The 125,649-nt window shown below is 31.9% G+C and overlaps 20 protein-coding genes and 1 non-coding gene across 29 annotated transcripts; 11 read left to right on the forward strand and 10 right to left on the reverse strand.

Moving 5' to 3' along the window:
• Nucleotides 1-8,421: 8,421 nt before the first annotated feature.
• On the forward strand, nucleotides 8,422-12,855 carry LOC106775843 (protein TIC 62, chloroplastic). The gene is made up of 14 exons (XM_014663063.2): nucleotides 8,422-8,740; nucleotides 8,943-9,060; nucleotides 9,130-9,202; nucleotides 9,290-9,341; nucleotides 9,434-9,610; nucleotides 9,897-9,978; nucleotides 10,116-10,188; nucleotides 10,268-10,378; nucleotides 10,925-11,077; nucleotides 11,176-11,309; nucleotides 11,462-11,650; nucleotides 11,766-11,960; nucleotides 12,364-12,446; nucleotides 12,646-12,855. Exons 1-13 carry the CDS (start codon nucleotides 8,500-8,502, stop codon nucleotides 12,416-12,418), a joined length of 1,653 nt encoding a protein of 550 aa, XP_014518549.1. The 5' UTR covers nucleotides 8,422-8,499; the 3' UTR covers nucleotides 12,419-12,446; nucleotides 12,646-12,855.
• Nucleotides 12,856-13,940: 1,085 nt separating this feature from the next.
• LOC106755724 (methyltransferase-like protein 13) lies at nucleotides 13,941-16,532 on the forward strand. The gene is made up of 7 exons (XM_014637934.2): nucleotides 13,941-14,105; nucleotides 14,193-14,289; nucleotides 14,357-14,495; nucleotides 14,841-14,923; nucleotides 15,050-15,184; nucleotides 15,268-15,372; nucleotides 16,192-16,532. The coding sequence occupies exons 1-7, from the start codon at nucleotides 14,050-14,052 to the stop codon at nucleotides 16,321-16,323; spliced, it is 747 nt and encodes a 248-aa protein (XP_014493420.1). The 5' UTR covers nucleotides 13,941-14,049; the 3' UTR covers nucleotides 16,324-16,532.
• Nucleotides 16,533-21,592: 5,060 nt separating this feature from the next.
• LOC106756484 (probable E3 ubiquitin-protein ligase ARI2) lies at nucleotides 21,593-25,402 on the forward strand. Of its 2 annotated transcripts, none has more exons than XM_014638935.2 (7): nucleotides 21,593-21,927; nucleotides 22,423-22,455; nucleotides 22,550-22,826; nucleotides 22,930-23,410; nucleotides 23,583-24,128; nucleotides 24,207-24,337; nucleotides 24,834-25,402. In XM_014638935.2, exons 1-7 carry the CDS (start codon nucleotides 21,799-21,801, stop codon nucleotides 24,977-24,979), a joined length of 1,743 nt encoding a protein of 580 aa, XP_014494421.1. In that variant the 5' UTR covers nucleotides 21,593-21,798; the 3' UTR covers nucleotides 24,980-25,402. The 2 variants fall into 2 exon arrangements, with proteins under 2 accessions (XP_014494421.1, XP_014494422.1); XM_014638936.2 differs by having other exon boundaries at nucleotides 24,763-24,977.
• Nucleotides 25,403-31,002: 5,600 nt separating this feature from the next.
• Nucleotides 31,003-35,998, forward strand: LOC106755587. 3 transcript variants are annotated; one of them, XM_022778286.1, is made up of 13 exons: nucleotides 31,003-31,111; nucleotides 31,281-31,388; nucleotides 31,527-31,642; nucleotides 32,371-32,443; nucleotides 32,630-32,713; nucleotides 32,984-33,097; nucleotides 33,194-33,628; nucleotides 33,720-34,126; nucleotides 34,332-34,431; nucleotides 34,531-34,590; nucleotides 34,666-34,752; nucleotides 34,892-35,020; nucleotides 35,332-35,998. In XM_022778286.1, the coding sequence occupies exons 3-13, from the start codon at nucleotides 31,551-31,553 to the stop codon at nucleotides 35,632-35,634; spliced, it is 1,884 nt and encodes a 627-aa protein (XP_022634007.1). In that variant the 5' UTR covers nucleotides 31,003-31,111; nucleotides 31,281-31,388; nucleotides 31,527-31,550; the 3' UTR covers nucleotides 35,635-35,998. The 3 variants fall into 3 exon arrangements, with proteins under 3 accessions (XP_022634007.1, XP_014493253.1, XP_022634015.1); XM_014637767.2 differs by lacking the exon at nucleotides 31,003-31,111 and having other exon boundaries at nucleotides 31,257-31,388; XM_022778294.1 differs by lacking the exons at nucleotides 31,003-31,111; nucleotides 31,281-31,388; nucleotides 31,527-31,642 and adding an exon at nucleotides 31,658-31,906.
• Nucleotides 35,999-36,877: 879 nt separating this feature from the next.
• On the reverse strand, nucleotides 36,878-39,618 carry LOC106778390 (putative pentatricopeptide repeat-containing protein At3g18840). Its single transcript, XM_014666353.1, has 2 exons — nucleotides 37,551-39,618; nucleotides 36,878-37,125 (listed from the first exon to the last, which is right to left on the reverse strand). Exons 1-2 carry the CDS (start codon nucleotides 39,616-39,618, stop codon nucleotides 36,878-36,880), a joined length of 2,316 nt encoding a protein of 771 aa, XP_014521839.1.
• Nucleotides 39,619-40,547: 929 nt separating this feature from the next.
• LOC106754877 (plastid division protein PDV2) lies at nucleotides 40,548-42,661 on the forward strand. Of its 2 annotated transcripts, XM_014636947.2 has the most exons (3): nucleotides 40,548-40,654; nucleotides 40,743-41,015; nucleotides 41,920-42,661. In XM_014636947.2, exons 2-3 carry the CDS (start codon nucleotides 40,818-40,820, stop codon nucleotides 42,589-42,591), a joined length of 870 nt encoding a protein of 289 aa, XP_014492433.1. In that variant the 5' UTR covers nucleotides 40,548-40,654; nucleotides 40,743-40,817; the 3' UTR covers nucleotides 42,592-42,661. The 2 variants fall into 2 exon arrangements, with proteins under 2 accessions (XP_014492433.1, XP_022634018.1); XM_022778297.1 differs by having other exon boundaries at nucleotides 40,571-41,015.
• Nucleotides 42,662-45,892: 3,231 nt separating this feature from the next.
• LOC106754251 (non-symbiotic hemoglobin 1) lies at nucleotides 45,893-46,815 on the forward strand. Its single transcript, XM_014636256.2, has 4 exons — nucleotides 45,893-46,036; nucleotides 46,117-46,231; nucleotides 46,302-46,418; nucleotides 46,495-46,815. The coding sequence occupies exons 1-4, from the start codon at nucleotides 45,933-45,935 to the stop codon at nucleotides 46,630-46,632; spliced, it is 474 nt and encodes a 157-aa protein (XP_014491742.1). The 5' UTR covers nucleotides 45,893-45,932; the 3' UTR covers nucleotides 46,633-46,815.
• Nucleotides 46,816-47,862: 1,047 nt separating this feature from the next.
• LOC106754240 (non-symbiotic hemoglobin 1) lies at nucleotides 47,863-49,160 on the forward strand. Its single transcript, XM_014636245.2, has 4 exons — nucleotides 47,863-48,060; nucleotides 48,158-48,272; nucleotides 48,398-48,514; nucleotides 48,650-49,160. The coding sequence occupies exons 1-4, from the start codon at nucleotides 47,951-47,953 to the stop codon at nucleotides 48,788-48,790; spliced, it is 483 nt and encodes a 160-aa protein (XP_014491731.1). The 5' UTR covers nucleotides 47,863-47,950; the 3' UTR covers nucleotides 48,791-49,160.
• Nucleotides 49,161-50,469: 1,309 nt separating this feature from the next.
• On the reverse strand, nucleotides 50,470-51,868 carry LOC106755756. The gene has a single exon (XM_014637967.2). The coding sequence runs from the start codon at nucleotides 51,337-51,339 to the stop codon at nucleotides 50,914-50,916; it is 426 nt and encodes a 141-aa protein (XP_014493453.1). The 5' UTR covers nucleotides 51,340-51,868; the 3' UTR covers nucleotides 50,470-50,913.
• A 3,751-nt stretch (nucleotides 51,869-55,619) lies between these two features.
• Nucleotides 55,620-59,387, reverse strand: LOC106755725. Of its 2 annotated transcripts, XM_022778311.1 has the most exons (3): nucleotides 59,254-59,387; nucleotides 58,715-58,794; nucleotides 55,620-56,629 (listed from the first exon to the last, which is right to left on the reverse strand). In XM_022778311.1, exon 3 carries the CDS (start codon nucleotides 56,508-56,510, stop codon nucleotides 55,785-55,787), a length of 726 nt encoding a protein of 241 aa, XP_022634032.1. In that variant the 5' UTR covers nucleotides 56,511-56,629; nucleotides 58,715-58,794; nucleotides 59,254-59,387; the 3' UTR covers nucleotides 55,620-55,784. The 2 variants fall into 2 exon arrangements, with proteins under 2 accessions (XP_022634032.1, XP_014493421.1); XM_014637935.2 differs by lacking the exon at nucleotides 58,715-58,794.
• Nucleotides 59,388-59,519: 132 nt separating this feature from the next.
• LOC106755650 (CASP-like protein 5C1) lies at nucleotides 59,520-64,205 on the reverse strand. Of its 2 annotated transcripts, XM_014637838.2 has the most exons (4): nucleotides 63,555-64,204; nucleotides 62,493-62,625; nucleotides 62,298-62,401; nucleotides 59,520-62,034 (listed from the first exon to the last, which is right to left on the reverse strand). In XM_014637838.2, exons 1-4 carry the CDS (start codon nucleotides 63,683-63,685, stop codon nucleotides 61,962-61,964), a joined length of 441 nt encoding a protein of 146 aa, XP_014493324.1. In that variant the 5' UTR covers nucleotides 63,686-64,204; the 3' UTR covers nucleotides 59,520-61,961. The 2 variants fall into 2 exon arrangements, with proteins under 2 accessions (XP_014493324.1, XP_014493323.1); XM_014637837.2 differs by lacking the exon at nucleotides 59,520-62,034 and having other exon boundaries at nucleotides 62,042-62,401; nucleotides 63,555-64,205.
• LOC106778400 (pentatricopeptide repeat-containing protein At2g15980) lies at nucleotides 59,679-61,142 on the forward strand. The gene has a single exon (XM_014666361.1). The coding sequence runs from the start codon at nucleotides 59,679-59,681 to the stop codon at nucleotides 61,140-61,142; it is 1,464 nt and encodes a 487-aa protein (XP_014521847.1).
• A 1,364-nt stretch (nucleotides 64,206-65,569) lies between the features above and the next one.
• Nucleotides 65,570-67,252, reverse strand: LOC106755796 (mitochondrial import receptor subunit TOM6 homolog). The gene is made up of 2 exons (XM_014638010.2): nucleotides 66,956-67,252; nucleotides 65,570-65,796 (listed from the first exon to the last, which is right to left on the reverse strand). The coding sequence occupies exon 1, from the start codon at nucleotides 67,139-67,141 to the stop codon at nucleotides 66,977-66,979; it is 165 nt and encodes a 54-aa protein (XP_014493496.1). The 5' UTR covers nucleotides 67,142-67,252; the 3' UTR covers nucleotides 65,570-65,796; nucleotides 66,956-66,976.
• A 1,137-nt stretch (nucleotides 67,253-68,389) lies between these two features.
• LOC106777049 (RING-H2 finger protein ATL65) lies at nucleotides 68,390-71,229 on the forward strand. Its single transcript, XM_014664558.2, has one exon. It carries the CDS (start codon nucleotides 68,390-68,392, stop codon nucleotides 69,593-69,595), a length of 1,206 nt encoding a protein of 401 aa, XP_014520044.1. The 3' UTR covers nucleotides 69,596-71,229.
• A 1,458-nt stretch (nucleotides 71,230-72,687) lies between these two features.
• LOC106756561 (long chain acyl-CoA synthetase 2) lies at nucleotides 72,688-79,292 on the forward strand. Of its 2 annotated transcripts, XM_014639033.2 has the most exons (20): nucleotides 72,688-72,806; nucleotides 72,909-73,116; nucleotides 73,510-73,573; nucleotides 73,981-74,070; nucleotides 74,157-74,213; nucleotides 74,575-74,623; nucleotides 74,775-74,851; nucleotides 75,250-75,286; nucleotides 75,381-75,475; nucleotides 75,601-75,765; nucleotides 76,211-76,321; nucleotides 76,417-76,504; nucleotides 76,648-76,714; nucleotides 76,795-76,870; nucleotides 76,941-77,058; nucleotides 77,304-77,549; nucleotides 78,029-78,168; nucleotides 78,312-78,494; nucleotides 78,829-78,948; nucleotides 79,077-79,292. In XM_014639033.2, exons 2-20 carry the CDS (start codon nucleotides 72,968-72,970, stop codon nucleotides 79,113-79,115), a joined length of 1,971 nt encoding a protein of 656 aa, XP_014494519.1. In that variant the 5' UTR covers nucleotides 72,688-72,806; nucleotides 72,909-72,967; the 3' UTR covers nucleotides 79,116-79,292. The 2 variants fall into 2 exon arrangements, with proteins under 2 accessions (XP_014494519.1, XP_014494520.1); XM_014639034.1 differs by lacking the exons at nucleotides 72,688-72,806; nucleotides 72,909-73,116; nucleotides 73,510-73,573; nucleotides 74,575-74,623.
• TRNAI-AAU lies at nucleotides 73,296-73,369 on the reverse strand. The gene has a single exon. It is a non-coding gene; the product is annotated as a tRNA-Ile (tRNA).
• A 3,630-nt stretch (nucleotides 79,293-82,922) lies between the features above and the next one.
• Nucleotides 82,923-85,759, reverse strand: LOC106756614 (cold-regulated 413 plasma membrane protein 2). The gene is made up of 4 exons (XM_014639108.2): nucleotides 85,521-85,759; nucleotides 84,063-84,170; nucleotides 83,899-83,969; nucleotides 82,923-83,498 (listed from the first exon to the last, which is right to left on the reverse strand). The coding sequence occupies exons 1-4, from the start codon at nucleotides 85,685-85,687 to the stop codon at nucleotides 83,245-83,247; spliced, it is 600 nt and encodes a 199-aa protein (XP_014494594.1). The 5' UTR covers nucleotides 85,688-85,759; the 3' UTR covers nucleotides 82,923-83,244.
• A 3,722-nt stretch (nucleotides 85,760-89,481) lies between these two features.
• Nucleotides 89,482-91,283, reverse strand: LOC106756545 (allene oxide synthase 3-like). The gene is made up of 2 exons (XM_014639018.2): nucleotides 90,420-91,283; nucleotides 89,482-90,332 (listed from the first exon to the last, which is right to left on the reverse strand). Exons 1-2 carry the CDS (start codon nucleotides 91,183-91,185, stop codon nucleotides 89,656-89,658), a joined length of 1,443 nt encoding a protein of 480 aa, XP_014494504.1. The 5' UTR covers nucleotides 91,186-91,283; the 3' UTR covers nucleotides 89,482-89,655.
• Nucleotides 91,284-93,961: 2,678 nt separating this feature from the next.
• On the reverse strand, nucleotides 93,962-98,113 carry LOC106754355 (proteasome assembly chaperone 2). Of its 2 annotated transcripts, XM_014636370.2 has the most exons (8): nucleotides 97,879-98,113; nucleotides 97,506-97,671; nucleotides 97,346-97,404; nucleotides 96,310-96,428; nucleotides 95,857-96,094; nucleotides 95,282-95,402; nucleotides 94,695-94,775; nucleotides 93,962-94,210 (listed from the first exon to the last, which is right to left on the reverse strand). In XM_014636370.2, the coding sequence occupies exons 1-7, from the start codon at nucleotides 97,936-97,938 to the stop codon at nucleotides 94,696-94,698; spliced, it is 843 nt and encodes a 280-aa protein (XP_014491856.1). In that variant the 5' UTR covers nucleotides 97,939-98,113; the 3' UTR covers nucleotides 93,962-94,210; nucleotide 94,695. The 2 variants fall into 2 exon arrangements, with proteins under 2 accessions (XP_014491856.1, XP_022634044.1); XM_022778323.1 differs by lacking the exon at nucleotides 93,962-94,210 and having other exon boundaries at nucleotides 94,556-94,775; nucleotides 97,879-98,112.
• A 697-nt stretch (nucleotides 98,114-98,810) lies between these two features.
• LOC106778408 (AP2/ERF domain-containing protein PFD0985w-like) lies at nucleotides 98,811-110,543 on the forward strand. The gene has a single exon (XM_014666369.1). It carries the CDS (start codon nucleotides 98,811-98,813, stop codon nucleotides 110,541-110,543), a length of 11,733 nt encoding a protein of 3,910 aa, XP_014521855.1.
• A 3,480-nt stretch (nucleotides 110,544-114,023) lies between these two features.
• On the reverse strand, nucleotides 114,024-115,671 carry LOC106755274 (protein JINGUBANG). Its single transcript, XM_014637389.2, has one exon. The coding sequence runs from the start codon at nucleotides 115,588-115,590 to the stop codon at nucleotides 114,184-114,186; it is 1,407 nt and encodes a 468-aa protein (XP_014492875.1). The 5' UTR covers nucleotides 115,591-115,671; the 3' UTR covers nucleotides 114,024-114,183.
• Between the last annotated feature and the right edge of the window lie 9,978 nt (nucleotides 115,672-125,649).

The raw sequence follows: 125,649 nt of genomic DNA on the forward strand, positions 1-125,649 counted from the left end.
AAAAAATGTATTAAAAATCTTACATTAACTGTAAAAGAATGAATATATAGATAAATATAAATATATTTATATATATACACTGATTAAATAAAATTAAGTTAAGTTTAAAATATAATTTTTAACGTAACCATTCTTAAACAAGTAAAACTGTAGATTCCAAAATAATATATGAATAACTCATATGATTAGTAGCTTTTATATTCAATCGTAATCAAAGCTTGTGACTTTTCAACTCTAATGCATGTGAATGTGAAAGACATGAAACAATGATGATACGTTAAACAAGAAAAATAGACATGTTGGATCGTTGATTTATCTGTGGATTATACGTGGCCAGTAGTCACAATTCACTAGAAGATTCTCCTACATTCGTCGGAGGGGATCCTAAGAAGAAGATGTTTGGTGTGTATTATCTCCAAAACTTTGATGAATGAAACGTAAACTTCAACCTGTTTGTAAGAGTTTCAACATTTTAGACAAGTTATAAAACTAATCCTTAATCCAAAGTTTTAATGTTGTTAGATTTTATAACTCCTTTTAATCATATCTTATGTAACAACCAAACTCAAACACTCTTCGACAAGTTCGGTTTGTATTTGCTAATTACTTGCACCAATCAATCAACAACTTTTATAACCCTAATTATAAACTTTCTTTTATTACTACCTACAACTATAAATTATTTATTAATTACCAACATAATTTTAATAGATAGAAAATAAGTTTGAAATTCAGTTATTATGGAATTAAAACTTAAATTTATACTATTAATTTATAAAATAATTGTCATTTAAATGACTAAAATCAGGTTCTTTCTCCTTCGTAAATAAGACAATCCTTTCGAAATCCAAATGTGGTAATATGGAATTTGATGCTAACATGTTTTTTCGTCTTCATCAGAAATATCATTAATTGACATTAAACAACGAAAGAAATTTTTTTGGTGCTAAATAACCATATACTGTGTTCACTTAAGTAATTGGACCAGTGAAAGCGAATGATATATATTATTTGACGGACAAAATTGTCTGTTTTTTGACATCTTAATCGCAATCTTGGTATTATTTATTTTTTATGAGATGGATATTTATTTTGACATCTAATAAAGCGAATGGTTGATGAAGTTGCTTTTATTTATTTTTTATGTGATAAATATGAATGATTTTGTGATGAATAATTTTCTATTAAAAATTTGTTTGTAAATGTGAAGCTTGTAAAAGCCTATATTTACATTTTATACTTAAAAAAAAAACATCAACATTTTTCAAGTAAAATATTTATTTCTTTTCTCCTCTTGTTTTGTGAAGATCTCCAAACGTGAGTTAATACTCTTTAGGTGCAAAAATAAATTAAACAAACCTGTTACATTATGCTTCAATTGTATTTGTTGATACCACTTATGCTTTGAGACTTCCAAGAAACCATATTTGGACCAAGAAAAACACATTAACTTGAAGTTGACTTATGATCATCCATGTCACCCAATTAGAATTTGTAAAATTAGTGAAATTGAGACAAAATGAAGGTTTTGATTCTAGCAAGATATTTCAGTATTCGCTTCACAACTTTTCAATGATGATCTTGAGGTTGAACAATAAGTTGAACAATTAGACCTCTCTCACTTGAGCAAGGAATATATCACTTTCACAAAAAATGTTCTTCAAGTGAGAAAACTGTAATTAGTAAAGTCATGCACGTGTTATTATCAATTCCTCACTCAACAGAAAATAAACTAAAAATAAGTACATAATTTTTGAACAAGTTCCATAATAATATTCTTAATATTCTCAACAAGAACCAAATTTCCCTTGTCTATTTTACTGTTCATAACTCTAATTGGTTACTCAAAGTTCAAAACAAAAGCAATTCTATTAATTCGTTCATAATTTTACTCCATTATATACTTTAAACATTAAAAAAATCCACATCTCACTACATTAATTCAACAAAAACTTTTTATGATTTAAAAAAAAGGTTTTTCATGTCTAATTTTGGAATCGACATATATACAACCAACATATAAAATTTTCATTTTTTATGCCAATTATGAAACAATCAATATATAAACTTTCTATACCACTTTTTCATTCTAATATTACCCCAGATTCAAATTCATTCTCATTTTATTCCAAAATTCTCCATGAAATCCTAATTCCATCATTGCTCGTTATCTTTAAAACCTCAACAATGGCTTCACAGGGTTTTGGAACTGGTTTAACTCTGAGTTATGGTACTCATGACTTGGTTGTATCATAGACATCATGTTTTATCCCAACCTCATGCTCAATATTGTTGTCATTTATTCCATACTTTCCTTCCTTCACCTCTCCGTTCATATCCGTGAGGTCTACATTTTCACCGCCCCCTTCTTCACCTCCAGTACCACTCTCATCATATACTATTTTGTCAAGTAGGTTTGAAACTCTAACACTAACATAATAAACACAAATAAATAGGAATGAAGAAAAATCTTAAATAAGAGGAAAGTATTCACTTACCATACAAGAGAGTTGTGAAAGCGACAATGAGAGTGAAAACATGAGCACTTAGAGATCGACGATCACCTTAGCAAGGAGTAGACAATATGTATAAGGTGTAGTGAGGAGGAAATCTCACAGTTTGTTGTAGAAAATAAAAAAGTGTGACAGCAACTTAAAAATACTACAAAGAAGAAAGAAATTAAACATATTATGCTGATTATAGTGAAAAATCAACATAATATATTTATTTTAAATTTAAAATAATATAATATTTCAGTTCTAAGTATAAATTTATATAATTTTTTTTTACTTTATTACAAATATATTACCACTTTCATTTTCCATATCAATTCTAAGTATAATTAACATAGAAAGTCTTATCATATTTATAATTCTGTCATCATTTCACTTATTATAGTAGATTAATTATAACCACTATGATAAATTGCCATAAAATCCAATTTTTACACTAATTCTACCTTTATTTCAAATTCAAAAGAAATATATCCATAACCATTCAATTTTCCATGATTAGCCATACATGTTTTCATTTGAACCAGTACATAACATGTTTTCGTATTATCAACTTAAACCAAAATTTCAAATAAACTGAAATTAAGAAAATATAGATTAACAACCCTTACTATTATTATAGTGCTCATAAGGAAATAAACCAAAGATTAATCAAAGTTATAGAAGTTATAACCTACTTTCAAGAAATATAATTTACAAACAAAACATATCACTACGAGCTTATATAAATAAAAATTAATCTAACTAACTACAAATATATATCACCTGTAGATACAACAATCCACACATGCAACTAAAGAGAAAACTAAAGATCATATAAAACAAAAATTTAAAAGCTTATTCTGACAAAAAGTTTAATTAATTCATATTATTCTAAGCCTCGAGGAAAAAAAACAAGTAACAGACTCAAAGTTTTAGAGAAAAATTAGAAAAAAAATGTGAAAAAAGGAAGATAAAAAGGATGATAAAATTTATAAAATAAAATATTAAATAAATAAAATTTAATTTGTATACTAAATAAAATTTATGATTCATAATAAACATAAAAATTGAGTTGTATATTTCTCATTATTAATTGAGTTTTATAATTCAAGAGAAAAATGTCTACATGCCCAACCAAAACAATTCAATGATATATATAGGTGTTCACTTCAACCAAGTATACAATAAGTTTTCACATCATCAATATATACCAAAACTTTAAATAAACAGAAATTTAGTAAATATATTAATACACCTACTTCTTTTTAGTGTTTCCCAAAGAACAAAGCCAAAGTAAGAGAAGTCTTATTCGAAGAAAACATAATTAATTAAACAACACAATACCACTACAAACTTAGATTAGTAAAAATTCATCAATTTAGATTGTTCTAAACTTTGTTAATTAGTACATGATGATTCTCTGTTCGAGATTAAAAAAAAGTACAAGTCTCGAAATTTTAGAGAAAAGTTAAAAACATGGGGAAAGGATAAATTAAAGAAATGATAAGATTTATAAATAAAGTATTTAATAATTAAAATTCTACTTATTATTCATAATAAACATAAACTCTCTTTTCCATTTTATTTACACAGTATTTTTTTATATTTTATAATGTTTAATTTAATGTTTTTTATTTCAATATTATCTTTAATTGGTTTTAAAAATTATTTTATATTTATTTCCCTTCACCACAAAATTCAGTTTCGTATACTCCATTTGTTTTTCAAAATTTGCTACCTTTCTCTCAAATCTAAACTATCTATATATTTTATTTAAAATTTGGATATATCTATATTATATTTTATCGTACTAACATTATCGTACTAACTATTAGCTCAATTTATCAGCTACATATAAAAACAAACAAAAAAAATGGGACAGATTTTTAGTGATTTTTCTAATAATCATAAAATATTATATATATATTTTTCTACTTTTGTTTCTGTTTTTTAAAAGATATCTTTTTATATTTATTATATATTACGAAAATCATATATATAATAAATCTTATATCTTTTTATCAATTTTTTTAAGAAATAACTAATCTGTATTATAATAAATATTTTATATATTTATCATAAAATTTATATTTTAATAAACAATTTAAATAAAATAAATGTCTTAAATAATTAATAAACTTTAAATCTTTTTAAATACAAAAATAAATAATAAACCACCATGTTTTAATTATTGTAATTTTCTAGAATCTTACGTATAGTTGATATGTTATAATATCTTTTAAAAACATATATAAACTGAATATATGATTAACCATATAAAATATTGTATTATTGTTATCGATAAAATGTTATATTTATTTATATTATCTATTTTAATAACATCATTCATAAAGTCTAAAAACCAAATAAATAAACTTAGTATGTTGTGAGAAAATAATACACACTCTTTTGTTATACTCATAAATCTTAAATTGTTTTCCTTAAAACTCTCCACTATATATATATATATATATATATATATATATATATATATATATATATATATATATATATATATATATATATATATATATTCACGGCTACTTCTTGCTTGAAGATGCATTTAATTAAGTTTTTAATATGAATTACAATAAATTCTTCCAAACACGTTTTATAACATGAAAAGAAAAAAAGCAAACAGGTAAGTTCATCAAATTTTTTGAAACAATATAAAGAAATATGGTTATATAAATGTTGGATATTACAATATAGGATAATGTTGCATATGAGACTAATTCATAGTCTAGATAAGGTTGCCACGGCGCAAACAAGGCTGAAACTAATGTCAAAGGAACGGAATGAACTAGAACTTCAACATAGTTTTCATCATTGGTTTTATCCAAGTGTTTCTTCTTTTTAATCTCTACCCAAAGAAAAATATATATATTTTGTACAGTACTAAATAACGAAAAGCTTTTTTCTTTTTGTCTTATAAGACAACCGAAAGCGAGTGAGTGAAATCGAAAGGGGTTCTGTTGGAGTATGTACACGTTCTTAGCAGTAAATAAAATCGAACGTATAAAGCATTTGAAACCTTCTTCTTCTCCTTCTTAAAAATTACGGAAAGGATAAAGATATTTAGACAATATTTTTTGATAACATTTGAATATTATCATACGTATTATTATGTGATTGGTTTATAGTAATTTGATCGTGTCATTTGGACCAATCATACAATAACACGTATGATGATGTTCAACTATTGTCAAAAAAATATTATCTATATATTATTACCTGTACGGAAATAACAGTGATGAATGAAGAGCTTTATCTGCCAGTTGTGCAGTGAAAAGGAAAAGACTTAAAGCAGAGTAAGAAATAATAAAGGGTGTTTTCTGTGGAAAGAGTGGGTGGTCCTATATCTGTGGTGCCCACATCATCTCCAGCAAATATGTGGATAGTCATACAATTGGTGCTTGAGGATTTGGTGTAATGGGAGGCATATTACCTTAGGATATACATTATGAGTTTTATTGTAGGTAGCTGCAAACCTTCATGTTCCTTTCGGTGAAATTAGTATGGCAGATTCATAATTACTCACTTGTACGGAAAACCACTGGGGCCAGTACTGCTTCTTCTGCCTTTCTTTTTCATAAAACACCTAACTTAAGCAATCACATGAATTACTTTATGGTCCCTTGCCGAATATGGTTCAAGAATTATCGACCTGTTAATTATAGTTTACAACTTTAGTAGCTATATTAAAAGCTGGTTATTGAAAATTTGTAGTGGATAGTATGCAAAAACGGGATCTCATATTGGATATCAGATATAGAAAATATTTTTTAATACGTGTTTATTCTCATTTCATACATTATTTTTCATTCTTTTTCTTATAAAAATCATATCAAATAAATGTAGTTGTGTTATCGTACCATTATCCTATTAGATATTGTTTTGATTAATGATGTCTATTAATGCATGCTGATATTAAAAAATAGTACTATTAAAAAAGTTTATATGGCGGGCTTATTTCACCTTCATTCATTCAGTAAGTCAATTTAACCTGGTCCATTTTTAACGAATTAAAAAAATTTGAATCCAGCTCGGTCCACCACGATTTTGGTGAGTTAAACGGGTTGATTCACTTGTTCACTTAATTACATTTTTTTAAATAAAAAAAATTATAATATTTTATAATTCAAATTTAAATAACTTGACTCTAAAATGATGTTAAACTCCAAAAACAATTCAAAAAAAAAAAATACAATTGAAATGTAATAAAAAAACAAATCCAAAAAGTGAATAAATAAGTTTATAATATTAGTAATTTTTGTGTCATTTATCCATTTATAATATTAGAGTCTTGAATGGATAAACTTATAATATTTTGCGCTCTTGAAACATTTTTTTTATTCCCATTTATAATACAATAAAAAAATGTTAAATAATAATATTAAAACATAAAATAAAAAATAATTAAATTAAATTAGTAGGTTGGTGAGCCAACTCATGGGTTCAATCCAGGTGAGCAATATTCTAAGTGAATCGGGTTGAAAATTGACCCGTATAAAAAAAATAATTTTTTTTCAAATTCAACCCGATTCGAACCTATGATGGACCAATTGACCCGTAGATATTAACCTATTTTATCAATACTATACAAAACTTAACAAAATATGGTGTATGTTCTACAAGTAAGTTGATAATTAGACTTATAGGTCAATAAACTCATAAGTTGTGACTCATTCAAGTGAAGCTCATTGTCAACAAAGTAATCTTGTTAAAAGTATTCTAATAATTATTTGACTTTCACTATTCATATTTGACATCAAGGACTTAGAGCTTTAAAAAAAATGTCGACATTTCTTTTTGGTAACAAAAACAAGAAGCTGAAAAAACGAATATTGAATAATGTGGAAGAGTAGTGAAGAAAAGACATTTTTCCATAATAGATTTCATTCTATAAGAACAGTCTTAATATGTGTACAATAACTAGTAATTAATTACAAACTACAACTATTGAAATTGTTGAACACACATGAAAAAACTTTCATAATACTCACTTGAGAATGTAGCTTTTCTAGGACAATATGAAATTATTCAGAATCTAAATATAAGTATAAGCGAAGGCTAAAACCTAAAAGCAATCTGTTATGAATCAAAACATCAAACAACACTCATTTTTACTCATCTAAACTATTCAAGATAAAAACAAATTACTAAACACATAAAAATTCAATTTTATGGTTAATTTTAAATATTTCAAAACACCTGAATTACATATCTAATTTAAAAAAAAAAATGAGATGATATAAGAAATTTAGAACAACCGGATAGGAGTTAGAGAAATAAATAAGAAAGAAATGAAATTAGAAAATAAGTGGGCCTTTGGCCCGTGTGGTACAAGGATATGGCTATTTCTTTCTAACCCCCATATCTTTCACTTGCACTTCCATACGAGTCTGTGAAATACCAAATTGCCCCATATCATGCCCTAACATTATTGTTCTAGATCCCAACACTTCTACTCACAGGTGCATCGACATTTGGGTTACAGAAAATCTATATTTGAAAAAAATGCTTAATATTTTATTTCAAATTATATAATTTAATATCAGAATATATTCTTTATTAATTTTTATTGATATATTTTTTATTCTATATTTATAATTTTTGTATCTTAAACGATACATTTTTTGTATTTTGTATTTTAAATTAAAAAAAATATCAATAAATATAAAAAATTTAAATGTGTCACGTCATATTTTTCGATAGCATGATACCATGCAGAAAAACTCTGTTACTCTTTCTAAGTTATAGGGATCAGGACATAGCCAACTTTTTAGATATCAAGAATCTCTTTCGTTATACATTGATTATGGATGAATGTAAAATTTATGCAGTAGATTCTCTTAAACCTCATAAATTGAGAGTGGAAAAAAGGGTATATGGTGTTGTGGAATCAATGTAATGGATACCAAAGGAGTCACACATGTGGGGCAGAGGCATCATATCCACAGAGAGTAGAGGATGGCATTGGTGGCAGTGAGAGAAGATAGCAATGGATAACATCATCAAAACTAAGCTTCACATTCTCAATCCTCCATATCCTTCTACCTGTCTGTCTATGGAGGCTTTCTCCCTACAGTCCCTCACTCTAACCACCATCCCCTCCTCTTTGTCACAGAGAGGGGCCACTGAGAAATCTTCTGCCCATGTCAATCTTTCCCATTTCACAAGGTACCCTTCTTCCACAACATCCACAAAACACAGAATTCGTTGCACCACAACTCAAGCTTCAGGTGATAAATGTTGCTCCTTCTCTCTGACAGAACATGTTTCTTAATTTGGAATATACATTTTTTTATATGAAAAAGTTACTTATATTTGTTTCAGTTCAATCAATTCATCAACCTGAGGTAAAATATGTAAACATTAATCTGAAAAAAAAAACATGTTTTTTTTTTTTGTGTGAATCTAAACAAGCACCTTGTTGTGTACAAGGTTCAACTAAATCTAGTGTGGGTACTGCTGAGGGGATATCTGAGGAAACAGACTCCAAGGATGACAACTTGGTATTTGTTGCGGGTGCTACTGGTAAAGTTGGTTCACGGACAGTGAGGTACGTTTATTAGTTGTTGTCTGCATTTTCTTTTCAAAATGCTAAGTGATGATAGTCTGTCTCATCCAGGGAGCTGATAAAGCTTGGATTTAGAGTCAGAGCTGGAGTGCGAAGTGCTCAGAGGGCGGGTGCATTAACTAAGGTGGCGTAATAAGTAATTATTTGAAAAATGTTATATGACTAATATCTTTTTAAAATAGATATGCATTAAAGATACATGTATATGCAGAGTGTTCAGGAATTGAAGCTTGATGGTTCAAGTGCAACTGGAGGGGGACAAGGTAAGGCAAGAAAGTTTTGAAATCAAAATGTCTTGGTTCCTACAACAAAATGCTGGTGTATTGAATAACATTGTTTTTGGGTTTTAGCCCAGCTGTAGAGAAGCTTGAAATTGTAGAATGTGATTTGGAGAAACCGGATACGATTGGATTGGCTTTAAGCAATGCATCAACAGTGATATGTACCATTGGTGCCAGTGAGAAGGAAGTTTTTGACATCACTGGACCCTTTCGGATAGATTATCAGGCCACCAAAAATCTAATTGATGCTGGTAACAGAGAACTTTCACTATCTTACGTTTAAGTGCTATGTGCATTCTGTGTGTTTTGGTCTTGATTTGTCTTAACATTGTTTGCTGCTCCAATTCTTTTAAGCCTTAATCTTGATTGAAACACTAAAACAAACCCAGTTACTGAAATCAGCCTGGCCTAATCAGTCAGTGATTATTATTTGTTATTTGTTATTTTTTATGTATTTTTATCTTGAACAGTAATTAATTCATATTGTACTAAAAGTTGAAAACACAAATGCAAATGTTTGTTCTCTGTACCTTGCAGCAACTGTTGCCAAAGTAAATCACTTCATATTGGTTACTTCACTGGGAACGAACAAAATTGGCTTCCCTGCTGCTATCCTCAAGTGAGTATGAAAGCTTTCTTATGTACTTGCTGTGTCCAAAAATTTCCATATTTGTAGTTTGTAGTCAAGCAGTATTTATTGTTCACATATTGAGATCATAGCAAAGTTCAACTGATTGCCTAATTCTGCTTCTGAAGTTTGTTTTGGGGAGTCCTTGTTTGGAAAAGGAAGGCAGAAGAAGCACTGGTGGCCAGTGGACTTCCATACACAGTGAGTTATTAGGAATCTCTCTTACTAATTTCACCCAAGTGCATGGTTCTATTTGAAAAATTATTTTGTCACTCTTCAGATAGTGAGACCTGGAGGTATGGAGCGGCCTACAGATGCTTTCAAGGAAACTCATAATATAACCCTGTCAACCGAAGATACTTTATTTGGGGGTCTGGTGTCAAACCTTCAGGTACTTATCATGTGAAATGTTTTCTTGAATATAGCTATAAATTATGATGTGATATATGGAACATGTTAACTCTGATGTTCAAACTTAAAGTATTCAAGTACTTCATTTTTTTAAGCATCGTAATTTAAGAAAAATGCTTTTGTGTGTGATGGAATGTGAGTACAAGCAGCTCTCAGTTTTTTTACCTGAAAATTGATACAAAAAACAGTTCACTGCTAAATATTATTCTTGTTCTTCTTTCCTTTTGGCACTCTTTTAGTTTAGTTGCTACCTACTGTGCTGCCATAGGAGTATATCTGATTATGAATACGTATCTACTGAGATCAATACAATCATTTTTTATTAGTCCATGCTTGTTTGATTCTTGTCTGCACATACAGAACAATATGTATTATATTTGCTGCCCCGTGTAGCTTGTATATTCGGAAAGTAATGTAAATATGTTGGTAGTAGTTGTTGCCTCTTATGAATATATCAGTACGTGCTGTTGATTAAATTGGTAAGTTCTAGCCAAGTGCAAAATTAACTTGCTCTGATTCATTGCAGATTGCTGAACTCTTGGCAGTCATAGCCAAGAATCGTGATCTATCATATTGTAAAATAGTGGAGGCAATTGCAGAGACAACTGCACCGCTGACTCCCATGGAGGAACTTCTTGCAAAGATACCTTCTCAACGTCCTTACATTTCTTCACCCAAGGTACTTCCTCCATTGAGGGTGCTATTTTATATAAGCCATTTTCTACCTTGCTATTGCTAACAAGTGATATTAGTTAATTGATTATTCGGATGGTTCAGAAACCAGACATTCCAGCGCCCAGTATTCCAGATCCCCCTGCCAATGTTGTGACAGTGGAACCTAGTATTGCCACTGAGCAAGAAGCTTCACAACCTAAACCAGTGGCAAAACAGCCACTTTCTCCCTATACTGCGTAAGCCAAATTGCAAATATTGCCTAAACAACATTAAAATGTTATGCAGTGAAATATGTTACTCTTCCTGATTAGGTAATAAGGATTAGGACACAACCAACTTTTCATTGTGGTCTGTACATGCATAAACTAATCTGATGCTTATCTATTAGTTATGATGATTTAAAGCCACCAACATCTCCTACACCATCTCAGCCCGGTAGTGAGAAACAAGCAAAGATCAGTGAGACAGTGGAAAAACCAAGTGTTTCGGATACTCCAAGTAGTGTGCCAGGAGTAGATGGCATCACTCAGGCAACATCTTCACCCAAAGTGGAGAAGCCTCTTTCTCCTTATGCAGCGTAAGTTGCCTTCTAACCTTATATAGTTTGGTTTTCAACTTATGTCAATTATGTCACTGCCCTTAGTGTAATTTTCTTGTTATGTTTGTTCCCTGATGCCATGTTATGCCTGCAGATATCCTGACTTAAAACCTCCCACTTCACCATCTCCTAATGCACCAGTTGTATCAGTTTCCACATCTGCTGCTGATGGTGTGCCACAGATAGACACAATATCAAGTAATGGAACACCACAACTTTCAACACCAGATGAACCAAAGGAAGAACATCTCCCCGAACCCAAGTCAAGACCACTGTCACCTTATACGATGTGAGCTTCTTCCTAGTTGCCTTCAAATATATTTGTTTCTTTTTCAATGACTCTTTATTCCTTATGTAAGGCATGCTGAATAATTACACTTGAGAAAAATAATATATGGTGTGAGAGGACATGGTTGCCAACTAATGACTAACTCATTGGCTTGTATAATGAATGGACTTAGGTAAGAACGTGTAAGTGATTATATGCATAGATCAAATACATCAAGGCTTTTGGTTAAAATGTGTCAAGTTCACTATTACATCTTAGAATTCTTCAATGCAAGAACTCAATTTGATTATCTCTGATCATGCTTAGGTGGCTGTCCTTAATTTTTAACATATTGCTAGTTTAATGCATATTTGTCTTATGTTTCTTGGAGGTAGTGTTGACATTCATTGAAATGAACATCCAGGTATGAGGACTTGAAGCCTCCTGCATCACCATCACCTTCCTTCAGAAATTCCTAGGAATTGCCTTTCTGTTCAATCAGACAAGGTTAGAAATGCAAATTGTTTATACTATACTATGGTTTATGCTTTATTTTTATCAGTTCAAATTCTCTGCTGAGTTTTTGGTGTTGTTCCTCATTTTGATGTTTTAAAATATATTAAAAACTTTTCAATTCACCAAAACTCATTAGAGAATGCAAATTCTGTTTTTACTCTTGAAGTCACTGTATACATAATTTTGATAGAACTGTTGAAAGAGACTATGCGGCAACAACTGATGGATGGTGACTCAAATATGAAGAGAATCATTTCTGCTAATTGAAATTTTCAGCAGTGTCATCTATTTCTTTATGACCTTTTTGGCAAAACTCAACAAACACTATTGCTCCTTTTTGTAATTTATTCTCCCTGTGTTGCAATCTAAACAAGGAAAAAGTATCACTTTTCATGTTCAATTTTTTACAATTTCTTTTTATTATTTTCCTGTTCAATTTTATTTACGGGTACTTAATCGTGTTTTATGCCAAAATAAATGAGGTTTAGGTAAATATTTCTGCTTTATGTTAACATTTAATTAATTTCATCAATTTTATAAGAAAAAACATAAATGGAAAATAAGGAGAACACAGGTGAAGAAAGAAAAACAAAAAAAAAAAAGCTAATATTTTTAATTCCTCAATTGTCTTATCTTATTTTCATAGTTTCTTAATTTTAATTTAATGCTATAATAATATGATTAAGTGTTATCAAATTAAAATATGTTTTACCAATAATTTAAATCTTTTAGCAACGTAAGATACAATACGATGGTGATAGTCAAACTAAAAATTTGTCTAAAAGAAAAAAAGTATAACCTTTTTCAACTTTCAACTATTCAAAATTCTATTTTATATCCAACCCAAAATAATCTTGCTTTAAACCATTAATGGATAGTTTAGAAACTAAAACATGCCAAACATATATTTAAAGATTACGATGAAATTATTTAAAATTTGTGGTACTAAATATATGTTTCATCTTTTAATATATTTACACAGGCACAAATAATGTCATTATTGAGCACAAATAAATAAAAAATAAACACCTGACATTAAATTTATTTTGACCTTTTTATCATAAGAGAATCTTTTCACAGATTTATGAATTAGAGTTAAATATATTTTTAATTTTTAAATTATAATATAATTTTAGTTTTTTTTTTCTAAAATTTGAAAATACATGGATGAAATCATCCTCGTCCAATAACATCAACTTATTTTTGACTTTATGTTGAATTATGCTCTGTACACTTGTCAATCTCTCTTAACAAAATTAGACAAAAATTAAAATTGTTTAAAGATTAAAAATATATTTATTTTTTATATAATTTAGTAATTCGATTATAAATAAAAAAAAAAAAGCTCAAATCCATTAATTTACAGAAAGGTGTCAATGCAGTTTTTATTAGAGTTTCCAATTAAGTCAAGTAGTTTACATATTTTGCTAATCATCATTTTCTACATTCGAAATTAGGAAGATTAAAATTAATTACTTAATTAATTAAGTGATAAGCCTGCATCAACGGATACTAATAAAATTCAATTTACCGTGTTCCGACGGAATAGAGGGGTTTGGTGTTAGGGTTTTGGATTGAAGTTTGAAGAGGAACAATGGAAGATACGCCAACACCTTCAACTGCATTGGCCTACCTTAATCCTTCCTACTGGTAAACCCTATTCGTTGATCAAATCTTCTCAACAATTTAGGTGAATTTCTCAAAAAGTTATTTTAATGTTTGTTTTGTTGGTGTCAGGGATGAGAGATTCTCGAAGGAGGAAGAATATGAGTGGTTCAAGGATTACTCCCATTTTCGCCACTTGATTCAACCCCATCTCACGCCCCATTCCGCTGTAGGCTTCGTTCACGCATTAGGTTACGGTTTCTGGTGGAACGTGGCTAACGCGAACGTATTTGCAGGTCCTGGAGCTTGGATGTGGAAACTCACAAATGTGTGAACAATTGCATAAGGATGGCACGACCAACATAACTTGCATTGATCTTTCACACGTTGCGGTTCAAAACATGCAAAAGAGGTTACTCTCCCGGGGATTCAAAGGTCAGCTTCTGCATTTGAATTAAGGTCCTGTTAGGATAAATTCCATAGGAAAAAAAATATAATAATTGAAATAAGCTTCTCCCTTATAATTAGTTTCTTAATAAATAAATAATAAAAAAAACTGATTTTAATTTGTGCATTCATAAGGGAATTTGAAATTCGGCGAGAAAGTAATTTTATTTTTTGACGAGAAAATCTTGTCTTTGGAGCTTAATTATTTTTTACACACATGTGAGCGATTGATTATGAATATTAGCTTTATTACGTGATTATGTGTTTCTGGTTGTTATGTGATTTACATGTTTTTGTAGTTATTATTTTACGTGTTTTCATTTTTGTGGTTAGACATAAAAGTGCTGCAAGCTGATATGCTAGAGCTACCTTTTGGGGATGAGTGTTTTGATTTGGTTATTGAGAAAGGAACTATGGTAAATTGATTGATTTTGCTTTCGTTTATGATGGGATTTTGGCTTGATGTCTTAAACTAATGATTGTGGTTCCCGTACGATGATTGTTTGAAGTTTATGGGATACATGTGATTCTTGGTTTTGAAGGATGTATTGTTCGTGGACAGTGGTGACCCATGGAATCCAAAGCCTGAAACTTTATCCAAGGTCATGGCCACTTTGAAAGGTGTTCACAGGGTTTTGAAAGCTGGTGGCACATTTATTTCAGTAACTTTTGGCCAGGTTTCAAAAAGGAACTGTTTGGTGTGTCTCCTTTAATTGGTGTTGCTGTTATTGAGTCTAATATATTTAAATTTTCTTGGCAGCCACATTTCAGGCGCCCTATATTTAACGCACCAGATTTCACCTGGTCTGTTGAGTGGACTACTTTTGGTGAAACTTTTCACTATTTTGTCTACGTTCTTAAGAAGGTTGGTCCTATAACCTTGTTTTTCTTATGCTGATAAAAACATTTTTTTTTCCTTATTATTTTAAGGTATTGCTACCAAGACTTGAACATACGAGTTTCCTACCAAAATTCCCCATTCCATTGACTACCTTTTATAGTGAATACTCATTCTGGTCCTTCAAATTTAAACTTGACTTAACGATACCAGATTGGTTCTTCACTGATGATGAAAATCATTTGAATTTGTACTCCAATAACCAATTTGAGGGCTAAAAATGCCACATCAAAGAACTAATTTAATGCCATGCATATCTTTCAAGGACAAAGTTGTTGAGTTTCTAAATACAGGACTACTGTGATGTTGCATATTCCATTGAAAAATCTAACATACTCCTACTTTTTTACAATTAAAAACTGCTACATTGTGCAATATAGATAATTAGTCTATTCACATGAGGAAGCATAGATTTCATCACGAGTAGTGTCAGTGCATCTTTTCTCAGGTGAGGGAGGGTTTTTATATAGTGTGCTATATGTGCGGGGGATTCAGTTTTGGATCTCCATCCTTGATGGAGCACTAGGTGACATCTGGCAGTGTGTTGGGATAGCAAACAAGAATAAATTCCACCACACAAAATTATGGCGATGCCTTGAAAAGGAAGAAGTGACTATTTGTTGTTTTGTCCTCTCCGTGAAAAAAATAATTAATTCAAACGAACAATGAGTTGTTTCTTGAATGTAGTTCTGGTTATATATGATTTATAGTAGGATTGTTCAGAAAAGGTTGATGACGATTATGACTGCGTTTTTGTTTTAATTGTTTTGATGAAACATTTTTCAGGGACAGAGATCGTCATATGATGATGTGCCACCTACAAAGGGGTTTGAAGCACCGTCTATTAATCTACTTCATGAAGAATTAGAGGGTGAAGATTTTGCTTTCCGAATCAATGTTGAAGAGTTGAACTGTTAGTTTGTATTGCATTAAGTTTTTGTCACCAATTTCAATTTATTTTTCTTAGAGCAAATTTAATTTCCTTGCTTCAAAGGATGGTGCAATTTTCATAACAGTGGATTAAACAATGTAATGAGGCTCCAAAATTGTAATTCTACTTTGTTGTAAAGTCAATGAAAGCAACTCAAGTTGCCAAGGCTGGCATGCTTTAGGCTAATTACCTTAAATTGTGTTCTGGATAAGAAATTTTGAAATTTTAAGGATTTTGAAATGTTGTAAGTTTAAATCGCTTTGATTGAAGTTTAGAAGTTTAGGGTTTAAGTTTTTATTTAAGTTGTTTATATCTTTAAATCTTTGTTTGGGATACATTAATTCAAACTTCTTACATATTTATTTTTTAATTTGTATAGATAATTTAATTTCAATAGTGTTAAATATAAATACGTATTTAGAAAATAAAAATTTAATATCGAACTTTAGTTAAATTAAAATATTTAATATAAGAGAAGGTAGCCAAATATGAGAAAGGGAGGAGGATCAATAATTCTAAATATGCTTGCTTAATTTAATTTGCTTTTGTTTACTGATTAATTTTATATTTAATTAGTGTTTTGATCCTAATATTTATAAGGTTTATTTGATAAAATTTTGTTTTTAATATGATCTTCATTTTGAATTCAATGTAATTTCTTTTTGTCATGATATTTTTTTTCTGTTTTTTTCTTTATCCTGTACCTTCTTTCTACCACTCTTTTTTTCCTTTCTTCCTATTTTTTTATCATCACCCATTTTCTTTAGGCATTTTACTCTTCAGACTTTGACACTGCCTAACTGTTTTTATTTGTATTCCTTCACTTTTTTTTTTTCAAACTCCCTTCTATTTTTCTCCTATATTTTTTTTTTGGATTCTTCTCACTTTTCAATGAAAAAAATAAAACGTACATTTTGTGGTCAACTCAGAACAAGTGGAATTCTTTCAAAATTAAAACTTTTGTACCATCCCAATTTCATAATATTCGACTACCATAGAATAAGTCACACTTCTAATAATACATATAAGCTACTGTTATATTTATTCATATATAGCTTATAATACAAAAATATATATAAGGTCTAGTAGTGTCTAACAACATACGCAATAACTAAATTTGTTTGTTCAGCAAGAAAATTAGAGACTTAAATTCTTTCAAAAGTTGTTCAATAAGTATATTCTCATCTAACAACTGTCAAATCAATGTGAACTCTCTCGTTTTAGTCCCATCCAACGAGATTTTGTTTATCCAACGATCACCAAATCAATAGTTTTCTTACTTTAATTTCATCCAACGAGTATATGCTCACTTAGTGAGTCTATATAATTTTACAAATTTATGTCATTCAAACCTTACAAAACAATCTGACATTAACCCTAGATGTCCAGAATAACCAACCATAAGATTAAACACGAATAAATGACTCAATTGACCTTAGATGCAATCTTAATCATAGTATGCAAACATTTCAACATTCAATTACTAAAGCGATTCAAAGCCCTAACTCAACTCAACATGTTATATTTTATTTGCACGAACACCAATGTCAGCATTGTATCCCATTTCAAACAACTTATACATGCAACTCAAATTCTCGAAAACTTAAAAACAAAGTAATTTTAGTTTCTCTTACCTAATAAACAACCAAAAGACTCTAGAGAACCTAAAATCGCTCCTTCAAAAAAGACTATCTACACCTACAAACCACAGATTTATTATCAAGATATGTCATTAGAACCACTCTTCAATAGAAAACCTACTAGAAAAATTAAATGACGTAAAAAATCGTTCACATATATTGGAAAAATATGAAATTAGAGAAAATAATATAAACTAACTTACTCTTTTTTGCAAGAACAATTTAGACAAACTTAAAAACCTTGACGTAATGATTACTTTAACATTAACTCAGAAAGTAAAAAATTTAGAGAAAAATAAGAGTTTTAAAAAAAATCAATTTACAGAAAAATAATGTACTAAATAATAAAATTCGTTTTATAAAATTTCTATTTATATTTAAAAATTTTAATATTAAAGTATTTGAGTATCTACGTTACTAATTCTGAAAGGTAAATTTTTTAAATCTTATAACTTTTGTCTATGAGTTGCTAGTACAAAATTAAAAAAAAAAAAATATTGAATAAAACGATGAGACGGTAGCTATTAAACTATATATTAATACCAATTTAATTGAATTCTTTTAATTAAAAAATTAAATTTTGAAGGAAAAAAGAGAGTGAAGAACATATCAAATAAACTCACAAATATTAAAATAAAAAAAGAAAATACTAAACAGTTCTTTCAATTATCTCAACTCACTCGTTCTTTTCCTTTTGTAGATGTATATTTAAGTTTTTTTTTTCTTTCCATCTTTAATTTAAATATATATTTTTTGTAAACTGAGAGAGTTTTTGAAAATATTTTAAATTAGTGAAAGCAATGTTTTACAACTTTATAAACTGTTGAATATAGATCTAAAATATATTTATACAGTTAAATATGTTTATTTGTTATAAATTTTAATTATAAAATAATTTTAATATATTAAAAAATATCTATTTATAGTAAACTTTAAATGTATAAATATAAACATTTATTACTGATACTAAAATACCATGATTTATTTATTCAAACAAAACGCACACAATACGTTTATCTTTTGAGTTATTTCTATTTTTGGTTAAATTACTTATTTTTTATATATATTTATATAATATAATATCTTTAATTTAGTCTCTATATTGTTAAAAATTTCAATTAAACTCCTCAAGATTTAAATTTATTTCAATTTATTCTCATCCATCAATTGATATAAATAACGTGATAATATAATTTAGTTGAAAAGAAACCAAATTGATGCTAATTTAAAAATTGAGAAACTTATTTGGAATTTTTAATAATATAAAAAATAATTGAATAAATTATACAAATATAATCCTAAACAAGTAATTGCCTAAACAAACTCGGAAAGTACAACTTTACCTTATTTTAATTGTTTATTAAAAACATAACAAATCACATTAATTAAGATGTGAAGATAATTTAAAATATAATATTATTATATAAAAAGTTATATATTTGAGAAATTTGAGTTATATGTCATCTATTCAAATTTTAAAATATTTAAATTCACAATTTAAAATTCAAAATATACATGTATTATAGGCTTTCACACGAGTAGAAACAATAGATTTGGAAAATAGTAAATATAATTAGCAGCAAAATATATATTCTCTAGTCCTTAAATATTATACATGCAACTTATTTGTAGTTTTGAAGTAAATTTTGTTCATAAGTTAATTTTTTTAAAAGAATAAATAAAACTCAGTTTGCTTCTAATTTTTTAAAATAAATTCATAAAACTGTGTTTTTGTTGTTAATATTTCTATTAATAGACATTTAAAACTAGTTCCCTGTTATATTTTATTTGATATGATTCATTTAGACCCCAACAGATATTATGTTCAAACAAATATTTCATTTAGCTCCATATTTATATAATTTATTTAACCGATTTTTGTATTTATGTAATTTATTCAATTCTATCTTTGTATCACTAAAAGCTCGATTAAATTTTGTAATTTTAAAATTGCCACCAATATTTTCTTTTTAGTTTGATAATGCTGTTTTGATAATTAACAGAAAAATACCAAACTGATATTAGTAAAAAATATTAAAAAATTAATTGAATATTTGAATAAATATAAATATCAAATTAACAGATAAAAGTGAAAATATAGAGACCAAACAAATAATTTACCTTTTATTTTCTAACTAAGATACGGTGCCAAAATTATTCATTAAAGTACTCTATTAATATAAATATTAAAAGTAAAGACTTAGATAATTGATATTTTAGAGTATTTCCATTTATATTTTTAGTTTTTAATTAATTAAAAATGTTTTGACTATCTACTTAAAAATTAATTAATTAATTATATTTCTTACTTTCAATTATATATAAAGAGAGTTACCATTTCTTGGTGTACACATTATACTTAATTTTATCTTTATTACTATAAATTATTTTGTTAATCATTATCTTTTACATTATATATATATATATATATATATATATATATATATATATATACTATAATTCTTTTTTGAGACTATAATTTGTATATTTAATAATATTTTTATTTCAATAATAGTTAAAATAATTATTTATTTAGCAATCATAAGATAAAAGTAAACACATATTTTCGTTAATTAATATAATTATAGAAAATAATGTAACATAAAAAAAACACTGTATAAATATCTTCCAAATCTATATCCATATATAGAGGATTACTGATTTTATCCTTATCTTTATTCATATAAATGGTTTACTCAATAAGTTTTGTATTTATTGTTTTGTAATTATTTTAAAGAATATATTTTTTATAAATAATTATTTCTGTAATCATAAAATAAAGTAAACATACATTTTTATATTATTTTCATTAATGTTAATTAATTTAATTATAAAAAATAGCGTAATATAAAAAACTATATAAGTATCGTAATAATAAAATATGTTACATCTCATTTAAGCACTCATGTATTAAACATTTTCAAAATAATCATAGCAATTTACTTACTTAAGATTAAATTAATTTAAAATTTAAAAGTATTTGTATTAAAGATATTTATTTTAAAAAAATACTCATATGAAAATCTAACCAAGCACGTGAGTCTTAAAATTTCCCAAGATTACGTCAAAAAATAAAATAAGATATTCAGGCAATATAACTATAACTATATGCTAACACTAAAGCAATACGTAATAAAAAATAATGAATTTATTTCACAATTCTTTTTATTAATCTATAAGTGAAAATAATTAGAAAAGAAAGTAGAAAAAAAATACATTTTTTCATGTATTAAAAATTAAAGCAAAAATCTGGATGAGCAATAAGGTTGGACTTGAAAAAAGTGAAGATAGTAAACTATTGTTTTATTATTGAAATAATTATCATCATTACACAGTGCTATTGAGTTATATTTAAAAAAGAATTATTAATATGATGTATGAAGTTTGGAGAAATTTCACATTTTAAATAAATAAAATAAAATGTACAATTAATTAAAAAATAAAATGAATAAAATAAATAAAATGGAAATTAGATGTGGGGTAGATTTAAGAGTATAAAATTTTCAGAAATTGAAAAAAATAATAATATATTTAATAACAATAAAGATTAAATCAATATACCATATTTATATAGAAAAAGATAATTATAATGATTTTGTAATTTATATAAAGGAAAGGGAGTGCGGAAAACTGCAAAGGAAGAAGGAAAGGTTGTTTCTGTGTGTCTTGGTGAGTGGCTGCGCTTTGCCGGCCATCTCGTCGGAATTTCAGTTATTGAATTTCCGATCACCGGATTCGATCGAATATCGAATCCCTAATTGTGCGATATTTGTTTGTTTTATCAATTGAAATTGAATAGGCATTCAATCTTGAGTGGAGGTGATGGAGATGGAAGATTACGCGAGCAGTGATGAGGATTACCATTACGACTCCGATCAAGATGACTCCGTCGAGGCCTACGAAAACGACGAGGATTACGCGTTGCTCTCCTCCAAGGGTCCCACAACCAAGGTATTCCCTTCCGATAGGATATATCGTTTTTGGGATAATCCTAATTTCTTTCTTCTCTCAAAAACCCTCAATTACTGTGATTTCCTCTCGTCACGATATATGACCGCGTTTGTTTGTTTGTGTGTGGGGTATTTATGTATGTATTTTTTTTTTTTCCTTTCTTGTATTGGTGTGTGATGATTGTTATCATGTTAATGTGCATTATCATGGGTTTTGTATTGAGATGGTTTTCTTGAAGGTTGGGGCTTTTAGGGTAGCTCTGAATTTTGTTGCCTGGTTGGACTGCGTGACATTAACGTTTGGACTTTCCTGAATTAGTTTGGGGTTGGAATTTGAAGGGTTTCTTTATGACTGACATCTCAGGTTACTGTGGGTTGGTTGGGTTCTGTGATTCTATCATTATTTTTTTTCCTTGGGTATGGTGTGAAGCTGGATTATGTGTTTTTTTTCCTCTTAAGTCTATTGTAGTCTGATGAACTCCTTTGGCATTTGCAGGTGATTACAAAGGAATCACTTTTGGTTGCACAGGTAGCATGAGGGGGGAAAATGATGTCTTTGTGTGTTTTGTTTGGATAAATTATATTTTTACCTTTTACTGAGATCAGTATGCATATTTTTGCAGAAGGAGGATTTGCGCAGAGTAATGGAGATGCTATCGGTAAGAGAGCAACACGCTCGTACACTGCTAATTTATCATCGTTGGGATGTGGAGAAGTTGTTTGCAGTATATGTAGACAAGGGGAAAGCATTTCTCTTTGGTGAGGCTGGTGTTACTGTGGATGAACATCCCGACTCTGACTCATCCGTTCCTTCTACAGTAATGTGCTATATCTGCATGGAGGATGTTGCTAGGGTCGAAACAACAAGAATGGATTGTGGTCATTGCTTTTGCAACTCCTGTGAGTACTTGTTTTATTATTCATAGCCTGTGGTTTGGAACAATGTTGGAAATTATGCAAACTTCATTTATGAGCGTGTTTTGCATTTGTTTACATTTTGCAGGTTGGATTGAGCATTTTATTGTTAAAATAAATGAGGGTCAAAGTAAACGTATTAGATGCATGCAACACAAGTGCAATTCCATATGTGATGAAGCTGTGGTTAGAACACTACTCAATAGAAAGCACCCTGATATGGCAGAGAAATATGAACGATTTCTTCTTGAATCTTACATTGAAGACAATAAAAGAGTTAAATGGTGTCCCAGTACACCTCATTGTGGGAATGCAATACGGGTTGAGGATGATGAATTGTGTGAGGTAGAATGTTCATGTGGTTTACAGTTTTGTTTTAGGTGCTTGTCAGAAGCACACTCACCTTGTTCATGCCTGATGTGGGAGCTTTGGGCTAAGAAGTGTCGAGATGAGTCAGAAACTGTTAATTGGATAACCGTTCATACAAAACCATGCCCAAAGTGTCACAAACCAGTGGAGAAGAACGGTGGTTGTAACTTGGTTAGCTGTATCTGTGGTCAAGCATTTTGGTGAGTTTTCCTCCTCCTTCCTGCCTTAGCATATTCTGTTAACAATTAATCCTTCTTGCTGCAAAATATCAGTTAATTAAATACAGCAGGACGGATCAGAAGTTGAAGCCACCTCTGACACCGTGTTGACATTTACATATATTTTAGTAATAATTCAACCCTTTTGTTGCAGTTGGTTGTGCGGTGGAGCTACTGGCCGAGAGCATACTTGGTCAAGTATAGCTGGTCATAGCTGTGGTCGCTACAAAGAGCAAGAAAAAACGGCAGAACGTGCAAAGAGGGATCTATATCGGTATATGCATTATCATAACCGATATAAAGCTCACACAGACTCCTTTAAGATAGAAAGCAAACTGAAAGAAACTATACAAGGGAAGATTGCCATTTCAGAAGAAAAAGATTCTACACTCAGAGATTATAGCTGGGTAAATAATGGTCTCTCCAGACTTTTCAGATCTAGGAGAGTCCTATCCTATTCATATGCTTTTGCATTTTATATGTTTGGAGATGAGCTTTTTAAGGAAGAAATGACAGAAGCTCAAAGGGAAATAAAACAGAACTTATTTGAGGATCAACAGCAGCAGCTCGAGGCAAATGTTGAAAAGCTCTCTAAAATTTTGGAGGAGCCTTTTGAAACCTTTTCAGATGATAAGGTTGTGGAGATAAGAATGCAGATTCTCAACCTCTCAACAATTATTGATAAGCTTTGTCAAAAAATGTGAGTGCCCGCTTTAATAAGTAAGGTTGTGGTGCATTTCTTAGTTTTTGACGTTGCAAATTCTGATATTTGCTGCAGGTATGAGTGCATCGAGAATGATTTGTTGGGTTCTCTCCATCTTGGCATTCATAGTATCGCTCCATACAAGTCAAAGGGCATCGAGAGGGCTTCAGAACTTTCAGTTTGCTGGAACAACAAATTAAATACTGGTAAGTGCATGTGTCGGTTCTGTTTGAATAATTAACCAGACCCTTTTGACGTTATCATTGCCACTTTGTGTTACGGCCTCTCATAATGTACTAAAGAGAAATTTTGAGTGAGTCACTTTTGTTATTTTGGCGTTTTTTTAATTTCTTTACTGTGCATTAAATTATAGTAGTCATTGCTGTGAATTTGATGCATGCTATCTGTGTTCATGGTTTTGATAGACTTGGTATTAATCTTTGTCAAAAAGTGTTAAATTTGTAGACGAGCGATACATAAATAATCATGTTCAAGGGTGGTTATTGTAGATCTTGTTTTGTCTATTTGTTGTTATGTACCAAGATGGAAATGAAGTGGCCATTTTTAAATTTAATTTTGGAGCTTTCTTATTCAATTATGTTATGAATGTTCTTATGTATGTTTTCTTCAGTTTGACTTTGTGGATGCCATCAGAAATGTTACTGAGTGAAAAGGATTATTGTATATATGCTGCAAGCGTAGGTGTAACAGCAGAACTTGATCGGCCTTCTGGATCAGGGAGTTCAGATGATAATGGATGCTCTTCTCGTAAACGTGCTAGAAAAGATGGTGTTGGAGGTGGTTTTTTTGATCTAAACTTGCCAGCAGAGTTTGTAGACAGAAATTGACTTTGAAGAAGGACACCTTATATACGTACAGGCGTACAGGTCTAACATAAATTGCTTTGCTGCTTTTGGAAGGAATCAATCTTTTTTGGATTTCTCACCCCATTCGCATTCACCCATGTCTCTCTACTCTACTCTACTCTACTGAGATATATGTTTCTAAAGTTTATTGCCATCTCTATCTTTCTGTCTGAAATCCTAGCGCTGTATATAGATAGCCTTGGTGCATTTATTTGCTAGTAGTTTTATGTAAATGGCTGGCTACCTGGGTTTCTAGCAACACCTTTCAGGACAACTTCTAGGTTCCTTTTATTCCTATCTTTATCTTATCAAGTCATAGGTGGAGGTAACTTCACTCATTTTTTTTGTTTTAATTTCACCTTTCAAACACTATACTTCTATTAACGTCGATGCTCTACTTTTTAATTTTGTTCCAAAACCCTCCTGCTTTTATAAATCGGAAGAAATATACTTTTGTTTGAGATTAAGGATACACATTTTTAGGAGAGGAAGAAATAAAAGAACAATTGAAATATAACAATGTTAATTTTTTTTTTCTCAAGATATCCCTTCTTATAAGATTTCTCCAGATATAAATGTATATACTTTTACCTTTCTAAAGAGGGAAATAAAGCCCATGGGTAGAAAACAAGTCAATGAAAACAATATGTTGGCAGACAAAGAAGTCTATGAAGGACCAGATAGTCAACGATTCTAATTTATGTCATTAAAGTGATCTTATCAAACCGCAATATATGTAATAAAAAAGTTCAATGAATAATCCAGTTTTAAAAAGTGTATTTTTGTGTTGGATTAGTCTTAAATCTAAGAACAAATTGAACTAATTTTTAGAAATTTTTAGAGTTTTATTTAAATCTTCAAAATTATTCAATTATTCTTCTATTTTGACGTTTAAACATAGTTTATCATTACTATTTAAATGAAGAAAATGATCAACTTTGTGAATTTAAATTATTTAAATTTTTCTCGAGTTTAATAATTAACGGGAAAAACCATAATTTCGTTGCCCATAATAACTCGGCATGGACAATGGAAAGGGCACTAGAAAGAACTTTCAAAGGCAGTTTCCTCCTCAAAAGTTTCTTCTTGCACTCAAAAAATAAAAATTCAGTCTTTCTTTGAACAGTGTAATCTAGAAATAAAAATAACTTCTGCATCATACAATTCAGAAACTTCTTGATTCGTAAAATTCAAAAAACTAAAAAATGACTTTAAAATTGTATAATTTAAAACTTATTTTTGACTTTTTAATTATACAATTCGAAAGTTTTTTTAATAGAAGAAATAGTTTTCAAATTATAAATTTAGAATAATTTTTAATTTATATTATACAATTTGAAAGTCATTTTTTAACTCGTGTAATAAAAAGAAAAGAAAAGAATTATGAGAGTGTAGGAATAAAGTTATCGAGGTGCAGGAAGAAGCTGCCACATTCTAATTTCTTCCTGATGGACTTGGGTTAGCCCAATAACCTTGCTGCAAATCTTATTATTTACTATTTGTGGTTGTGCATTTCCACCCTAAATATATGAAAGTATAAAACAGAAATAAAATAAAAAAAAAGATTGAAATTAATTACCTGAGAAGGGACTGAGAAGGTGAAGGGGTGAATGATGGGAGAAGATGAAAGAGTCTCAAATTTACAAAATATAATTCTCAATCTTAAAATCTTTAATATTAATTAAACTCAATCAACAACATTAATTGGTGTAAAATCAGATAACTCTACTTGTATTTGAATTTACTTGTTAAATGACAATACAAATAATAATAGGCGAAGAAAAATAAGATAAAGTACATTTAATAATACTAGTAATATCATATGATAATAATAATTAAGATAAAGTTATCAATAAAATAATGACAAGTATAGGTAAAGTGATAACGGCAGTTATAAATATATATTTTTTTCAGTTGTTTTTCGTGGTCTACTTTAACAAAATCTTGTTCTTCTATATTTTAACAATAACATATAAACATTCATTAAAGGTTTAATTGTTTATTTTGTCCTCAATTTGGTTGAAGTGTGTCAAATTCGTTCCTTTTTTAGAAAAATGTCAATTTCGTTTTCATATAGAAAAAATTTGTGTCAATTTAAAAACAAACTAATGGTGTTAAAAACTTAAAGTGAGTTTTGAATAATAACCACTTCATGGTCCGATCCCTGATTTTGCAGTGGATAAAATGAGTTTTGAAAGCAATGATTTTTAACGAAGATGACTTGATTGACACAAATTTTTTCTATATGAAGACAAAATTGACATTTTTTTAAAAGGGGACGAATTTGACACACTTCAACCAAACTGGGAATAAAAAAAAACAATTAAACATACATTAAAATAAGAAAAAATAGAATAAATAGTTTCTTTTGACTGAAAGAAAAAAAGTATTACAGAAAAGAGAGTATAGAACAAAATTGATGCCAAACATATTACTGTCTCATCAATCTCAACGCTAAGATTCTGTTTTCTTTGTTTTTGTTGAAATAAGAAACTTCGTTAGCTTCTGACAACACTATTAAATGTTAGCAACCCCAATATGCATGCATTGGTTCCTTTTACTGCCATCGATGCTGCATCATTTCTCTCTCCTTACTTCATGCATTTAAACACAAACCCTAATAAATGATTCTTCTATCAACTTTCATATTGATCACTGTGCCAATACTCATCTTAAATTTTACATTTTCCTATGATGTTTCTCACCTTCCACTAAATTTTTGTAATCACTCACAAAAGTATTTGCTATTTTTTTTTCTTGTTAATTGTCCATTTTAGTAGGTTGTTCACATATTGACGAGTATCTTAAAATTATTCTTAACTTTTTTGTCATTCGTAGTAAGTGTATCAAAATATTTTTAAGAATTACAAAAAGTTAAAGCCATAAGTAAAACACCAATATTATTTAAAAATTTTAAACCAACAAGTAATGCTATGAATATAATTTTTTCTTTTGAAAAGTTGACAAATATAACATCAAGGAATAATATTTACTTTTAAGTGTAATGTATGATTATGTAACTATATCGTATGATTATTTGATTAACTGTTATCTACATGGTTATAAGATGCATTATAGTTTATTGATGTCAAAATACTTTTTAATTTTACTATTTCAATAATAGGTTGGTCAGGACCGATTTATATGTAGAAATTTGTTTATCCATTGTTAAGTTTGAGATAAGGAGTTAGATAATTGTATTTATTACAAATTTAAGATTTTATTGTGTTAACAGAGTGATCATATTATCAATTTGAATATTGAAGTGTTTTTGACACGTAACCATTCACATGGTTTGAACAAGAAGTAAAGAGAGTGAAAAAACACAATTTGAACTTGAGAGACAATTTTAAAACTAAATGTAACATGAAGTATTTGATTGTGATCCCAACTACACACCCAAAATAATAAGTAAAATTTTTCAACAAATCATATTATCTGATAGGTAATTGGTATCTTTAAAAAATATTTTTTAAGAAGGAAAGTTATATATATATATATATATATATANATATATATATATATATATATATATATATATATATATATATATATATATATATGAAAATTTAAACTCAGATTTCATTTGAAATTCAACACCAGGGAAAAATTTATGTTCTCTAAATTTTGTGTACTAACAAGTTGCTTGTGTCTTATCTGATGACACATTAATAGGTAAAGTTTTCACTAATTCTGAGGTCTTGAAATTAGTAGAATTTTGGTTCGTTCTGGATCATTGAAAAAAACTGTTGAACTGATACGGTTTATTGGAGTAATATATATTATAAAAGTCACAAGTATGTCTGTCAGTTTCCATTGAAAATTTGACAGTGTAATGTTTTGCTCCATAAGACAGGTTAATTTTTCTAATTAATTAAGTAATTAACTAATGTTGTTGCTTTGATTGGAGTCAGAAACTCATATTGGAGACTCCCAACACAGGGAAATAGAATAGAAGGGCTTTGCTTCTGCAGGTTTAACAAAGCCAAAAGTCAAACTACAAAGTACTTAAAAAGTGAGTCAGAGTTTGGAAACAGAACAAATGGAATTAATAAACCATAACATATTTTTTTATTTTTACCTTTGCTCATTGGGGTGCAAGAAAAATAAAATAAAAATTAACACATGCACTTAAAATATAAAATGTTTTTTTTATTAAATCACAGATATCTGTGCTAAATAACATTGTGATTTTCTTTTTTCAGATTTTTTTATCTCTCAGCTGCTATTGCAAACAACTCTACTGTTATATTTCAGCCACCTTTCCCTCACTAATATATAGAAAATCTAAAAAGAAAATCATACACAAAGTGTAATTTCATAACACAAAAAATGGACAAAATGAACATTAACTTCTTATCTTTCCAATAATACATGATAAATTTGTTTAATACCAAGAATTCGACATTTAAAACAAAAGTTGTTGATGTCATTCAAATGTGAATTTAAATTCCATATTGAATATAAATGAGAAAATAGAACACTGTATAAAGATAAAAAATCTATTATTCTATTGTTTTAAGGTTTTGGATAGAAAGTGATGTCAATTTTTTATATGATTGAATTCATGTCTCATTAGTATTGTGTCTCTCGGGTGAACCTCTTTCTTGATGGAAAGAACTCTAGTCAAATGTAAAATTATGTGTACACAGGCATGCAAATATCTGTACCATTATTGTAAGCAGAGATATAAGAGACATTATTTTATGCTGTTCTTCCCTACGTGTATAGCACCCTCTCCAATGAGAAAAGGCATGACACTTTTTCCCACCAAAGTCATTGACAATGCAAAGATTGGTTGTATCCAAGTTTCTGTATGAAATTAGACAAAAGACAGCCCACCAAAACCAGTCACCTCATATAAAAAAACATACTCTGCTTCTTCCTTTGACAATAAACTTTCAGCCCTTTTGAGGCTGCTTTTCTATAAGTGCGTTTTCCTTTTTATTCCAAGTCACCAAACTCACTGTGTTTTCTTCTTCAACCTTCCCTGGCGTTGGTAGCATCGCCTAGTGGAGGGGTCATCAAGGCTATCACTCTAAATAGCGGCATAAAAATTTTCACATTTCTGCATCCTCAAATTTATCTGTAAATTATGTAACAGTATATTCAAACAGCTATAATTTAGTAAATAAGCATGTCCCTTTAAAGCTTGTTTATATTATATTATAAGATTAAATATGATTTTAGTTTCTAAATTTTGATATAAAATTGGAAAACTTTGATGTGAAATTGAAATTAGTTTTTATCATAAACATTGATAAATTTTAATATTGCTTTCAAATATGAGTAATACAAACATATTTAACTCTATTATGATTCTTAAGACAAGTTTGAATGCCACCAATAATTAGACTAAACACTTCCATGATTAGGTAGGGAAGTTAATTGGATTCACCTCTCATTGTAATAGGAGGATAGTGGCAGGTTGTCTAATTAGTAGGTAAAATTTGTCTTAGTTTAGTATAAAGAATTAGGGTTCATGTTTCACTTTAAACCAAGAGATATACTGTCTGGTTAAAACCATTTGTTTAATCAAGTATAAGGATAAAGAAGGAAATTAAGATGAGTTGATCAAACTTCAAGAACACTAAAGTTTTACCATTTCAACCAAATGATGGTAAATAATTTGAGATGTTATGACATGGGAGTTTGCCCTTGGAATGGCATAGAAAAGAGACCAAGTGCACGAGTGGATGGAACTGTGCGGTGATGCATTATGTAAGTCCATTGTCCAACAAACTGCCATCTCAATCATACTCTGTGTTTTTGTCACTATGTTCTATCCTAAATGGTGAAGGTCTCAGCTTTTAGACACTGCTATGAGATAAAGGAAAAAACTAAACTTATGTGATTCTTTTAATGCAGTGCATAAAGCCAACCAGCACAAAAGCTTCAAAGTTGGAGTGCCTTTTGAAATGCATGCAACATATTTGCATAATTGTTGATTGCATATTCTGCCATACACATATCTCAGTTTGCCTCCATGTTTCTTGTCATATCATTCTTTTGTAATCCCTAAGTTTTACTTTGGAATACATTCTACAAAAGCTATGACTTGATTTTTCTTCTTTTGATGAAATGCAAAAACCACAACAACTTTATCAAAAAAAGGTGGGTTAGTCAAAAATTAAAAAAAGGTGGTCATATGTTCTTCATAGATTTTTTGTCAACAGCAGTACAACACAAGTATACCCTTCTTGTATTTGTACCATAGTGGTTGAGAATAACATGTACCAGACGTATATATGAAAAAAAGAATATGTTTTTGGAATTGAAATAGATATAACTGAGAGGCTGTTTGGATTTTAAACCACCAAATCGATTCAGCTTTCAAAAAGCTTCACTGGGCGAGAAGTCGCATTCCATCAGAGAGGAGATTCTGCTGCTTGTAAGCGCAGCTATGCTTTAAATTAATGCATTTTGGATGTATCTTGCCATTTTGACCATGTTACATTTATGAAACTTTGTCAATATCTGGTCCTTTTGTGTGTGTGGCATTAATGATTTTTGGTGCATTCATTGACAGTGTTTAAGCCAATCTGACTTTAACATGCATGGAATAGAGTGGCGAGATTCTGTTTTCAAGCAATTCAAGCTCATGGACCCAACTGTTTCAATTTCAAGTCACAAGCGCTCCAATAGGTTTTTCCAGACACAATTCCTTTCTTACTTTCGACATTTTCTCTTCTTTCTTTTTTCAGTATTTGTTGTCACTTTCTCATTTCACCAACTTTTGTCTTTCTAAACCAAATAAATTGAAGACCGAGTTGCAGCGCCACACACCCTTTTCTTCTTCTCCCTCTTCTTCTTCTTCTCCTTCTTCAGTACATTCATTTTTTAACCAAATAATGGTTCTTCAAGTTATCCAGAACTTTGGCTTCTTCAGATTTATGCTGTTAAATATAGGTAATCTTACTTTGTTCACAAGATCGTAACACTAAATCAACCCAAGAGTTAATATTCCCTCTGGACTCAATTATAAGCAAAACTAACTATTTTTACACTTAAACTTCATTCAATATTCTTGTTTTTATACAATAAAGATGTGTATTTCCTATATTTCCTTCAATTAATTTTATTGAGAATGATGCTTAGATTTAAAGATACGGGTAATTATGAAATAGAAGCTTTATGTAAGATTGAAGGAATTTAAATTTGTTTGTTTCTATGTATTATCTAATATTTGAGTCCGGGGAGTAAGTATTTTAAAAAACTAAGGTTCAACATGGTATTTGTTTCACCTCCTTGCCAAAACAGGTCTTATGAGGAAGCTTTTTTCATTGGTTTTGCAGGCTAACAGGACCATGCTATCTGTAATGATGACATATTCTCTGCTCCCTATTTTGATATTTTTGTTTACTGTTTGGCAGTGACCCAATGAAAAGAAGAGTCATGGCAGATGGATTAGAGAACATCAGTGAAGCTTCTTATCGTCCTGAAGTGGTATCTCTCCTTTTCTCTCATACCACATTTACCTTCTTGATGAATATTTTTGAGCATTATATCGAGAGCATTTTCCATTCCTTTATTAGCGCAGTTTTTATCATTCTTATAGAAGAATGATTTTCAGCACATATAAGCTAATACTTTTAACTTAGTAATTTTCTCTTTCTTTTATATCACAAAAAGGAACCGGGGAAACTAAAGCACAGCAATGAATCCAAGACGAGGCAATACAATAATATTGATCTTCAAAGCTCTTTGACTCAAGAGGTACAAATCTTGACTGATAATTAAGTTGTCTGTATACAATCAGCTAGTAGTAGGCTTATGACCGCACAGTCCTTTTTGTGAAGACATTTCTAGTAACAGTAACAGGTACTCATAGTCATACCAAGGAGGGTAGTATAGAAGGAAATGATTGGAATTGTCCTTATTACACATGGCTTAGATAAACCTGGAGTCAAATAATGCAGTATTCATTGTATTTATACGCATTTGGTTGATAGCTTTTCATAATATATAGTTTTTATATCTCTGAAGATTCTACAGCTTCAAAAACGATTACAGCAACAATTCGTGATAAGGCGCGCATTAGAGAAAGCACGTTATCTGCCTTTTTCACAGGATGCTGCATTAGAAAATGCAATACCAAAGGTACAGTTACATACAAGTACAGTTTTTACTTTCTCAGTTGAATTTTTGGGTCTTGCTTCTGACTATCCATTATATACATCTCTTATGTAATTTTAGGCTGCAAAGGAACTGATTCAGGAAATTGGAATATTAGAATTAGAAGTTGTATATTTGGAACAATACCTACTCTCTTTGTATCGGAAAAGATTTGATCAACAAATTTCATCTTTATCACCTAAGGAGAGAAGATTGGAATTAACTTCAGACACTAATAAAGTAAAATCTGCAGTGCCCAGCAATGGTGCTATTTCTGACAAAGAAATTTCAGTTGTGAACTGTAGTAATGTCATTTCACCCAGAAATTCTGTTGGCTTTCGCCTTAAGGAATGCAATAACCAGTTAGAATCAGAAACTGTCTTGGACTCTAGTATTCATCGATGTCACTCTGCACTATCTCAACGAACAGCATGCTCAATTGAAGCTTCTCCTGGGAACATTGAAACCAAAGCTGTAGTTGACTCTTACCATTCTCTGCCATTATCCATGTTGGAGGTAAGTATAATGAAAACCAGAAAACTGGTTACATCCTTTTATTTGTATGCAGCCTTCTCTAATATCCGGCTTCCAAATTTTATTTCAACAGCAAACTCAGTTTGCTAAATTCAGTTCAACAAGTCTGGCCGAGCATCTTGGGAGTAGCTATGTTGATTACGTTCCAGAAACACCCAATTGGCTTTCTGAGGAGATGATTAAGTGCATATCAGCTATATATTGTGAACTTACAGAACCACCTTCTCTTGATCATAAAAATGCTTCATCCCCTATTTCGTACTCATCTTGTGGTAACGAGTTATCTTCACAGAGCCAGGGTAGTAAATGGGGATCACAATGGAAGAAACACTCATCCTTCAATCTAAACTCCACTAACCCTTTCCATGTCAGAGGGTGCAAAGAATTTAGCGAACCTTATTGCTCAATGACAAGGATACAGAAATTGTGCACAGATAATCAGAAATTAAAAGAAATTGAATACATGCTACGGAGATTTAGGTGAGCCATCTTATAGTGCACAATGCTTTTTATCATATTTTATTTGGATTCAAAGTTTGTCTTCTAAATAATCTATTAGTTGGATGATAAAGCTACACGTTACATTTTTTACCTTGAAAATTGAAGTTATCAACTGTGGTATGCATATCTGGTTAGATGATTTCTTTTGTCTGGAAGAACAACTTCATATCCTACTTTCTTGCAGGTCACTTGTTTCTCGGCTGGAAGACGTTAATCCTAGAAATATGAGGCATGAAGAAAAGCTTTCCTTTTGGATTAATGTGCACAATTCCTTAGCAATGCATGTAAAATTTCTGACTCTCTTAATTTTATTTTATTTTTATCTCGTGCATGTTATTGCTCCAAATCAGAACCATTATCATCCTCCTCGCTTTCCTCCGCAGGCCTTGTTAGTTTATGGAATTTCAGCCAACAATGTTAAGAGAATGTCCTCAGTACTAAAGGTAAGTTTCTTGTTCATAAAACTCCATGGAATTGACTGGTATGTGACATTTACTAAAATAAGCTAGGATATTCAGGCTGCGTATAACATTGGTGGACATACTATAAGCGTAGACCAGATACAGGACTTCATTCTGGGATGCAGAATGCCTCGCCCAGGACAGGTAAATCTGATTTCCAGAAACCTCAAAGAAGACTGCATATTTCATTTTACACAATAGCCAAACGAGTTTGGCATAGATCAAATACTGTCGTCCGTATGTTTTTTCTTAACTCAGTATTGCACCTTTCTTTTTCTACTAGTGGCTGCGGTTGTGGTTTCCTTCAATGACAAAACCAAAGGTTAGAGATGCAAGAAAAGGATATGCAATACATCGTCCAGAACCTTTATTACTATTTGCTCTTTGCACAGGAAGCCATTCTGATCCTGCGGTAGACTTCTGGTCTTTCTGTACTTTTAAGTAAAAGGATACGTTCACCTACAATTTTTGTTGTATTCACCTAACTCAAGGAAACAGAAAATTCTATACCTAAAGATGTAGATTACCAAATTGAAACATTTATAGGTCAGAATAAATTTATTTGGATTAATGAAAGTTTTCAGAAATTCTTGCCTTTTTCTTAGGTTAAGGTTATAAATAGCACATAAGTTTATGTAGCTTTCACAGCCTCCTTCTTTAAAGAAAGCCTATTATCGGTCATTTTCTCATAAGTTCTCCTGGTCCTTGTTGCAACCTTCTCAGGTACGTTTGTATACACCTAAGAGAGTATTTGAAGAGCTACAATGTGCCAAAGAGGAATACATTCAGTCCAACATCACCATAAGCAAGGAACAGAAAGTAGTTCTCCCAAAGATGGTTGATTCCTTTGCAAAAAATTCAGGTCGAGGAGCATCTGATTTGATGGAGATGATTAAGCCTTATCTACCCGATTCTCAAAGGAAGAGCATTCAAGAGTTTCATTCGAAGTCAAGCTTGAAAAACATTGAATTAACTCCTCATAACTTCACTTTCCTTTACTTGATTTCAAAGGAATTAGCTTGGTAATGACATTCCTTGGTAGGATTCATGTACTTGTGTGGGTAGAATAATCGTCTGCCTATCCATATCTATCCAAAACTTGCATTTGGTGATAAGCACAGGTAGAACGAGCAAGAAGCAAATTTGTCTGCTTCAAAACATAACAGGTGAATAATAGTTGCCTGAGTTATATCTGTGAAGATATTAAACCAAGGATGGTGACACTAAGTGGGAATACGAAGCAGAGAAAGATGTACTTCAGATAGAAAGCAAAGATGTAACTAATTTTTGCTTCATACCTCCCTATCTTAAGGTCCTTTTGAGTTAATGGATGTATATTCTTGATTCTTTTCATCGACATCAGCTTAGAATGATATTTCAATCCTGGATACGTTTTCTGTGTCTGCTCAATAGAAATCATTATTGACGCCCAGCACAGCAATTCTAAAGCACATTCTTATTGCCTTTTGGTCAAACAGCATGAAAGATAACGAGAGAATAACTGAAAAGAAAATCATTAACTCTAAAAAATAATTAGATTTTAACAAATGCTTTGTACTTAAAACGCTTTCAATGGGAAAGAGTTATTGATGGCAATAATGTAGAACCAAAATAGTTTATCAAGTAACAACTTGTAATTTATTAACCAAGTGAAACCATGAGTTATGTTTTGGACAGAGAATAAAACAATTTTTTTCTTTCAAATTACATGAACTAAAGTTCAATTTTAAATTTTGAGAATAAAAACGATCTAATCCCAAATTTGAGATACTAAATATAAAAGTTTAAATTTCAATTGTTCCTACAAATTAAAGTTATCTGGATAGGAGCATAAATTCCCGATTTTTCTTTGAGGAGGAATTAATACATTTACTCTAGATTAGTATTTAAATCACAATATAGTTGATGTTATAAACTGAGTAAAGTGGTAGACAGAGTACTGAATTATTAACAAACCATGAATATAACAGATCAAATGTATCTAAAATATCTCCGAGGAGTCATGCAAACTCCCAAGTCCTTCCTAAATACTTTTGAAGGCGCAGAAAAACTGCACAAGGAGAAGGATGAACTCTTGCTGTGTGTCATGGATGCAAGAGGGTCTTTTTATCTTCAAACTGCTTATGTTTTCCCTGCAAGGATCCACTTCTGCCTTGATAGTGTTGATGGAATCTGAACTTCATACCTAAAGAACGTCATCTCCACAGAACAGCAGCAAAACCAAAACTCAACAACCAACTACAGCGGCAATCACAAAGCTGGTTTTATCCTAGCTCCTCACATGCTTGAAAACCGAAATAGAGCACAAGAATTCAAGACATGTTTCTTTGTTTCCATTCGCACGCTTCAGATCACCCATGGCAGCACCAACACACCAGGGCGGAATCAACGGAGTTTCATAATCACGGAGCATTAATCCTTCATCATGTTCCATGTGCCACCAAATATGAGACACAGTTGGTCGTGTAGATTGTAGAGCACCACCTTTTCCGCCTTGAATAACTGCCTTCACAGAAACTGTAATCTACCAAAACATCAATTCAAAAGGAATAAATTCTCTCGTCATGTATCTCCATAAAAAGTTTGACTCCCGACAGTGAATTTACCAAGTCATCTTATCAGGCCAACTTATAGCTGTTTTGCTCTTTACTTCATTTGCCAAGATTTTCCTGTGATAGGATAGAATAGGATGTGACAACATCAAATATTTGTATGTAAGGAGGACATGTCATCAAATGCAGCTCTTCCAAATCATCAAATGCACTTTCATGAAGAAAATAGTCTTCCAACCGTTTTTGTTGTAGTATTATAATTCCTATTGACTACTGGAAATACTATCTATAAGCATGCTGCATTGGATGATGGCTCTATGATCCTTATGTGGCAGAGCATCCAATTTTAGTGGCATTGGCTAGTTAACCATCAAATTATATCCTAAATACCAGCCTGAATTTCATTAAGTTGATTCAGCTCTACGAAAGATAAATACAGTTTCCCATTCAAGCGCATTAAAGTTGAATATATTGCATCTGCTTTTGAATGAGATGTATCACCAGAAGTAAATACATGAATACCATTTTCCACAAATATCCAACTGCAACCAGCTAGCTTCTTAGCCTCGTATCCTCTCATTTTCTTTCTTATTCTTCCCATCTCATCCCACTTTCCTGTGGCAGCATAGGCATTGGCCAGCTGCACATATCTAGACCCGTTACCTGCTTCAACTTTTAATAGCTCCTCTTCTGCCCGTTTGACGAGTGCTGTATCACTGCTCATCTGACAGGCATTAAGAAATGCACCCCAGATTGTAGCATCTATTGGTATGGGAATCTTCCTCATGAACTTTACTGCCTTTTCTAGTTTATTAGCCCTTCCATACATATCAACCATACATGCATAGTGGTAAATCTCCGGCAATACATTGTAATCTTGTTCCATGGAAATAAAAAATTGCTCTCCTAGTTCAACTGATCCACTATGCCGACAAGCTGATAGAAGTGCAATAAAAGTGACTGCATCTGGCTTGACACTTTTATTCAACATTTCCTGAAAAAGATAAATTGCTTTATTTTCATAACCATGATGAGCATAACCAGCAATCATGATATTGTATAAGATTGCATCTCTATCACTGTCAGTAACCAGTTGGAAGATTTTCTCAGCATAAGTAACATTTCCACATTTTGAATACATATCAATCAAAGCACTCAGTAATTTCTTATCCACATGAAGTCTCATTCTCAAGATGTAAGCATGACTTTCCTTTCCCAAACTAAGGGTAGCTTGTATGGCACAGGCGCCAAGCACACTGATAATGATCGCTGTATCAGGGACTACTGCTTCTTTAGTTAAAAACTCTTTGAAAAGTCTGAAGACTTCCTCACATTGTTGTGATTTGACATAGCCAGAACATAGAGCTGTCCATACAACAGAGTTTCTTTCCAAGAGTGAATCAAAAAGCCTTTGGGCTTCTTTCATGTTACCTTGAGATGAGTAGCCTGCTATCAATGAAGCAACTGAAAATGGACTTTTAATCTCAATTTCTGCATTGACTAACTCTGCATATCTGATATTCCCACACTTAGAGTAGAAGTCGATAATGCCACTGCTAATAAATTTATTTGAACTGCAACCATTTTTCAAAACCCGAGCATGAACAGATTTGCCAAGCTTTAAACATTTTATACCTGTGCAAGCACTCAAAACACTTGCTAAAGTGTGTTCGTTGAAACCAATACCATTTTCAGTCATCACAACAAACAAGGTAAGTGATTTCTCCACATAGCCGTTCTGGGCGTACCCTGCAATTAATGTGTTCCAAGACACAGTATCATTTAATTCAGGATTTTTCCAAAATATATTTAGGGCCATGGTCATCTTTTTTTCCCTACAACAAGCTGCAACCATTGCATTCTTTGAAATCAAGTCCACCATCCCGTCACAACCGCTAAATGTAGTACATGCATCTTGAAACGAGCCACATTTAGAGTACATGTCTATGAGAGAACTCAAAGCAAACTTACTTAAATCATTTGCAGTTTTCACCATATATGAATGCATCTGCTTCCCATAAAGCAGCACACGTAGTTTGGCAGCAAGGTTAAGCATGGTCGTGAGAGTGAACTCATCAATCCCAATTCTGTCACGTGCAGATTGCATTCTAATAAACAAATCAAGTGCCTCAGTCTCGTACCCATGGGAGCCAACATAAGCCGACAACATGGAATTATAAGAAACCAAATCTCTGTGAGAGGCTGAGTCAAAAAGAGCTTGTGCGTGAGGCAAGTTGTTTGCTTTTATGTAAGCCATAATTATGGCATTCCAAGAGAACACATTGGGGTGGGGAATTTCATCGAACAGTTTGTGGGCCTCTTCCAAAAGGCCATGGTTGGAATAAAGATGAATGAGTTGATTACAAGTGAAAATGCTTGATACCAAACCGGATTTTATTGCCTGGACATGGTCACGGTATACTAGAGCATCTCTCACTCTCAGGGGCCTAATTACCATTGCTACTTACTATTGCTTTTGAAAATGTAAGTATTGTTCTTGGCCAAAAACAAAAGGCTAATAATACCATTAAAAACTTTGGGAAAAAAAAATTGATTTTTTTTTTCACAAACATCAAAACATTGTATATATGCGATGATGATGATGTTGTATGCTTGGTTTTGCTTTTTAATTCACGCTCCTTCATGCATGCATATAAAGAAAATGGAAATAAAAGTGCACGTGCCTCTCACATTTGATCCTCTTTATCTGAAGCCTCTTTTCCCTCTCAAATAAAAAACAAGCTTCTAAGTACGACAATAATTCATGATTACAAATTACAACTCATCTTATGATTAGATTCTTCAAAATAGTTGAAATTAATTGTCGGGAATGTCAATTGTTTAAATAACATAAAAAAAATTATACTGTTCATTGAGTATGAAATAAATTATAAAAATATATTATAGAGTGAGTTTGGTAACAAAAGATTTAGAAGGTTCAAGTTAAGAAAAAAATGAGAGTTTATATTTAAGTTTTTTGAGAATATTTACTTAATATTTTCTTTTGGTTTTCATTAGAAGATATCAAACTTTGCTAATTATTTCTAAACTATATTTCACCAACTGGTTTGAGAATCATATCCCCACTGCAATCCAAAAGGTGAAAGAATACTACTTTTAAAATTAAAATTCCCTAAGTCCATCCAATCCAATTTTCATCTTATACTTTTATAAACCCTAAATTTTTCTCGACACTTTTGCAAATAGTAATATATATATATATATATATATATATATATATGTTATGTTCTGCACAATAATTTTAACAATGTAACAAATTAGTATTTTAGCACACTGAAATAAATTAAATAAAAGAAAAGAGATGAAAATTGAAGAGTAATTTGTGAGAATGATAAAACAAAGTGTTGATATTAATGTTTGTCTGTTTGGGAAGTTTGACAAAAGCGCAAAAGTTAATGAGCGTAGATTTTCTATCTCTATGACGCACCAGAATCACTTGATCACAATCCCCACCACTGGAAAGCATTTGGCTGGTTTGGATTTCATGTCAAACTTTTTTTTTTCTCTTTCAAATTCACAAAATTAATATTATGAAATTGAAATTACAAACATTGAATTTAGGGTAGAAAAGAACCCAACAAAGGAAACAAACAAAGAGAGAGACAGAGAGACAGAGGGAGAGAGAGAAAGAGGAGAATGGAGGAGGAAGGCATAGGGTTAGTGTTGGCCAGAGCCACAGAACTTCGATTGAAAATCAGTAATTGCATCCACAGAACCGACACCGCCAATGGTCCCACGCCGCACGCCGACGACGACGATGAAGAAGCCACCGAACGGCTTCTCAACATTTGCGATGCCCTTGAAGCCTTGGAGACCCAACTTTCTTCTTTGCAGGTGCCATATTTCAAAATTAGGTTTTTTTTTTATTATTAATTATTATTTAGGGCTTTTTTGGCGGTTGGGAATTGTGGGATATCGTAGATTGTCTTTGTTTTTCATTACTTGTTGTTTGGGTATTTGATTTGCTGCTGCCTCAGTGAGTGAGTTCGAGATTTGAGTGGTGGTCTTGGTACGTTATGGAAGTTTTGTAGCTTACCAGCTTTTTTTGTTCATTCTTGTCGATAATCAAATGCCAATAAACTCCATTTTTGTGACCAAAGTGGTTAACTGTACATGTTCAAGTTCAGTAACGCCTGTGGTTAACTGTCACCACAGGTATGTGCAGTGTATTTGCAGTCTATGTGCTTGAGGTGCTTCATGGATTGAGAAAATACCACCTTACATTTTCTTTCATGCCTTCAAGGGTCTTTATACTAATGAATGAATACACCTTTTCATTAGTTTTATGCAGACCCTGGAAAATAATAAGTAAATTGGTATTTTTTTGTAATGAAAACTGAAAACAGAAAGCATTTTCTCAAACTAAACTGTCCCGGATTGTATTTAGATGCTTGATTTGACTATTGTGGAAACACGGTGTGTCTACGTTTGTGCTTTGTTAGAAATACAGTTTTCCCTTGCATTGCATTTTTACATTCTAAATTAATGGTTTCTTCATTCTTGGCCTTGCAAATCCACAATGTGAAGTGAAACTTGACTCGTTCGAGTTTGGAAGTGTGTGATCAGTATGCCATCAGTCCTTCACACTCTTTCCTACTTTGTGACGCTATGATTTTATTATTAATGCTTGTAAGATGATTTTTAAAGTTGTATGATTTTTTATGCATTGGTATGAGAAAATAATCAAATTATGATTGAGATAACAGTTTGTGAATCATATGTATTGTGCTTTTTTTAGGTTCTGCAGCAACAACAGCGATATGAAAGAGAAGTTGCCTTGGCTGAGATTGAAAACAGTCGCAAAATGTTAATTGACAAGCTCTCTGAGTACAAAGGTAAGGAATTGGAAGTGATACATGAAGCTTCCACTTTTGCTAGTGAAACAGTGGAGCACAGCAATGATCTACTACTTCCTCCATATCCTAGCCGCCCTCCATACTCTGTGTCTATGGACAAGGAATATCTCTCGCAGATTCCTTCCGTGAACAAGTCTGGTCGCAATGGGTTAATGACGCTTGATCCAATGATTGAGGCCAACAAGAATCTCCGTGAAAAAGATCAAAATCTCGTTGAAAATGGGGCTAAAAATTCGAGAAAAGGATTGGGATTTTTTATAACTTCTGCAGCCAAAACAATGCTCACAGTAGTTGGCGTGGTATCAATATTAAGTTTGTCTGGTTTCGGGCCTAAGTTAGGCACTCGTTTCAGCGTGCAAGGCTGGCGTCACAGAGTAGAAAATGTGGAGAGATCTACGACTAAAAATGGGAGTGAGAGACCAAGAATTCAGTGTCCACCTGGGAAAATAATGGTGTGGGAAAATGGGGAAGCTCGATGCCTAGTGAAAGAGAGGGTTGAAATTCCATTTTCAGCTGTTGCTGCAACTCCTGATATAAACTATGGATGTGGTTGACAATGGCTTTTGTACTCTGCATTGTATATCAGTTCACTCTCTTCTCCCTTTCTTTTGTTCCTTCCTTCTACTTTTTGTCAATATGCTTTTGAAAATGTTATATTCAGTGGCTGACTGTCTTGGTTTTGGTAGGTGTTGCAGTTCATTTTGAAAATGGGAGAAATTTTGAATAAACATGACATTTTAATAATAATTTTACACTTTTAAGGATTTGAATGAAAGATCTTTAAGAAAACCATAATTACATTAATCAAATATGAAACAATTCATTAGTAAGTCCAAAAAGACTAAATACATACACCTGTACAGGTAAGAGACTGAATGAATATGAAATCATTACTTTATTTTGGCAGAAAAAGCCACGTGTCCTACCCCTGCCATCGCATGAACTATACAAATATTATGCACGTGTTTAATTGGTCATTGTCTGGTACGTTGAGTTTTAATGAATTTGAAAATACTGTTAATGTGTAATATTTTGTTAAGACAAGTGCTTTATGATTTGATTAAACTTTTTGTTTGTTTGTAAATCTTTTTTTTTTTTTATTTGTAAGATCTTTTGTTTTTGTTTTCAATTTGAAACATGTGAATACATTATTTGAATTTAGTAAAAAACATAATTTCCTTAATGTCATACGAGTCTAATAAATATATAATTATCGTATAATCTTAATTGATGTGTTTGAATACATGTATAAAGAAATGTGCTTTGATATGTATATATAATAAATCATAATAAATAATAATTGATAATAATAAATATAAACAACAAACTTAGTTTCTAATTTAATTTCTATATTTAAACTTTTTATTTGATTTGGTTTTGATATATTTTTTAAACTCAGTTGAATTATTAATTTTGTAAAAATATTCAATACGATACATTTTTGTTAAATTAGAGTTAACATCTTTCGAAAGTGTTGTGTTAAAATCTAAATTTACCATATGTCAAAATTTGAATAATTTTTTATCTTGAAATCTCTTTAATTTTAACCTTAACACTTTACAATAAATATCACAAATTTTGACATGTGATGTATTTAAATTTTGACATATAAAACCTTCAAAATGTCAATTTTAACACAAATAATCATATTGAATCATTTTTTCTATATTAGAAACTCAATTAATTATTTTATGAAAAATATAGAAACTTAATTAAACAAAAATAAATATAAGGATGAAAACAAACAAAAACATATATTTAAACACGAAATTACTAATGAAGTTAAATAATAATAAATAATATAAATGATACAATAAACATAAATAATAACTTATAATAAATTATTCATGATAAATAAGAATAAATATTTAGATTTAGTAAAACTATACTTTCTTTAATGTCGTTCAAGTCTAATAAATATTTCACTTTTCGTATAATATAATGGATAAGTATGAATAAGTAATGCTTCATGTCTTAAAAACATGTGTTTTCATTTAAGTATATAATAAAATAATTCATAATAAATAATATAAATTATATAATAAATGATAATAACTGGTAATAAGTAAATATAATAAATAAGAATAAATATTTAGATTTAATACAACATAATTTCCTTATGACATACAAGTCTAATAAATATTTCATTTCCGTATAATCTAATGATAAGTATGAATAACTAATGCTCCATATCTTAAAGAGTAATAAAATAGTTTACAATAAATAATAAAAAATGTTAAATGATAATAATAAATATAAATTAAAATAAATAATATATATTGTATAATAAATAACAATAAATAATATAAATATAAATAACAAATAATAGTGAAAAATTTTGTAAAAAATAATAGTAAGCATAACTAATAATAGTTTTAATTATGTTTTTAGTTTTTAATCTATTATGTAATTTTAGTCGTGGAAGACTATATCTGAAATTTAAAAAAAAAAATGGGATGAAAATGGATCAAAATTTTAAAAAGAGACAAATATTAAAATCATATTATAGTTTATGAACCAAAATCATATTTAGCACATAATAATAATTATAAATATAAATAAAAAATGATTAATATAAATAAAAAATAAATATATAGTAAAATTGTATAAATAATAAATAAAGATTTATATGATTTATTGATAAAGTGATACATGATAAGATCATACAAGTAAAATCATTAAGCGAATCAATACTTAAATGATATAGTATAATCAACTTATCAGGACAATACAAAATAACTTACCAAATGATATAAAATCAAACAATATAAGTTTAAGTCCATCATACTATATGAGTGTCATACTATATGAGTTTAGCAGACGATGCATGAGATACTTCTACCATACATTTAAAGCACTTATGTCAATATATGTTAGAGGAGTTTGTCTATATATTAATTAGATAAGTTTATTTCCATACAGTAATTAGATGAGTTTATCAACACACTTTAGACGAGTTTGTCAGTACACTAGTTGGACGAGTCTATAATAATATACATCAAATATGTTTGTCCATATATTGATTAAACAAGTCTAAAAATATATATTAGAAGAATTTATCCATACACTAATTAAATGAATCTATAAATACATATTAGATGAACTTGTTCATAGATTCATTAAATGAGTTTGTTTATACAATGATTAAACAAGTAACAACAGACACAAAACAACTTTACCTATACACAAATTAGATGAGTTTAATCATATACATTTATACGTTGATTAAATGAATTTATTAATACATAATATACAATTTTGTGTGGTGGAGAAATTTATCTATACACTTATAAATGAATTTAAGAACCCAATTAAACAAATATGTCTATTCATTAATCATGAGTCTTTTAATATATGTATGATAAATGAGTCTTTTAATACTGTATGATAAATTTGTCCATACTCTAAAGACGAATATGCAGATACAATATATAATCTTTAGACTATATATTGTTTAAAAAAAAAGTTATATATCATACATTTTATAAAAAAAAAATATAAATATCTTAAATATATTATCATTATAAAAACAATACAAATATTATTATTTAATTTTATGAAATAAGATATTATATTAAATTGTATTTATATTTTTGTAAACACAAATTAATATAATAAATATATCATAACTTTTAAAAATCCTATGCGTTTGAGGAGTACAGATACTAGTTATTAATATAGACTCATATTTTAATACTCCTCTTTATAAAAATTGATGACTAATTTAATATTTTAATTGATACTTTTATTTTCTTGAAAAGATCACAATCAAAGAACGTGCGAGACAAAATGCCCAGCCATAGCATTGAAGGGGCAACCTCGTCTAGAAGGAACCTGGCTATAAAAAAGCAAGCCACTTCTATCATATCACAGTCTCATACTAACACTTACAAACATGGATGGAAGAGTTTTCACAGAAGAGCAAGAAGCTCTCGTGGTCAAATCATGGGCAGCAATGAAGAAGAATGCTGCAGAACACAGTGTCAAGTTTTTCAAAAAGTAAGCTACACGAATTTCTTCAACTTTTTCAACAATTAAACTTATCATCACTGATACGAGACTTTGAATTTAACGTTTAGAATATTGGAGATTGCTCCTGCAGCTCGGCCACTGTTCTCATTCTTGAAAGATTCTAACGTTCCTTTGGAGGAAAACCCGAAGCTCAAGCCCCATGCCATGGCTGTCTTTGTCATGGTAATTTTATTACTTCATTCATTTCACCTTTATCATCACTTCATGCCACGTTGTTTTTGTTATATTTCAGACCTGTGACTCAGCTGCTCAACTGAGGAAAGCTGGTAAAGTGACTGTGAGGGAATCAAACTTGAAAAAATTAGGTGCTTCTCATTTTAAAGCCGGTGTTGCACCGGAGCATTTTGAGGTATGTATATGTTCTTAAAACATGAGCATTTTGAGGTATATGTATATATTCTTATTGTTTTGGTTTGTTAATTAAGGTAACAAAAATGGCACTTTTGGAGACCGTAAAAGAAGCAGTGCCTGAAATGTGGTCAGAGGCAATGAAGAATGCATGGGAAGAAGCTCATGATCAGCTGGCTGATGCCATCATATCTGAAATGAAGCCCTCTTCTTAGATTCTAGTTCCTTTTTCTCGGATTGAATAAGATTGATAATTAAGGTCGTGTTTGTATGGAAAATAATGTATCTTTTTAAAATCTGTGTTTGAAGGTGATTGATTACTGTAATATCTCAATAATGGTGGCTTCAAATCAGATCAGAGATTACAAAAATCTTTAAAACAAAATGATAAGGTTGCACATATATTTATATTTTGTTTTGCGGATTGCATATCTTCAGGATCGGTAATGTTTATTCGTAGACTAACAGTACAGAAAATGAATGGAAGAACAGAGAAGGTTTTATAGGAGCCAGGGGAAGGGAATTTGAGATTTTGTTTGTACCTTAACAATTTGAACATAATTATAGAAAAAAAAATGCGTAAATTTTATGAATATAAAATAAGTTGAAGAATTAGAAAAATAAAGGAAAAAGAAAAAAGAATTACAAAACAAAATATAAAATAATATATATATATATATATATACATATATATTTTAAATTATTTAATAAACCATAAACATATTAGTATTTTAAAAGAGAATATAAATAAAAATGAGTATGAACATTGAGACATAACCATGATGAATATGTATATACTTCTTTTATTCTCTCTAATTCTTTTATTTCTAATTTATAAACTTTGAGCTAATAAATCAGTTTCATTAAACCAGATGTGTATCGTAAATATAAAAAATTACATAGAAGAACTGAATTATATCAGTTGTGTGGTGTCTGGTCTCACGAGAATAAATTAATCAACCAGAATGCGCCGCCATAATTGCAGATGAAAAAAGAAACCATAGCTGAGGTTGTACTCTTCATCTTTTGGTGTAGTTGTTAAAAGAAAACATAAAAGTTATAAGCGGTATTATTATAATATGGTCATAAGAGGAAAGAGATAAAAATTTAATGAAGCATATAAGCATAGAATAATTTGATTTGATCTCATCATGGCTTACGTAGGGCATGTTCAGCCAAACCATTCAAGTTCAAATTCAACTACACGACCATGTTGACTGATCAAAACCACGAAGAAGCCCCTGGTTTTTGTGCTCCTAGTATGCCACTTTGCAACCGTACATACCTTCAGATATGGAAATACCACAAAAGGTGGCATCAACAGTATAATCCAAAAAAAAATGTTGTTTTGGATATATTTTTTACTATTCTGGAAAGCAAATGGACTAAGAAAACATGCAATGGAAATGGCTCCACGTTGCAGTGAAAGGCCAACTTCGTTTCAATGAATCCCACTATAAAATCTTTACCAAACCATGCCACAACATCAACAACTTCCACTGCAATCACAATCCTAAACAAATACCACACGACATGAACTCCATGGGAAAATGTTTCACGGAAGAGCAAGAAGCTCTGGTGGTGAAATCATGGAACGTGATGAAGAAGAATTCTGGGGAGTTGGGTCTCAAGTTTTTCTTGAAGTAAGCTTCTTCAACTTTTTCAAACTCTCTTCTTTACGTTTTAACTTTATCTCTTTCTCAAATCATTATTCAACTGATATGGCTTCAAACTTGGTAGAATATTTGAGATTGCTCCATCAGCTCAGAAATTGTTCTCTTTCTTGAGAGATTCAACCGTTCCTTTGGAGCAAAACCCCAAGCTCAAGCCCCATGCAACGTCTGTCTTTGTAATGGTATAAGCTGAAATTAAATTAAATTAACACTGAACCAAATCTCCAGTTAATTATTAATTAAACTATTAATGTATCATAGATGCCATGTTTCTTGGTACCACTTCACTTTCTTTTTGTTATTGTAGACCTGTGATTCAGCAGTTCAACTCCGGAAAGCTGGGAAAGTCACTGTCAGAGAATCAACCTTGAAAAAATTAGGTGCTACCCATTTTAGAACTGGCGTTGCAAACGAGCATTTTGAGGTATATAATATAATCAACTTTCAATATAAGTATGGTTGACTAATTAAACATTGAAGTAAGTATATATATGGATAGTACTTTTGTAGAAGAGTAATGTATGCAGTTGATTATATATATTCTCTCTGGTTTCTTAAGGTGACAAAGTTTGCACTTTTGGAGACCATAAAAGAAGCTGTACCTGAAATGTGGTCACCAGAGATGAAGAATGCATGGGCAGAAGCTTATGATCAGCTGGTGGATGCCATTAAATCTGAAATGAAACCACCCTCCTCTTAGACATACTATTCCACACCTGAAGCTTTTTATTCCATCCCTCTGAAACTGAATAAACTTGATGACTGTTTCTGATAATAAAAGTGCTGAGTGTTTGTGCTTTTCTTTTGTGTGAATGTAATGTAGCTATTTAGAAGTTGCTAGGTATAGAAAAGTATGTGTCTGGCATTAATGTAACAGTTCTGAAATTGAAGTTGGCTGAATGAATTATAGCTATTTGTTGCTTTGTTACATTTATTTGCTGTGTCTTCCCTGATGAAGGGATGGTAGTTTAGCAATGGAACTTCAGTGGGAGTTCATGATGTTTCTTGACATCTTTTTCCAACCCAAAACAGAGGAACGGTAATCATAATTGACAAGCAAGTTTCTCTTTAATTAAATAACTTTCATTTTTCATTTCTTTCTCTCTTATTGTTTTTTATTAACCACGCACATGTATGGGTGTCCCACATGTTAAAATTTTTGTAGAAACATTATCTCTATGTATCCTTCTTCCTTTTTCTTGAAATATAACCCACGTGTAAAGAAAGATACATCATTTATTGAAAAAAATGTAGAAATTAATGTCTTTTAAATCTTCTAATTAAGCAATTTTAATTTTGATGTTTATTTGTTTATTTTAAGTCTTTATGATTGAAGTTGATATGTGAAAAAGGACTGGACAAATAAAATGTAACATCATCATCATATTATATCACATTACGTATAGAAGTGTATATAAACAAAGAAAAAAAAATAGTCTTTTAAGGAAACTCATTACAAAATCAAATCATAAGACCTAAAGGTACCAAAACATAAACAGTATTTAGGTAATGTCATGGAGACTAAATAAATAAAATATTTAACTAACTTTTTTTTAATAAAAAAAAAAAGAGTATTAAAGAAAGCATCACTACAGAATAATGTGATCTGAATTAAGTGAGATATGTATGAAGCAACACACCTGAAAAAATAAAATAAAAACCCTAGTTCATGAGGAGGTGCATGTGCACCCAATATAACAAGTTCCCAGATAGAAAAGAAAGTCCTCTCTCATCTCATTCATTCAGAGAAAACAAACAATGTTCTGAAAACCTTCAGTGGGATCCACTGAAGTAATGTACATACAGACATACATGCACAGACTCTCAAGTATGAGCAGCAGGGGAAGCATTTGAGAAGATGCAGAAGCATATAAGCATGTGATGTGTACCCATTTGTCCATGCATGTTTGTGCTTTTCTTTCTGTCTCTTATGCTACTCGAATCTGTTTATACTATTTATCATGATACAATTTCATATGGATATTCTTCGATTCAACCAAAGTCTTTGCCTCTCCTAGGCTGAAACTTGATTCCAATTGTATATATATATCTTGAATTGAAGACCTTTACCAATTGATAACCATCTAGGTCCACAAAATTTGGAACGTAGTTCTTCTGCTGGTTGCTTTTTCAACCCCTTTACCTCTACTTTGAATAGAATGCAGTTAGCCAAATTTTAAATCTATGTGACGGAATCACTTATGTCATATGTATACATACCTAACATACATATCAAGATTATTGTTTATGATATTGAGTGAGGAAATCCAACATGAATATTTCTTTCATCAATTAGAATATTATATGTATGGTCTTCTTTCATAAATAAATACAACAGACACGAACGAGTTTATTAAAACCATGATCATTGCAAAGTGCTAAAACACAACAACATAAATTCAATTATCTCAAAAAGCTTATGTACAGACATATAGACAACCCCATAGGTCAAAAATTTAAGTCTAGATAACTATTTGACACAAATGTTTATTAGCCAGCATAGGTTTCTAGCATACAGATTTCATTTTGGCTTAATTATGAAGTCTCGTCCATTTCACATGCGTATCTTCAGAGTAGGAATTGATCGATAATCTGGTCTTCGTCATCTTAATTCCCTTGAAAATGTTAACTTTCAATTCACCCATCATATGTAATTCTTCGTTGTATTTCATGAAAGTTTCTGCAGAAATTTGAAACTGCAAGTCTGCAACATATCTAGCTTGTCTCTTGACTTCACCATCAACATCCAGCAGATAAATCCTCAGATTTCACAACACGTGTGAAGATATCACACATGCAATTTCCAAACCCACTTTCCAAAATCTAATGGGAATACCCCAGAGAAACGTTTGAAAGTGTAGGATGCGTACGGAATTTCTTTTGTGGATTAGCTTTTAAGATTGGGTAGTTAGGTGTTGCAGTTGAAGCTAGAGCTGCATTAGCCTTGATGGCTAGTGCCCCCAAGTCCTGAAGAGAGAGTGGAACACGGGATTTGGAAAGTGGGACGAGGAAGTATACGAGACCCAATTGAAGGTCTTCCGTCGGAGGCACAGGAAGCATTGGTGATCCAACATACATGGTTTCCGAGCAGCAGATGTAGCAGTTTGGGTTCTCAGACAAGACATGCCATGCTTTAATTGGCTCCTTCAGTTGCTCCAACCTTCCATCTATTTTCACTATGTTCACCATGGATTGCCAACTCTGGTTTCCACCTTTGACTGAGTATTCAGTAGATGTGCAGATTCCCATGATGTTCTTCGTTCTTCCGTGCTAGAAACTGAGAGAAAAGTGTTGTGGATACTAGTTTTTCTGTGAGGGAATTGGGGAGAGTTGGTGGTGGTATTTATAAGCAAAGAGGAAAAAGAGAAGAACTTGAATGAATGAGACATAATTGTTGGACTAATATTATTATAATATGAAAAGTAATGCAAGAAAAGCACGGAAACTGATAGGAAGGTTATATATTAGTCTTGAACATGCTTCTTCGTTGCTTCCTTTGTACTGTGCAGATAACGAAACCTATGCACAGTTGTTATGTCGTGCGTAAGTGCTTTTGTCCTCAAAGGTTATGGTCCCGTTTTCCACATGTCGTCAAGGGAAACTAATCATGGCTTCAACGTCATTTTTTATTGTTGAACAACGACAGGAGAAAAAAATACCAGATTGTTGGTAGAAAGTATAATTATTATTTTTTCTTGTAGTTTTTGTTTGCAGACAAAAGTTTAGGTTAAAACTACAGTACTTGGTAGGAAGGAGTAATAATAATAAAATGTGATTAGCATAAATGGAGGTTGTTTGGATTGAATATTTGTCTTCTGGTTGCATTGATGAGTTAGTGTTGTATAAAATGATATAGATGATAGAAAAAGTTAGTACAGTATTGTTGGTAATGATATGGGAAATAGTTTTGTTAGGAATAATTTGCTTGCAGATGAAGAAGATGAATGAACGGATGAGAGTGGTGAAAATGACCTGAAAAAAGACAAGCATGTAAAGTTTGAAGTCTTGGAGAGTGTGGTTGGAAGCATCACTGAATTTTCTGTGATGATACGTATTTTGTTTTCACATGACTCCTAACTTTTGCATGGGTGAGAGCTTCTTTTTTATCAGAAATCATCTTTTTCCCATTACTGTTTCTACTTTCCACTATTAGCATTCCCTTTATTCCTCTCTTTTCTTCTATATTTGTATCATCTTCATCAATCATTCACAAGATATAAAGCCATTTAAATATCAATCAATATATAATATAGGTAAATAATTAAGTTCAGAATTAATGAAAAGACTATTTAACTTTATACAGATAAATAGCTTAATTAAATATACACCTAAAATTAAGTAAACTATATATATATATATATATATATATATATATATATATATATATATATATATATATATATATATATATATATATATTAAAAGTAAATAATAATAAATTAAATAAATAATTTACCTCGAAGTTTTTTTTATGTTAAAAATAATCAATCAAAATAAGTTAATTAAAAAATCAATTAAGTTATAATTGATTTCAATAAGTCATTTAAAATTTACTATTATGACAGATTTATCATTTACTGCTAAAATTGTAAAATAATAATTAAAACAGAAATCAAGTAAAAAAAATCAAAAGAATTATCGATTGAAATTAATCAATTTATTTTATTTAATGTATTTAAATTAATTTTTTGGTTATGAAAAAAGTTGTATTAAAGTTATTATTGTTACAATAGATTGAGATATAAAAATAGTGATCATTCTTAATTTATTAGTTCGTTTGAAGTGCATATAAAGCACTGGTTTTCTGCTCTCTGAAGAAGTTTTAATTTTCCTATGCATCAAGAAAAATATAAATAAAATACATCACTTAAACTTATCTTTTATATAAATAAAATGTAAACGTGAAGTAAACCACATAAACTTCTCACTGTTAGTGTAATTTTGTATTTGAATAAGTTAATAATTTAACAGTATTTTTCTCCGTAAAATAAGTTTATTTATATTATTTTAATGAACCTTTATTTAGATGGAATTAGATTATCAAAGTCGTAATTAATTTTAACAGTAATCTTATTTAAATGAAGATATTAGATGATGTGTAAGTTGATATATAAACCTCTGGATTTTGTAACATGCAAATTTAAAATCTAAACCGTGCAATTTTTTTACACTTAATTTAATTTTTAAAAGAAAATCATTTCCACACAAATTTCTTACGAATTTATTTTTTATATTGTATTCAGTGGCGATTCAAAGACTTAAGAAATCTAAAGTAATTTAAGAGTAAAATATTTTTATTTAGAAGCTAAAAAAATTAGTATTAAAAAGAAAATTTAAATTTTTTTTTAAGTATAAATCAGTTAATACTTACAATAAAATTTAAATTTTCTTAGACCTTCTAAGGGTTTTATTAAATAATTCCTATGAATACTCTTCCTATATGAAATTCTAGATGAAATTGAAAATTATCTAAAAGAAAAAGTCAACTAGTCATCATTGTTACTCGTTTCAGTACTAATGCGACATTTCAACTATATGAACACAAAAACGGAATATTTGAAATTATTTCCAGCGTGTTTCTTTATAAACGCGTTAAGATAGAGAAAAAAACAAAAAATACAAAATTAAATGCATAGATTTAGGATCTAATAAGGGAATAAAACAGAAAAAAAAGAAAAATAAACTACATATAAATAAATAAAATAAAAATTAAATTAATCTACAAAATTTTATAAATTATTTTTAATTATATTAATATATAAAAATATTATTCTCTTATATCAATTAGATCATTTCCAAACCTTTTGTTCATTTTCTTTTCCACTTTTTCATCTCAACAACTTAACTTTATACTTTATTTTTCTTTTCACTTCCTTTTCAATATGAAAAAAAAACATTAAAATGTAATTTATTATTGATTTAATACAATGTGTTGTTATTATTATTCTATTATAAAAAAATAAATAATTAAAATAACACATAAATTAAATTAAATTTATTTGTAATCATATTATAAATTATTTTTTAACTATATTAGTATTTAAAAAATATTTTTTTCGTATCAATCAAATTATTTATAAACTCTTTATTTCTTTTATTTTACTTTTACAAACAATTCATTTTTTCACTCTTTCTTTAATATAAATAAAGTGTCATTCGAAGAAACAATGTTTTTTTGTTTTAAATAATTAAGCAATGTGAAGTTTTTTAGTTAAAATATTTATGGGCATTAATAAAATCTATAACATATGTTAATTATATATTGTTTTTCTTAAAAAATGACGAAATTGCAGAACTTTAATTTCTAAAATAAATGTTTTCCACCTTAATATTTTTCAAATAAAATATTATTTTGTTTATTACTTATAAATAATCTTAAATATATTTTTTAGTCACAATAAAATAACTGTAAACTTAATCTATAACATGGAAAAAGGGACACGTATTCCATTTTTGTGTGTGCATAATATAAAGAATTGATAAAAAATAAAGATCAAAATAATAACTAATTTTAAGAAATTGCAAGGAAAAAATTCCAAGTAAAATTTGTTCCCTAAAGTATATAAAAAGTACAGAAAATTGATGAAGGAGACAACCAACATGAAGGGTGAAGAATAGGATTTAGAATTTTTAAAAAGTTAAAAGAATATTTTTGGGTTTTAAAAGTATAAATAATAAAAGTCCAACTTGTTGAGGTGGGTTCATTCAAGTCCGGTGAATCACAATAGGCCCAACATCTTTCGAATTGGACCTTCTCTTTGCAACAAAAATTAACTAGGGGATTCTTCCTGCACCCCGTTGTTCTCTTCCTGCACCTTCAATATTTTTGTAATGGTCAAAATACCTGTTTGACTTTGACTTGATTGTGGAGGAGGGATGTAGGTTTTTGTCAGGTGTAAGGAGTCATACCGGAGTGCAAATTCCGGTGAAGGATATCAAGTCCGATGAGAAAGACCGGATTACAGTTTTACAGTGTGGTGGTTCATTATTCACACCACAATCGCAATAAACCTACAATATAAAGTTATGTGCTAAGGAAAATAAAGCACAGAGTTTCCTAAAATATTTTTAAAATAGATAATCTACAAATCAACTTTAAAAAATAAAATAGTTATTTTAAAAATTAAACTAAAAAATATAAAAGATAAAATAATCTGATGTGTAAAGAGTTATTTTATAATAATTATTTTAAAAGTTATATAATAAATTACTTCATTTAGAAAATAAAATTAATTTAAATATTTAGACTTTTAAATGAATTAATTTGATATATAAATTTTAACATAAATTAACGTTAATCTAATTAAATTATATTAATAGACTAAAGATTAAATTAAACCAAATAAATATTAAAATTCAATTTGTTATAAGAATTAAAACATTAAAATAAAATTTTAATCTAAATATAAGGAAAATGTATTTTTAACAATTTTTTAATAAATTATTTTTAATTATTTATATGATAATTTGTGATTAGTCCAGTGACACTTGTTGTAAAAAAATTAAAAGAATTTCTTAAAATATCATTTTACTAAATATAACAGAAGAGTCTTAAAAAAAATAGAGGATAAAAAACAGAGTCAATTCAGATGAACAACAGCATCATCAGAACCACGACAAATTTAAAGCAGTGAAGTGAAGTTTACAACCTTAAAAGTTACTAAAGTGATAGACTATGTTCCCTGTCGTGGCCATCAAGCCCTTGACATGAAGGACCCCACAATGCCTGCAATGAGAGCCGTTGGATCTCCCAACACAGCTGATATCACAATCTGCACAGCGAAACCAGCAATTTCACAGCATTTCTTCACCTTCCCTTTACTCCTCCTACTGCTATGAGGAGTGTAGAGTGTGTTTCTCAGACTAGGAATGTTGCTATCAACATTCCTTCCTTTGCAGCGTCCAACATACACCTCGTGCCAATTCTCCACCAACATCTCCCTCACACACGCCACATGCAGATTGTAGTTCTTACACTTGGACCTGTAACTCCAGCTACGACCTTTTCTGCCACAACGGTGACAGGGTGAGCTAACTTTTCTGTACAAGTAAAGCTTCACTTCACCATCATCAAGAACCATTGGTAGCTTGGCACAACAAGGATGGAGGTCGAAGCCGCATGCTTTGCAGTGGTACACGAAGCCACTCACGTCCTTCTCGCATGCGTTGCAGTAACGGGGTGTGTCTCCTGGAGGTTTGGACATGAACTGGAAGGTGCATTTGGTGTAGAAAGGGTGGAACAAACTGGGAGAGGTTATCATGGCACAGTGCATGTGAAGGTCGAAGTCACAGATGGAGCATTTGTAACGCGACCCTATGCCTACTTCCTTGCAGCCGTCACATTTGAAGGGGAATTCTGAGTACTCAAATCTCAGCTTGTGTTGTGGGTGGCTGAAATGGGATATCTCACTGTATTTCATGGTTGGTTGTGTATGAAATATCGTACACGAGGCTTTGATGTGATGAAAATGGAGAATGATGTAGCATGCGTTTTGACATTCAGGGTATTTATATGGGAGGGGGTGAGTGGTGTGGATATCTGTTGCATGAGGTAATTAAAGACATTTGAGAGATCATAGTTTTCCTTTGAGTTTTGGGTTGAATTTGGCTTATGGCAGAAGCAATTGAAAAGGAATTATGCCTCCTCCGAAGATGGTGGTGATGGTGTTAAATACAGACTTCATTGGAATCACCACGTCAACGGGAAGGAAAAGAGCTAGACATAAGGCATATTGTGCTGTGCCCACCACCGAATATATACCAGTTTTTATTTTTATTATTATCATTTATACTTTAGTTCACAGCCTAACTTGCTATAGTCTCTGCATAATTTTCTATCTGTACATAAATTTAACAACTGGTTCATCACTAATTGGTTATCATGTTCTGCATGCAGATCAAGTACAAAATAAAATCAGCGTGTTTTATAACTTGTATAAAACATGAAGATAATATTGCAATCTAGGGACTTCTTTTTCAGTACATTACAGAATAAGAATTTTAGCATCTACCGAATTGGGTTGCAATGGAATTAATGTATTGCTTGGCAATAGTTTAGTGTCTGAATGAGGTGGTTCAGATAACTTCGGTATTGATTGAAGTTTGGTCTGTGTTTTCAACGTACGCAAAGAATCAGAGGCTTTGTTTTGGATATATATATATATATATATATATATATATATATATATATATATATATATATATATATATATATATATATATATATATATATATAATTGGATTTGTTTAGGTGAAAGCTAAGGATGATTGAGAATCACGGGCACGCAGGCTTCTTCCTGATTGAAGTTATGAAACAAAAAGAAATGGAACTTAGGAATAAATGCCTTCTCATAATTATTACTAGTTTCGAACCTTCTAATCTTGAGTCCACTCGGTTGTAGCCAGGAAAGAAATTATGCTTGATTTAAAGTGTTATCCATTTGTGTCTTCACCAAGAATGCTAATGACCCATGATGCAATTTTGAGGAACTGATTCTGGGATAGCTCTTATACTTTAATATCTATAGTACATGACAAGTTGGAGTATGAGGTTATGGGATTTTCTTAGCAAAGCATTACCATCACCAATTCATAAAGGCGTTTATTGGAAGCTGCACAGTGATTGAAACGTGTTACAATGTGATAGATGTTTCAGTGGTAGAGAAGAACTTATGCCACATACACTTTGTCAATTGCATTGCTTCTTAGTTTGTGAGGAACTGATGCTAGAAGAATTATAACCAACCCAGTTGAACAATAATGACGAAATCCTACTTTGATCCTTTTTCTATCCTTTAATTTTTTGACCATTTTTCTTTTTGTTTCTTTTACCACGGAAACAAACATCTGGAATCTTTAGTTATTTGGTTGGTAACTTTCTCTGTTCAATTCTGCTACAGCAATGCTACTACCATGATCTTCATCTAAAGTGAAAGCTTAATATGATTCTCTCTCTGGTCTATGTTATTGGTGCTGATCTATGATTTGTCCTTATCAACTATGAAATTATTCCTTCCAACTTCCCTCTCTAAGCCTTTCAAACTAACCACCTTCGGCAATAGATTAAAAAAAAAGTATCAACAATTCATAATATCAGAAAAAGGAAGTCCCAAGGCCTACGCAATTTAAGATAAAAGAATAGTGCTGATTAGTGTTTTGCTTCAGCTTTTTGGTCAAAGCATCTGCTTTTGGTTTCACATCCCATGTTTAATTAGAGAAATTTGATTCCCATTAGAACATAAGACCTTCACAAACTGGTAGTAATTATTGATTCTTTTTGCTGCTGTTAAAGAAAGTCTTCTACTTCCAAAAAAGCTTAGTTCATTGATCCTTTTCTTATTCCAATCATTGCCCATTCAATAAATTTGTTACTTGCTGCAGTGAATGTGTAACACCCTTAATTTGTATTTCATAAAAACGTGTAAAAATTTAAAATTTTCACAAATCATAAATAGGATTATTCTATATTAAGTCATGTTTCAAACTTCTTTCTAAACCATTTTTTTTATACAAGCAAACTCTGTACCAGGTTCTATCATTTTTCATTTCACTTCAACTTAATTTACCACTTAACATACCTAAGAAAACATTAAAAAAATCTTAAAGTGAAGCAAATAAAGGATACCTATATAATTCAATACTGCAGAATGACTACAAATAATCTTTATTAGTTACCATTCCAAAACCTCAACTCATCCAACATACCTATTTATCAAGAACAATATTCAGACCATCAGAAAAAGAATCATACCATTTACATTAATGTGGCACAATATTCAGACCAAACAAAATGATATTAATTCAAACATATTACCTATTTATTCTAATTTATAACACTATATATTATATATACTATTTCCAATGTTTCCAGACTTAATGTATCATGAGTATACTATCCCTAAAAGTTCTTCCAATTTGATAATCTGTAAAACATTCCAATCAGAATAGTCAAGCTTCCTTAAATTTTAGAGGAACGTGCATTAGTTTCTACTTGTAACCAAGATCTCTTTTCCTTCTAACTCATATTTACAAGGCATATAGGAAGTTTTAACATTGGTAAGGTAAGGTAAGGCAAGGTAGAAACACAAGTCAATCACAGGGATCAACACACATCAACCATTCCAAGCAAAGCATTACAAAGTATTCATGAATTAGCTCCCTTACCTCAACTCCAGCAGCTCTAACTCATTTATATGGTCTAAGGTGTCTCCAAACATCTAGATCTACTATGTTTTTCCAGCTTCTCTAACCTGTTCATTCACATCTTCTATCTCAATCTCACGCCTCATCCTTTTTCGTTTCCCTTCATTAAGGGAAAAGCCCAGGTTTTATCATTGAAAATCGGCAGCCTTAAATGTTCGACGGTTTCAAGTCTTGTATGTTTTGTCCCATTAGTCACATGAAGATAAATTTGGTGTCTACAAAACATATTAAGAAATAATAAAAATATCTATTAATAAAATTTTGGGATCTCACAGAATGCCTCTGCTAGATCTATATAGTAGTTTTATCTTTTCCCCAAATAAAGTAACAGTAATAAAAACGACATCTTTTTTTATGGAAAACGATTTTTCAGACCAGAGAAGAGAATGGCGATTCAAGTCCTTGAACAGTTTTCGCAAACCTTGAGACCCAAAGCATGGGCTCTGTTTTTTTCTTCTTCTTGTTCAAACCATGACTCCCAGAGTTTAGTAACAAAAGTGGTTACAATCCTTATCAATCACCGTTCCAAGTCACGGTGGAGCAATCTCCGTTCGGCGTGTCCCAACGGCATAGACCCCCATGAGTTTTCCCAAATTATCCTTCACCTCAAGAACAAACCCCAACTTGCTCTTCGCTTCTTCCTATGGACCAAATCCAAATCCCTCTGCCACCATAACCTCGCCTCTTACGCTTCCATCGTCCACCTCCTTGCGCGTGCGCGCCTCTCCTCACACGCTTACCACCTCATCCGAACGGCACTTCGCGTTTCCGACCAGACCCACGACCTAAATTGTCGTTTTGCCTCGCCGTCTCTGAACCTTTTCGAAACCCTCGTTAAGACCTATCGGGATTCTGGCTCCGCTCCCTTCGTCTTCGATTTGTTGATCAAGGCGTGTTTGGATTCCAGAAAGGTTGACCCTTCTATTGAGATCGTTAGAATGTTGCTCTCTCGCGGGATTAGCCCTAAAGTTAGCACCTTGAATTCTTTGATTACTGGGGTTTGTAGAAGTCGAGGGGTGGATGCAGGGTATGCAATTTACCGCGAGTTCTTTCGGTTGGATGAGGAAAAAAATGAAATTTCGAGAAGGGGTTGTGGTTTAAGAGTCACACCCAACGTCCATACTTATAATGAGTTGATGCTGTGCTGTTACCAAGATGGTTTAGTGGAAAGGATAGAGGAAATTTGGAAGGAAATGAGAAGTAACTGTAAACCCAATGCTTATAGCTACAGTGTGTTGATGGCCGCTTTTTGTGAGGAAGGGAAAATGGGGTATGCAGAAAAGTTGTGGGAAGAAATGAGAAATGAGAAAATGGAGCCTGATGTTGTTAGTTATAATACTATTATTGGTGGGTTTTGCAAGATTGGAGATGTTGTTAGGGCTGAAGAGTTTTTCAGGGAAATGGAATTGGCGAGTGTTGAGGCCACTGCTTCAACTTACGAGCATCTTGTGAAGGGATATTTCAGTGTTGGGGATGTTGATTCAGTTGTTCTGGTTTATGAGGATATGTCTAGGAGGGATTTAAGGCCTGATTCTTCAACCCTTGACATGATGGTTAGTTTGCTTTGCGATAAGGGTAGGGTTCAGGAAGCTCTGGAGTTTGTGAGGCGCGCAGTTAGTAAATTTGATTTAATTCCAAGGGAAAAGAGTTATGAGGTGTTGATAAAGGGACTGTGTTTTGAGGGGAGAATGGAAGAAGCGTTGAAACTTCAGGCAGAGATGGTAGGAAAAGGTTTCCAACCGAAATCTGAAGTTTATGGTGCTTTCGTTGATGGATACATTCGACAAGGGAACGAAGAAATGGCAAGAGCTTTGAGGAAAGAAATGCTCCAAAATGGGATACAGAGCTAAATGAACAATAACTTTAGTAGTTTGCCTCTTCCAGTGAAAATGATTTTCTAGTAAGGTTCTGAGGACATCAATGAAAGAACTATATCCTGATCTGGTTTTGTTCTCAGGCTCCATTCATAATGGCGGTTCTCTATAGATAATCAGTTTGCCAAAAGCTGACCGCTATAATTTTGACCGATATCCATATTCTGTATAATTGAATGTGCTATTTACTTTTTATCTTTAATTGAAAATTTCAATTATATGCTGTTTCAAGATTGGTCAAGACATAAACCTTTAGCAGTTCACAATCATATAATAATTTCTCGAACTTAATATAGTTGGCATCATTCCCCGAAACAACGCAGCCAATTAAACGCAAGTCTTGCACACTTTCTATGAAGTTTTGTTCTTAGCGAATCGGCTGCAGTTAACTCCATTAACTTGTGTATATTCCCACGGTTTTGGATGTCAAACTGGATTTTTAAATGGTACAGGGAATGACAATAAGTCAATGCACACACTGGCTTGATAAAAACCGGTATACTCGTGTCAGTAGTACTTCAATTTAATGTGTTCAATTCTGAAACTTGCTTTGGTGTTTTTATGAATGAAGAAAGGCTATATTTGTGATCAGGTTTCAGTTCAGGATGAAGCTGTACTTCGAAAATTTAACTGTTTATTTTGTTTGTTGGTTCTATATATCACCGCAAATTCTCAACAAGGCCACCAGAGGACTAGGTGGCAAGTGTTGATGGTGAAATACATTATCAGTGTTCAATTCCTGTACGGGGAAGGGAATTACCAAACCGTAGAACTGCAGTGTGCCATCTTTACATTTTAGTATTTTACAATCTTGTATCTGCTATGAAGTTGAGCGTGACATTCATTGGACTCAAGGGGTACTTTGCTCCTGTGTAAAGTTTAACATTTAGCTTCTCTAATTGGAACTTCTCCAAACAAACTTTTGTAGTTATAAAAATATACATCATTTAAAATCCTGTATCAATAATTTTACATGACAGAGGAAATTGCATAACAAATAATGATTAATCTAATGATTTTACAGGGAGAGTAAATGAGAATCACAAAGAGGGTAATAGCCAAAGGTTAAATAGAGAGGATGCCAAAGATAGAAGCCATGACAAGAAGGCCATAATTGCAGATATCCTGTACCTGCTGCAGAGCTTTGGAGGGCAAAAAGACCCGTGAGTGTTGAGCAGAAGATCCACAACACTAGCTGTTGAGGAAGCTGCTGCTAGTGTGAGGGTTGATAGTACCTATAGCAAAAGAACTGAAGTCACGAACAGATGGTTGCCATTATCTATCTACATCAACTGATACATAGCACCTGGATCAGAAACTACATACCCAATCTCCCACAACAATAATCAGCAGAATTCCTGGTTGACGAATGGGGCATTTGAGCAGAACCGAATATCCATCTACTAGTGCTAATGTGAAACTCCACGGTATGACCAACCCCATAATTGTCACCAAATAGCTTGGACATGGATAGTAAACATAAAAATAAACCAGTTGATTAACAGAAGAATCAACAAATTCGATTGTACTAATGATGTCTGCTCAGCCCCTAGGATTTAAGTGATGCAAATAACAGAAGCAGGATATTTAACAGATATAAGAGAACATTATCAGTAAAAGATTCAAATGTGCTAACAAAAACCGCAAGTAGGATTTTACTTTCTAGCTGATATTATTTGCTCTCTAGGAGAAAACGTTATTATAATTTCAGAATAAATTTTAGACATACAGAGTCCTACACTCTTGTGTTGTTTCCCACTAATTGGATCAACAAAGATCATTCTGATGCCAATTCATTGTACTGACAAGTTCTTGACACTATATGTGAACAGAGTTTTTCTGCTAATTCATTAGATCATTCTACAGAGTACAGGTTTTTATCAGCAAATTGTACGTATTAAAGAAATGTCAATGGAACAATGAAATGCAGCATCCTTCTGTTTCATCGCTCGGAGCAAAACAACATTCAAAGGGTGTAGGAAATTTAACGGTAAATAATTTAATCCTCTCAGCCAGTCTATAGAGAAATGACATCGCTACAATGAAGTTACCTGTTCTTAATGAGTTGAAATGTCTACTCCAAGAGGGAATTACTTAGGAGTTAATCGTTTGTAAAATATACACCAATATCATCCTTGGCGTCAAATAAGTCACCTTTTGCTACTATTCTAGAGCTCAAACTGAGTGCTAGATTATATAGAATAACATATATATGGAAGAAAAGGGTAGAGAAGCTAAAACATTGCATGCAGAATGTCAGGGAGAAATCCTTTTAGAAAATCAAGCCAGAAAAAGCAGAGCAACATAATGGCAAACATCAACTACCCTTTGATATCAGAATACAACAAAGCGATGGGTGCAAGTAAAAGATAAAAAAAAAAAAGGTACCAGAAAGCCGTGTAGCTGTAGAATTCAACCCCAAAAGACATGAAGAGAAGGGAAGCAGATGAGAACATGGTCTGGCCCATTCTCAGACTGAAGCTAGCGCTGGTGCCCAAGGAGCCAGGTACTTCATCCATTAACTCAGTGCATGGGATGTATAAATACTGTACAAAATCTATTTATGGACTTTCATCTTTCCTTACGATATTCTTCTATCATATTTGTTCTTCAAGAGCATACCAAACTCGTCTTGTTATCATTCTTTACTTCTTTCAGCTGAAACCATCTAGTGGTACAAAAACATTCTCTAAAGTAGATAAGATCTCACAACTCCCAAGCTTGTATGAAATTCTTGGTCCCTTATCTCCCCTTGTGTCGATATTAAAACAAGCCAAGAAAGAAAAGAAAGAAAATCCAATATGTAATAAGCACGTGGGTTGCCCTGTATGACAAGGAAAACCTTTCTCTTCCAAATAGAACCTTCAAGATAGAATTCCGGGAAGTTTATGTTAGGTGCAAGTTTGGACTATGTGCATAGACTTTTTCTGTCTGCTGATTGAACAATAATGCTGTTGCTTTAATTAAGATGATGGTGTTGACACATGGGCTACTTCGCCATTCGGTGCCGCTAAATATTTGAGGCTCCTTTGACAGGACTTCAAATGGGGTGAGTTCTAACTCTTCTGTTTATAGCAGAAACGTTTTTGCCTTCTCCACTCTGGCCTCATCATGATGGAAAGAAGAGTAAAATATTTTGAGATACATTCAAAAGGGTTATCAAAAGATGCGTTTTTTTGCTTAAAGATTTGGTTCTTTTTTCCATTGAAAATTTTGTTATATTATTTTGTATGGTTTTGAACGGTCGTTAGTTTTTCTTAATAGGGACCAGACAAGACAAGAGATGCATCTGTGTCCAAAATGAATTTATGAATGGTATGACTAGCGGCAGATTGTGTGCCAGTGCTTTCTAAAGAGGGAACTCAGATTCGCCAATTGTCAAACTAGTATTGACCCCATTTTCATTGGAAAATGATGTTATCATGTGATGCAAGTGCTAGTGGAGTAACTTAGAATGATGGGACAAAAACCTATAAGGACTCTCAATTCTGTACCTTTTTGTGATCAACTCACTCTCTTTACTCTCAGTTTAGCTTCATAGCTTCTGAAACTTTATTTCTTAGGTGATTGAACAAAAGGGTACAACACTAACAACATCTCAATATGGGCAAGGAAACTTAGCCTTCAAATTTCTCTTAGCTACAACTAAGTTACTTTCATTTTGATTTGGTTGAATGCGGAAACCTCTACAGTGAAAACAAAACCATTTCTCACACAAGTTCAACAGTCAACTATTTATCTACCCTTGACATCATGTAAACATCTATAATTATATCTATCAATATTGTTTTTTATAAAGATGTTTGAGTAGTTATTTTTTCTTTTCTATGTAATTCTTTTCTTCTCCATTGATTTCTACCTCACTAAAAAAACTTATATTTTTAAGTTTCATATTATCATAAAACTATTAATTTATAATATAATCTACTATAAATATTTAAAACATGTATATTATTATGTGTTTACGCTAATTAATAATAATAGCAATAATTATATGATAAAAAGTATATTAAAATCCGGTTAATAATAGACTTTTGTTTATTTGACCAAACAAATTATAAGCAGAAGGAATGTCAAAATTTTATCTTCGAGGAATATTATCTAATTTGTTAATTTTGTGATAAAAAAATATAAACAAATGTACGTTAACTTTTGTATTTTAGTATAGAATGACTAAAATGATTTCGTCTCGTCTGGCAAGAACGACAATAATCATTAAATTTAATTTTATATCTATTTCTATAACATTTGATCTTGTAGTTAGCTTTTGTTTTCTCAATTTATGCATAATTCACTTTTAAAACGAAAAGTTAATTGGAAAGAATAATTCCATACTTTTATTATAATTTATTACAAAATATATTTCTTGAAACATTATTCTTGTAGACCAGTAAAAGCATATATTTAGCTTAAAAGTCACATTTTTGGTAGAATCAATTATAACAATATAATTGATTATTGAATATGTATATTTTCTAACCAATAATCCAAACAAACTTACATTCCAAATACAAAAAGGAAATGTAATTAAACTAAAAATACCATCCTGGCCTCAATTTCAAGAGTTATATAACAACATTACTCCATGATTGTCACGAGCCCCAGGACCCGTCCTACTCCTCAAGATGCACTGCAGCAATAAAAAAAAATGTCCATATGTCAGCATATAAAGCATTCAAGCGGAAAAGGACACCCATGAGCTTAATATTTATCTGTTCACTTAGAATTAAAATAAGCAAATAAAGTAAATCAATGCACAAAAAACGTCACAAGTCAAAGAAATTATAGAATAGTGAGTGAAGCGATATTGCAAGAGCCACACCTCCTGAGACATAATTTGATACTTCTGCATTATTTCAGTAGAAGTTGATCTTAAAAAGCAGCACAATAACACAATACAGGATTTTTACCACATTTCAAACTACCAGTCTATGTATGGCATGCCCTTCCTTATCTTATATACCAAGAAAAAACCAATCACTCCCCACTTAAGTCTGCAACAGTTAATTTTAGAAGTCATACTAATTATTAATTTAATGATCAATGCTTAACAAAAATATAAACCCCATAGAAAAGATGACCTTATTGTAAACGTGAAATCTAATATGTAGTTTTCAACTATATTAATTTTCTTTAGAAATGAAGCAGAGCGAGATACAGTTAAGAGGCTAAAATTTAGTCCTCATCCAAAATCCTATTCATCATATTATCAAACCATCTTTCAATAAACCAATACTAACTTTATCATTTGAACCTCCACTCAACCATGGAAACATTAAATTAACAATGCAGATATTACACAGGCAGGTATGATATGAGTAATAAGTTTTGTGCTCTATAACATAATGCAACAATTGGTAGAAAAAACAACACAATGGTTCAGGATGCAAATACCACCAAAAAAAAAAAAAACTCGTTTGCTATCATTACTTTCATTCAACTTACTGCAACAAATGTTATAAATTTGTGATTTGATTGCAGAACGGTTCCCTACCACACAGCATATTATGTACATTTTCGCTTCTTAAACTGCAATGGCTGTGGGGAAACAAAGGTCAATGTTTTAAGGGAGAAATTTTTTATGAAATAATCCAGTGTGTTTGGGTTTTCAATGTCAAGGGAAAATACAATAAATTAGATAGATTAACATCTTCCCCTATTAATAAGTTAATTTAACATTTTTAATAAAGTTCCCAATTTTTTTCACTAAAACGGATACCCAGTTGACAAAATACGACAGTGAGTTGCAGAAACTGTTCATATAAATTGAAAACAAACTATGAATGTACCAGGCGAGGAAGAGCAAGAAGTTAAAGCTCGAGCTTGAGTTCTTCTTTCTCGCCACTGAGAAAATGAAGAACGTAAGGGGTGACTCGAATAACAACAACCCATGCGCCGAACATGGCAACGTGAGATTTCAGCTGCTTCAGTGCTGCAGCTTTGTCTGGCTTCCGCATGAACATCCCTGGAAACATGATGCCTTTTCCGATCTGATCAAGCTTAAACCCTAACTCTCAATCTTCTCTTCTCTTCTCTTCTGATTAGGGTTTCTCTATTGCCACCTCTCTTCAAAGTTTTTCTGCTTTTGCGAACCAATAGCTTGATTGGTCCATAAGGATAATGGGTACACACAGCCCATTGAATGGGCCCATTGGGCCATTCAACCCTTTTATTTTTAATAATAATTGGTCTTTTAGTTTGTACAAGATAAATTTTAAATTCTGTACAACTTTTTTTTTTTTTAATTGGAAGATTAGGAAAAATAATTTTCAAATCACGAGAGACTAAGAAATACTTTTTAAATTCAGGACCAAACAAGATTTGAGTTCAATTTGACACTAAAACATGTTACTCAAATCTGTGTAGTAGAAACCAACATACTGTATTAATCAGGTTTAAAATGTTCATAACATTATTAATATGATAATGATTATTATTATTATAACATATTAGAAAATAAAATAAGAAGCAATGCATATCTTTAAATAAGAAATGTTTCATCATGGCTTAATTTATCATACATTATGTATGACATAATTTATTGTATCCTCTCCTTCAACATTTATAGATTATATTATTCCAATTTTATAAATCAATAATTTTTGAATATTAGTAAAATTAGTCCAAGAATACTTCTCTAATTAGTTTATTTTGTTTTATAAAATTTACTATAAATTTACTTATTTCCTCTAATTTGGTGGGATCCACATGACATTAACAGAAATTTAGTAATTAATTGCAATGGGATGGGAAAAGATGGAAGTGTTGGTGGTTGATAGCACTGCTTGATAACCATATTTTGTATCCTACTTCGCACATACAGAACGTAGTGGTGACAGGGGGGAAATTGATGAGGTGTAAAGAAAAGAAAGTGAGAGGATAGCGTAGAAGAGTGGGGAGAAGCACAGGGGAAGAAAACCGTTGGCCTCAACTTCACCAAAGTCCACGTGTCTCGATGGAGCAGAGCAGCCACGACCATAGTCGCAAGTGAGTTAGTGAGTGGGAGAAAAAGGCAAAATGAAGATAAAAATATTAAAAAAAAAAAGAAAAAAAACAGAAGCACAGAAGCAGGGTCAACGTTTGTATGTGGTGTTTGCATTAAACCCAATTGCACAGTTTTCTCTTTCACTCTATTTTCAACAACTAAAACCCTATTCTTCTATTCTTCTTCTTCTTCTTCTTCTTCTTCTTCTTCTTCTTCCATTCTCATCACTATCACTACGATGCCTCCTTCTCAGCCACCCCATTGGGCCCCATCTCCATCTCCGTCTGCATCTCCGTCTGCATCTCCGACCCCAACGCCCACACCAATACTCAACAAATCATTCCTACCACCGCCGTCCAACACGCCGGCGGTTGACTTCAGTCCCCCTCTCATAGCAATGGTCGTTGTAGTCGCCGCTGCCTTTCTCGTCGTAACCTATTCTCGTCTCATCGCGCGCCACCTCAGGCCGCCCATCCACCGCCTCCTACACCGCTTCCGGCGGCGGCGATTCCCCCCTTCTTCCGTTGGCGACCTCGAGTCCTTACCCTACGAGTCTCCCTTTGACGGCCCCCGCGTGTTCTCTCCCTACGGTTTAGACGAAACGGTGATTAAAACGATACCGTTTTCGCTATACACCGCGAAATACGACGCTCGTTTCGAAGAGTCTCGCAACGACTGCGCCGTTTGCTTGCTGGAATTCGAAGACGAAGACTACGTGAGAACGCTTCCCGTTTGTTCACACACGTTCCACGTGGACTGCATCGACGCGTGGCTTCGCTCGCACGCTAACTGCCCTCTCTGCCGCGCAGGTGTCCTCTGCGCCGATTCGCCTTTCACTCCTATGATGGCCGCAAGAATCCGACCGAGCCTCGACGACGATACAATTCTTCACCGCATCAGTTTAGACCCTCTCATCGACCCCCCACCTCCTGTGGCAATATCGTCCGTGCCGGAGATAACACCCTGCATCGACGAGCAATCTCCCAGGAGGAACCAGAACCACGCGAACGTCAACTCAGAAGATTGTTTTAGGGATTTTCTTCTGAAGAGATCTTATTCGTTTGGGTTTGAACGGAGTGTCGCGTCGGAGAGGATGGTGATGGAAGCCACCACTGCGTCGCCATGGCGATACCGAAGAGGGAGTAATAGTTTCTGGAGCAAGAGGCCTTCGCCGTTTGGTTCTTTGGGAAAACCAAGGGTGTTTTCGTTTCGGTATTACAGAGGGATGAAATCACCGTTCTTCAGGCGGAGGGGATTCTTCCCGCTGTCGGAGTCCAGCGTGAGGTATGGCGGCGGCGGGAGCTCGTCGCGGCGGAGCAAGTCGATTGCAAGCCCAATGTTTCTTCGGTCGTCGGGTCTGGCAGCGGCGGCGTTCTCGTCGAGCCGGCTGAGGTGCGGGGACCCCGAGGCGCTGCTGTCGCCCGAGAGATTTAACCGGAGATGATGGAAGGAAGGTAAAAAAAAAAGGTGGGAGATTTTGTCGAGAAGTGAAAAAGGGCGGCAAGAGGACACGTGGCGGCGGATGATTGGTGGATGGGGGATGAAAGTTTGATCGGAGATGGGTGGAGAGTGGCGGTGTGGGTCAGGTCAAGGAGGAATTAAATGGAGGTGGTCGCATGCGGTTTAATTTAATGAGACGGTCTGGCAATTTGTAGAGAGTCATTAATGGATTGTAGGAAGAGCATTTAATGGGAGAGAGAGAAGTAAGACATTTGATGGTGATAAGGGAGAAGAAGAAAGAGTGGTTTTCTCTCTCCCTATATTTATATATCTATTATTCTCTGTGCCTATGCTGAGACAGTGTGGTGGGGAGAGAGAGGAAGGTCATAAATGAGCAGAGGATTGGATGGAGGTTGGAGAATGGCACGCAGTAGTGTTAATACTATTACTACTACTACTTCTACTACTTCTACTACTTCTACTGATTTATTACCAGCTCAATGCCTTGTCTTTCTTCTTCATGCACTTTCTTTTATGGCACCGACTGAATCCCCCATGTGAATCCATTGAAGATGCAAAACACACATTAATATGAGTTATGGTGTGACCTAGCTCACTCTGTATAGGTTTATGCCCACAGAAGCAAGGCATTTATTGTCGCATTGGGTATGCTGACAAGCAACATTGCTTCATTCGTTTTAGTTTTAGTGCGTGACTCTGCTGTGAATTCTTTCATCGTCAGATAATTAATGCCATTTATAAGATTTTGAATTTGGAATCTTTTCTGATCAATGCGCTTTCAACTTTTTTATTTTTCAACTCATATGGCCGAAAACAAATACCCTGCTGTAAATCTTGTCTTTCTACCAAAACAACAAACACTTTTTACTGCCTTAAACACCCTCCTAATCTATATATGTAAATCATGTGCTGTAAATTTCTCTCTGTCTACCAGATTTTTCATCATTTTCTGCATTTTAGGAACCAACACTGCTAGTAGCATTCTTTTTCGTGTCTTTTCCTTTCACCCATAATTAGCAATACTTGTTAACCTCTGTAGCTATCAAGAACAGACAACACAGTTACTGTTAACTTCACAATCTGTCTTGAAGCCCAAACCAACTCTTCTGTGAGCTGAAACTGTACAATCCGGCCCAGTAGATTTCAAGTTGGTCCAATCACCAACAGCATCCGTGGCCCCGAAAAGGATATGTAATTCATCTGAGACATGCATTCACACCAAGTTAAAAGGTTATATTATCAGAATTCTGTAATATATGTCTTTAGTGGTCACATGCACTATTAATGTTGCAGAAAACATTAAAGCTGGCGCAACAAGTTAGGTGTGGATTTTATTCTGCATAATTTAGATCAACTCAAATATTCAATTGTTTTATACCGACTCAGCCTAATCTGCATTAATCTGTTTTTAGTATGAGCAAAAATGTTTGTACTGTTATATAGTATTGGAAAGTTTGACAATTGACATAGATGTTTGATAAAGGGTCCACAACATCATGTGCTTGGCAATAATGAATATACTATCAAGTTAAAAGCATAGGTTTAGATTTCAAGAAAATGCATGCATTCCTATCCAATCTACGTGAAGGTAGGCCCATGTCCACTTTCTCACAATCTCAATTTCAGAGACAACTATATCTTCTGATTATTGAAATTTAAGGTTATTATCTCAAATTCAATTCTTATCATCACAGATTTTTTCTTTATATTTAATGTTTAATAATAAAAGTAAATTTTATAGAATTGATTCATTTTATATGTTATGTTTTAATAATAATAATAATAATTAAAGTAATAACTAATAATTGTGTATATATTAATTTAAATTACTTTTAAATACTTTTTATAATAATTAGACGTAGTATAATGTGTTAAGTTTGAAATAAATAAATAAATAATTTTGTGTAAAAAGAGTGTATTATCTATAATAGATGATTAAACTTTTTTTTCCAATAAATGATTTAATTTTTCAAATAAGAAATAACACATAAGAATGCATAGTGTAACGTTAAAAACAACTTAGCTATATTCCTTGTTTATACTATATTCTTTCGCTTCGATGTATTTCAAACGCAATTATAATTTATAATTGGTAAAAATGAATGTAGGATTACAAAATAATGCGTAATGAACTTGTTTTTATCAGTCTAAACTATTTAGTTAAAATTGGGTTGATTATTTTGGTCATCACGTTTCTATAAAATAAATTATATTTTCAAAATTGTAATTTTATATAATTTGTAATGAAAATGTTTCTAATTTTGAAATAGGACAGATGAAATCAATAGTACCTTGTGAATGGATTTTATAACATTATATTTTTACTTTATGATTATATTTCTTTTATTTGACAACATTTCATGTTTTTAGATAGAGTTAATTTGGGAATATCCAGTCCCATTTCAATTTTTTTGAATTTAACTATATTATATTGCTTAATGCAAATTTAGTGTTGAATTTAATTTATGGTGAGGAAAAAAATAACTAATCTTAATTATTCAATAGTTATACACTTTTATAATTTAAGAAAACTATTAAAATTAAATTTAATTATACTTAAAAAAAATAAAAGTGAAAAAATGCATAACTAAAAATAAAAAATATAATTAATATTCTTTAAATACAAGGATATGGAAATTTTTATTTTGAAATAACTTTTAATAATTATTAAAGTTTCACTGGGCACATTATAAAAAAAAAATCATAAAACAGTTAGTATATATTATTCATTCATTACATATATAAATATATAAAGAATTTTTTTACATATATAGATTAACTTTTACTAATTAAGTAATAAAATTTCAATTATTTTGTTTCTAAGTACCATTTCAATTATTGAAAAGTTTACAAAGTGATCGAAACCCTAAATTTAGAGAAAGTTGTAAAATTTTGATGTAATTTACTCATACATAGTATAGACAAAGTATCAATACTGTGTTTTTTTAGCAAATTCTCTTAATCAGCAACTCACCAAGCACTAAGCAGTGTTACGTAATTATGTTAAAAACGCTGCATCAAAATCCACTAATTAAGTATTCTTCTACTTTTGGTTTTCTTGACAAAAACTGATAGCAGAAGAAAATTGTAAAGTTGTGTAAATGAGAGATAAAGGAAAGGCATGAGCTTTGCACCAAACATTGACGGCCAAAATAAATGCAGAAGAAAACACTAAACCCCAGTTTCTTTAAAATGTAATGTTGGAATTTATTGCTTCAGCCTTAAGCTCAACTAACCCTTTCATGGCCATGATCTGTTGTTAAATTCATCTACCATTTTCTCATACCATTCTTCAGAGGCTTTTGGAGAAGAAAACAGCACCATTTTTTAGCAAGTATATCTTCTGTGCATAATAATGGCTGAGGTGTACACTGTGAAGGTGGAGGAGGCAAGATTGGAAACTGATGAAAAACCTTCAGCAGGTCCTGTCTACAGGTGCATATATGCCAGAGATGGTTTGATGGAACTGCCTTCTCATTTTGAATCTCCATCGGACTTCTTCAGGTCACTTTCACTTTCTTTTTCAACTTTTCCTTTCTATAAACCAAAGGGTTGTCAAAGTTACAAAATTTATGCATAAAGTTTGTGTTTTGATGAAAATTATTGTTTCCAAGATTCAGCTGAAGCTATGTTCTTCAGCTCAAAAAATAAAAAATAAAAGTTGAGAGCTTTAAATTTTAAAATGGCCCATGCAGGTCTCGAACCTGCGACCTTCGCGTTATTAGCACGACGCTCTAACCAACTGAGCTAATAGGCCAGATGATAAATTACTTATAATTTACTGTATTGATCTATTACAAAATAGTGTACACTGCTGAGAATTTCACAAGTGGTAGTGAGTTGTATTTGTGGTGGGGTTTGAAGATTGATTCTTAGTTTCGATGGATTCTTGTGCAGGGACACGACCAAGAGGTGCCCCAGCAACCCTATGCTGGGTCGGCGTCAAAAAACGGATTTGAAGGTACCAACTTTAATGTGGTTTTGTTTCTTCTATCATTTTCTGTCAATTTCAGTTTAGTCTTAAGTTGGCACATGCCAACTTTTGTTGCATAGCTCCTTGTGTGTTATTTATATTGAAAAAAACTTAAGTGCTGATAGGTAACACAACATGGATGTTCTTCTGAGTATAAATAGAATTTTAATTTGCATAATTAAAAATTCTGTTCAATATATTAATGCATATTAGTGAGATAAAGCTCGAACTAGTGCTAACTAGAAGCTTTTTTTTTTTTTTGTCCTGGGAGCTAAATTGATAATGAACATACAAATAAATGACACTGCTAAAATTTTTGAGGCATAGCTTAATAAAATTTAAAAAAGAAATTGTTGCATTGGGTCAATTGTGCAATTATTGATTTGATTTTGCAGGCTGGTCCCTATGAATGGATGACATATCAGGAGGCTTATGATGCCTCCATTCGAATTGGTTCAGCCATGAAGAGCCGTGGTGTCAATCCTGTAATCAATCTTGCTTTTTTTAAGATACTATATATGGAGAAAAATATATTCGCAATTAATCTAACTCTGTGCTTTTATTCCACAAGGGAGACCGATGTGGCATATATGGGTCTAACTGCCCTGAATGGATCCTTGCAATGGAGGTATGACACTGAATTTGGAGGAGAAATTGCATTTAAGCAGTTATTATATTATGTTAATCACTACCACGGACAAAACTAAAATGAGTAGTTATTTTATTCATCAGAAATGCTAAAAGCACATTCTTTCCAGTTAGAGAAGTGCACTTATTATATTTAGGGTTGTACACTGGAAATTCATTCAACTATTAAAGAGTGAATTTGTAAAGCATGTTCTGCTAGCATTTGTCTCTTATTCCTAGCTATAATTTGGCAACTAAAAAGTTCACTGACTTTGTCTGTATTATTGTTCTTCACTTAACATCACAAGAGTTGATTATTCCAATGGGACTCGAGTGGCTTGATTCAAATTTGCTGTTTGCAGGCTTGCAATAGCTACGCAGTAACATATGTTCCATTATATGACACCCTGGGTTTGTGTTTTGTTCCTTTTTCAAATCATTCTCAATGTGTTTGCTTTTATTTGTTCAAACCAAAGAAAAAAACTCAAGAGTTTGTCATGTGTGTCTTTTGCGTTCATCTTATCGTCCAGCTGGAATGTATCTTTAAATTTTAGTCTAACAGGTCCCAATGCTGTGGAGTTTATCATAAACCATGCTGAAGTTTCGATGGCATTTGTACAGGATAGCAAGATTCCTTCTGTAAGTTCCATCGTATTCTTGGTGCACACATCTTCTATTGTTTCCTTGGATGAAATTTTACTTTAGTCAGATGCAACACACCTTTAACATATAATTGTTTCAGTTGATGATCAACTAGTTTCCTAACAGATTGTAGGATGAGAAAGTAGTTTGCAGTTTTTAAAATGAGTTATACAAATTTGCTTTCTAACATTTCTGTTACTTGCTTGAAGCAGTAGTAATCAGATATTCTATTCTAAGCTGACAGAATGTTGCACATACTGCTAGTGCTTTTAATATTTCTATTTAGTTTAGTTCTTGTAACATTTTAAGTTATCCATAAGTGTCTTGAAGATAATTAGCTTATTATGTCCTTGTCCTTTTACCCTATTCCTATTAAAGCAAAACCGTTTCCACAGGTTTTGTCATGCCTTGGTCGCTGTTCAAATCTTAAAAGTAAGTCAATAGTGTCTATTTTGTTCCTGTTACTGGTAGTTGGAGGGTTTTTCATCTTTTAATGGTAACAAGCCTCTTTAATTTACTGGTGTAGCTATTGTGAGTTTCGGTAATGTTCTAACTGGAGAAAAGAAGGAAGCTGAGGAGCTTGGTGTATCTTGCTTCTCGTGGGAAGAGTTTCTTCAGTTGGTAAGAACCTGAGGAACCTGATTCTTAATTTCATGTTGATGTTTATAATTGAGAGCGATAACCATTTCAATTGAGTAACGGGAGAAATATATTTTAATATTTAATTGTGTATCTCATCTTTCCAGGGAGATCTGGATTCAGACATACCACTGAAAAAGAAGACTGACATATGCACAATCATGTATACAAGTGGAACAACGGGCGAACCCAAAGGCGTCATTATTAAGAATGAGGCTTTCATGGCTCAAGTGTTGTCTATTGACCAAATGCTTGAATTAACTGACAAAGCGGTATGATAATAACTTTTCTCACTGGTTTCATTTTATATTTTTTTCAAGTCAGAAAAATCTGCCGCCCAACTCTGTCAGAAAAACTTTTATTAGTTGTCATTTTTGTTTTTTGTTTATTTGTTTACAATTGAGTGAGAAAAGTAAAACGTGATAATAGTTTTCAGGCTTTATTTGCTATCTAGTTTGTGCACTTTTAATTTGTCATTGAGGTCCTTATCTTCCGAGCTAGTAGAAAACATGTGAACCATATCTTTTTCCATGAATTGGAAAAATGCATGGCCATACTTAATGTCTGTTCTTGAATTATGCTAGAGAAAGTAAAGCTCATGTAATGTGTTAGTTATGTTCTAGTATAAGATGATGAATGATGAGGAATAACACTTGTTTATCCTATTTATATATTGATTTGTGCTCACGAGACAGATGAATTATGTATTATTGATAGGGAACAGAAGACGATGTGTACTTCTCTTTCCTTCCTCTTGCTCATGTATACGACCAGATAATGGAAACCTATTGGGTTTATAAGGGTTCTTCAATTGGATTTTGGCAAGGAGTAAGTTTTGGATTAAGTTCCTTTTATTAAGTTGTGGCTCATTGAATCTCTAATGTTGTCTTATTGAATTTCTTTTTTCATGTCAAATCTTGCAGGATGTCAGGTTCTTAATGGAAGATGTTCAGGTGCTGAAACCAACTATATTTTGTGGTGTCCCTAGAATTTATGACCGTGTATATGCTAGTAAGACTATAATATTCTTGTACTATTGCTCTTATCTTGGTGTGGGATATAATGTTCTAAGTACTGAATTTAAGCTCTGTGTGCTCTTGTAATTGCCATCTACAATGTCCATTAAATACTGCTGACTATAAGTTTACTTGAAGGCATCAAAAGCAAAATTTCATCTACAGGAGCACTGCGAAGTACATTGTTTCAATATGCATATAGCTAGTATGTACTCCAATCATACCTACCCCTTTAAATTTCTACTCTTCTATCATAATTCAACCTAATGCAGATTCTACTGACAGCAAGTTGGGATATATGGAGAAGGGTCTTCCCCAAGACAGAGCAGCACCTTTGTTTGATAAGCTTGTGTTTGATAAGGTATTTCATTTCATTTTGTGCCTCTTGTTCAGAAATTCATTTGAAAATTAAAATATTGGTTTTATGATAGATAAAACAAGCATTAGGTGGACGAGTTCGTCTTCTGTTATCAGGAGCTGCTCCTTTGGCCAGGCACGTGGAGGAGTTTTTGAGGGTTACTTTTGGAGCTACTATGCTGCAAGGATATGGTATTTGAATCCTTTGCTAAAACGTACTGGTGGATTGTTTTATGCCATTTTAATGACAACTATTCAATACAATATTTTAAGAAATGGTTCAGTTATGTTAATCTGTTGCACAATTTTGGCATGTTTTTAATTTTTTGGTTCTTAAATGCATTCTATAGCAGTTGTCACATGTTAATCCTAATCAATTTGTTTATTTGTGTATGTCATTCAATTATGCCATGCTTATTATCATTTTGATGTGACAGGTCTTACTGAAAGTTGTGGTGGGTGTCTCACTGCAATAAGCAATGTGTTTTCTATGATGGGAACAATTGGAGTCCCTACAACGACCATTGAGGCCAGGCTTGAATCTGTGCCAGAGATGGGGTATGATGCACTCTCCACTGAAGCCCGTGGAGAAATTTGCCTGAGGGGGAATACCTTGTTCTCTGGCTACCACAAGCGTCAAGATCTTACTGAAGAAGTTCTGGTTGATGGTTGGTTTCATACAGGTAATTGCTCATTTGGTGGATTAAACATTGGTTTAAAATGTCAATGAAGAGTTCCCTTTCTCCAAACTTCTGTAGGATTCGCCATTGTTGGATTTAGTGTTTAGTTGTTTAGATTAGAGACCACTCAGAGTCATGTAAACTGCTACTAGATAGAATGATACACATACAATCAAAAGAGTTTTATCTTATGAACTCAATAATTTCCCAATATGCTGTGTGAAATCTTGTGTTGAAATGGTCAAGGGGATTTACATTGAAAATTGAGCAATATAAAAGGATCTTCACAAAATAATTAGTTCAACAATTGTTATTAAATTTGAAATCCCAGTGAAGAAGGAACACAGGAGATCAAGTTGAGGAGTTTTGTCATGAAATTCTGACATTCTCCCTCTTTGATTTTATTTCCTTGCATACTGATTGTAGTTCTTAATTTCCCCCTAAATGCCAATTGTTTTGGAATATTTGGAAAATCATTACAGGTGACATTGGAGAATGGCAGCCAAATGGAGCCATGAAAATTATTGACAGAAAAAAGAATATCTTTAAATTGTCTCAAGGAGAATATGTTGCTGTGGAGAATATTGAAAACAAGTATTTACAGTGCCCCCTTATAACATCGGTATGCTTCTGCTTCAATGATAGAACATTCAGGAAATTTATAGCTACATGAATTGTGTAGGATGCCTAGTTTTGATGGGAAAGTGGACTTACAAATTCCTCAATTCTCAAATATATGTGTAATTCTTTTTATTCTACATACAGATTTGGGTCTATGGAAACAGTTTTGAATCGTTTTTGGTGGCAGTGGTGGTCCCTGAAAGAAAGGCCCTTGAGGATTGGGCAGTGAAGAATAATTATACAGATGATTTTAAATCTGTATATGAAAATCCGAAGGCAAGAAAATACATTTTGGATGAGCTCAATAGCACTGGTCAGAAACACCAAGTATGTGCCTTGAAAACCGAATTCCATGAACTTAGTTTCGAGTAAACTCGAACTAGTCCTTGAGATTAGAGGGTCATGAAATACTTTGTTCATTTCTAGCTTTTCAAAATGTCATTCACTTTAATTTTATTTTTTCCTTTGATTTCAGTGTTGTTTTGCACTAAAAGAGGACTAAAAATAGAATGGCTAATAATACAAGGCTTTTGAAATCTTGGGGATTAACTTGCTGAACCCAAATAATCTCAAGGAATAAGCTTCCTGGTTTAGTTTCAGTCGTGGTGTTATACTGTATTTTGATCTTGCTGGTTTAATTTGACGTTGTTGATATTCTCAGCTTAGAGGTTTTGAAATGCTAAAAGCAGTTCACCTTGAACCAATTCCCTTTGACATGGAGAGAGATCTGATAACTCCGACATTCAAGTTGAAGAGACCGCAATTGCTCAAGCACTACAAGGTTTGTTTCATGTTCTGTGATCAATATCCTTAACTTCTCTCGAATTAGTAAGTACGGTTCATGGTTTGCCAAAATGTGCACCACTTTTGGCTAAATATAATCTCACTCTTTGGCAACATCAATTACAGGATTGTATTGATCAACTATACAAGGAAGCAAAGGCATAGATGACACGATCCATATATATGCAATTATGATGATTCGGACAGTTTCCACATAAACCATTTCATATTTTTTGTACACTTTGCTTCATTCATTAGTGAAATGAATAGCTGCAAACAAAACCTTATATTATTAAGGTTTAATATCTATTTTGGTCCCTCCTTTGGGAGGATTTGTTCAAAGTGGTCTCTCTTTTTTTCAAAAGTTCACTTTAATCCTAGCTTTCGCAAAAACTGTTTAAGTTGGTTCTTTTTGATAACGGCGTTAAGTTCACTAATGGCAGAGCTGTCATGTGTGTAATATTTGATAATGTGGTATTGTAAGTTGTTTTAAAAAATAATTAATGATGACGTATAAATGAATATAGTTAGGGTAAAATAAAAAAATGAATTAGGGGTAATTAGGGTCACAAGATTGAGATTCAATTTGGGGTAATGTAATAAAATTAGGTTTTAATAAAAAATTGAAATTGGGGTTAATTAGGTAAGCTCAAAGTCTTGGTCAGATGCGAAAATTTTCCAAATTTCCCTTTGTGATTGGGAATTTATGTGCTTGCTGTTAGGATTCATCAACCTTCAATCCACCTTCAACGACAGGGTTTGCATTTTCTTGGCTTGCGATTGCGATTAGGACTAGGGTTCATCAACCTTCAATCCACCTTCATCAGCGGGGTTTTCACATTCCTCACATTGTTGTAACGGAAGTTGCCATAACTACAAGGAATGTTTTGAGAATTTTGAAAATTTTATGTGTTCTTCATGTAGAAGATGATTATCAGTTTCTACTGTAATTAAAATGAACAATCTGGGTTCATGTAAAAAAGTTCGTTTTAGTCCCCCGAATGGTTTAAAAATGTTAAATGTGGTCCCCTTTTTCTTTAAAAATTGTGCAATGTGCTCCCTGACATATATGGCTATCATACATATTAAGGATACCTAACAGAATATATTATTAGATATATGTTTATGTTGAACAAGAAGATGATAGTTTATGCNATTGAAGAAGNTGTCACANACCTAAAAGCTTTATTAAAGTTTTCATGACTAGCTGAAGACTGGTTTCGTACTTCAATTTTCCTTGGTTGCTGATACTCTAGATGATACATGTGAGACTTCTTTGTTTAATGGATGTCTTTATTCTTAAATAGTGAAAGCCTCTTAGGATGTTTGCAGCAGCAAAAAAAAAAGAGAATTCCTTTTTCCTCGCAATCTCCAAGTACGAGAAAAACCTTCATTCAATCTCAATTTCCTTTTTTCCTCAACCTCAATCACACAAACTGTACAGAAAACTCTAAAATCCCATATCAAAAAACCCCTAATCTGCAAAAACCCAAATCGCAGCATCACTCCACCATATTCGTTTTCTACACCTCGATACAACCTAGTCATTCATCATGAGAAGCACATAGGGGTTATCCCAACACCCCTCGAAACAACATCCTGTGATGAATGCGAAGCTCCTTTGCCCGTTGTCTTCGAACAAGAACAATCACTTTGTGAAGAAGCCATTCCAAACCCTAACCCTAACCTTTTAACTTTCGAAAACTCTGGAGCAAATAACCACAAACCCTAACCATTTCTTTTAAACTTGGGAACAATAACCATCAATCACAGGATGATGTACTTAATTACACACCAAAAATTTCCCCTAATTCCTTTTTTAATCCAACCCTAATTATATTAATTTACACCTCACAATTATATATTTTTTTTAAAACAACTTACAATGCCACATCATCAAACATTACACACCTGGCAGCTCTGCGGTTAGTGAACTTAACGCCGTTACCAAAAAGGACCAACTTTAACAGTTTTTGCAAAAATTAGGACTAAAGTGAACTTTTGAAAAAAGAAGAAACCACTTTGAACAAACCCTCCCAAAAGAGGGACCAAAATAGGTATTAAACCTATTATTAACAACTAAGCATATCCACTATCCATGCAAAATTGACTCTATTGAAGTGTTAAATCTACAGTGAACCAAAAAATTGTCTTAAAAATGATTTCGGAATTACTTTTTATTTTACGAGATTATATTAAATTGCATTGTGCTATTTTTAAATTGAATTATATTATTTTTAACTTGAATTATACTAATTTTGAATTTAACTGTACTTATTTTGACCTAAGTCAAATGCAACACTAATCAATAATAAGATATTAATTCTATTATTAGATATCCAACACTATCCAACACGAACATAAATATATAAAGTTGGTGTGATGAAACAAATGGAACTTTACATATACAGTTTTACAATAAAAATCTCATTAACTACGACCCTTACCTAAATTAGCTTTCTGAAAATATATTAATTAAGCAATTAAAGTAATAACTAATTACCCTATGTCTTGCCTTGGTTTTCATTAATTAACTTAAGTACATTTCAAAAAGAATAAATATAAAAATTTAACACCGAAAAAGAAAACATGTATACTTAGATTTTTGAGATGTGCATATATAAGAATGAAAAACCTAGATTATACACTTATATCGTCACATAATTACCTAAAATTTTATAAACAAAACGTTCAATTAAAATTTAATATGATATTTATTTTTTACAGTGATAAGTTTTGTCATGCAAATGATTGGACTAATATTTTAAGGTGCACATTTTTTCAAAGTAAAGCACAGAAGAAATTGAATAATTAGAGAAAAGAGATAGAAAAGACACGATGATGGTACAATCCAAGTCAGAGTGTGCGAGAGAAAGAACTCATCAAGCAGAGGTAATCAGCAGATAAGCAGTTTCAGGTAGTTAACTAAACTGCAAATATAAAAGGTTTAGGACTTTTAAATTGAACTACTACAATTCAGATTTTATTGAAAATAATTTAATTTTTCCAATATAAACAGTATAGATAATCCATAGTTCAGTCCAAAGTTAATTTTGCCTAATCCTACTCTCGTGTAATGCTGGATCTGCACTATCTTCATGCCTCTCTTGACCTCTTGTTAACAATGCTTTGATTATTCTTGGCAGAAATTATACTTTTTGAAATGTGATAAAGATAAAAAAGTTGCAGCTACTTTTAGAGTTTCCATCATTGGCATGACACTTCTACAAATTCAGAAAAACCTTTAGTACTATGAACTCCAGATTCTTAAAAAATGAAAAAATATTTGTCATACCCGTGTTGGATACTCCTTGAATACTTCCATATACGAACCAGAACAATTTAATATCTTTTTTTCTTTAAATTTTTAATTTTTTCCCAGAAACTTGTAGGGTATTTTGAAATAACTCTAGGCACGTAAATGCATTCTGAAAGTATATTTTTTACAGGTACCTAAATCAGACATTAACTAATATGGAACATTGGGGGTAGTATTTAAGTGTTTGATTTTCTCTCTTTAGTAGCTAATATTTTAGGATGAGCTTCTCAAAATGTTTGAGAATTCATCAGTATTCAATTCATCTTTTTTTTTTTTTAATGTTTTTTAAGGAAATGAATTGGATACTCCCAAATAGTAAGTAGTGACAAGATTATGGAGGGCATTGATCATAGATGTTTTTTTATAATTGTGAACATTGTAGATACGAACTAATGAAAAAAACATTAGTATCTATTTATATATCAGTAATTCTACATCTTTATGAAATATTTTATAAATTTTTGTTAATTAAATTTTAAAAAAATGTTGTGTTGTTTTGTTTATCGTATTCGTGTCTTACTAAGTGCATGGGGGTTCATATATCGACTGTCTTGACATTGTTATTTCATTAGGCATTTTTTGTTTACATGCTCACAGGGAATTCTATTGTAGTTTCTAGGACTGCATTTTCTGGAAACAAAATGGTGTAATAATACAGAGCAGAAACAAATGTAAATTTATATTACACCCCACAGGTAAGAGTACAACGGTTTCCCTAAATCATACATGATTTGTGAATACTCGACAGCTATAACGATACCACAAGAATCATCTTCATCTTCTTTTGTTTTTTTTTACATTCCATAAAACCCAAAAATCTCAGTGAGATTTGATTCCACTTTTTTAAACATGCTAACTTCACGACAGGTGAATCATATAACAGTGCAAGGTGTTTACAGATATCAAGATCCAACGAATGAATGGTAAAACAATTGTTTTAATTCACACATATCAACCAAGTCCAAGTGATGGTTCCTAAAAAAGTATGACCACCAACGCCCAGATGGGATAGACTAACAGAAGTATTATGCCAACGGAATTTGATATGCCATGGGCTTTAGTGAAGGAGTTTCTAAAACCACCAGAAGCTCGAATATGTTCTTGCAGCAGATAGCATGCAATGATGAGACACACTACCACCCCGACAATGTCGTTTCTAAAGGTGTTTGCAAATAGAGAAGGAGCTACAACGATAAGAAGAATCAAAGCACCCGGCAATTCCAGCCAATCTGCAGTAACAATCATACCAGGTTACTAACCTTACACTTAATTCTAAGCACTGAGTAACCAGATCGATAAAACTTAAGATTTGGTTTCTTATTTTTTTTTTTTAAGTATGGTTCTCCAATCGAGATTGAAATTTCATTTTGATAATTTAAGAAAACTTTTTATTATGCGGATTAACATTATTTTTTATTGAAAAAATGACACTAAAAACAGTTAAGGATTTCTATACAAGGTTTGTAAAAAAAAAAAAAAACATTGACTTGGTTACTTTGTTTTGGAATGACAGTGATCATCAATAGGGGATAGCAGCAAAATAGTTGCGTTTTCTGAAGTTCAATCAATGGGTACAGTCACTCTTTCAGCACTCAGGGTATTACTACATTGTGAGCAGTTATAGCATACCAGGGAAGTGTCTTGGAATGAAAAGGCGCAATACAACAGCAATGACAGCAATCCATTTTCCAATCTCTCCTCTGCACGAGTAGAATGGTAACAGAAAGGAAATTCAATACTAGAGAAAACGAAGGTACAAAATTGATCTGAAATAAGCCTAATAGTCTAATCACCTGAAGACGGCAAAAATTATCGAAGGCAAGCTGAAGAAAATGTATGGAATGAGTAGTCCTGTGAGAATATTAGTCCTCCAGTTTGTACGATCCAAAATTAACAGATAACTGCAAACAACGTGATAAAATAATCGGTGAATTCACTCAAAAACTAGAAAGTGAACAGTAGTACCTGTCAGAAAGAATGTGCTTAACTGTTTATGTTAAAAAAAACTAACAGCAAGTAACTTCAATACTGTTCTTGCTTATAGAGTAAGTGTCTCTCACAGCATTGACTAATGAGGGTTTGGCACCAACTACTACAACATTAATTGTCCCATTGAAAGTTAAATGAATACAGCTTTCAAAAGTTTTGGTTGCACCTTCCTCTTGGGATAAAACATAATTTACCTGTTCTGAATAACCTTAAAGACAGAAACTATACTATAAGATTTGAGGTAATCAACATGGGGAAGGAGATAAGATGGTGGACCTCCTATAGCTTTAATGATATCTTGACTATTGGATGAACCTTATCCACACTCATAACTCATTCAACCCACTTTAGTAAAGCAACTTGTCTTGTTTGGAAACAATCTATTGCTCTGTTATAATTATTTGCATCAATATTGTTATTATATTAAAATGAAACAGAGCATAGCAACTCATTATACAATATTTCAGGCCAAAAGAATTTAATTTATTCATATGATTATGAAGTTATTTAAAAGAAATCATCTCCCTGGAGTTAATTGTATACTGTAAAATTCATAATGAGTTCTATCAATTTTACAGTTTTTCAATCAATCTAATTAAGGTCATTGTAGAAAAATAGATCGAATCAGCNCAATCGTTTTTTCATAATCTGAACCAACCCAATAACTGATTCATAGCACATCATCCAAATAATTTCTGTACAAAAACAAATTCTCAACGACCCGATTAAAGAGTTTGAATGCATTACTTTACCATTCTTTAAAAGTAAAAGCAAACAGATTTACCTTCTTTTATATTAACTATACAATGATATATTACAAGACAAAGACATATTATAATTACTACTNTTATAGATCCAATCTCAGCAGCATCTTTATAAATTCATTCTTTCCAGTTTCCACATGATCCATAAATCAACCGAGTGATAAAGATAAAAAGGTGACTAGATATATAACAAATACGTAAGATGAAAACAATATACAAAATGAGTAAACATCCAACTAACTTATCCTTGATTAAAAATTCATGAAAATGAATCTTTCAAAAAATTATCCGTGTATATATATAAGTTTTTTTGCGGATGCAGAGACATACTTTCTTTATAGGAATAATTTATAAGTAATTAAATGAAGTTGATTTACGATAAAGTTTTAGTCAGAAAACTACAAGGCAGCTTTAAAGATGAGCTTAGAAATTTCGTCGTGATTAGAGAAAGACATAGCAGATATGGATAGTAGTAAACAGAGTGAGAAGAGTACGTACATAGCAGCAATGGCAGCAATCAATCCGAAAAAAGAAGCTCCAAAGCCTATGCCACCAAGTTTGACCACGTGATTGGCTAATTGATTAGCAGCTACACTTAGGTCTCTGAAATCAGAATTGATCAATTGCACAACTGCTTCTTCTTCAAAACCCATTTTCTTAAACATTTTTTTTTTTTTTTTGCAACGGAGAAGATGCAGAAGAGAGCAGAGATCGTGGTTTGGCAAGGGAAGAGATGAGGATCTGCATAATATACGTGCAGGAGTTGCTAATAGTCAAAGGACACGTGGAGCGTAATGATTTGGTAATGATGTAAGCGGATATGGACGCGCTGGCGTGCGAGTGTATCACAGCTGCTTTTGCTTACTCTAGCAATCCCTTATCAGGAAAGAAAATTCCAGTATCTGTCCACACTGTAGTCACATGATCTAACTCTTGTATATGATTAGATTAAATTAAATTATATGATTAGATTAAATTTTACCTGATAAAGCAGTTATAGACAGGATTTAGTTAATTTAATAATGTGACACGTATATCCAAATATGTTTCGTGTAGAAGAGCAATGGACACATGGTGCCATGTGCGTTATTTATTTATTCAAACAGCTTTTGAAGAGACCGTGTGTGGTGTCGGCCACGTGGCAACCCGAACCTCCCTCTTGCCATTTGGGTCAACGCGTCCGTTGGGCCGACCCAACAGCCTGCATTTTTTTTGGGCCTTACTCATTTTTTTTGTTTGAATTGGTTTTGTGCCGACAGTGTATTGAGTATAAATATAATAATATAATAATGCGAAATGATTGGGTTAGTAATGATGGATATTAAATATTCAGAAACGACATGGTTTAGCTGATTAGACGTGATTGAGTTGGATAAGTTATTATTGACGGTTAATTATTAGCATAAACAAGATTAGTTTAATTAAATATGACAGGTGTAAGAAGGTGATGGATGAATGGAGATATGACAGCACCTGTTATGACATTCTATAATAATGACATCTGTCACTGCTATTTTCACTTACTCGTCACTTGATTTCCAACCAAACATGTCTGTCATTTTCTTCGCATTCAATCACTTCCTTGGTTCGAACTTTTAAACAAACTTCTCTAAATATATATTTGAACAGATATAAAATCCTGATAGATTAAATAAAGGTCAAGGTGAAACATATTTATACATAAGTTTTACCATAACAAAGAAAGAACATTGGGATTAATAATATATATATATATATATATATATATATATATATATATATATATATGTGTGTGTGTGTGTGTGCATCCAATATTATCTCCGATTACAAACAATACAGACTTGTTAAACTAAAAATAACATGATTGACGACGTAAAAAGGGATTTCAAAATAATTTGCATGAATTTTCAAGAAATCATTTTCGCATCAAGTTATTTCTCCAAAGAAATCTACTAGTCTTTTTAACAAAAATATAAAAAGTCTTTTTAACAAAATATTAAAGGTAAAATCCTAGTAACTATAATAATCACTTAATATAATTATAAATTTTGTATCTATCTAAAAAATCAGATTATAAGAATCTGGTTATCACACTAGTGGTAAAACATGTCAATTCATATTATTTAAGTTCGTTCCGACTTTGGTTTCTCAAAAATAGATTGAGTTGATTCACAATGTAAGAACAAATTGAGTTTTATAATCAGATCTATTGAACTATCGAGCCAAAACAGGTTCATGTCGAGTTGCTAAATTGAAATATGCTCATATCGAGTTGCTAGAGAGGCTACTGAGCTAAAACACGCTAATGTCGGGCTAATACAAGACTGATGTTAAACTGTATTTGAATAATTTATCACTTATTTTAATATAACATCATTGTCTAATTTCAATTTTCCAAAATATAACACATTCATACATTAAATAATTTAGTTTTTTTAATGAATTCGGGCTGTTGGATGGTTGTCGATATGACTTAAGGGTTATCGTCAGTAAAGGCGAGTTCCTTACATTTAAGTTTTTTATGATATTTAGTTAGCATGCTAAGTTGGGCGGGTCACGAGTGAAGACAAGTTCCTTACATTTTTTAATGATGTCAAATATTGAGTTGGGCAGGATAGGTTGTGCCGAGATGCTAGGTTAAAGAAGTCGTTGCGATCCACTTTTTTGGTTAGACTAGCTCATCAGACTCAACCATTTTTGCTACTCCCTATGAGTAATATGATTTTAGAATTTTTGTTTTCCTCTAGTAACATATTAAATGGTTTATCCTATGATTGATAACGTGACTTAATATATATAATTTCATTCAACTCGTATGCTTATTCACTTAAATATTATAGTCTTTTCACAAGTACATCTAAATGATTTGAGATTATCAAAACATTATTTATGAGACATGTGAGGTGAATAGAAAATAAAAATAATCTGAAAACTATTAATAAAAAAATTAAAAGTATTGACGGATCCAATAAAAACATAATTTATTCGTTATAATAAATTATACAAATCTCATATATTTGATTACCTATTAACTTTATTATTTTATGTCGTGTAGTTGGTTAATAATTCATTTGAACTTAAGCTTTTTAATATGTGATGTAGGTTTTTTCTGGGTCACACTGCTTTTATATTATAGAGTGGGCGCATGGATTATTTTTGGACAATGTGTCGTTATTATTGAGATTCAATGGCCTTAAAATATGAGAAAAAATCAGTCTAATTTTTCTTCATCTGCTTTTAAGAAAACATGATCAATCAATCATGCACTTAAATATATAAGATGTTATGTCAAAATTGTGGCAAAAAATTTCTATATTTTCTAAAGCAATCACATATATATATTTACAAAAAATTCACTTTTTAATTTTTTTTTTCACACTTTCATTAAGTTCTAACATTTTACTTCCAACTTTCATTATATCATCTTTATTTTCAACTTCTTCACTTTTGATATCCATCCAAAAAACGGCTTATTTTAATAACAAATAAAATAATAAAATAAATATTTTATAAAATTTAAGCGATTTATATAAGTACTATGAAATATGATGGATGTCATTGCCGATCTTAAATGTTATATTATAAAATAGGGTCAAGAGTAATTGAGAATAATTAAGAAATATTGAATTTTATAAAAGTTCATATTTAACTATAACATTAAATGAATTTGACTTCAATAATAATGCAATTTTACTTTATTTAAAAGATTAAAATGTTTAAAAATATAAAACAATTATAATTGACAGTTTATTTGATAAACATAACACAAACTTAAAAAAAATTAAATAATAAAATGATTTTAATTTCTTTTTAACTGGTTATTTTATATTTTAACATTGTTAAAAAATAAAATATAACTAAATGTAAAAAAACTTAAATTGATAAAGAGAAAAAAACAATTTTATTGAAAAAAAAATCCAATATATCAACTATCAAATAATAAAGTGTTAAACATCTAAAAAAAATTAAAATATGAATTTAAGACTTGAATTATATATAAATTAAAAAAAAATAAAAAATCTGTTATATAAAGTTATATTATTTTAATCAATGAAGTTAATTATTTCAAATTTTAACATAATCATTAATTATACTTTAAACAAATATTTCAACATAATTGTAATTAAATAAAGATTATTTATGTGTTGTTAGTATACTGGCTAGCATTTCTCATATATTTTATAAAATATTACATTAAAATAACAATAATAAGTAAAATATTATAATAAAATAATAATTTGTAGAATTGTAATTTAAGCATGAGATGAAAACAATGGGGTCAAAAGTTCTTGACCCTTAATTTATCGTCCAAATACAAATACGCATAACCTGAGAACACGTTGAAAATCGAAATTTATGGGTTAAGTTAACGATAATGATATGATTAATGATAAATGATTAGTATAGTGTTACTGATGTTGCTGGTTTAGCAGACAAATTAGAGCACACTCACTGATAGAGAAATATTAAAGAGAAAAGGTGAAAGAAAAGGAATATATTGGATAATGTGACACCACAAAAACAAATTAAAATTTGAAACACACATCACTCTGCATGTTACAGGTAGTACTTACTCCTCTGCAGTGCGGAACAGGAAACATACCTACTTTACTTAATCCGATTTATTCAATTAATAACAGAGATTAGCGGAGGGTCAGTAAGATGATTTAACCAGTGACTTGATGGTCACTCGGGGACCTAGAACCACAGGTTTAAAATCGAACGTAAAAGTATCGTATCGTAGGAAGAATTCCACCAAGTATAGCCTGCACAGGAGCACCACCAGATTCTTTGCAGGACACTGTTTATTATCCGGCGTGGGCTCCTCCGTCTCGCGGCCGTTTGACCACAACACGTGGTTCAACAACTTTTCTCCATCAGGCCCAACAAACCTGTGGGCCACAAACTCCTCCGCTCTCTCAAAGATCTTAGGGTCTTTTGTAGCGAACGGCTGATATCCAAAGATCATCTCACCCTTCTTGATCATGTACGCCGCATCGTGGCTCTCCACCACAAGATCTTCCCTGGCCTTGGCGTACTGGAACGGCACCGCCGGCTCTATCCTCATCACCTCGTACACCACGGATTTAGTCAAAGTCATCCTATCCAACGCACGGAGACTCACCCCGTTTTCTTCCTTAACAACGCTCCTGATTTCCTCTGCAAGCTGTCTGTGCAAACTCTCCCCTCCCAACCCAACCCACTTCAACAGAATCGGAAACTGGTTCACCAACCCTCCCTGCGCGTTGAACCCTAACATGAACACAAGGTTGTGGCAAGCTTCGTCCCTCTTTATCCCCAACCGCTCCGCTTCGTCCAGAACGGAAGAACCTGCACATCGTAATCCGAACTAGATAAAGAAAACTTGCAACAGTAATAACACGTTAACCGGTTCAGACTAAATGAGGATCACATTACCTGCGCTGGCAAAACCCTCGAAGAGTTTCTTATAGCTGGACTTAACAGTCCACGCAGGCAAGGGGATTGTTCGGATAAGGAAATCTTCTACGTAGTTGAAAATCCTGGGTAGACCTAGAGTGGCGAGCGGAGCGAGCTGCGCCGCGAGCCAGGTCGTGACGAGGGTGGGACCGTCGGAGCCGATTTTGGTTGCGGAGGGGTCTTGACCGGTGAGGAGACGGAAGAGGAAGTTGAAGGAGGCGGAGCCGACGGAGGCGTTGAAGTCGGCCTTGGAGGATCTTGCGGCGAGCTTGTCCTCGAGGTCAGCGAAGTGTTCCGAGAGGTTGTTGCGGAAGAGCGGGATGAAGGAGGCGTGCTTGGAGGCGAGGAGGTTGAGGTAGAAGGTCTTGAGGAGCGCGTGGGAGGGCTCGGTGGTGTCCTGGAAGGCGCAGACGCGGTAGCCGCCGGTGAAGGAGGTGGAAGGCATGAAGGTGCCGTCGAGGACGTCGCGCTTGTCGACCTTGGAGTTGTCGAAGAGGATTTGGAAGGAGATGCCGTCGAGGAGAGCGATGACTTTAGGGTTTGAGGAAATGAAGGGACCAGGTGGCATGTTGGTTCTGATGACAGTTGATTTGTACTTTTGGATTCGGTCGGCGAAGAACTTGTCGCGTCCCTGGTGGTAGAAGTAGTCGTGTCTGTCACTCATGGGTCCGAAGAAGGGGAGGCCGTAGCTTCCGGGAATCTCCTTGAGGGGAAGCTTGGTGGCGGTGGTGTCGGAAGTAGCCATTGATGATGGTTGATTCAACCGTAACTTGGTGGTTAATGTGTAGGAGGAGGGTGTGAGTGGAGTGAAGTATGCCTGCACGATCTATTTATAATCTCTATAATGTTAAGTTAGCAGCGTGGACAACGTGTGTAGGCTATTTTACTATAATAACGTATTTAAAACAACACTGGCTTGCTCCATCCACCCTTGGATTAGGATCATATGTCTCCCACCTAAGCCACCCTGTCCTTAACTTTTTAACCTTTTCTTATGCTACACATTTTCTTGACACACTCTTCTGTCTGTCACTCGCTTTCAATGCATTGCTCAGGATGTTCTAAGTTTCACAATGTATGTTCACACTACGATCTAAAAGATATTTTACTGAGCTATTTATAGCCTACCCTCCATTATTATTTTTTTTTTTTTTACTTTTCGTAAATTTTTTTAAGGTTTAAGTCTCTTTTTGGTCCCTGAGTGGATGTTCAGTTTAATCCCTTTTTTAAAAATCTAAGCCTTTGGTTCTTAAGTTATACAAAATATATCAAATGAGTCCTTTTTTTTATGTTCATGGTCAAAGTACAAAGAGCAGTGTTGTTATTATTAAGAAACAAATCAGACCAATCTAAAGATGTAGCAAACAGTATTTCAAGTCAAAAAAGGACTCATTTGATACATTTTTTTATAACTTAAAGAACTAAAGATTTAAAAAACGGGGACTAAACCGAACATCCGCTTATAACTTAGGGACCAAAAAGAGGTTTAAACATTTTTTTAATTTGAAATCGTCCAATCATATTTTAACACGTATGTAATATTAAAATAGTGTCCAAAAATTGGTATTAAAATATCATTTTCTAAAAATAATATAGAGGACAACCCTTTTTATTTTATTTTATTTTTTTATATTTTTTAGAATGAAAATTTTAATTAAGGGATATAAAAGTTTGTGGATAGAAATTAAGGCGCATTCAAATTAATAGATCTACCGAGTAATTGTTGAATTGTTTCATTATGTGAAGTCTTTTGATACCTTCCTCGTGTACGAAAACTTAATGTTATCAGTGTAATCACGCAACATTGCTGAAAAAAAAAGTTTTCGATATTTTGTAAGTAGCTCTTAATCGAAGAGTGTCAGACTTGATCTCGTTGTTTTTTTCATAAGAAGTTATAAACAATGTCATTAAAGGAAAATAATTTTTAATAACATATATATTTGTTTTCATATATTTAGTGATACTATTTATAATATTTCTAAATGATTAACCGTCGAATAAATAATAAATCTTCGTATCGGGTGTTGTAGAATAATTTTGTTTTTCTTAGTATATTTTTCTTCTATTATCAAACTTTATCATTATTTACACGTGTACAAGGTGTATTTGTCGTTATATGAACTCAAATAAATGTCAATCCAACACACTCTTTACTTCAATTTTTTTTTTCTTAAATGATGTTTCATGGAAACAAGCATACCTTGAGACATGTTTGAAAATACGCTTTCTGCCGAGGAAATTGGTTTAAAAACAAGGATAAGTTTTACGTGAAAAAGCAAAACCCATATTCTGGTAAAAAGATTGTCTGTTCCAAACATTGTCACGTAACTGAATCCATCTCAGCTACTTTTATCTTTTTATAAACAGATCAACGGTATGTAATTAAACACGTAAGTTGGTAATAAAAGTTTTATGTTCAATTTCTCAACATGATCGCCAAGTCATCTCTCTGTCTTTTGTATTGGTCGTTTTCTAGACTTGGATCTTTAAAAGTTTTCATTATTAATTACTTCTTTATATAATATGTAATTTAATTTAAACAAAATTTGATAAAATAATTTCTTTTTGGCACAATCCGTTTCTTTGACACATTAAAAAGTGAAGTAAAATAATAAAAATTTAATGTGTGTTGTACTTTATTGTTTCATTAATAGTAATTGATTTGTGGTATGAGACTCGGCATAATTTTTTATTTATTTTATATATAGAATGACAAAGTGGGTTAGATTTGTTGAAAACACTTAAAATTAAGTTTTAAGCCTAATTTGGAATGACATTTTTAGTTCTAACCAAATATATATTTGTTTTAAACTTGCAAAATTAGGTCAAAATTGGGATATCTTTTGTCCCCAACTCTTATTGTTTGCATTGCCATTTCGTCGGATACGTTTAATTTTGGAAAAGAAAGATTGTTTAGTTTTGAAATAACATCAGCAGTTCGAACACATCCTAACTGGTATAATAAATAAATCATTTTCTCAATAGATTATTCAATATTTTATAAAAAGTTAAATCAATTAACGTGTTTAATATTTAAAAACAAAAAGATATATAACACTTTTATTTGTAAATGTGAACTGATTATCAGAATAACATAACGTAACGATCCACTTCCATAAAGAAAATAATAACCGAGTAAATTGTTAGACTTTTGACTAAAGCTTTCGATAATGTATATAAAAAAAATGTATAACGCACAAGGCAGCCGAGTAATATTAAATGTGTAATGTATGGGTGAAATATTTCATCACATGATTGATGTTTGCCAACCACTAAAGTTATGCAACAGTATCTTTGGTGGGAATTCTTAACAACTATATAAAAAGGATAAGTATTTTCCATATTTCAATTTAACATTATAGTTTAAATAGAAATTTAATTTTGGAATATTCCAACTATTTTCTTTAGTTAGGAAAATATAATGTAAAAAAGTGGTTGGTAGATAATTGGAGTTGAAAATACTGTGGCTTTTAAAAGTTCAGGCCAATATGAATTAGATAATGGAGGAGATCAAAGTGACAGATATTACAACCCTGGAGTCATTTTCATTGTATTCTCTCCGTATAACTCGTGGATTACATGACTTTTCAACAAAATCTAATAATAATAACAATAATAATAATAAATACAATATTTTTTGCATGGCATTTCACTGTAATATAAAATTGTTTATTTATACAGCTTATCTAAACAATCCAATCCAACTGGGGTCAATAAAGAAATAAATGTACGATGGTTTATCTTTCTCTGTAGTCAAACATTGACGAGTTCTGAAAAATTTGGTTATGGTCATCAGAGATCATAAATAAGAGCAGTGTTGTAATTGAAAATAAATTCTTACATTGGATTTAAGTATACTTTCACTTTTTCTCTAAATTATTTTTTCTAAAGTACAAGAACTGTAATAAAATAATTGCATAAATAAAATTACCCATAAATAATCCTAATGAAGCAATGCATATAGTTATTTTCACATTTTACTTATAGTTTTAGACCTCTGAATGAAAAATATAAAATTTGACATATGACACTTTGTCCGTTTTGGGAAAGTAATAGATTGCAAAACACGTTTGCTTACTGTTCCCATTTCACAGTAAAGGTATATGAACAAGTTCTATTGAAGTTAGAATTCCACCATAACAAATTCTTAGTAAAGTTACATTATTCTTACATAGGACTAGTTTAGGATTATTTAGACTTTAAAAAACTAAGTAATTAAGTAACAAATTACAGGTATCAAACTAGGTAACCAACCTTAGAAGATGGACACATCTGGGGGTGGTCCGTACACACTCATCCAAGAAAGTGGCACTCGCCATGTATCACTTTCAATTCCTGGAAAGGTATTGTACGAAATATTAGAAACCAACTCTTACGATTTTTTACTTGCAAAAATATGTTTATTCATTTGTCACAACATGCGAAAAATGAGAGATGTGGTTGATAGGAGAAATACTGAGACATTTGTATCTTAAAATAAGATATCCATGAAAATACACGCGACAAAGATGTTCTAATCCAAGAAATTCAGCAGACCCAGAAAAATGATAATAGTCTCAGTAGTGGGATGAGGGACTAAGGGTTTAGAAAATAATATTTTTGAAAATCCACATTAAAGTGACAAATCCGGGCAGAAATATTCTCCGTGACATTTTTTGGGAGTTAAAAATAATGGATCATTATATCCTTGAAAAAAGATATTGGGAAAAATCATTAGTTGTCATGATAAGACAATTTCTATATGAATAACATAACAGATAAAAAACAATATAATAAGACGAAAAAGATAAATTAAGTGCAGCAATAATTATAAAAAGACAACAAAGAAAAAGAAAGCTCACCAGTAGAAGGGTGAGTCATCTGGAGAAGTTTATATGTTGCATCCGCTAATTGAAAAGCATCCGATACATTGTCCCCTTCTGAACAATAACACAACAAGCAGGTGACCTTCAAACCTTTAGCCTGATACATAAAAACCAACACCTTATTACATCCATCAATCCATGTATCCATATATTAATGCTCTATTTCTACAATTTTTGTAATTAAAAGGTAAGGGATAACCACCCTGCGGCCTTTAATTAGTTATTATTTTTAAAAATGGAGATCAACTAAACTACATTCTCTGGCATTGTTCTTCATATGGAAACAAAATCCCTAATGAACCTGGTCTCTCCTTTTGCAGCAATCAACCCAGGTAGAGCCTTAATAATTTTTTCGTTCATAAAAATAGAGCATGCCATGTAACTGAAACAACTTCCAACTAGAAGGAGTTCTTTCTAAAGAAAGTTTATGACAACAGGCATCAATCTAAAAAATAAAATTAAAGGATGCCATCACTTCTCTTATCTTCATACAGAGGCTTTAAGGATTAACTAGAAATGTAGCATCATGAAATATAAATGCATGTAAGTACCTTGAGAAAAGTAAAAAGTGCAGCAAAAGGCAAGCTAGCATAATAATTTTCTTCTTCTAGCTCATCTTCTACAGAAATAATATCTTCCAGTGTAACATTTCCTTCAGCTAAATCACTAAGATATTTCCAATGCTTTTGAGAAGGATCATACTCCTGAAGTTTCTTCCATCCAAGCTGTTCGCAGTTTTCATCAGTTCCATTGCTGTTGGCACTAGAAAGATAATATATCTGCAAACCACTAATGTGATAGCCAATAGATGCATCAGAACGGAAAGAATGACAATGCAATTTCCTACACCAAGTTGGATTTAAAATACTGCATAGTCGTCATAGTGACAAAGCTAAGAACCTTCTGAGGGTTATAATTTGAACAGAAGTTACAATCTCTGAATTGAATGACTTAAATATCTTAACCACAAAGAAGGGCAATTTCAAAAATATATAGCTTCTCACCTTGACATATCAACTTTTTGCCACTTTCCAAAATCTAAGCTGGAGAGAACAATAATATGTTTCTTTCCACTGCCAGCAAGAAAATGAGCCATGTTTTTTGCAAACTGAACCATCATACCCTACTCAAATGACCATGTATCAGAGCAATTTCTTCTTACAGTTTCCAAAATTATGTGTACTAATTCCATCATTAAATTTAAAAGAAAACATTAAGACGAGGTATAGTGCAAAAGCATCAGGAAGATTGACGTTAACAAGTGGCATGCACAGTAATTCTTGCTTACTCCAGCCAAAAATACAGAGTTCTGTTATTGTTAATGCAAATATTAGGTAGTAATCAATTATATATATATATATATATATATATATATATATATATATATATATATATATATATATATATATATATATATATATATATATATATCTTTATGACTACCCTAAGAATCAATCTGGCAATTGCCATAAACTTCTAAATTAGAGTAGGAACTTCAGAATGGCATTGTTCATGCACTGCACATCCTTGAATTTTTCACCTACATTTCAAAGAGGACAGCAAACTAACTGCATTGTTCAGAGAAGCTACTGGGACAGCTAAACAAGTAACACAATCATAAGAACAAGATCATATAGGATAACTTACTCGGAAGTTGAGAAAAAGAAACGGAAGTGATCAGACGGATGGAATCATTCAAGGAACAATTGAGAAAAACACTGACTTGAGTGAGTATTTTTTTGACAGGTATAAACCTTGGATTTCGAACAAGGCAGAAAGGTAGAGATACAGAAGAGGTTCAAACGCAAGAAGAAGTGAGAACTACTATCATTCGTTCAAGCACGCACTATCTTAAAATAACAAAGGTATCACTGAAGTCTCAGTTTGTCCATATTAAAACTTTACGGCAAACAACTAAGCTTGTAAGAAACAATCCACACGTTGCAAATCACTTAATGATCCGCTAGCTAAAAAATCAGCACATTACAGGCAAGCAGTATCAGATTAAAGGAACAAAATAGATGTTGCCATGGGTGTTACCTTAATCACCGGCGATCTCTGTTGGATGATAGTGAGAGCATTAGAAGGAGAATCATAAGCTGCAAAAAGTTGATGAGAAAGAGCATAGAAAATGAAATTAACAAGAGTAATAGTTGTGAGATAACAAGTAAAATTAAAAAAAAAAAAAAAAGAGGAGGACCTTCAAGGGGAAGTGCAAGGTCTCCTTGAGGAAAGGGTCCATAAGCATCATTGCCAACACAGGGCAAAACGTTAGGATCGTCCAAATACCCAACTCTCTCTGAACCCATTGATGATATCAAAAGATCCGCAACAAGCTGCCCCACATTGCCAATCGACAGAGCAGGCTGAAAGCACACAAATTACAATCGTATAACATACACGCTCTAAAGAACTAAATTAGCAGTTAATAGTTAGGTCTAAAGTTGAGCTAACTCCACACATATTATTCAGCCATGAAATGAAAAAGTGAATGTGTATTTGCAGAACGGTAGAAAAGACCGAGTAGTGAACTGCGAAAAAACGAAGGGCGAAACCCTAGAACATGAACGCACTAAAATCAAAGTGGAGCAATCCTCGTTAAGGTGCTTGCCCTCTTCTGGAACAAACTCCATTATCGATGCTAATGCTGAAGTATTGTATATGCCACTCTTTAAGCTGTTTCTCCCTTTGCTAATTACCACTGTATTTTCTTCAAACCCTTTTCAATTCTTCTGATCAACGCCAAGTTTTCAACTTGAGGAAGACGAAACCAGAGTCATTAGGTGGGCTTTGAATCGGGCCAACTAATGGGCTTATCAAGGCCTTACAACATACTCAAATTACAGGCCTCCTAAGGTTAAGGAATTACATCCCTCTAATACTTTTTTTTTTTCTTTTCTCAGAATTCTCCCTGTGTTTGAATGGAGAATCTTTAGAAAAGAATTGACTTTTATAAAAAGTTAAAATCTTTAGAAAATAATATAAATAATTAATAATGCACAACATTTTTTTTTTACGTGTTTTCATAGCTGAATAAATTTAAATTATCCTTTTAATTTATTTAAAAGATAATATGATCGATTTTTAACATCGAGTTTTAAAAGAGAGAATAACTGCATTTCTTTTTAAAAAGGCAAAGCTATATTTTTAAAAGGTAAAACATTAATGGTTTGACACCATATATAGATAGGCAAAATATAACATTCTAATAGTAGATATCAGTAGAAAAATGTGTGCCGAATAATAGAAAAAAAAAATATCAAACATCATTTTATTACCTTAAATATTAGTCTATTATCTCATCGATTCTCCACCTCTAGTTTTATATGTATATGCTTTTCTTAACCTATGGCACAAATTTCAACTTTGCTACACAAATGCAACCTGAGACAAAAATTCTTAACATTTTCAAATGTTGTTTCCTTATGTTACAGTCTTTGAAACCAACAAAATCTAACATTTTCCATTGAATTCCTCGTTGATGTTCGTTTTCTCTAGATATTGAATGACAAATGCACATGGCGGCGGCTCCATGTTAGTGGAGCTAAATACACACAACGCCTTGCATAAACCGAAATTCGAAACGTTATCACCTTATGAACCAACCTCATTTATCAGTTTCAACAGTGAGGACGATGATTTCAACCTTAACCATAGTCACAATTACGACGATGCCAACAGCAATAATGCCTCTCCCTACACCATGTCCCCATGGAACTACCATCCCAACACTTCTTCTCCGATCAAAAAGTCTCCTTGGTCATTACCCAGCTCAACCGGAAACCACCACAACGAAGATTATTATTCCCCGGAAACTGAGCTCATTGGATCCCTCGTCCGCGAAACAGGTCACATTTATTCTTTAGCTGTTTCTGGAGAATTGTTATATGCAGGCTCCGACAGTAAGAACATAAGAGTCTGGAAGCATCTCAAGGACTTCACCGGTTTCAAATCAAGCAGTGGTTTGGTCAAAACCATAGTAATCTCTGATGGGAAGATTTTCACCGGCCATCAAGACGGAAAGATTAGAGTGTGGAAAGTTTCATCCAAGAATCCATATAACTACAAACGAATAGGGAGCTTGCCCACGTTTAAAGAATACGTGAAATCCTCCATGAACCCAAAGAACTACGTGGAGGTTCGACGAAACCGAAACGCGGTGAAGGTGAAACACTTTGATGCCATTTCGAGTCTAAGCTTGGACAAAGAAGCAGGGCTGTTATACTCTGGATCGTGGGACAAGACGCTGAAGGTGTGGCGTTTGGCGGATTCAAAATGCTTAGATTCTATCCCTGCACACAATGATGCAGTGAATGCGGTGGTAGCGCTGCTTGAAGGAAGCGTATTAACAGGGTCTGCAGATGGGACGGTGAAGTTATGGAGGAGAGTGAACGTGAAAAAGGGGGATAAAGAGAAGAAGCCTAAACATGTGTTGGATCGGATTTTGCTAAAGCAAGAAAATGCTGTTACAGCGTTGGCAGTGAACTGCATGGCTACAATAGTTTACTGTGGTTCTTCAGATGGGTTGGTGAACTTTTGGGAGTGTGACCATAAAGGTGAGTACTTGCAGGGTGATGTTTTAAGGGGTCACAAGCTCGCCGTGCTTTGCCTTGCCACGGCGGGGAACCTCGTATTCAGTGGCTCAGTGGATAATAATGTGTGTGTGTGGAGGCACAGTGAAAATGGATTCCACACATGTCATTCAGTTTTGATAGGTCATACAGGACCTGTTAAGTGCATTGCTGTGGAGCAAAGGGAACAAGGATGGATTGTCTATACTGGGAGCTTGGACAACTCGGTGAAGGTCTGGCATGTGTCTGAACAACTGTTGGAGGCCACCATCCAATGCAAGACCACTTTGAATCATATCAGTTCTTCCTATTCCTCACCAAGAACAATGAGTGTTAATTCTTCCATAGCAGAAACTAATTGTTCCACCCCATCAAAGTCCATTATTAGCAATGAAAACGACCTTGATAACCCTAACAGTGATGCTTCTATCACCACTCCCACTCACGATAGAGAAGACAGATATTACATTTCGGCTGACATTCATGACCACAGGCACAACAGAGATGATTATGGGAGGAACACAAATAATGCTAAAAGCATTAAGAATGACCATAGAAATGTTGATGATGATAATAAGAATGACGTCAATGACGTTAAAAGGGTAAGTAAAAACACTCACACCAACAACAATGTTGATATTGGTAGACGCATTGGCAATGACAATGAAAACCACCACATTCATGGTCATCAAAGTAACCACAATGGTGACGACGATGTTTATAAGAGAACTGATTGTAATATTCATAGCACTACAACTAAAGGCACTCACAACATTGAATGCAATGCTAAAAGCATTAAGAATGAGAATGACAACAAATTCAACAACAATTATAGCATTCATGCTGGTAAAAGCACCAACGTTGACAACAGTTGTAACATGGATGGAAGTAAAAACAATGATATTATCAACAATAATAAAGTTGATATTAGTACAGGGATCGACTATAGCAATGGTGGTGCTTATGTCAACAACAAGAGCAATTACAGTATTGACAGAAGTAAAGAAGTTGACAACAATAACTACGACAATCATGGCACTAAAAACATTAGCAATGACTTCGACAACCAATACAACAATCATACCAGTTATGGTGGTAAAAGAATTGACACGGATAACAATCACAGCACAAGTGTAAGTAAAAATATTGACATTAGCAACAACAAGAACAATGCTGATATTGGTAGATACATTGACAATGACAACACATATCACAATACTAATGGTCTTAAAAGTAACAACAATAGCGACAACAACCATAACAATGGTAGTGCTCATGCCAACAACAGAAGTAGTTGCAACTTTGAGAGCATAAAGAGTAAAGACATTGTTATTAACAACCAAGACAATAACACTATTAAAGGGATTGAGAATGACAATGACAGCAAGTACAAAAAGAGTGTTAGGACTAAAACCACCAACAATAAAGACAACTGCAAAATTGGTGATGTTGAAATCAATGGAGACAAGTGCACCAGTGTTGATGATATTCGAAGTATTAAGTATGAAAGTAACAACGAACAAAAAGATGAAGATATTGTTAAAGGCATCAACCTCAATTATAACCGCTGCAATGAAAAAAACATTAAGAATGACATCAATGTTCACAACAAAGGAGAAGATATATGCAACCACGACAACAATTGTAACAATGGTAGTGGCAAAAGCATTGACATTGACAACAATCGCAACATCAATGCAGGTAAAAACACTGTCAATCAAATTAGCAATATGAACTATGATAGTGGATATGCAAATGGAAACAATATATGCAATAGTGATAGCACTAAAAGCAATGACAATGACAATACCAACAAATATCACAAGAATGTTAGCAATAAAATTAATGACATCAGAGACAAAAATTCCAATAATGATCTTTCCAACAGTGGTGGCAATGGAAACAACATTCATCCAAGTGCTTATCACAATGGAAATAATATCCAAAATAGTGATAATGCTAAGAATAAAACCGATAAAAGGAATGCAAAAGCATTTATGAATGGCAATAACAATATCTATGACTCTAGTGATTCTTATGTCAACAACATCACTACCAGTATTGATACTAAAAGAGCTGGAAATGATAAGAATATTATGAAAGATAATAGTTCTAAGAGTGATGATGATAGAAACAACATTCATACACGTGCTTATCACATAGAGAATAATGTCCAAAATAACGATGATGTTAGAAATAGAGAAAACAAAAAGGACAAGAGAAATAATAAAACTTTAACAAGTGGTGACAATAATATCTATGATTGTGGTGATTCTTATGCCAACAACACGCCCAACAATCATGATGTTAAAAGAGGTGGAAATGACAAGAAGATTGTGAAAGGTGATAATGTTAAGGGTGATGACAATGGAAACAACCTTCATGCAAGTGTTTATCACAGTGAGAATAATATCCAAAATAGTGATAATGCTAAACAAAAAGTTGACAAAAGGAATAATAAAACTGTTATGAGTGGTAACAACAATATTTATGATTGTGATGATTCTTATTTCAACAATATCCCCAACAGTCATAATGTTCAAAGTGGAGGAAATGACAAGAAAATTATCAAAGATGATAATTCTAAGAGTAGTAGCAATGGAAACAACATTCATGCATGTGCTTATAATGACAATAATATCCAAAATAGTGATGGTTCTAAAAATGGAGGAAACAAAAGTGACCAAAAAAGTAATAAAACCTCTATGAGTGGTGACCAAAATATTTATGATTATGATGATTCTTATGTCAACAACATCCCCAATAGTCACGTTAAAAAAGGTGGAAATGACAAAATGATTATGAAAGATGATAATTTTAAGAGTGGTGACAATGGAAAGAACATTCATGCAAGTGTTTATCACAATAAGAATAATATCCAAAGCAGAGATGAAGCTAAAAATAGAGAAAACAAAAATGACAAAAGAAATAATAAAACATCTATGAGTGGTGACAATAATATTTATGACTGTGATGATTCTTATGTCAACAACATTTCCAGCAATAGTGATGCTAAAAGGGGTGGAAATGACAAAAAGATTGTGAAAGATGATAGTGCTTCTAGAAAAGTTGATAGTAATTTCAAGAATGGTGACTTTAAGAGTGGTGTTAATGTTGGCAACACAAGCAACATTAACAACTCTAAGGATAGAGTCAACAATTGTTATGTTGCTTACGAGAAGATCCATAAGAATGATGATCCAAAGATTAGTGGCAATAATTACAATGCCAACAATAACGGAACTTCTAAGAGTAAAGGTCATGCTGATCATACTTGCAATGGGGTTTATGGTAATAATATTCCAAACAATGATGATGACACAAAAAATAAGGACAATGGTAATCACATTCGCAACATTGATTGTGTTAGAAAAGACAAAGACAAAGACAACAACATCAACAAAAATGTCAATTCTAAGAGAATTGAAAAGGGAAACAATGATCGTAATAGTGTTTATGACCATAGGAATGCCATTTGCAATAATGACGATGCTAAAAAAGGTAGCAACTATAATAGCAAGGGCAATGATAATAGTTCCAAGAGAGGTGACCATGATGTCAACAATAACAACCTTCATGGCAACGCCAACCCCAAGAATGATGGTGCTAAAAGAAATGTTAGTGAATATAACAACCTAAAAAATAATGGAGTTTGTGACAGCAAAAGAAATAGTCATACAGATAAAAGAAGTTCCTACAATGAAGAACTCAACAAAAATAACATTGAAAGAAAAGACAATAGTAACAATTTCAACGACTACAACAATGAAAGCAATCTCAATAGTAATTCAAACAACATTAGCAACAATGTTAATTCTAAGGGCAATGGAAAGGGAAACAACAATAGCAATAATGTTTACGACAATGGGAATCTCATTTACAATAATGGTGGTGTTAAAAAAGTAGGCAATTATAATGACGACAATAATGATGGTAGTTCTAAGAGAGGTGACAAAGATGACAACAATCTCAATCTTTTTGGAAATGTCTATACCAAGAACGATGGTGCTAAAAGAAATGTTAGTGACTATAACAACTTAAAAAATAATGGTGTTTGTGATAACAAAAGAAATAGTCATACAGATAAAAGTAATTCCTACAACGAAGAACTCAACAAAAATATCAATGAAAGAAAAGACAATAGCCACAATTTCAATGACCACAAGATTGAAAGCAATATCAATAGCAATTCCAACAACAACGTTAATTACAAGGGCAATGGAAAGGGAAACCCCAATCGTAATAGTGTTTACGACAATGGAAATGTCATTTGCAATAATGNTGGTGTTAAAGAAGGTAGCAATTATAAAGACCAAAATAATGATGGTAGTTCTAAGAGAAGTGACAATGATGACAACAATCTTAACCCTTTTGGGAATTCCCACTCCAAGAATGATGGTGCTAAAAGAAATGTTAATGACTATAACAACCTAAAAAATAACAGTGTTTGTGATAGCAAAAGAAATGGTAATATAGACAAAAGTAATTCCTACAACGAAGAACTAAACAAAAATAGCACTGAAAGAAAAGACAAAAGCAAGAATTTCAACGACTACAAAATTGAAAAAAATCTCAATAGCAATTCCCACGACATCAACAACAATATTAATTCTAAGGGCAACGAAAAGGGAAATAACAACCGTAATAATTTTTATGACAATGGAAATGTCATTTGCAATAATGATGGTGTTAAAAGAGGTAGCAATTATAATGACAAGAATAATCATGATAGTTTTAAGAGAGGTGACAATGATGACAAAAATCTCAACCTTTTTGGAAATGACTACCCAAAGAATGATGGTAGTAAAATAAATGTTAGTGACTATAACAACCTAAATAAGAATGATGTTTATGGCAGCAAAAGTAATACTCATACTGATAAAAGCAATTCCTACAATGATGACCTCAACAATAATAACACTGAAAGAAAAGACAACAGAAACAATTTCGACAACTACAAGACTGAAAGCAATCCCAATAGCAATTCCAAGAACATCAACAACAATGTTAATTCTAAGGGAAATGGAAAGGGAAACAACAATCGTAATAACGTTTATGACAATGGGAATGTCATTTGCAATAATGACGGTGTTAAAAAAGGTACCAATTATAATGAGGTGGATAATTATGCTAGTTCAAAGAAAAGTGACAACGATGACAACAATTGCAACAATTATGGCAACGCAATCCTCAAGAATGATGGTGCTAAAAGAAATGTTAGTGACTATGACAACCTAAAAATTAATGGTGCTTTTGGCAGCAAAAGTAATAGTCACACTAATAAAAGCAATTCCTCCATGGTTGAATTCAGTAATAATAATACTGAAAGAAATGACAATTGCAGTAATAATGTTTATGACAATTCGAATGTCATTGACAATAATGATGATGTTAAAGGAGGTAGCAGTTATAACGAAAAAAGTAATGATGATATTTCTAAGAGAGTTGACCATGATGACAACAATCCCAACCTTCATGGCAAAGCTAATCTCAAGAATGATGGTACAAAAAGAAATGTTGGTGACCATAACAGCCTAAAAAATAATGATGTTTGTGATAGGAAAAGAAATAGTCACACAGATAAAAGCAATTCCTACAACGAAGAACTCAACACAAACAACACTGGAAGAAAAGGCAATAGCAACAATTTCAATGATTACATTATTGAAAACAATCTCAACAACAATTCCAACAACATCAACATTAATTCTAGGGGCAATGAAAATGAAAACAACAATCTTAATAGTGTTTACGACAATGGGAATGTTATTTGCAATAATTATAATGTTAAAAAAGGTAGCAATTATAATGACAAGTATAATGATGGTAGTGCTAAGAGAGGTGACAATGATGAGAACAATCTCAACCTTTTTGGAAACACTTGCCTCAAGAATGATGGTGCCAAAAGAAATGTTAGTAATTATAACAAACTGGAAAATAATGGTGTTTGTGACGCCAAAAGAAATAGCCATACAGATAAAAGAAATTCTTACAATGAAGAACACAACAAAAATAATACCGAAAGAAAAGAAAAGAGCAACAATATCGATGACTACAAGATTGAAAGCAATCTCAATAGCAATTCCAACAACACCAACAACAATGTTAATTGTAAGGGCAATGCAAAGGGAAACAACAATCGTAATAGTGCTTACGATAAAAGGAATGTCATTTGCAATAATGATGGTGTTGAAAATGGTAGAGATTATAATGACGAGAATAATAATGGTAGTTCTAAGAGAGATAACAATGATGACAACAATCTCAACCTTTTTGGAAATGCCTATCTGAAGAATGATGATACTAAAAGAAATGTTCGTGACTATAGCAACCTACAACATAATGGTGTTTGTAACAGCAAAAGAAATAGTCATACGGATAAAACAAAATCCTACAATGAAGAACTTAACAAAAATGTCGCTGAAAGAAAAGACAATAGCAATACTTTCAATGAATACAAGATTGAAAGCAATCTCAATAACAATTGCAACAACATCAACAACAATGTTAATTCTAAGTCCAATGGAAAGGGAAATAACAATCGTAATAGTGTTTACAATAATGGGAATGCCATTGGCAATAATGATGGTCTTAAAAAATGTAGCAATTATAATGACAAGAATAATGATGGTAGTTCTAAGAGAGGTGACAACGATGACAACAATCTCAACCCTTTTGGAAACTCCTACCCCAAGAATGATGGTACTAAAAGAAATGTTAGTGACTATAACAACCTAGAAAATAATGGTGTTTATGGCAGCAAAAGTAATATTCATACTGATAAAAACAATTCCTATAATGGTGACCCCAACATAAATAGCACTAAAAGAAAAGACAATAAAAACAATTCCAATGACTACAAGATCGAAAGTAATATCAATAACATTTCCAACAACATCAACAACAATGTTAATTCAAAGGGCAATGGAAAGGGAAACGACAATTGTATTAACATTCATGACAATGGGACCGTCATTTGCAACAATGATGGTTTTGAAAAAGGTAGAGATTATAATGATGTGGGTAATGATGCTAGCGCAAAGAAAAGTGACAACGGTGACAACAATTACATCTTTTATGGCAAACCCAACCCCAAGGATGATAGTGTTAAACAAAATGCTAGTGGTTATAGCAACTTAAAAGGTAATGGTCTTTGTGGCAGTAAAAGTAATAGTCATACTGATGAAAACAATTCCTACATGGATGAACTCAATAATAGTTGTACTAAAAGAAATGACAATTGCAACAATCCAAGCGACTACAAGATTAAAAGCAGTCTCAATAGCAATTCAAACAACATTAACAACAATGTTAATTCTAAGGGCAACAAAAAGGGAGACAATGACTATAATAGTGTTTTTGACAACGAGAAAGTTTTTTGCCATAATGATGGTAGAAATTATGATGAAAAGACTAATGATGGAAGTTCTAAGAGAGGTGGCAATGATGACAACAATTACAACCTTCATGGCAACACCAACCTCAAGAACGATGGTGCTAAAAGAAATGTTAGAGATTATAACAACCTAAAAACTAATGGTGTTTGTGACAACAAGAGTAACAATCATACAAATAAAAGCAATTCCTCTTACGTAGAACTCAACAAAAATAGCACTGAAGGAGAAGACAATAACAACGATTTCAACAATTACAAGATTGAAAGCAATCTCAATAGCAATACCAACAACATAAAAAATAATGTTAATTCTAATGACAACGGAAAGGGAAACAACAATCGTACTAGTGTTTACGACATTGGGAATGTCGTTTGCAAAAATGATGTTAAAAATGGTAGCAATTATATTGATAAAGGTAATGATGGTAGTTCTAGAAGAGGTGAAAATGATGACAACAATTGTAACCTTTATGGCAACTCCAACCCCAAGAATGGCGGTGCTAAAGGAAATATGGCTGACAATAACAACCTAAAAAGTAATGGTGTTTGTGGAAGCAAATTTAATATTGCTACTGATAAAAGCAATTCCTTCGACAATGAACTCAATAATAAAAGCATTAAAAGCAACGACAATTTCAACAATCTCAATGACAACCGGATAAAAAACATTCTCAATAACAATTCCAACAACATCTGCAACAATGTTAATTCTAAGGGTAACGGAAAAGAAAATAACAGTCGTAATAGTGTTTACGGCAATGAGAGTGTCATTTGCAATAATGATGTTGTTAAAAAAAGTAGAAATTATAATGACGAGGTTAATGATGGTAGTTCCAATAGAGGTGACAACAATCACAACCTTTATGGCAACGACAACCACAAGAATGATGGTGCTAAAGGAAATGATAATGACTATATCAACCTAAAAAATAATAGTGTTCTTGGCAGCAAAAGTAATAGTCACACGGATAAAAGCAAGTCCTACAACGATGAACTCAATAATAATTGCATAGAAAGCTATGATAATTGCAACAATCTCAACGACTACAAGATTAAAACCAATCTCAATCAAAATTCTAACAACATCAACAACAATGTTACTTCTAAGGACAATCGAAAAGGAAACAACAATTGTAGTAGTGTCTACGACAATGGGAATGTTTGTTGCAATAATGATGGTGTTAAAAAAGGTGGAAATTATAATAATGAGGGTAATGATGGTAGTTCTAAGAGAGGTCGCAATGATGACAAAAATCGTGACCTTTATGGCAACTCCAACTGCAAGAATGATGGTGTTGAAAGAAATGCTAAGGACTATAACAACCTAAACAATAATGGTGTTTATGGCAACAAAGGTAATAGTCATACTGATAGAAACAATACCTACAACGATGAACATAAGAATAATTGCACAACAAGCAATGACAATTGTAACAATCTCAACGATTTCAAGATTAGAAGCAATCTCAATAGCAATTCCAAAAATATCAACAACAATGTTAATTCTAAGGACAACAGAAAGGAAAATAACAATCATAATAATTTTTACGACAATGGGAATCTCATTTACAATAATGGTGGAGTTAAGAAAGGTAGTAATTATAGTGTCAAGGGTATTGATTATAATTCCAAGAGAGGTGACAATGATGACAACAATCGCAACCTTTATGGCAATGTCAACCCCAAGAGTGATGGTGCTAAAAGAAATGTTAATGACTATAACAGCCTAAAAAATAATGGTGTTTGTGGCAGCGAAAGTAATAGTCATACTGATAAAAGCAACCCCTACAACGATGAACTCAACAATAATAGCACTAAAAGGAATGATGATTGCAACAATCTCAATGACGACAAGATTAAAAGCAATCTCAATAGGAATTTCAACGATATCAATAACAATGGTAATTCTAAGGGCAACGGAAAAGGAAACAATAACCATAATAGTGTTTTCGAGAATGGGAATGCCATTTGTCGTAATGATGGTGTTAAAAAAGGTAGCAATTATATTGACGAGGGTAATGATGTTGATTATAAGAGAAGCAATAATAATGACAACAATCGCAACCTTTATGACAACACCAACCCCAAGAATGATAGTGCAAAAAGAAATGTTGGTGACTATAACAACCTAATAAATAATGGTGATTGTGGTAGCAAAAGTAATAGTCATACCAATAAAAACAATTCCTACAAGGATGAACTCAACAATAATAGCACTGAAAGAAAAGAAAATAGCAAAAATTTCAACGACTACAAGATTAAAAGTAATCCCAATAGCAATTCCAACAATATCAACATCAATGTAAATTCTACGGGCAACAGAAATGGAAACAACAATCGTAATAGTGTTTACGACAATGGAAATGTCATTTGTAATAACGATGGTGTTAACAAAGGTAGCAATTATAATGACGAGGGTAATGCTGGTTATTCTAAGAGAGGTGACAATGATGACAACAACAACAACCTTTATGGCAACATCAATGCCAAGAATGATAGTGCTAAAAAAAGTGTTGGTGATTATAACAACCTAAAAAATAATGGTGTTTGTGGGAGAAAAAATAATAGTCATACTGATAAAAGCAATTCCCACAAGGATGAACTTAACAATAATAGCACTGAAAGTCATGACAATTGCAACAATCTCAATGACTACAAGATTAAAAGTAATACCAATAGCAATTCCAACAACATCACCAACAATGTCAATTTTAAGGCCAACGGAAAGGGAAACAACAATCGTAATAATGTTTACGACAATGGGAAAATTATTTGCAGTAATGATAATGATGGTAGTTCTAAGAGTACTGACAATGATAACAACAATCATAACCTTTTTGGAAACGTCAATTCTAAGAATGATAGTGTTAAAAGAAATGTTAGTGACTACAAAAACCAAAAAAACAATGATGTTTGTAGCAGCAAAAATAGTAGTCATTCTAGTAAAAGCAATTCTTACAAGGATGAACTCAATCACAACAACACTGAAAACAATGACAATTTCAATGATCTCAACGATTACAAGATTAAAAGTAATCTGAATAGAAATTCCAATGATAGAAACTACAAGGGTTCTGAAAGCATCGGGAACAATATCAATCAGAATCGAGACCATGCTAAAATCAATAATGATGTTAGCAATAATAAAATCAATGTCAGCAGCTTACATAATAACTCAAGCAATATTTTGCTAAACAACAACAGTGATATTGGTGACTATCGAAACGAGAACGAGAGACATTTGCAAAGTAGAAATCAACAATGTAATTAATTATGTACAATATTTTATTAGTTTATTGTAAAGTGAAGTTAATTAATGTTTGGGAAGATGTATATATTAGATTGTATGTATATACATTGAAGTGAAATGAAAGAAGAAAAACAAGTTGATATGGAATGGAAGTAGATCTTATTCAGAATTATGAATTTTGAAACTTAAAAAGAATGATAAACTAGTTAGGTTTCTTTGAAAAGAACACTTAAATTACTTTGTTTACTCTTTTATTAAGTAAGATATAGAAAGCTATGCTTGTATTACCTCGAAGAAACTAATATCAGTATTACTTTTATTATCTTTCACCTTCAATGTACACAAAATAACTAACATATATAAATATCTTTTTTATTTTATAATTCCTCTACACTCTAATTTTATTTTAGATGATATATTTATTTATATTATTTTAAAATATAGTTTTAAAAATGTAATTTCTTAAGCCAAGTAAAATCAATTAGAGTACGTATATATGGCTTTTTAACCTTGACCTTGTATCACATATATAGCCTTAATATATTCTTTCTTTTTATAATTTGTTACTTTGTTAACTTCGTTTTAATTTCTTAATTATTTTTTTTTGTCGTATTTCATTTACACTATTTTCAATTTTTTCTTCTTCTTTTCGTGCTTTATATGGGGCTGTGTTACATTATGTTTTTTTTTTTAAAAAAAACAATAAGGTGATTCAAATGTGAAAAATAGAGATAGATTATGTTTCCAATTTTTTTAACAAAATGAAAATTTATTTATATGTTTATAACTATGAATTTGATTTATTCAAAAAAATAACTGATTTTTGTGACTATCTAATTCATTTAAAATAGGTTTTATATTTTTTTTAAGGGTTAAATATGTTTTTAGTCCCTATACTTTGGAGCGATTTTGGTTTTAGTCCATTTTCAAACTAAGGTATAATTTAGTCTTTCAACCTTAGAAAACTCTGGTTTTAGTCTTTTTTACCAAATTTTTTTAACTTTATTTGTTGTTTCAAGCACGTTTCATTATAGCATTTGGATTGTTTACACTGTTTGACACATTTTTGATTCAATGTTAAATGAGAAACGCGTTTGAAACAACAAATAAAGTTAAAAAAAATTGGTAAAAAAAGACTAAAATTAGAGTTTTCTAAAGTTGAAGGACTAAATTGTACCTTAGTTTAAAAATGGACTAAAACCAAAATTGCCCTAAAGTATAGGACTAAAAATGTATTTTACCATTTTTTTTAATGTTTTGAATATTTTAAAAAACTGAAGTAAACTCATGAAAAACTATTAGAATTTATTATTTTTCTGTCTCGTTGGATACACTCATTTTACATTCTGAATGTATCCAAGTGCTGAAATGTGAAAATATGATAATATGCATTGTTTCAAGTTTGATAACACAAACACATACTCATATGATAACTATATTTGAAAAAACCAAATATTTAACTAATTCTAACATTTATGTCCTATTCACAACTACTACATCTTGTATTTATAAAATACATATTCAAATATTATATTACGTATTGTTGGAAGAAGCCATATATATCCATCAATATTTATGTAATAATTTTTTTATAGTATTATCTACAGTATAAAATATCTAATACAAAATAGTTCCAGCTATTAAATTCAATCACTGTAAATATATTATATATTAAAATCTAGGAAAAAAAATAACTATTCACGATAATCTAATTGATTTGGTATAATTTCTTTTTTATAATATAAACTACTTAATTTCTGGATTTTGTTTACTTTGAGAAAAAAAAAAACATAACATTTTGAGAAAATAGTTCTTTTATGAATATTTTTGAATCAGATTTCTAACAAAAACATTATCTTTCATGGAGGGGAGGAACCTTACAAATTTTACTAAAGAAAACATCACTGTTATTTTTATTAAATTAGTTAGTGTGATAACAAATTTAAATTTCAATAAAAATAAAGTATTATCTCTCGATTTATAAAAAAAAATCTATTAATAATATTAAGAATTATATTTAAGTATTCATATTTCCAAAAATTATGATTATCGTTCAGTACCAAAATCTTATTTCTATAGTAAACGTTTCGTTAAGTTTGTTTATCCTTTAACGAATAAAATTCCTAATTTTTACATATTTATTTACTAGTAGTCTAAGGATAATAATATATTTAATATATTAAATTGAGTCAATTACTAATGATTAAGTGGTTATTATAGTGTATTGTAATGCTCTATAATGCACTTGCAGTTATTTTTATTTTTAAATTTTTAAAGTTTTTAATTAGGCATGATCTTGTAATTTGTAGTTTATCATTCTGAATAAAATATAAAAAAAGTTTTTATTATGGAACATGTGTTCTATAATGCATTGCAGTTATTTTTATTTTTAAAGAACCTAAAACTGATCAGAAAAGAAATCAGAATTACCAAATTTTTAACAAAAAGACACATAATAGAAGCAAAAGGAGTAACACATACCGAAAAACAGAAATACAAAGCTATGCTTCTCCACCCACGTTTAAAACACACGTTATCCTCAACGTGTGAAGTGGAGAAACAACCAAAAACAGAACCTAACCTAACCGGTATCAAAATTTATTTTTTTCATTTTTATGAAAAACAACGTAATATCAACTTGTTGTATAATGAGGTTTTTACTTTTACTTATATATTATCGATGTAAAACTTTCAACATTATCTACACTTTAATTTTGATTTATCTTAACTTATTAAAATTTCAATTAAAATTGTGGTACAGAATTGTAAGTCTAACATAATTTTATAAAATTGGTTTGTAACGTAAGATTTATATCTATTTATATACTTTAATTTGATTTTTCTCAAGTCGATATGAAACTTTCAATACATTTCTTCATGTGGAAGTATAAATATCTCAAACATGAGACTATATGTTAATGAATGATCTAATAGTGAGTAGACCCAAATCGTTACAATGGACTTTAACTCATTATGATAGTATAACTTACAAGTCTGTTTTGTGAGATTAAGATAGACTTAAAATTAACTTGGATTTGTTCGAGAGTTTATTATCGGTTTCTTCAAACATGTCCAACCACCTGTGGTCTTCAAACATGTGCACTGATGAAATGGAACCTGCAAGCACAAACAAAGATTGAATGCGCTAGCTGCGGAGTTGTTTTCTCCATTACAGTTTTATTGATAAGGATTGTTAGAATTTAATTAGGTTGTGTGATATGAGTTGGTTGCAGGAAGTGTTATAATATGTTAATTAGTGAGAGTATTATGATGTGATGATGAATATGTGGAGGAGAAAAGATGAGCTCACCCGCTCTAGAAAATAATTCTTAGTAGATATTTTTACTTCATTTGTCTTAGTCTTATTGCAAGTGGGGTGAATGGTTGCATCCGTGGAGCAAAGTCATGCGCATGCAGGAGCTGGAAATATCGTATCCATGCTACATGGTAGGTCGTCGTGTCGATATAATTTTCCCAGTAATTCCTGTTGAAAACTAAATATCATTAACTTTCCACTCTAAGATGAATTTCCAATAAAACTTGGTTCACTTCACTAATTAACTTTTGCAAGGCTTGTACAAACTGGAGTGTAAAAAATCCAATTAATGACATGCGTATTTACAAGTTTATCGATGACTCAGCTAATTAACCAAAACAATGTTTATGTGGTAAATGGACCAGGACTGGCCCAGCTTTGGAACGAGCTCAACTCCGGCGCCTGTTCGGACACGCGCCACACCTTCACCGACTTGTCCAAGCTCCCCGTATACACAATCCACCGCTGATCATCTTTCTTGTTGCGAGGCTTCTCCGGTTGCGCCTGATCCTCCTCCACGGCGATACATTTAACAGGACCCACGTGACCCGTCAGAACCGAATGGCAGGTGTGGAACCCACTCTCGTCGCGCTTCCATACGCACACTTTCTTATCAGCAGACCCACTGAAGAGAAGGTTCCCCGCCACGGCCAGGCAGAGCACGGCTTGCTTGTGACCCCTCAAAACGCCACCGTGCGTGAACCCACACTTCTCGTCATTCTCCCAGAAGTTCACCATACCATCGGAGGAACCGCAATAAAGCACCGTGCCCGCACGGTTCACCGCCAGCGCCGTAACCGCGTTCTCCTGCTTCAGCAAAACCCTGCCCAACAGATGCTTCGGCTTCTTCCCCTTCTCGTCGCTCACCCTCCTCCACATCTTCACCGTCCCATCCGCTGACCCCGTCAACACGCACCCTCCGGGCATCGTCACCACCGCGTTCACCGCATCGTCGTGCGCGTTGATCGACTCCAAGCACTTGAAATCCGCCACGCGCCACACCTTGACCGTCTTGTCCCACGACCCGGAGTACAGCAAGCCTTCCTCCTTGTCCAGACTGAGAGACGAAACGGCGTCGAAGTGCTTCACCTTCACCGCGTTCCGGTTGCGGCGAACCTCCACGTAATTCTTTGGGTTCATGGAACACTTCATGTAATCTTTGAACGTTGGCAAGCTCCCGATGCGTTTATGCTTGCTTGGATTCTTGGAGGAAACCTTCCACACTCTGATCTTACCGTCTTGGTGGCCGGTGAAGATTTTTCCGCCGGCGATTATTATGGTTTTAACTAATCCACTGCTTGATTTGAAGCCGGTGTAGTCCTTGAGATGCTTCCAGACTCTTATATTCTTGCTGTCGGAGCCGGTGTATAACAAGTCACCGGAAACGGCCAAGGAATATATGTGACCCTCTTCGCGAACGAGGGATCCGATGAGGCTGTTGCCGGGGAGGTGGTCTTGGTGGTGGTGGAGGAAGGGGTTTATAGCGGGTGAGGCGGGTAAAAGCCATGGAGACTTGTTGAGAGGAGATGAAGAATGGTTTGGGTAGTTCAATGGGGACATAGAGTAGGGAGAGACATCATTGCTACTATCGGTGTAGTTCATGTGTGCGGCGTTGGTGCGGTGGTTATATTGGAAGTTATCGGCATCGTTGTTGATGGGTTCGGAGTGCAACAAAGCTCCAAATTTGGGTTTGTGTAAGGGCTTGTGTGTGTTTGGCTCCACCAACATGGAGCCGCCTTGTGCGTTAGTCATTGGATAAGAAGAAACTAAGGAGAAATCTTAAAATGCTTAGGTTGTGTTTGTGTGAAGGAATTGAAAGTTGAGGCAGAGGTTTGTTAGAGGGATATATATAGCGAGAGGTGTAGGGAGATTGGGGTGATGGCTGGGCGACACGTGTGACGGAAAGCCAAAACAACGGGAAGATTTATGTGTGGGAGAAGGCGATTTACGAATTGTGAATTGTGATTGTTATGTTTGACTTTTGAATATCCATACCGGGAAGAGAAGGGAAGGGATCGTCTAATGTTGACCTTTTTGGCTTGTCAAAAAGCAGCTTTTTAGCTTACGTCACCATGACGTTAAGGCATCTTTTCCTTTCCACATGCCGTGTCCCTTCAGCTGGACACTTCCAATATTAAAATTTCCTTCCTTATTACCACAACACATTCATGGCGTCTGTCAGTTACATAGCACCATATATTAGAAGGGTTGTTTGTTGAATTCAACACGTTTAGTGGGTAAATTTAACTTCCTTGTTCCCACTGTCACAACTCCAAACACGCCCCAACCGCCCATCACCCAACATTCTTAATTACCCAAAATATGGAAATGATTTTTCACATGACACCAGACAAAACAATAATTTCGGATGTGAAGTCAAAAATTTTGTTCAACCACATGTACGCCATTTAGGGTAACATTTAGATTGTAATCCAAAATCTTGGCAGATGTTTAACTGTTCAGAGCCAAATGTCTGCGCTGCGCCTTTCTCAAACACTCCGTCTCTCGTATTACCATCAAACTTCAAACGTTGTTTTGTTCAGGACCACTGATTTTCCTGAGTTTAACATCAAATACGTGACCCAACATCTTCCTCGGTTGTCTTTCCCAAATGTGAACTCGAATCTATTCTAAATTCCCAGTAACGGATAATTGCTATATAAGTAAAGTAGGTCGCGTCTATTTCATTGCTACCCAACATTTTATGCCCGTTATAAATTAATCTAAGCCTACCACTTCTTCCATTTCAAATTATGTCTCCTTAAACACTTTCACTTATTTTAAAATACTTTTCATTTTTAAAATATTATATTTTCTTCTCTTATAATACCTATATTTTTTTTTTAATAAAATTACTCCTGTCAAAAATATATTTTATTATTTAACTTGCATATGTAATATATTTTTAAAAAATATTTATTATCCTAGAAATGAATAGCGTATACAGAAATTATTGCATCAAGGAATCTTGTTGTATGGACTAATTCTACATTTTTCATAAGCATGACGAATATGAACGTACTTTTACGTGTGCGTCTATATATCAGGTGAGAATAACTACATTATTTTATTATTATTATTATTATTATTAAATTTAAAATGAATTTATTTTATTATCTGCATATTTTAGATACAAAAGTTATAATAAATTTAATATTAGCACGTGTTTGTTTCAAATATGTTTATTTTTTTAATCAAAACTTTAAAATGAGTAAACATTTAAATTCTAATATGTTAACTCATTTGGATATTTTACACTCATCCTTTATACAAGCGTGATAAAAAAAAATGTCAAAATTTATGAATCTCTGTTTGAATAAATTCTGCTGTTATATCATATTAAATATTTTTAAGTTAACTTTCTGAATAATATATAGATTCGTAACTTACTTATACATTAAATGGCAATTCTTCTTTATGAAAAATAGCAACTGCAAATATTATTAGATTAAGTTTGAGTAATAGTAAAAAAAAATGTATGGTTTTTTAAGTGATTGTGATAATTAATAAAATGTTAACAACTAACATGAATATATAATAAATCATGTGATTTATATTTATAGTTTTTATATTTATCACAATAAAAACAATGCTTCGCTTGATTAGGTTCCATAATTTTATACTATATATTTAACATACGCAAAACTTCTATAGTTTGTGGTAAAGAACAATACGAAATATGAATTAAAATGATTGATTATACCTTTTATCTCCAGGAAACATATGGAGAAAAGAAAAGAAGAATAAAATAATAATAATTTAATTTTCTTAAGAAAAAAAAAACAGGAGGTTTTTTGAGGGACTTATAAGAAACTTATTTCCCCATATGATCAGTTAAACAATAAATGAAAACCTCTCCATTTCTTTTAGTTTCTTAAAGATTAAATATTCTTATAACGTAAAAACTGAAAAGATATATAATTTTACTCTTAAAAAATATTGGAGTTAAAAGATTGTCTATATACATTAAATTTAAATGAATGCACAAATATTTTCATTCAAATTATTTATTTATACTCTCCTCCACTCATCCAAACGATTAGTTTTTTTCTGTTCTTATTTTAATACATTCAAAATGAATGTGTATATATATTCTCTACTTATGTTTTTCTTTTACAAAAAATTATATTTATTTTTCATTTTTGTGTCAATTCTATTTATTTTTAGCTTTTCTATATCATTTTTTATCTAGGCAAAATAAATATACTTGTTTTCCTATATGGAAACGTAAGAAAAATTTTGCTTCTCATCACATAATATAAAAGATGGAAGCTCACACTTTCTTAGTTGCAAATGATATGCAAATGTCATCTAAAAGACATCATTGAGATTTAAACACGTAGTTAAGATAGGGGAATTTAAAAATAATGGGGAGTTAATCTATTTTTATACATGTATGAAACAGATAATAGATTCTATAGATGTCATCCGAAATCTACCGAATCTAATCATAAGTCGTGTTTTGATTTTGATATTATTATTTTTATATAAGCCTTTAAAGTTTAAAGGGAAAGAGATGGCGGATTATTGCATAAATTTTCTTTGTATTGAATTCAATGTACATGCATAAATTATTTTATCTGTGATAGGTATAACATGCTTTTTATATCATAGTTTCCTCAAAATGTAAGCAAACCTTTTTACCTACATTTTGACTTCATTGCAATGGCGTTAAGAAGTGGGAGCCAATCATTTAAATTTTATACATTTAGTTTATCATAGTCATGCAATTAGGTTAAGAATAAGAAGTTATTTCCAATTGTATTAATTGTTTTGTGATAACGATTAAGTTATACAAGCCACCCTTAAAGTCATGACAAGTTTGAGTTATCATTGAGTAGAAAAAAGAAAAAAAAAACTAGTGTTTCAATATTGTTATACTTTTTTTTTATCTAATAATAAATAATGAACTTTTAATAATTATAGTATAAAAACTATTAGGAGTTCGAGATGTCATCATTATTTAATATAAATTCCATATTTATATTTGAGCAATAATACAAAGGGTTGCACATGTGTCAGTGAAATTGGTGAGTTTTGGAATGAACGTTGCGTATGCATGGTTGAGTTCATTGAATTGCACCACGGTTGATCTATTCAAGTCCATGGTGGTGGTGATTTCAGAGTTAAACACTCGCGTGATTCGTATTGCTCATTTTATGAGTAATCATGACAAAAATATGTTCATTATTAATCTACATATACGTGTCAGTTCCTAAAAAACAAAACATGTACGTGTAAGCCGTGAGGCAAACCAAGTCAAAATAATAGACCTAAAAACGTTACCAGGAATTTGTCTTGGACACTTGGCGAAACATGCAGGCTTCATGTTTGATTAAATGCAAACTTTCTTCATTGCATTGCATGTCTGCTAACTCGCTCGTAGTTGCACCAAATCATCGAATATAAAAAGTGAAACTCTCAAATCAGAATATGTTCAAGCAAATTCTTTTTTCCTTCTGTGTCTGCCGATCATCAAACACGTTACCCTAAAGCAAAAACACGATTCTCACAGACATACTTGAGTGGCAATCTAACTAAATTTTGAAGAAAAAAATGTTGTTGTTGGACTATAATGTACTGGTTGTTTAGCAAAAACTTAACAAGCTTAATAATATTGTAATTAATTAATCTGGGACAAGTGTCCCATTGAGGTAGCTGTCCCGTTGCATCATAATTAATAATTAAGTTTCGGGAGATTTTTACACGATGGCCACTTAATGCAATGAATGACTCTTTCGTTTACGTTTTTTTTTATTGCATAAGTATCCTATTTATGTGTACTTATTAAAAGAAAGTGAATCTCCAAAACAAAAGTAGAAAAGTGAATGGAAGAATTTAAAAGCCCTAAAAAAATGAGGTAGACCAAACAAATTATAGACTTGCCGTCGCTACAATAGAAAATATCTTCAAGTCTCTTACACTTTTCTTAAAGCCTCTTACACTTTTCCTAAAGTCTCTTACACTTTATTTAGCATAGTATAGTAGAAAACCGAAAGGGTTGGGGATTAAAGTATAAAAGATGACAAATTCAATCCTTTGTCTTTGGGACAGAAAATTTAGTTCAAAAGAAAGAATACTGGGTTTCATATAATTATTCTTTTTTTCTTAATTTGGAGAAAGAATGGGAGAATTATGATATATATATATATGGATACAATTAAAAAAAATATTATCGGATATTTGATTTTTTTTCTTTTTTTACTTAAACAAAACATATCACTGCAAAAATATGTAATTTTAGTAAGAGTTATTTTTGACGTTACCAGGAGTTTTAACTTCCAGAAAATATGTTTCCCACAGTTATAAGAACTACTGGAAAAAGCATTATCACAGAGTTAATGGCGATTTTCGCCAAAACCATTCCTATTTCTAAGAGTTTTCTGAATTCCAGAACTAACTGGAATTCTATAAAACCACCCGTATTACTAGAGATTTTTATAAAATCGTATATATTATTAGGAGTTTCTAAAATACTATCGATATTAGTTGAATTATACGAAACTACGTCTTTTACAAATATTTTTAGAGAATCGTCAAAACTAATCAGAATTCTATGAAATTGTAGAAACTAACTAGGTTTATTAGTGTTTTATTTTGTTAACATATAAATGTTAACAAAATAAAACACTAATTAACCTCTAAAACGAAGTTTGATGATTTAAAAACAAGTCAAAAAGTAGGTAAAGCTAAGAATGTTAGCAATTTATTCTGGTTAGGTAAAAAGAGATATTCCGTAGGCATTAAAATTTGTAATATTCACACATATATATAATATTAAAAATGACTTAATTATATGGTTAATCTTAATATTTGGAATGAATCCAGGTTTATCCAAACGTGTTTCTTTTAATATGATTTTAATTTCTCAAATTTACCGTTTAGAAATTATTAAACAAAATAATTCTAGTCTTCCAAGTGTTTAAAAGAGCTAAAATATTCTTTGTGCAATGAGAAAATTTACTTCAATTAATTTATTTTTTACCAATGATATCATAATTCATCCTTGTTGTATTCTCATTTTCATCATTTTCCAGTGTGTAGATATGAAGCCGAAGCCGATTAGCTGATGATTTGCGTAGCAAGAACGTCAAAGCCTTTGAATGATTGCAATTTTCCCTTTTTTCATGATTGAAAAATCATGTTATGTTGGAAACGTGGCGCTCGTCTGTTATAGTTTTCAATGACTATGAAATTCTTCATTCATCCCAGAGAAAAAGCACTACTGCTTTCTTCGTTTGCGCATAATTTACTATTTTGAAGGTTTTGCGATGATTAATACACGTTGGTTTGCATGGATTGAAGGCGAAGGAAAGCATTAGATTTGTGGGATTTTCCAATTTCGACTTCTTTGTTCCACTGCAATGATTTGCACAGATTCATATCAAAATTTCATATTTGCCCACATAGATTTTTAAAATATCATTTATATAATAAAATAAAATAATACAATTATATCATAAAATAATACAGTTACTTACTGGATTTCATATCCAAAATTTGCTTTTTAATAATTAAAAATTAATTTTAATAATTATTAATAAATTTACTTTCTTTATAAATATTTTTACATTTATATATAACATTAAAAAATAACATTTTATATTATTTTAATAATTAGGGATATTTTGGTAATTTTAAATTTCTACCAATTAAATTAATTTTTTAAATATATCATATCAATCAAATCTTACACTAATTCTCACAAACTTTACTTTCAAATCCACTCTCAATTACTCACAAATCCACTCAAAAAAACAACAAAAAAATTACCCTCAAATCCACTCAAATCCATTCAAATCATCTCCTCTAAATCATCTTCCTCAATCAAAATAACAGAGCCTACAAGAAGAAAATTAGCTGTTTCTTGTTTTTGCCCCAACACGACACAATCATTCATTTCAGCATACATATCTGTTCCGCATTCTTTGTCTTGTGCTGTCCCACAAATCAGTCACAACCAATTTAGACACTGTTTTAAAGCTTTTTCAGAATACATTCAAATGGCCAGCTCCATTTCTAACTATCATTCCAATCTGGTAATTCTTTGGTTTTGTTTTACTCTATACATAATTATTGGATATGTTTATTTTCTAGATTTTGCTGTTTAAAACACTGACATTGACTATAGTAAGTAACTGATATAAATAAACAAAGCAAATTTGACAGTACAATATATATATAAATATATATATTTCAATAGCATCTAATTTAAAACTTTTTACTGAAACAGTGTCCATAAAGAATCCCCAGTTTTGTCCCTTTGGGTATATATTTCAAGCCGTTCTGATTCATAGGTTCATGATGACATAAAGCCCAAACTTTACTGTTTGTGAATAGTGATAAAATAGTATTAGGACTCGTTTTGACCATATGATAGCTGCTAAATGAAATGTCAATATGATCAATTATCAGTAGCATGTGGACAAACTTTTAAAGTATATGACCAATTATGATATTTTCATTACAGTTAACAAGGATATGAACTTGGAATAAAAATAATAAAAAATCAACATTATTTCAATCTCTTTGGAACTTTGTTGATGTAAGAAATGGAGGCATTACAGAAATATCAGAAGAGTGGTAGCAGTTCTAGAACCTGCATTGTAGTTGTAGCAGTTCTAGTGCTGTACACATGGCACGCTATTGGAGAATTATTGGACCATGTTGTCGTTAGGATGAAGATGTGAAGAGTGTGTCCAAGTAATCTAATCATAACTTCACCAAAAAGTTAACATGGTAGCTAGCCACCAACCGCTGTTAGTGCTCTACAGATGGCTATATTCTGATCACTGCTCCACACCTATCTAGTTTTGGCCCAAACACCACTGTCTCTCAAGAACACATGCATGCAGTCAAACAAAATATCTCCCATGTTCATCAATCATGGAACCAGGATTTCTGCATCATGTTTGCTTCATACCTATCCCTCTTATCTTTAATATAATCTAGGATAATATACCAATGCAGAATCTTTCGTTAAACATTTTCTGCAGAAACTCTTTAACATGTTACTGTTTTCAGAAAAATACTGCCTCTATGTGATAAACCTTTAGATGATATTGTAAAATTTAATGTTATTTATTTTGATCTTTTGAAGTTAATTAGGATAATGACACTGATATCATTATCATCAATAGCAATTTAATTTATAAACTTTATTACATATATAACGTATAATTTTGAACACTTTATGGCTTTAATCAAGTGTTTTATATTCTCTATACTGATAGCTACAAGCATTATCACCCATTCTAACTTTTTTCGCCATTCTGTAAGTGGATTTTGGTGTAGGCAATATTAATGAAAGAACTGTAGTGTACGTGTCATTTGGATGTAGTATGCATAGTTGAGAACAATCAAGACAAGAGATGAATGATAAAGCAATAATTGCAAGTTCTAGAGCTCTCACACTTCTACTCAATTAATCTAACTTTTTTGGGCAACTGCTGCAAATTTTTTAACAAATGGTAAACTTTTTCTTTAACACAATTAATCAAAATGCTTATATTATTATGGAGTTGAGCAAATCAATTATTTATTTTTGTAGTATTATTGATTTAACACTAGTAAATAATTTTTCAAAAATATATTTAAATATTTTTTTTAATGAGTGGGTCATACTCAAAATTGTTTCATTTTTAAAACAAAAGAAAAGGCTGCGCAATTTAATGAAGAGTGTAAGGGTGGATATATCCAACATTTAAATTGGGCCAAACGATATCCACTGAATAGACGGACCATGCTATTCGCTACTCTCTATTTCTTCTTTCACACCTTTTTGTTTTTTTAAATATCGTTTTAATTAACCAATATCTATATTTAATTTTTTTAAATATGGCCAGGTGCGTTTACATAGATTACATGGAGATTAGTTCCACAATGCAATAATGCGTAAATATATTATAAAAGCCAATTTCTATAATATACAAAAAGTAATTAAATTACAAAAGTTAAATTTTGTAATATATTAATGAGTAACAATGTAATGAAAAATATTTTTTATCATGCACAAAGTATAAAGAGGAGATTTAGTAGTAATTCCTTTCCTTATTACTAACTGCATTCACATACTAAGGAAAAGATTAAATTAGGAGTTTTAATGTAAGTTTTGATGCATTTTATCTAACTACGAAATTGGACAGGTAAAAGATGGTTTTTAAATAAAAATAATTTTAAAACATTAACTTTTTATATATTATATTATTTAAGAAACAATAATTTATAATCATTAACCTTAATATATAATGATAATAATTACTTGAATATTCTCTATTAAAAATATTAATTAATCAGTTAAAACTTTTAAAAACATTTATACTATTAAATATTAGGTTAAAACCATTTAGGCGTCCCTGTTTTCGTAAGGTCTTTCTACTTTGGTCCCTTTCTTATAAAACATCCCAATTGGGTCCTTAAAAGTACCAATTTAGTTGAAATTAACACTTCCCGTTAAAATTGAGTAACGATGTTAAATGTAGGCAGAGTTGGATGGAGGACGTGGCAACATTTTTAAACCTGACGAATAACTGAGTGGCACGTAGCATAGTTAACTGATAAAATGAAATTAAAAAGGGGATTAGGGTTAGTTAATTAAAAAAAGGAATTAGGGTTGAGTGAATTAAAAAAGGGGACGCCCAAAATTTATAATCATTAACCTTAATATATAATGATAATAATTACTTGAATATTCTCTATTAAAAATATTAATTAATCAGTTAAAACTTTTAAAAACATTTATACTATTAAATAATATATATATATATATATATATATATATATATAAAGATATGTCAGATTTTTTTACTCGTTTTAGTGCAGTAGATCAATTCATGTGTTGTTTATCTTTAATTGTCCTCTCTCTTTTTTTTTTTGCTTTTTTAAATAGGTTTCTTATTTTTTTCTTGTCATGATTGAATTTTTATTTTTTTTAAATTGACGTAATTAGGTTCTTATTGTACTAACATATTAAAGATAGTATCAGATGTTAGTTTGTGGCTTTTTTTATTTTTTATTTTTTATTTTTATTTAAATAAAAATTATCACATGTTAAACTGACATGGTGTCATATGATAATGACAGTGTGATTTAAATAGAAATAAATTGAAAAATGTCGAGTCAAACAGAACTTAATTGAGTCGAATTGAATCCAGCCGAACCGAGTTGTGCAGAATCGAATCGAACTAAACTGAACCGCAATGACGCGAGCCAAATTGAGCTGAGCCAAGCCAAACTGAACCGAATCAAATCGAACCGAGTTGAGCCGAGTCAAATGAGTCGAGTTCAGCCCAACCGAACGAGCCGAGCCGAGTCGAATTGAACCAACCAAACCGAACCTTACCGAGCCAAACTGAGTTGAGCCTAGCTGAACCAAACTGATTTGCTATAAACCACACTAACTCGTATTAAAAAGAAAAAAAAAAGTATTTGTTAGAAATTGTAAGACAAAAATTGTTAAAAGAATTAAGCTAGCTAAAACAAATATATTCTAAAGAAGACTATGTTAGGCTTAAGAGGGAAATAAGTATGAGTTGTATATAATCTCACGTTTCATAAAGGCAAAACACAAAAGAATAATCTTAATTTTATTCATCAATCTGGTTTTTCTTTTTCTCATTAACTTAGCAATGTAAGATGATTTTGGTGTTGGGACAGTGTGACAAAAGACAATATACAAGAACTTTGATGACAATCGCAACTCTAAAATCATGCTAAGAGATTCTTCACAAGTTGAAAAAGATATAAGTTCAAGCATTCAAAGAAGCTAAAGAGAAATATTAAAGGGTTAAGAAAATGTCATGAGACGGAGAA

The sequence above is a fragment of the Vigna radiata genome, chromosome 2 (genome assembly GCF_000741045.1).
Source record: "Vigna radiata var. radiata cultivar VC1973A chromosome 2, Vradiata_ver6, whole genome shotgun sequence".
Classification (NCBI taxonomy): Eukaryota; Viridiplantae; Streptophyta; class Magnoliopsida; order Fabales; family Fabaceae; genus Vigna; species Vigna radiata.

Bases quoted from the DNA above. Each gene is read 5' to 3' on its own strand.
- LOC106756561 (XM_014639033.2), top strand. From the start codon at position 72,968: ATGGCTGAGGTGTACACTGTGAAGGTGGAGGAGGCAAGATTGGAAACT. The intron at 75,287-75,380 runs GTAAGTCAATAG...TTACTGGTGTAG, and splicing joins TCGCTGTTCAAATCTTAAAA to CTATTGTGAGTTTCGGTAAT. The intron at 77,550-78,028 runs GTAATTGCTCAT...AAATCATTACAG, and splicing joins TGATGGTTGGTTTCATACAG to GTGACATTGGAGAATGGCAG.
- LOC106756484 (XM_014638935.2), top strand. From the start codon at position 21,799: ATGGAGATGGAAGATTACGCGAGCAGTGATGAGGATTACCATTACGAC. The intron at 23,411-23,582 runs GTGAGTTTTCCT...CTTTTGTTGCAG, and splicing joins ATCTGTGGTCAAGCATTTTG to TTGGTTGTGCGGTGGAGCTA. The intron at 24,338-24,833 runs GTAAGTGCATGT...CTGCAAGCGTAG, and splicing joins GAACAACAAATTAAATACTG to GTGTAACAGCAGAACTTGAT.
- LOC106755796 (XM_014638010.2), bottom strand. From the start codon at position 67,141: ATGTTTCCAGGGATGTTCATGCGGAAGCCAGACAAAGCTGCAGCACTG.
- LOC106755756 (XM_014637967.2), bottom strand. From the start codon at position 51,339: ATGGGAATCTGCACATCTACTGAATACTCAGTCAAAGGTGGAAACCAG.
- LOC106755725 (XM_014637935.2), bottom strand. From the start codon at position 56,510: ATGAAATACAGTGAGATATCCCATTTCAGCCACCCACAACACAAGCTG.
- LOC106756545 (XM_014639018.2), bottom strand. From the start codon at position 91,185: ATGGCTACTTCCGACACCACCGCCACCAAGCTTCCCCTCAAGGAGATT. The intron at 90,333-90,419 runs GTAATGTGATCC...TACGATGTGCAG, and splicing joins CGAGGGTTTTGCCAGCGCAG to GTTCTTCCGTTCTGGACGAA.
- LOC106755587 (XM_022778286.1), top strand. From the start codon at position 31,551: ATGCATGGAATAGAGTGGCGAGATTCTGTTTTCAAGCAATTCAAGCTC. The intron at 32,444-32,629 runs GTATCTCTCCTT...TATCACAAAAAG, and splicing joins CTTCTTATCGTCCTGAAGTG to GAACCGGGGAAACTAAAGCA. The intron at 33,098-33,193 runs GTACAGTTACAT...ATGTAATTTTAG, and splicing joins TAGAAAATGCAATACCAAAG to GCTGCAAAGGAACTGATTCA.
- LOC106777049 (XM_014664558.2), top strand. From the start codon at position 68,390: ATGCCTCCTTCTCAGCCACCCCATTGGGCCCCATCTCCATCTCCGTCT.
- LOC106778400 (XM_014666361.1), top strand. From the start codon at position 59,679: ATGGCGATTCAAGTCCTTGAACAGTTTTCGCAAACCTTGAGACCCAAA.
- LOC106755274 (XM_014637389.2), bottom strand. From the start codon at position 115,590: ATGACTAACGCACAAGGCGGCTCCATGTTGGTGGAGCCAAACACACAC.
- LOC106754877 (XM_014636947.2), top strand. From the start codon at position 40,818: ATGGAGGAGGAAGGCATAGGGTTAGTGTTGGCCAGAGCCACAGAACTT. The intron at 41,016-41,919 runs GTGCCATATTTC...TGCTTTTTTTAG, and splicing joins CCCAACTTTCTTCTTTGCAG to GTTCTGCAGCAACAACAGCG.
- LOC106756614 (XM_014639108.2), bottom strand. From the start codon at position 85,687: ATGTTTAAGAAAATGGGTTTTGAAGAAGAAGCAGTTGTGCAATTGATC. The intron at 84,171-85,520 runs GTACGTACTCTT...CGTTGTTTGCAG, and splicing joins ATTGCTGCCATTGCTGCTAT to TTATCTGTTAATTTTGGATC. The intron at 83,970-84,062 runs GTGATTAGACTA...CTACTCGTGCAG, and splicing joins ATAATTTTTGCCGTCTTCAG to AGGAGAGATTGGAAAATGGA.
- LOC106754251 (XM_014636256.2), top strand. From the start codon at position 45,933: ATGGATGGAAGAGTTTTCACAGAAGAGCAAGAAGCTCTCGTGGTCAAA. The intron at 46,232-46,301 runs GTAATTTTATTA...GTTATATTTCAG, and splicing joins CCATGGCTGTCTTTGTCATG to ACCTGTGACTCAGCTGCTCA. The intron at 46,419-46,494 runs GTATGTATATGT...TTGTTAATTAAG, and splicing joins TTGCACCGGAGCATTTTGAG to GTAACAAAAATGGCACTTTT.
- LOC106755724 (XM_014637934.2), top strand. From the start codon at position 14,050: ATGGAAGATACGCCAACACCTTCAACTGCATTGGCCTACCTTAATCCT. The intron at 14,106-14,192 runs GTAAACCCTATT...TGTTGGTGTCAG, and splicing joins TACCTTAATCCTTCCTACTG to GGATGAGAGATTCTCGAAGG. The intron at 14,924-15,049 runs GTAAATTGATTG...TTGGTTTTGAAG, and splicing joins TTATTGAGAAAGGAACTATG to GATGTATTGTTCGTGGACAG.
- LOC106778390 (XM_014666353.1), bottom strand. From the start codon at position 39,618: ATGGTAATTAGGCCCCTGAGAGTGAGAGATGCTCTAGTATACCGTGAC. The intron at 37,126-37,550 runs GTATTTAGGATA...GGTAGATTACAG, and splicing joins ACTTAATGAAATTCAGGCTG to TTTCTGTGAAGGCAGTTATT.
- LOC106754240 (XM_014636245.2), top strand. From the start codon at position 47,951: ATGAACTCCATGGGAAAATGTTTCACGGAAGAGCAAGAAGCTCTGGTG. The intron at 48,061-48,157 runs GTAAGCTTCTTC...CAAACTTGGTAG, and splicing joins GGTCTCAAGTTTTTCTTGAA to AATATTTGAGATTGCTCCAT. The intron at 48,515-48,649 runs GTATATAATATA...TGGTTTCTTAAG, and splicing joins TTGCAAACGAGCATTTTGAG to GTGACAAAGTTTGCACTTTT.
- LOC106754355 (XM_014636370.2), bottom strand. From the start codon at position 97,938: ATGGAGTTTGTTCCAGAAGAGGGCAAGCACCTTAACGAGGATTGCTCC. The intron at 95,403-95,856 runs GTACTTACATGC...TTTATGTATCAG, and splicing joins CACTTTTTACTTTTCTCAAG to GCTAAAGGTTTGAAGGTCAC. The intron at 94,776-95,281 runs GTGAGCTTTCTT...ATACCTTTCCAG, and splicing joins GATGACTCACCCTTCTACTG to GAATTGAAAGTGATACATGG.
- LOC106755650 (XM_014637837.2), bottom strand. From the start codon at position 63,685: ATGGATGAAGTACCTGGCTCCTTGGGCACCAGCGCTAGCTTCAGTCTG. The intron at 62,626-63,554 runs GTACCTTTTTTT...TCCATGTCCAAG, and splicing joins TACAGCTACACGGCTTTCTG to CTATTTGGTGACAATTATGG. The intron at 62,402-62,492 runs GTATGTAGTTTC...CTTTTGCTATAG, and splicing joins TTATTGTTGTGGGAGATTGG to GTACTATCAACCCTCACACT.
- LOC106775843 (XM_014663063.2), top strand. From the start codon at position 8,500: ATGGATAACATCATCAAAACTAAGCTTCACATTCTCAATCCTCCATAT. The intron at 10,379-10,924 runs GTACTTATCATG...GATTCATTGCAG, and splicing joins GTCTGGTGTCAAACCTTCAG to ATTGCTGAACTCTTGGCAGT. The intron at 11,961-12,363 runs GTGAGCTTCTTC...ATGAACATCCAG, and splicing joins CCACTGTCACCTTATACGAT to GTATGAGGACTTGAAGCCTC.